The sequence below is a fragment of the Mytilus trossulus genome, chromosome 1 (assembly GCF_036588685.1).
Source record: "Mytilus trossulus isolate FHL-02 chromosome 1, PNRI_Mtr1.1.1.hap1, whole genome shotgun sequence".
In the NCBI taxonomy this organism is placed as follows: domain Eukaryota; kingdom Metazoa; phylum Mollusca; class Bivalvia; order Mytilida; family Mytilidae; genus Mytilus; species Mytilus trossulus.
In genome coordinates, this window is record NC_086373.1 from 102757764 (window position 1) to 102882147 (window position 124384).

At 32.0% G+C, this 124384-nt stretch overlaps 2 protein-coding genes and 1 long non-coding RNA gene across 11 annotated transcripts; 1 reads left to right on the forward strand and 2 right to left on the reverse strand.

Moving 5' to 3' along the window:
• Window positions 1-6091: 6091 nt before the first annotated feature.
• On the reverse strand, window positions 6092-69725 carry LOC134694369 (phospholipid-transporting ATPase ABCA1-like). Of its 6 annotated transcripts, none has more exons than XM_063555384.1 (57): window positions 69575-69725; window positions 66905-67001; window positions 62236-62332; window positions 59442-59586; window positions 57817-57938; window positions 57242-57366; window positions 56136-56402; window positions 55336-55413; window positions 54171-54474; window positions 53639-53782; window positions 53004-53159; window positions 51262-51399; window positions 49296-49451; window positions 48641-48787; window positions 47989-48144; window positions 47265-47404; window positions 46944-47060; window positions 45988-46356; window positions 45561-45654; window positions 44624-44729; window positions 43844-44008; window positions 37228-37450; window positions 36084-36305; window positions 35424-35628; window positions 34834-34962; window positions 34248-34425; window positions 33433-33564; window positions 32859-32998; window positions 30944-31081; window positions 30201-30460; window positions 29275-29398; window positions 28331-28539; window positions 27288-27369; window positions 26605-26733; window positions 25591-25623; window positions 24448-24614; window positions 24029-24171; window positions 23324-23428; window positions 22780-22904; window positions 22223-22343; window positions 21720-21900; window positions 21217-21386; window positions 20478-20655; window positions 19951-20066; window positions 19133-19283; window positions 18254-18389; window positions 17515-17644; window positions 15564-15699; window positions 14924-15105; window positions 14549-14690; window positions 14010-14144; window positions 13652-13755; window positions 13250-13342; window positions 12751-12991; window positions 10175-10256; window positions 9558-9665; window positions 6092-8737 (listed from the first exon to the last, which is right to left on the reverse strand). In XM_063555384.1, the coding sequence occupies exons 2-57, from the start codon at window positions 66968-66970 to the stop codon at window positions 8598-8600; spliced, it is 8382 nt and encodes a 2793-aa protein (XP_063411454.1). In that variant the 5' UTR covers window positions 66971-67001; window positions 69575-69725; the 3' UTR covers window positions 6092-8597. The 6 variants fall into 6 exon arrangements, with proteins under 6 accessions (XP_063411454.1, XP_063411446.1, XP_063411461.1 ...); XM_063555376.1 differs by lacking the exon at window positions 43844-44008 and adding an exon at window positions 44030-44206; XM_063555391.1 differs by lacking the exons at window positions 25591-25623; window positions 43844-44008 and adding an exon at window positions 44030-44206.
• A 19656-nt stretch (window positions 69726-89381) lies between these two features.
• Window positions 89382-102466, reverse strand: LOC134694421 (reticulocalbin-2-like). Of its 4 annotated transcripts, none has more exons than XM_063555452.1 (6): window positions 102267-102466; window positions 99466-99630; window positions 98524-98671; window positions 97590-97755; window positions 91545-91740; window positions 89382-91244 (listed from the first exon to the last, which is right to left on the reverse strand). In XM_063555452.1, the coding sequence occupies exons 2-6, from the start codon at window positions 99626-99628 to the stop codon at window positions 90967-90969; spliced, it is 951 nt and encodes a 316-aa protein (XP_063411522.1). In that variant the 5' UTR covers window positions 99629-99630; window positions 102267-102466; the 3' UTR covers window positions 89382-90966. The 4 variants fall into 4 exon arrangements, with proteins under 4 accessions (XP_063411522.1, XP_063411502.1, XP_063411509.1 ...); XM_063555432.1 differs by having other exon boundaries at window positions 97581-97755; XM_063555439.1 differs by having other exon boundaries at window positions 97581-97755; window positions 102189-102466.
• A 6110-nt stretch (window positions 102467-108576) lies between these two features.
• Window positions 108577-109669, forward strand: LOC134711509 (uncharacterized). Its single transcript, XR_010106193.1, has 3 exons — window positions 108577-108673; window positions 109055-109132; window positions 109578-109669. It is a non-coding gene; the product is annotated as an uncharacterized LOC134711509 (long non-coding RNA).
• Window positions 109670-124384: the final 14715 nt, after the last annotated feature.

A 124384-nucleotide genomic window follows, 5' to 3' on the forward strand; every position in this document is an offset into this window, starting at 1 on the left:
GTTCAGTATTGTTTCATATTGTTATTGGTTTTACTAGTTTATCTAGCTTCCTTTGATAAGATGATGCTGTGGTGGACTTAGAGCAATACACATATTATCCATGACAGATGAAGCAATGTGCTTTATTTGTCATAACTTGCAAAGCATATCATTTTAACAAAGAGAAACAGTTTTATATTATTAATTGAATATATGAGTATATAGCTAGATTAGTTGTTTAAATAGTAATGTGAATAATGTATTATGATAATAAGCTGACATTAACAATCATTTTTGTGTATATACGGATGTTGTCTCACAGTGTTTTATTTATAAGTATGCTTCATAAATTCAGTCTTTCATCTTTATTAAATTTGGTTTTATATTTAAATATGGTTATGTCTTTCGTATTCGTTTAACTTGAAATAGAGATATTAGTTTCTTACCAGTTATTTATTATTTTGTATTGGTGCAAAAAGTAAAGATCACAAAAATATTGAACGCTGAGGAAAATTCAAAACAGAAAGTCACTAATCAAATGGCAAAAACAAAAGCTTCAACACATCAAACGAATGGATTACAGCTGTCTTATTCATGAATTGATACAGACATTGTAGGAAATGACATAAATGGTTTTATAGCTAGTTGAACCTCTCACTTGTGTGACAGTCGTATAACATTCCATTATATTGACAACGATGTGTGAACAAAACATACTGACATACTAGATAAAATGTTAAAAACTTAGCGTGCAGCATTCAGCATTGTGTATTAATCCTAATCACTATAAAAACAAACAAAAATGAAAAAAAGAACCACAAATGGCTTATAAAGATAAAGCACATTAGTATAAATGAAAGACAAGAATACAAAAATTAATAACCATAGCGCAATCACAAAATTACGGGATGTATAGGTACAGTGCCACGTCAAATGGACATCACAAAAATAGACTAAACAGTAAATCTAATATTCATAAAGGCAGATAAAAGACTAGTATAATACTATAACACGTTATTAAGATGATAAACAACGTCAGTACCCATAATCTATACTTCAAGACCATTTTGTATTCTTTCTGATGTTGATACGGAATCGTGCATAGTACCATCCGATGAGACGTTTTTGACATACCCCTGGTTCATCAACTTTCTACATTTTACAAAGTCTGAGTAGCAGCTCCATGCTCTTGAATACCGAATTAGTTTGGATATATATATCCAATATGCAGATAAATTGGTATTATGCAACTAAGGTGGGGGAATTGATAATTTCAAAATTAAAATAGCCTTGTTTGTCATAGATTCTGGTACTGAGATGACCGTGCATGTCAAATTCAAGGTATTAGTCTACAATTGAATCGGAGGAAGCCGTGTCTGTTGTATTCTTTGATTTTTAGTTCGGGAGTTACTAAAACATATATAGATTTTATCTAAATCTTCCAAACAAAGATTTGTCTTGCTAGCATTAATGTAACAGCTGTAAATGTTATACGATGATTAATAAGATATCATAAAAAAACCGAGGAAAAATATATTTTTGCATTAAAAAACTTTACCTGACCAACGTTGTCCTCATCGTTGTAGTACTTTATATTTATTTATATATTAAAGTAGTTGCTTTACCTTTATATTAATAAATATTAATGCCCCCCCCCCCCAAAAAAAAAAAATTAAATTAAATAAATAAAAAAAAAATGAATTGTTAATAGAAAGAACAGCATCAATATATATAAATGCTAAATTAAATGGCCAGGCTTCTTTGATTTTTTGTGTTTGACAAATGTCTGGAGGAACTCCTACTCATATGAAACAATTCTATGACATGACATAGTCATGCATCGGTTAAAAAGTTAGTGTATTGGAAAAAAAATCTAACTTGATTTATAACTTGTCGTGTTGTAAACTATATAACTAATATCAAGTTTATATCTTCAAGCATTACAAAAAAGTGTTTAAAACTGGTTATTTAAGTAAATGTTTTCAAGTCAATTGACCATAACTCAGCACAAAATCATTGTCATGATAAAACTATATATCAATTATCAAATAAATATCTTCAAGAACAACAAAACAGGTGCGGAAAGCTGATTATTTTAGTGAATTTTCTACCTCAAGAATAGATTACCTTAGCTGTATTTGGCATAAGTTTAAGGATTTTTAGGTCTCCAATGCTCATCAGCTTCGTACTTTATATGGCCTTTTAACTTTTTTTTATTCTAGCGTCACTGGTGAGTCTTTTGTAGACAAAATGCGCGTCTGGTGTAAATACGAAATACTGTTGTCTATGATGAGTTTATGTCTAATTCAAAGGACCATAACTCTGCTGTACTGATCAATAAAGGCAGCAGTAGTATACCGCTGTTCGAAACTCAAAATCCATACTTGAACTTTAACTTGTTATGATAAATCTTTCGACCAATTATCAATTCAATATCTTTAAGAATGACAAAAAAAGTGCAGAAAAATGATTATTTTCGTGAATTTTCTAAGTCAAAGAACTATAACTCTTCACAAAAGCTTCAGACCGGCACAAAATTTTGAATGTCATGATAAAACAATACACCAAATATCAAATCAATATCTTCAAGCATGAAGAAAAAGTGTGGAAAACTGATTTGCTGGCCTGACGGATACACAGAAAGACAGACAGACGGAATGCACACCTAAAGTACCCTTCGACTTTGTCGGTAGAGGACTGATAGAAAGAGACCGACAAATTCAACAAAAATGTTGTCAGTTACCTTTTTGTTCACTATTAACCAAATATATCATAATTGTATTACAAAGTAATAAATTTGTACCTTATGCTACCATTCTATGTTGAAAAGCATTGTGGATTATTTCTTTTAGATGATTTTTCAATTTCTAATGGGGAGTGGTGGTATACAGGGTAGGGTTGATAGAACTAATTCAGAAAAAGATCGAGATTTAAAATTTACTAGAAGTTGTTATAGTTTTTTAGCTCACCTAGCCAGAAGTCGTCCGTCGTCCGTCGTCTGTCGTCGTCGTCTGTCGTCGTAAACTATTTCAAGAATCTTCTCCTCTGAAACTACTAGGCCAAATACTTCCAAACTTTAACTGAATGTTCCTTAGGGTATCTAGTTTATAAATTGTATCCGAAGTTTTGATCTATCAACAAACATGGTCGCCATTTCTAAAAATAGAACATAGGGGTCAAATGCAGTTTTTGGCTTATATCTCAAAAACGAAAGCATTTAGAGCAAATCTGACACGAGGTTAAAATGTTCATAAGGTCAAGATCTATCAGCCCTGAAATTTTGAGATGAATCAAACAACCCATTGTTGGGTTGCTGCTACTTAATTGGTAATTTTAAGGAAATTTTGCAGTTTTGGGTCATTATCTTGAATATTATTATAGATAAAGATAAACTGTAAACAGCAAAAATGATCAGCAAAGTAAGATCTACAAATTAGTATATATGACCAAATTGTCAAATGAACCCTTAAGGTGTTATTGTCCTTTAATGACAATTTTTCACAATTTGTTCATCATATTTGCTAACTTTTAAAAAATCTTCTCCTCTAAAACTACTCAACCAAATTCAACCAAACTTCAACTGAATGATCAGAAGGGTGTATAAAATAAAGTTTGTGTTTTATTTTCTATTTCGTCAAAAAACATAGAACACAGGGTAAAATGCAGTTTTTGGCTTATATCTCAAAAACTCCAGCATTTAGAGCAAATAAGACAAGAAGTTAAAGTATTTATTAGGTCAAGATCTACCTGTCCTGAAATTTTCAGCCGAATTGGGTAACTGGTTTTTCAGGTATAATGCCCCTGAATTGATGATTTTAAAGAAATTTTGCAGTTTTTGGTTATTATCTTGAATATTATTATAGATACAGATAAACTGTTAATAGCAAAAATGTTAAGCAAAGTAAGATCTACAAATAAGTCAAATTGACCAAAATTGTCAGTTGACCCCTTAAGGAGTTATTGCCCTTTAAAGACTGTTTTTCACAATTTGTTTATCATGTTGACTTACCTTAAAAAAATCTTTTCCTTTGAAACTGCTGTATCTATTTCAGCCAAACTTAGGCTAAATGAGTTTCAGAGTATCTAGTATAAATTTTATATTTTATTTCCTTGTATGTCAAGAAACATAGCTCCTATGGCTAAAATAGAACATAGGAGAAAATGATTTATTTTTTGCTTTTGAAGAAAATAGGACGATTCAAAGAACATTTAAATAAATTGAAAAGCCAAAATAATCATTGATGAGAGATTTAACCAAAAAAATAAGGTGAGCGATTCAGGCTCTTGAGAGCCTCTTGTTTAGAATCCAATTCAAATATGGTTTATACCACATCGATAGTAAACAGTTTCACAGTATTTCTGAAGACCCTCTTTCACTGCGGACAGAATTTTTGTCACTCTAATGTACAATTCTTTAGTCGAACATGCAGATAAGCGTATAATTTTCTGTTGTTTGTACGGAATTTTGTGAAGCTTATGTATCCAATACAAACAGTATCCGATTTAATGTTCAATGTAATGTTCATTGAAGCCATGAAGGGTTATGATTCGCCAAAATCTCATACTTGATATGTTTTTATATGTTGGATAACCTGAGTGCTCATTTATTCCTAATTATTTTACAAGACACCCGAATTAGTACAATTCACATACAAAGACAATATCATTTAAAGCTTTGGAGACAGAAACAACTTTTCACAATTAAATATATTGTTGTTCCAGCCGACAAAGCTTCAATTAATATTGTGTGTGTATCTAAATTGTACAACATACTCATAGTTGAAAGTTGTTATACCCGAGTATCAAGGCTATGTTGTATATTACGGCTAACATCTACAGATTTGATGAATGAACTCTTCAATTATGCAGAATGTTTGTTATACAATGAATCGTGACTGAAGTTTCAGGGCAAAATAATTTCCCTTGAAAAAACCCATTGTTATTAAAACTGTAACCAATTAAAGTGAATGGAAGAGCTGACGATTTTATGTTATTGTACTTTTGTTTGTCATCCTCCCTACCTCAATGACGTTATCTTGGGCAGAATTTGAAGTTATATAATATTAAATGATTAACTTGATCGACTGTATTTTAATATATCTCCTAATGCCACTTCATATTAAAGCTCTTCTGGAAAAGAAGATTTTTAAACAGATAACAGATTACTAACACCACATTGATAGCTAAAGTAATCATCATAAGATATAAAATAAAACTTTAGCACTGACGCGAAATTTCAAAATTGTGTGTATGTACATTGAATGACAAAGATATGTGACATATAAAATTTTGTGACGTCAGACACGAAAATCAATAAATGTGTTTGTAGATAGATGTTTTTGTGTTCTGTTAAATTTTTCCTTATAAAATTGTTACACAATGATGACTGATGTACCCATATTTTGATTATTTTATTTATTGTGTCTGTTTAGTTAATGCATCATTGTAAATATAACGGAATTTGATGAGACTGTCATCAAAGTGAGAGGGTTAGCACTATAAAACCAGGTTTAATCCACCATTTTCTACATTTGAAAATGCCTGTACAAAGTCAGGAATATGACAGTTCTTGTCCATTCATTTTTGATGCGTTTTGTTATTTGATTTTGCCATGTGATTATGGACTTTCTGAATTGATTTTCCTCTGAGCTCAGTATTTTTGTGATTTTACTTTTTAAATAAATGAAATCTATTCTTAATAGAAATTTTTATTCTATATAAAACAATTATGAAAGACACTTATTAAGTCTTAAACCACATTAAATTCAAGTGAAAGACTTTTGATGAATGAAATATCAAACCATTAGTGATAAAACAATATTACTATAACCAACAACTAATTAGGCATGTCAAATCATCAGCATATCACATTATTCATCAACTCTAAAAAAAATCAAACAATATTTGTTCAAATCCATAAATGATAAAATAGATAAAACTATAAACCCCTTCATCATTCTTCTTCAACCACTGTCTGTTTTATTTGTGCAATGAAATGGCTGTTTAAGGTAGTTTCAGATCAATACAAATTAAAAAGATTTCTAAAACATGATTTGAAACAAAAAACAACATGTACCATTAATGATAACAACTTCTCTCATTTTCATTCAACTTTTTCTATATTACTCTCTAAAATCTCTGTTTTTTTTCCTATGCTCTGCATTAGCATTTTTTAAAAGCTAACTCTACATTTATGTTTGCCTTTAAAAGATCTGACTATCATTGGTAAAACATTTTGAAATTCTTAGTACATGTTTTGTTTTATAAAGTAAATCATTCATTTCTTCATTAGTACATTGCAGATATACCTTTTTGACCCGAAACATTGTAATTTTTCAAATGTTTATTTCTCAAAAACAAACATACGTACCTATCAACAATTTTGATTTATTTTTATACATTTAAACAATATGATTGCAATAGCTTACAACATCCTAAATACAAAGGCATGATCGAAATTTACTGATAGTTTCCAAAATGATACTATAAAATTGAGAAAATAAATCTTTTTCCTAAAATTCCAAATCTGGTTTGTATAAAATAATGTTAATGTTTTGTTTCTATTTCTAAAAAAATCTCAAATATTAGTTCTGTGAAACATGATTAGTCTTAATGATTGTTTATACTTCAACAAGTTTATTATATTAATAAAAATGAGAAAACGTAGTAAGTGTGAAAAAAGGGTAAAGTCTAAGAATTCAAATGCTTATACTAGTAAATCTTATATTTACTTCACCCAAAACAATAGCACTTCAAAAGGGCAAAAAATATTTTCATATCTATGCCAAAATCCTATAAGATATTATGCTTTCAGGATATCACAAACTCAACATTATTATGAAAAATTAAAGATTTGTTATGCAACACATACGGTATAATTCTAACATCAGGTAAACAAACAATAACAAAGTTTAAGTGTTTCAGCGTCTATAATGAAATATTTTCTTTGGTTTGCATTAGTAGATTAAAAAACAAACAAATAACATTTAGACAAAAAGTTTTGCCAAAATGTATGGTCTCTTATTTGCACACAAAAATTATTTAATCAACCATGACACTAATTATCATTATTAAATTGTTGCATTCTGAATATCATAATATATGTTTTATTTCTGTCAATCAACACCTGAACTCAGTGTTCAGCCTCACAATTATATACATAATTTAAATTTCTCCCTTTAGAGACATATTTATTAATCAAAGACACAGCTTAAATACTACAAGCCCTTAACAAAAATTGGAATATCTCTTACTTTAGTCACCCAATGGCATAGTTGTAATCTTATTAGATAGTTATGTTGCCTTATGTTTTAGGGAGTATTACCTTGACCCTAAAGCAAGAAACAGTAAAATCAATATGGATCTTCCTCTTTTTACATGTGTCAACAAATTTAAAGGAATTTCCCTTACATAGTGTTAGCATCAGGAAATCTCTTTACTGCACAAAGTTTTGTCTTTTTAAATTCTGTTATTTTAACCTTGACCTTTGACATAATAACCTTTAAATCAATAAGAACTTCCATATATTCAAGTACGTTTGCAGTCCCATATGCAGTATTTGATTGAGCACCACTTTTCTGCAAACATTGCCTTTCATTTGGTAACAAAATTAAAAAAAATCAACAACATCAAATTGAGGGCATAATCCATTGACAAAAATACTTAAAATTGAGTAAGCCATTTTTGTCTGTTGTAAATATGCACCATTTTCATTTAGAAAACTTACAAATTGTGAGAATAAAGACTAGCAATACTAACTTGTAAATGATGCCACAATATAATCAGTTATTAACGATTTTTTTTCCATGTTGAAAAATTATAAGTTGTATAAATTAACCTGAAAATATTCTTAACTCTAAATAATGTGCACACATTAAAAATTTGAATTTGATAAATAATTTTGACTTATTAGAAATCAAATATACAACCATTTCCTCCTCCTCAAAGGACAGTTTGTTCATGTATCATATTATGAATTCTTTAGTAGCCAAGACAGTTTGATAAGTTAGAAAATTATGTAATTATAATGAGCAACTCTTTGATTCTTAAAACTGAGCAAGATATGTTATTGTTCAAAAGCAAACCTAATGAAAATAAAAATAAAAAGTAAAAAATTTGGTAATAAATAACTAAAACAAGAATATTTACATCTCCATTCTAAAATCATCTGCCAGCAGATATGTAGTTAATAATAACACAACTTCATTTTTTGTAAATATAGAGGGTTAAGAAATATTAATCAATATAAATAACATAGTGAAACGTGAGTGGTATAAAGTATACAGGAAAACCTTGAGGTAGCTGAAGCTTTTATAAGACATTCATATTGATTGTTTGATCAAATTCTGTAAAATAACAAGATTATTCAAATTTGCTTTACAATATAAGTAATCACTTTAAGTGCAGGATCATTAATAAGTAACAAAAATTCATTAACAGATCTTTGGTAAATACTGAGATAACAAAATTACGAATTCTGTGGTGTCCGTAAATAACAAAATAACAAAGTTACAAAATCTGCGTCATTGTATCACAGACTATATCAAGTTTCAGGAATTCATATGAGTATCACAACATTTGGATGAATCTTTTCAGTCTTTAAACAAAGTTGAAACTTCTCAGAATATCTGAACATTTGGAAAGTTTTGATCGCTGGCTGTACTACGTGTACTGCTACGTGAACTGCTAGGTCTAACCAGTCCTACTGTGCTTCCTGTTAAACTTTCATCATCCATGGTCTCCCCTCTGAAGGACCCATCTGAAACACAGAAACAATCAATCAAATATATTCAAGTAAATGGAGAATCGGACACAGACGATGCCCCCACTTGCATAAAACATTGTAAAGTGACATAACTCAAGAATGGTAAAAGGGATGCCACCCAAAATCAAACTTGAACTGCGTTATGTGGTATCTGTTTTATAACATTTGGTTGAGGCAAACTTAAGTTACAGAATGGAAATTTTCATTTGTAAAGGGGCATAACTTTAAAAGAATGAAAGTGATACCACCAAAATTCAAATTTAAATGGGTGTTTTGTGGTAATAAGCATTGTGTTTAGTTTCCCAAAATTTGGTTGTGCAGACTTGTTAAAGAATGGAAAAACAGTTTAGGGCCGCAGGTACTTACAGATGTACAAGGGAAACACTTAAGGCACCCTCTGCTATGGCTCTATAGGTTTCTGAAGTTGTAAATATTATATTGATGAGTAGGCACATATTTTTACTTTTCTACTCTGAATGAAAATTTACTACAGAAAATTTAATTTGATTTTAAACCCAAGTAATTTGGTCTGGCTGGTAGTGTAGTCCTTTTTTTTGGTCAAATCTCCTATTCTTATTCCTATATATCCATAACTTCATAGTAGTTTCTACACTGTAACAGGAATGTCGTCCCCTTTCATAAGATTTATAGTACTCCCTTTTATTCTCCATATCAGAATAATGATGATGGGAGTCTGTAACGACCTTAACTGGCTTTACAGCCCATGGATGTTCAGTTTTAGAATAATCTGTTCAATCATGCCATTTATACCCACCTTTCCCAATATCAAAAGATTTTTTTATCAACTACTTACAGATATTGAGTCTCCTTTCATGCGTCATTAGATCTGCAGTACTTCCTGTTACACTTTCCATGTCAGAATCATCAGGTACAATACTGTTCCTAAAACTTAATTGTTTACCTAAAATATAGAGGAAAGAATACAGTCTAAACTATTAAATGTAACAATCATAACTAAATTACTATAATACATACTGTGAAGGTTCTTTTATTTGTGGGTACACATTTAAGCATATCCTAAGTACCATATAATTTTAAAACCACAAAAGTGCATATTTCTTTTGATTTGTTATGTCTTAGGTGTGAAATAATGATTGTCAAATAAATGAAATGGTCTGTCAGTTGTTCACAATAGAGTGTAGCTTTAGAAAGTAACACACTGTTACCTTTACAAAGGAAATAATGTACCCATGCATAAAAAAGTTAAATCACAAAAATACTGAACTCTGAGGAAAATTCGAATGGCAAAATCAAAAGGTCATACACATCAAACGAATGGATAATAACTGTCATATTCCTGACTTGGTACAGACATTTTCTTATGTAGAAAATTATGGATTGAACCTGGTTTTATATAAAAAAAGTGATGTTAATGGTATCAAATAAATTGAAGTACTTTTTTTTACTAACCTCTATGATGAGATGATTCTTTCTTATTGGACAGTTCATCATCTAACATGTCTGTCTGTTTGGAGGCAAAATGAATGAATACCTGAAATTATAATTAAATCACTAATGATAAATAACTCTTTATAATTCGGAGTGAAAAAGGATGATTTATAGAAGGAAAAATTGAAAAAAAAAAAAATTATTAGTGACAGAAAGTATTACCTTAAACTTTATACATGGGGTCAGTAAATTCTAAAGCTTGAATTGCCATATCGAGTTTGCTGAACCCATAAAAATCGTAGTAGGTCACTAACCAACTGTGTAATGAATTTATCTTACCAACTATCTTCACATGTGGTATTTAGACAAGTCTATGCCAACAATAACAACTTGTTTGCTTTTAATGTATTTTATGAATTTATTTCGGGCATAGGACATTTGAGCGAAAAAGAAAAAAGCACATAGGGTCATTTGAGCGCCGACTTCATAGGACATTTGAGCGCCGGGATATTAACCTTACCTGAGTTTTCAGACAGGACATTTGAGCGAAATTTTCCCTGATAATTTTACACGAATTAAGATTTTTTTTTAAAAGTAAGAAAAAAAAGTAAGATTTAGTTATACCGGAACCGTTATAATTCAACAGAAAAATACTCATAACCATGATACCAGTGATCGTGACAATGAACGTCACTTGCTGCGGGTACGATCAAAAAGAAAAGCGGATGATGATATTGCTCAACGTCCTTCAAAAATTATCCGTACAGAGTTACAGAACATGGATGAAGCAAATCTAAAGTCTGAAGACATTGGCAGCGTTTCAAAGGCTATATATAGAAAGAGGCGTAAATCTCACCCTGCACTTCCTAAATCTAGAGAGGAAACACACCAATCATTAAAGAAGATTAATATTCAGTCAAATAAATTTGAAAATTTTGTGCAGTTTAATGATGAACAAACTGGTATAATTATTCTTACGTGTCCAACCAATCTTGAATGTTTATGCAGTGTGCCGGAAATTTTTATGGATGGTACTTACAAATATTGCCCAAAGTTCTTTAAACAGTTATATACTATTCATGGCTATAACAAAGGAAATTATGTCCCTCTTGTATTCTGCTTACTTCCTGGAAAGTCTGAAGAAATTTACGTGAATTGCTTTTCCTCAATTGTCAAGCTATGTTCCGATCAAGGTCACACACTTCAACCGAAAGCAGTACACGTCGATTTTGAAGAACGGGTAATGAAAGTTATGAAGGATTTTTTCCCGTCTATAGAGATCAAATGCTGTAGGTTTCACTTAGGCCAAGCCTGGTGGCGAAAAATCCAGAAAGTTGGACTTAGTCAACAATACAAAGAGCTTGATTCAGACATTAGTAAATGGCTTAAAGGGATTTTTGGGATAGCCTTTTTAGCTCCAGACGAAGTAGCCGACTGTTTCGTAGAAGATTTTATGGCCGTTGTACCTAACGACAAGCCTTGTATAGAATTTGCAGATTACCTGACTGATACTTATATAACAGATGAATCGTTATTTCCCCCTCATCTCTGGGCCCAAGTTCCGTCCTCGTTAAAACGTACTAACAATGGGCCCGAATCATTTCATGCCCATTATAACGAGCAGTTCTATCACAGTCATCCATCAATTTATACTTTCCTTGACACTATTATCAAATTGCAATCTGTGACTTACATAAAAATTCGGAGTTTGAACATTGATGCACCGCAGAGCCGAACAGAAAAGGAGAAGGAACAGAATCTCCGGGATTTGCATTCGAAATACTGCCAGCAGGAAATTACGAGGGATTTTTATGTCAGAAGCCTGGGATATAAGTTCCAAGCCCGAACAGACTTGTAAATAATGCCGTTGCCGAGTTTTATGTTTTATGACAGTGCTTTGTTTTTAGTGCTTTGTTTACAATTAAAAGATGTTTTAATCTTTTTGTTGGTAAACTCCTGTTTTATGACTGTGCTTTGTTTTTAGTGCTTTGTTTTTTACAATTAAAATATGTTTTAATCTTTTTGTTGGTAAACTCCTCATTTAATGAACTATATTCGTAAGAAAATGTGGTATGATTGCCAATAAGACAATTCTCTATCCAAGACTTGTTTTCGCTCAAATGTCCTACGCTTATTCTTATTTTCGCTCAAATGTCCTAAAATTTAGGCGCTCAAATGTCCTATACTTTGGCGCTCAAACGTCCTTTTTTTTTCGCTCAAATGTCCTGTCAATGCGCTCAAATGTCCATTGCCGTTTATTTCAATCGTTCGTCATCAATTTCTTAGTCTGTTGTAATCTTTAAGTTTAATTATTTATTTCTTTGTCTGTTGAAAGCTTTTAGTTTTTATCTTGACACAGTGTTGTTTTTACAAAGTGATGTAACACTACTACTAACCATGTATTAAAATAAACCACACCTACTAACCCCATATGAAATATACATGGTCTTTAAAAAGTGGGTGCTTTCAATGAATTATATTCCTAGATAATATAATTCTTTGATTAGATATCTTATTTATTATTTTGATCATCAGGTTTTAAACTGAAATAAATCATATATGTACTAATATGTCTCACTAGCTAATTACTAACTTACCTGATCTAAGGTAGTCTGAGAAACAGAGTAGTCCTCTATATTGAGATTGTCCCTCACTGCCTCCATCTGACCAAATATATGAGACAATTTTATTTTGGAATTCAGTTGATACTGTAACATATTATTGTGCTCCTCTTTTAGTTCAGGATCCCCAAACACATTAGCCATAAAGTCTTTAACTGGTTCCAGTACTGGTACCTCACCAGCAACTCGAATTATCACAGTATAGCCATTACCAAATCTAAGATGGAAATTATACAAAACATTAATCATAATTAAGTTTTTTTCCGTAAATTTCTGTTTCCCCCTTACTGTGTGCACACCTAACGTCTTATTTTTTTATATATGAACAGAATTATTTTAATGGATAGAATCTTAAGTTCAATTTTTCAGAAAATGACTTTGAGTATAAAAATATGAAATATTGTGATAATAAAAATATGTCAACTTCCCCAAATAGTTTATTATCCAACTTATTCTATCATAATTGTATATTTACCTATTTTTGAGATGTTGAGTACTTCCAATACACTTCAATCTACCATTGACCATAATTGCTAATCTATTACATAAAGCCTCACATTCTTCCATGCTGTAAATATTACAAATACATTTACATGAATAGTTGGTAAAAAAAACCCCATACTATTCAAATTCATAGAAAATCTACAACATGTACAATATATATCAAAAGTGAAGAAACTGGTTTTAAAGCCAATGCAGTTTTTTTCATAATTTAATTTTCATTTGGTATCTTTTTTCTCTTCAAATAAAATACAATTCAATATCGGAATTCTTGACTGTTAAAATTCACTCTTTGAATCACTTTCCTAACACACAACACTTTGTCTCGCTTCTAAGTAAAATATCAACCTTGAATATTTTCATTGCATAGTCCTACCTGTGTGATGTTAAAACCACTGATCTTCCATCCTTTACAATATTGTTTATACAATTCCAAAGGAATCTCCTGGCATGAGGGTCCATCCCTGTTGTAGGTTCATCCTGTAATTGAAACACACATTTTGTAATGAAATACATGTACATGTAATTATACGTACTTCATAAAGTGTTTAAATAATTTTGATATATATTACAACTAATTCTATAGATAAGATTTGGGAAGATGTGGTATGATTGCCAATGAGAAAACTCTCCACAAGAGACCAAATGATGCAGAAATTATGTATCTTTGAAATTGAGAAAAAAAAACATAGTTATGAACGACATTATACAACTTATACATGTTAAACACTCACCATAAATATAACAGATGGATTACCAATCAATGAAATAGCTGTAGACAGTTTTCTTTTATTTCCCCCCGAATAATCACCAGACCTTTTATCTCCATACTGAATCAGACCAAGTTTACGGATTCCCCATTCTGTTATCTGTAAAACAACATACAGGTATAACTTTTCATAAGTTCCCTTATTGCAATACATGTTTATATATATATCCCATGATACTTTTATTTTCTTGGTAATAAAGCTATACAAAATGCAGATATTTAATAATCTTAACTATATTTCCCAATTACATTCTAGGCATTTAATGCATACCTAAGTTTCGTTCAATATGCTGAGGAAAATTATAGAATGTTTAATCATAGTTACGAAACAGTTAAACATGTCTAATATAAAAAAAAAAATTCTTCAACTCTGGTGTGCAAAATGACTAAATAGTATGTAGAAGATAAGCTGTCCTTATAAATTAATTATGAAAATTGCATTTTTAATATTAGTATAATATTTAGCAGGAAAAATATCTGTAATGAAATAGTCCTAAAACCAACCTGTTTAATGTCCTTTTCTTGAATTCCCCTCAGTCTAGCAAAGAAACATAGAATCTCTCTTCCTGTCAGTAACGGGTCAAAGGCATCAAATTGTGGACAGTAACCCAAGTCCAGCCGGACTTTCTCCAAGTCTTTTAGAATACTGGAAATAAACAAAGATATTAAACTATGAACTAGCACCTAAACTAGGAAAAAATAAAATAACATCTTAAATTTGTCAAGTTTTGTTGAATTGTTTTGACAAATATGCAAAGCAAAAGCAAATCTGTCCATAAACCTGACAAATAAAATGATTTGAAGGAAGCTATCAACCACACTACATTTTCTTGGGCAAATTACTTCAAGTTGTTTGATCACATTGTCAATTATATTTACCTGTGTCCATTTAGTGTAGCATTTCCTTGTGTAACGTCCACATCACCTGTTAACATTTTAAATGTTGTAGTTTTACCAGCCCCGTTTACACCTAGTAAACCAAAGCATTGCCCATTAGGTACACCAAAGCATGACCTGTCTACTGCTATATTTCTCCCCTTCTTTCCATGAAGTCTATACACCTGTAGTGAATAAAATGCTGTTATAGTTTTCTCTAAAAATATTTTGTTTTTGATCTTTATCCATAAATCAATATTGTTTTAGTTTGTTATTATTAATTTGCTTCATTATATCAAAACTGCATTGATTGTATGAATATGTTCTAATAAAAACATAAGAATAATATGTGGCTTGGCAAAACCTACAAATTATAAAGCCTAGAGTTCTGATTCTTCTGTGAATATTCTATATTCCTAGTTTAGTTAATTTCTATATTCCAATTTCAAACTTGGCAGAAGAACAGAAAATATCAATTTGAAGTCTTTGGTTGGACTCATCAAAGGATAGTATCTCTATGAAACAGTCAGGGCAATTTATTGAGGATCTGGGCGTCAATTAATCTACACTGAAAATAAAGCTTTTATACATCCAACTATAGTAGCATTTAGAAGTGTCTTTCCTATATGTTTAACAAAACTACCTTGGTGAGGTTATCAATAATAAGAACATCATCCTTTGTTTGTTTGTTATCTATTCTTTTTCTCTCATTTGTAACATCAATGTCTTCATCAGCCAGAGATTTAAAATTAGGTTTGGAATTCCAGAAACAGCTCCAACTGAAAGTTAGAAAACAAAACGGTTAGGAAATTTGAAATAATCAACAGAATTTAAGGTGGTACCAAACACCGTTTCTAAAATTAATTTTGCTTAATTAATTTTCATAAAATTTGGACAAAAAATTCACTTTGAACTTTGACAAAAATGTGAAAACTAATAAAAAAAACTTGAACCACTCACTTTATCGGAAAAATGAATTGGATAGCTGGCAGTTTGACAAACACTAATTATGATCATCAAGAAGCTTAATATTTCTTTAACAATGGAACTTGTTGAAAAATTAAGATGAATTTTACAAAGTTATCTCCCTGTGGTATTATGTACCACCCTGAGATAAAATTAAATTTTTATGGGAACTATAAGTAGGTCTAGCAATAAACTAACAGAAAATGATTGTATTGATTAAGTGTCTAAGGAACATAAACTACAATACATATCACAGTCCACTATACTGCACTTGCAGTTAATATCTATTTTAGGGGCCAATCCAGACATTCTAAAAAAGGGGGTGTTCCAACTACATGTCCCATACAAATGCATTTATCGTTCTAAAACAAGAGTGCACACGCTGAAATGTCTCGCCTTATTTACTAATCATTGATTTTATGTTGATAGTCCTAAGTATAAAGCTTTATTACAACTGTCACATAAACTTCACATTAACCAAGATAACTAAATAAAGGCCAATGAACCATGAGAATGAGGTCAATGTCAGATAAACCATGCCAGGCAGACATATACAGCTAACAATGCTTCCATACATGTACAACAATCATAGTTGACCTTTTACTTAGAGTTTAAGAAAAATAGACCAAATCACAAAAACTTAACACTGCATGATCAATGAATCGTGAAAATGAGATCGAGGTCAAAGAAAACCTGCGCCACTAACATATAGATCATAAAATATTTCTATACACCAAATATAGTTGACCTATGGCTTATAGTATTAGATAAAGAGACCAAAACTCAAAAACTTAGTTTTGACCACTGAACCATGAAAATGAGGTCAAGGTCAGATGACATCTGCCCACTAGACATGTACAACTTACAATCATTCCATACAACAAATAAAGTAGATTTATTGCATAAAGTATGAGAAAAACAGACCAAAACACAAAAACCTAACTATAACTACTGAACCATGAAAATGAGGTCAAGGTCAGATGACACCTGCCAGTTGGACATGTACACCTTACATTCCTTCCATACTCTGAATATTCTAGTCCTATTGCTTATAGTATCTGAGATATGGACTTGACCACCAAAACTTAACATTGTTCACTGATCCATGAAATGAGGTTGAGGTCAAGTGAAAACTGTCTGACGGGCATGAGGACCTTGCAAGGTACGCACATACCAAATATAATTATTCTATTACTTATAATAAGAGAGAATTCAACATTACAAAAAATCTGAACTTTTTTTTCAAGTGGTCACTAAACCATGAAAATAAGGTCAAGGACATTGGACATGTGACTGACAGAAACTTCGTAACATGAGGCATCTATATACAAAGTATGAAGCATCAAGGTCTTCCACTTTCTAAATTATAAAGCTTTTCAGAAGTTAGATAACGCCGCCACCGCCGGATCACTATCCCTATGTCGAGCTTTCTGCAACACAAGTTGCAGGCTCGACAAAAAAGGAGTGTTCCAACCCCAGACCCCACCCTCTCCCCTTGGATCTGCCACTGTATTACCAATCTTATGTCTACTGACACCTAAGCATTTCTTTTATGTATCAAACAACATGATTCCCAGCTAGATTGGTCATACATTTTTAAATAAAGTAGTTTTTATTAATGAACTTACCTTCTACTGAGGAAGAAGTTGTATTCTATCAGTAGATTTAGTGTAAAGAACAAAATACCAATACAGAACATGGATAACAAATTCCTTCCAACCTGGTCAAACAAAAATGGTGATTTCCATACCTTTTCATCTATAATGTATGATTAAATAAATTCTAGTAACAAAGAAATATTCATGGTCAACTGAAATTGAACTAACAATTTAACTTTGATATTTTTTCCCTTACAGTAGAACCATCCTGATCATAAGACAACTAAACTCGGACTTCTCTTGAATTGAATTTTAATGTGCGTATTGTTATGCGTTTACTTTTCTACATTGGTTAGAGGTATAGGGGGTGGGTTGAGATCTCACAAACATGTTTAACCCCGCCGCATTTTTGCGCCTGTCCCAAGTCAGGAGCCTCTGGCCTTTGTTAGTCTTGTATTATTTTAATTTTGGTTTCTTGTGTACAATTTGGAAATTAGTATGGCCTTCATTATCACTGAACTAGTATATATTTGTTGAGGGGCCAGCTGAAGGACGCCTCCGGGTGTGGGAATTTCTCGCTACATTGAAGACCTGTTGGTGACCTTCTGCTGTTGTTTTTTTATTTGGTCGGGTTGTTGTCTCTTTGACACATTCCCCATTTCCATTCTCAATTTTAACTTATCAGAAATGATATGGCTATAGAACATATCAATATAATTATCTGATGTATCAAACAAAATGTATTTACTTAGCTACTAAATGAACTTACATGAGCCAGGACTGATAATATCAGAGTTATCTGCCCATAGCTGGTTACGAGACATGTCCGTCAAACCTCGTCCTAAACAGTACTGAGGTAACAATAGGAAGGCCTTTTTCAATATAGCATTGACATTTTTCAGTTCCTGAAAGATACAATAAAATATATAATGAATGAATTAGTTGAGCAACTTTAATATTATTTGTTATAAAATCATACAGATACTTTTCAATGGATTTTTACTTTGGCAATAAACTACTTCCTCCTACTAACATAAGCAGAAATTAGCAATGACCTAACCAAACTAGACAAGGTCAGTGTTTAATATGGAAACCCCAACCCCCCAAATCTTTCAGATAAAAAATTACAATTATGAAAGGGGCACAGTGATTTATAGTTGTTAATGTTTGTGTCATTTGGTCACTTGTGAAGAGTTGTCTCATGGCAATTATACCACATCTTCTTTTTTTTTTTATTATAAATAAGAACTTTATTTTTTGTAGAAGACTATTTGCAATTTTAGTTTAATTCAATCAAATTGTTTTCCAGTAGTTGTAGATTAAGAAATTTTAACACACACAATGTCAACTAAAGACAACAAAAGTCATCTTTAAATTCCTCTTCATGTTTTAATGAATAATCATGCCAACCCCTAATTCTAAATTCACCCCCTTCTTTGAAAATCTAATGAAAAAGTGTAGCTTTCAAATATGATCTTCTTTTCTGAAATATTTAAGTTTTAATGAATATTTGTGCCATGTTTGGTAATGCTTTTTCATATAAATTTGGCAAACAAAATTTTGAATAATTAGTGATTGTTTGTATCCCCCCTTGTTCTAAAGAATGATTTTTGCCCAGTTTTCAATGTTAGGTCTATAAATAAATCACCTCATCATCTCTTTCCAGGAATTCTATAATAAATGTTGCCAAGGTAGATGTAGTTCCAAGGAAAATATTGACAGATGTCAGTACTACCATAGCTGTACTGGGGACACTGAAAAATCTTGTGAACGGGTACATCAGAGGGGTCATGGCAAATCTGAAATACATAGCAAACTATTAGAGTAAATCACAAGAGGTCTGAAATGTAACTAGCAAACATCAAATGACAGTGATTCAACATATAATCTTGAATTTAATCAAACTTTCGAAACTGAATCTTTCAGTACCAGTACTCACATTAAGATTCCATATAGAAGTTTTTTTTTACCCTGTAGTTAATAATCTTTGAATGAGGTTCATTTGACCACAGCAAGAAGTTTCCTTTGAAATCTTTTAGAATAATAAAAATAAATACGACCAATGATCATATATGCTATTCAATTAATTCAAATATAAAAAATGAGAAGTTGTAAGCGATTTCCACATCAATGAGGTTGTCAAAATGGAATTTAAAAAAATTGTATAACAGCAAATTTAGGTATACTTTGTATGACGTCATAAGGTTAAAATATAACTTAACATTTATTATAAAGTTATCAAGTCATTTCTTTAAACACACACGGATATTACAGTATACCACCCTCTCTGTAAAGGGGTGGTACAACAATGCCAGTAGTAATGAGCTGCATTTATAGTCTTATGAGGTCTAATGGAAAATATTTTTTCTTACGGTAATTGAAGTTTATAGGAAAACTCTAAAACGAATTGGAGCACTATAATATTCTAGAAATAGTCTAGAAAATGTTTAAATCAGTAATATTTACCCATATAAGATCAACAATACAATGAGAACCTCTAGGTTTCCTGGTCCAACATACGACTTTGTTTGGAAACACATGAAGATGATAATACATAGAATCGACGGTATCATATAATTCACCTGAAATAAAATCATACAAGTTAGAAAGAATGAATCAGCCATATGGATATTTAAGAGAAATGAGTTCAAAGTGCACAACAACAAAGTATAATGGTTCTTCCTATATTTTCATTTTCACAGTATTTGTTTTGAGTTGTCTTTTTATAGTATTTCTTTATATCAATATGATCTGCACTTGTATCCATGACAGTAAATTCAGAAATTATTGCAAGCATTTATTACGTGTTTTATTTTAACATGACCACAATACAAGATTAATTATTACCATTTCAGGAAAATAAGCATACTGTTATGTGTATCCCATACGAGTTCATATTATTGTGATTTTCACCAAGTGGCATTATTTGAATTATAAAAACCTCACTATAAATTCTGAATTCACAGTATTCCATTCCTAATGATTTAACTTACCATATCCCAGAGAAAGTTTGCTAGCCAGTAAATAAATGGATTGACACCACTAACAAATTGTAAATGTTTGGAGTTCGATGATCTTTCTTCTATCAATACCATAACAAAACTGGCAGGTATAAATGACATGGCGAATATCATACAGATTGCTATAGTCACATCTATAAAACTTTCTCGTCTACAAATAAATAAATAGAAAAGTGTAAATATGAAAATAATTGATACATTTTTCCAATGTTCAGTTATAGCTTCCATTAAAATTCTAAATGCATCTTTCATACTTGCCAATGCCCATGGGGGTTTTATGTGCAAGAGGGTTCTTATAGTCCTAAAAAAAGCTTCAAGGGGGTTATCAAATGTATTTTAATGTTGTTTTTTTGGCTTCTTCATACTGTAAAAAGCCCATAGCCATTGTAAAATTAACTGTTTTGTTTAAAATTGTTGACAAATTGCTCTTTCAAAATTTCCATTTGGGAGCTCTCATGGGGGAAAAATCCCTCAAATAGTGACAGTTGGCAGGTATGATCTTTTTGTCCATAGGTACCATAATCTTTAATTATAATTTTATCTTAAATTGTATTACATCACAACTACATCCAAAAATATTTAACAAAAAAAATTAATCATTAAAATAGGTTCAATTAAAATAGTTTGTTTGGAACATGCAAGTTCAATCTTTAAGAATAAGGTATTTTGTTAAATGAACTGTATAACAAGAATGAAAAAAATACATGCTTACAGTGTTTCTTCAGTAAATTGTTTGACTGTTGCATTCATGGGATAATTTACTGTTGTTATACCAAACTCTTCTGGATTCTGGCCAGGACTCAGTCGGCTACGTAAAATCAAATTATTCATCACGTTCATGTAGGAAACAATGGCTGTCCAACCTTTATTGTTGTACCATACCTAAAATTAATTATTAAGCAGTTGTTAATTGCTAATGCCTAAATAACAAAACTTAAACAGAAGAAAAATGAAAAGTCAGTGTCTTGGCTTAGAGATATAAGCAATGAAAATTTGAATAACAAGGATTTTATAAAGTTTTCAAGAATGTCTTTCATTATACAAAGATAAAGGACCTAATAAAGGTACATGTGAATATAAAACATCCTATCCTCTATATGTACATCAAGTTTGTTGCTAAATTTAACCTTAACCTGAGTAGATAACTGCTTATTTTTAAGTTAAAGGTCACTGATATCATACAACACATGTTTTCATGACCTTGAAATGTCTTACCTTGACAGTATCCTGTGTAACAGCATCTTCTAAAATGTCTTCAAGGTCATTAAAAAATTCTGATGAATTTGCTGATGTCTGAGTCAAATTATACAAAATGTCTTCAAATATTTCTCGTATTCTACTTGCGTTCAGGGCCAGGCTGATATTGTTGATATCTCCAAAAGAAAATCCACCATACCTAGTCAGAAGAGATGTGGATTAACAATAGTGATATTATACAAATGAATGGAAGGATCATCAAACAAACAAAACGAAGGATGGAGAGACATACAGAGTGCTATATACACCCATTTATCACAAGCAAAATAAAAAATAGTTTTCACCTCCTTTTTCTTAATCAAGTATTACTAAAAAAAAGTATTATTTGTTATGTAATGTTTTTTAATCATAATGTATTCTAGAATGAATCACAGGTTAAAAAAAGTGACTTTTTCTAATATAGCTTCCTAGTTTAAAAAAAACAGTCACAACTTTCATACTCAAAAGTTGTCATATCTTACCTCCTTTTCTGGTACGGCTTCATTGTTTTGACCAACCAATCACTGATGTTACGACCAGTCATGTTATAAAGATAGTCTGTTGTTGGTAGAAGTTTCTTTGGTGGTTCAGGACCTCCAGCACCTGTTGATGTATAACAATATTACTTGAAATCTGGGTTTTTTTTCGCAATGTTTTAAGAAGTTTCTTACATCATTTATTTCTACCCTTCACAATTACGTCTGCTCAGAAAATGCACTAATTTCAAGGAAATCAAAGCTAAGTTTATGCAGTTTTCTGTCATTATTTCCTTTGTGGAAACATTGTGCTCAAGCAAGAAAAAAAAAAAATTTCAAGAGAATCTTTATTGTAACAATTGACAAATCTAACTCAATAAAAAGTTGATTATTAGGTGTGCACACATACTTTTCCAATTTAATATATACCGAAAAGTTGATGAACAACATATACATATTTTGATATAGTATGTTGCAAGGGTAACTAGTTAAATTTTAGATTACTAGAATACTAACAGTTCAAAAGTAAAAATTCTTTAGAATTAGTCTCATGAATTTTTTACCTGGAGGGCAAATTTGAAATCCACTAGAACAGTCACATTGAGGAAAGTCTATAGCATCATTTCCAGTAAACCTGCCACCAGCTGACCATAAAGATTCATAACTATCTGCTTTACAGGAATAATCACTGCAAGAAATACAAAATAATTAATTGTATGTCTTCATAGTGCTTGACAATTGTAATAATTTTATAATTAGTATCCTTTTCTACACTTAAATTTGTTTTCCAAGGTCATGTCCACTTGTCATCTTTTTAAGAATGTTGACTTTATCTGTGTTTTAAATAACTTGCAATGCTGTAGCAGTGATTAGAAATAATAAGAGAGCTTTGACAAAGATCTTGATGTCAAACCTGTAGTTGAGGTCTGAAATAGTAATTTTTTTGCCAATACTAAAATATCAATGTGAATTGATAACATTGAAGAATCATGTTAACTGTATCATTGTTAAACCTTGAACTAGAATTTCCTATTTATGCTCTGAAAAAAGGCACTGGAAATATGCTTGACAAAATCAGCAACTTTGGTTCTCACTGCATGCTGTTACCTGATCTGTTTAATCTTTGGATCCATGCATCTATTGCCCATCCATGGTTTTGTCAGTAATGTTTTTGTTAAGTCAGCACCAACACCATAGTCATTTCCATCATTGCTGCAAAATAAAAAAATATTAATTTAAAAATCACATGTAATTAAACTGTTAATTAGTAAAAAAAAAACCAAGGAGTTGCATACATTTTTCTAAAAATTATACTACCAATAGGCTTACACCATTAAAGAATGCATGTCCAAAGGGTATCGCCAAACAGGAAGAGATTGTTTAGTAGATCTGAAAATTGTTTACACAGTTTAACTCAATATAATTATGTTCCCGATCAAATATCAAAAAGCTAAGAATTGTGTGATGAAAAATTGTATGCATAAATTGTACTACAAGACTTCGATTTCAGCAAACAAAAAGTAACAGTCTGTCATGTTCTAAAATCACATTACACAGTTTTACTCAACATTATGAACTTTAGAGGTTAGATGCAATGGACATTTTTGACAGATGAACAGAGAGACAATCAAACAAGAAGACAAAAGACGGACAAGGTTATTGCAATAAACCAACAACACCTTGAGTAGAGATATACACCTTGCTACATTGAAGACCTTCTGCTATTGTCTTTTCTATGGTCCGGTTGTTGTCTCTTTGACACATTCCCCATTTCCATTCTTAATTTTTTTAAAGTAATAATATAAGCCTAACCTAAAGAAAGTATATAGATTTGGTGCTCCTTTCTGTGGCGTATACATCCATGGCTGAAGTTCCAGTGGTGGTTCTCCAAATGATGGTGGTCTTATCTTTGCAAGGGCCATAGAAGCCAATATGAACAATGCTGGCATAATGATCTGATAAAAAAAAAATACAGTTCTGAAACAGATATACTATGCAATATAATAATAACAAAACTGAAATTGGTAACTAAATAAATATACTATTTAATGCTTGGGCTACTTATATGCACATTAGCATGCATTTTTCAATAAAAACAAAATAGTCAGAGAAGTGAAAAATTATACGATTCCAAAATACTTTCTGAAGGTAGTTTCAATTAGCCATTTGTTTTGAATACATACTTTTGTAATGATTGAAAAACTAATAACAAATAACAAATTATTTATTACCTCAAAGAAGAATCCTTTTTTGCTACGTCTAAGTCTGTGGAACCTTTTGAAAAAGATAGCTTTGAACTGCTGAAGTTTGAGTCTAAACCCTGTATGTTTAACATGGTCCTTGTGGCTGAATCCGGTCTCAATACCCTTTTCACTAGTTGGAACTGATATTACAGATTCTGTGAAAATAACGATTATTTAATATAGTTCAAGGACTGACTCTTTGCACACAAATCTCCATAAAGTTTCTTTTAAAAAAAAGATTATATGATAAAAAGTAACCTGCTGTGTAATGTTAACAGTTTAAATACAATGTATCATATCTGGGCTATACCGGACCAATAACAATTTAATTTGATTTCTGTACAAATATGTCTTTCTAAATTTTCCTATTTTGATGGAACTGAGAGTTTCATCAAATAACACAAGAAATTCAAAAAATATTTTTACTGTTTGCAAGATTGAACACAAAAATATGATTTTAGATTTTTTTAAGTCATTTTAAAAATCAAACATTTAAATGAAAAATAAAAGCTTATTTAACTCCATAGATGTTAAGATTGCATACTATGATTTTTGTGTACCAAATCATTGTTCTAATTCTTTCACTGGACATAAAAATCATGTTCATTTCATGCTATTGTCAATGTACTTGAATCCAAGCATTTCCAAACAACTTCAAAATCATTTAACAAGCTTTCAGGCAAAAAAAGATTGAAATGGTAATGTGCTTAGTGAAAGAGAAGGGAGAAAGGACGTTGACAAGGAAAATGTAAGAGAAATAATAGTTTACAAATAGGAATTATGTAGCATAACACATTTTATATAATTACAGGTCATAACGTTATAATAAAAAAAATTTTTTTTTAAAGTAATATGATTATCATGTTATGAAAAGAAATAATATACAATAATGCATTAAAAAAATTATAAAAAAAGATGAGGATCTGATCATTCACATTTTAAGAATTTAAATCCATTACCAAATTAGTCATGCTTTGTTTTTTCTGGTTTTGTTTAATACCACATATCATCATTCAAATCATGTAGTAGATCATAACTTTTAACACCAACTTTACTAAATAAATAACATTCTTGGCAATTCAAAAGCAAAACATGCATAAAATATTTTTGAAAAAAAACACTATTTGCTACCTCTTTGAAGAAGACATTTATCTGGAGAGTCCACTAGAACAAAAGTATTATCATTAAATAAACATCACAACCAAGTTTATAAGACAAAGAAAATATTCAAAAGTTCTCGTTCAACTTTTTACAGACATTTTTTCTTTTTAAAAATATTAACTTCAAAATTATGGTAAATGATAACTAATGAGTAACTAATGGATGGGAATAAAAACTTTTTTTGAATATACAAATTGAATTTGTAGAATTTTCTTCGTGCTCTTTAGATATTAAAAAAGTTATTGAATCTATTAAATAGAAACAATAGAGTTGTTCTTCAATAGTAATACTACATTCTGTCTTTTGGTATGAAAAAAATCATCTACAACAAAACAATATTTAAACATATATCATAAAGAAGAAGGTCCAGTAAGAGCCCTTTTTGGCCTCAAAATATAACAGTTTTACAAAATTGATAAAATGCAAACTTTTAGTTATTTATTGAACAGTAGAGTGCTTCTACTTCATAAATATGGGCTAATTTTGACTATACAATGAACATATATCGGGTACTGGCACCTTAAAGTCATGCCAAATTACTGAATATTCTTCAAAATTCTAGAATTTTAGTTAAATTTAAGAAGGTTTTCGTGTAAACCGAAATTGGCCGCATTCGTGTTCATCCTTAATATTGAAATGGAAGTTGTATTTTATGATAATACATAACATATATAAAGGTTGAAGATGAACACGGATGCGGCCACTTTAATTTTTTGACAAAAAACATCCTAAAAGTAACATTTTTCGGCATATTTGGTTGATTTTTCATATTAGAGCTTGAATCTGATCGTTTTTAATGACTAAATCAGTTCAAATCTTTCACATAAGCTTATTGATTCAAATGAAATAGACACTTAAGTGTTTAAAAAGTAGTCAAAATCTTTCATCAGATGAACCTGAAATTTGAGGCCAAAATCAGTCCTTACTGGACCTACTCTTTTCTATGACATAAGACATCGGATCGTAAATCAAAATATGATATACCTGTATCATCCATAAGTTCTTCTGAGTCTACCTTAGGGTTCTTTCCTTTTATTGCTAACATTTTCAGGAATGATTTCTTTTTCTTCCTTCTGAAGCTTAATCTAGTGACAGGTTTAGCAAATCTACCACCTGAAAATAAATTAGTTTGAAAAGTAATGTTGCTTCAAAACAATATGTTTAACCCAATGATGCTAAGATTTAGATTTTCTGTCCCAAAAATTACAACCAATTTCAAAAATTTAAACCATAACCTCTGGAAAAGGTGGAAAGGAAATAATAAATAGGTTGAAAACCTTCAATTTAGTTTTCAATTAATTCTAAAAAGCAGCTTTCCCTTTATCATCTTGAAATACAAAGTATGACTGACAGACAGACAGACTTTTGGGTATGAGTATAAAAAGTTGATATCAACATGATGCCACTTCAAATATTTTTCTATACTTTATTAGAAATTAAAATGAAATGGTTCCTCTCTCTGCTAAAGATTTGCTAATAATATAACCTTAAACTTGTCAGAAAAGTTTCTTTTAAAAATATCAATAATCAGACATATTGAAACACAACATATTTTGAAATAGTTGAGTGGGGAAAAGTATCAATTTAAATGCTGCAGCCCTTGAAATTCTCAAGATATAAATGACAAGACTTTATATACATATACAAACAAACAAAACAGAACATACTATCAGTTCCTTCCTCTAATTTCTTCCTTTTTGTTTCATCATCCTGATCAACTCCAGTCTCATCGGCAACTCTCAAGAATACCTGTAAAATATAAATATCAACATTAAATACTAATAGGGAACACTTCCTAGTCATCAAGTTTACAGGCATTTTGATCCTCCTGTATATTTCAAGATATGCCCCTGTGATCTGTCCTTCTATTACACTGCATGTTAACTTAATTAAGTTTTGCACTAATTTGCAAAATATTTGTTTTGATTATTCTTCTACTGCATGCTTTTACAATTAAAATCCATGTGATTTCATGTGCAAACGGGACCTTGTATATCCTTGATTAATACCAGGAAAAATTAGAGAAGACCCAATTTAAAAAACCAATGTTGTTGTCATTGTGACATTTACCATGAAATGCAGTGGCAGATGGCATACATCATTGCGGCATATGCTGTGTATAGCGTTGAAAGGTTTAAAATGGTCCAGTTTATAGAAAGTTTCTCAAGAGAAATGGAAGATACCAAATGTACATTCAAACTCATAGGTCAAAGTTAATGGACTAGGTGATTAGTATTCACAAACATTTATTTAAATACTTATCACAACTTGAGAATAAACTATCATTTGCCCTATACCCACCTCATTTGAAATTTGGTGGATAATTTTCTCTTTGGCAATCTTCAGTTTCATTGAAGTCTGGAGCTGGCATGTCAGTTAACTGCTAGTAGTCTGTTGTTATTTATGTATTATTGTCATTTTGTTTGTTTTCTTTGGTTACATCATCTGACATCAGACTCAGGCTTCTCTTGAACTGAATTTTAATGTGCATGTTGTTATTCGTTTACTTTTCAACATTGGCTAGAGGTATAGGGGAGGGTTGAGATCTCACAAACAAGTTTAACCCCGTCGCATTTTTGCGCCTGTCCCAAGTCAGGAGCCTCTGGCCTTTGTTAGTCTTGTATTGTTTTAATTTTGGTTTCTTGTGTACAATTTGGAAATTAGTATGGCGTTCATTATCACTGAACTAGTATATATTTGTTATACTAACCTCTTCAAGGCTTGTATCAGATATACCAAAGCTAGATATCCCCATATCTTTATGACATCTTTCTAACTGTTTAAATAATTGTTCAAACTGTCCTGTATGAGCTGCCTCTGTTGGTAGTTGATAAGTCAATTCTGTACTGCTCTCTTCAACAAGCTTGGCTTTCTTGACATATTTACCAATAAATTCTGTAGTTCTCTTTGTAGAAAATCCTTAAAAAGAAAATTTAAATCTTCCAGAAATGTATTTTAATTATTTTTTTTTATCAAATATGAAAATCAATATTAAGCAACAATGTCCTGCAATTTTGATTGAAAAACAGATCAATTTTGAACACACTCTATTTTCAAGGATCAGAAAAAGCTCCCTTATTTCTTCTTCCAACATTCACTATAATGGATATTCTATTTTCTATATTCCCTCCTTCTTTCTATTCTGATAACTGTATGAACCAATGACATTTCTTCTCCAAATTTTTGAAGGTGTGTATCATTACAAGAAAATCCAAAGATCCAGAAAAGTAATCCAAAAATAGAAGGTCAAAAAGCATTGTCAGATACTTGAAAGTGAAACATGGTCACTGGATTTGCATTTTAATAAGACTGGAGGGCCTTTTCTCATCCACTGACTTTTAATGGATAGTTGTGTCATTAGCAATCTTGCCAAATACTCTTTAAAGATCCATAATGAAGCAAAAATGTATTGCTATTTAGACAGAAAGATGACAAATATACAAAAGAGAAGGGGATTATATCAAATGAATTTTCAAACTCATAAACTGAAGATAACTAACAATACCATGGCAAACAAAGACCAACAAAAAAACCAATAACAGTCTACAAAACATAAAATAAAAACTAAAAGGCTGAGCTACACATCATAATTATTAGAAAAAATACAGTGAATTAATTAGATATTTTTGTTGGTGCTCTCTATAATAAACCTACCTGGTACCATGGTTGCACTTTCTGGAGGAGGAGTTGGAGGCTTAGATCCACCACTGTCACTTTTGTCATCAGAATTGTCACCAAAACCTTCATCTTCTATTTCTGACAGCTTATTTACTACTGGCTATAATTTCATTTAAAATATAAATATATTAGTAATTTACTACAAATATATGTCTAAAAGAGTCCTAACCACAACTGGAAAATACCCCAATTAGGTCATCATTGCAATTGTATGGTAGACATACATTACTTGGATGGAGAGTTGTCTCATTGGCACTCATATCACAATTTCTTATATCTATTACAAGAGTGCACACACTGATATGTCTTGCCTTTTTTACTAATCATTAATATTATGCTGATAGTTCTAAATATAAAGCTTTATTACAACTGTTACATGAATTTAACATTCACCCAGAATACTAAAAATTGACCAATGAACCATGAAAATGAGGTCAAGGTCAGATGAAAAATGTCAGGCAGGAATATACAGCTAACAATTCTTCCATATAACAAATATAGTTGACCTGTTGCTTATAGTTTAAGTAAAACAGACCAAAACACAAAAATTTAACACTGAGCAATGAACCTTTATAATAAGGTCAAGGTCAAATTAAATCTGAGCGACTGAGTATGAAGCATCCAGGTTTTCCACTTTCTAAAATATAAACCTTTTAAGAAGTTAACTAACGCCGCCACAACCGCTGCTGTAGCCAACGATGGATCAGTATCCCCATGTCAAGCTTTCTGCGACAAAAGTAGCAGGCTCGACAAAAAAATATTGCAAAGCATTATACAATAATTTTTTTTGACAGCTGACATAAATAATAGCTGTACAGTGGTGTTTTATTTTCATTTCAAATATTTTCTTTATCATTGATACAAATTTACTGTTCTGTACAGATCTGCAAAATTCAATTTACCTTGACATCTACAGTTGTCCTTACACTTCCTCTAGATTGTGCTCTTGACTCATTAAAATCCATGTCGTCATCACTGTCCTCTTTGTCGTTGCCTTTGCCATCATCCTGTACTAAGGTCAGATAATAGCCATTACCATACTGTGATTTCAGATAAAGGCTAGAACCACAACAGCATAGTTTACCTTGTGAGATAATGGCAATTCTGTCACCAAGTACATCTGCTTCATCCATGTGATGTGTAGACAGGATAATCGTTCTCTCTGTTAACAGAAACAGTCATTTATGTAATACATTGTGTTCTATGGATACAAATATTGGGCAGTGGAAACATAATTGATAACTGAAATTCTCTTTTTTTTTGTAATCATTTTTATTCAGATTTTCTGATTCCAACAACACAAAAATGTGTAAATATTCTGATTTAACGACAATAACTTCTATAATGAACTAAATGATGATTTCTGCTTAATTGACTTATAAATAGACCAAGGTTGTCTTGCTAAACTTGTTTGCCAATTTGAAACTACAAAGTAATCTACTAATCGATACACAGGATGAAATTAATGCATAAACATTTGTGGACTGTTTACAGATTTAACATTATGGAACTGAAAGCTGGTTTTTTTTAAATTTATTTAAAATGAAGGCAAGTGACAAATCACATTTCAAATGAAGCTCACAAAAACTTGTTTCAAAAGATTATGACCATAGAGTAAAGAAATAGAACAAATTAAACTTCTTACTTTTCTTGAGTTTAAGTAAAATTTCCCAAATCTCTTTCCTGGCATATGGATCAATACCAGCTGTAGGCTCATCAAGAATAACTGTTTTGGCATTACCAACAAAGGCTATAGCTACAGAAAGCTTCCGCTTCATACCACCTAAAAAATAAAACAAAATTATTTATATATGGCTCAATCTTAAATGAAATTATATTCTTTAGTTCTTAATGTTAACAATGTAATGTGTTGTAAATAAAAGTCAGATTTCTGGTAAATTCAAATTTTACACAGAATATTGTAATTATAACCAATCATATTTTCCCCTATTCTGTTTAAACAATCATATGCTTAAGGTGGTACCTAACACTTTAACTAAAATTAATTTGGCTCGTTTAATTTTTCTTAAAATTTTGACAAAAGTATTTACTTTGACCCTTTGACAAAAATATAAAAATTTCAAAAGATTTGAACCAACCGTTTAATCAGAAAAATTACACTGGTTATATAGCAGTTTAACAAACACTTATTTTGATCATTGAGAAGCTTAAAGTCATAAGAAACGAGTGACCGATGAAAAATAATGTTCTTCCAATTCTTGAACCAATGCATACAAACATCATAAACTTAGTCTTCTGTGCTCGACTTTATCATTTTTTTCGTGTAAATTTCGTATAATCGTCAATTTTTTTTTCAATCGGTCAGTGTTGTTGTGAAAATATGGCAGGTAATTAAAGTTCATGTTTTGAAGCCGAAGCTTAACGATTGTCACCTGTTTGTCAACAATTGACGAAAAATAAACAAAAAAGCATGGAAATTGAGCACGTATTTAACTTGTAAATTCAGATAATAGTTTATTTTAAGGACATCATTGCGTATTGTGGTCACCGGATTTTTATGAGATGGGTCACACTGAGGTCACCTTGCATACGAAAAATATGTCGAGGGAATTGCTTGCTAGAAGGAAGCAATTCAAATAAGTAAACTTCTTCTAAATATGAATAAATTACAGAATAGTCTTCAGAAAAAATTATATGTACATAAGTTTTATAATGAAAACTATCCATTGAGTTATAAAAAACATATGCATTATTTTTTTTTTATTTGAGGTTTCTTATGACTTTAAAAGAACACAACGTCATTAAAACGTTCTGTTGATTTTAAGGTGGTACCTAACACTACAGGGAGATAACTCTGTAAAGGCAGCTTAACGTTTTAATTACGTTGTGTTGTAAAGGGTATATCAAGCTTCTCAATGATCAAAATTGGCGTTTGTCAAACTGCTATATATAACCAGTGTAATTTTTCTGACAAAACAGTTGGTTCAAAATTTTTGAAATTTTTATATTTTGTTAAATGGTCAAAGTAAATACATTGTTTAAATTTTATGAAAATTAAACGAACCAAATTAATTTTAGTGAAAGTGTTAGGTACCACCTTAAGCAGTTATTTTTGACAAATAATTCAGAAACATCATCTTTTCTTGTTAGAACACTGTTATTCAGAATCGTAAGTTAAAATGCAGTTGTATACTGTGTAATTATCTGTTTTCATGGATTGGGTAAAAATTGTATTTTCACAGATATTTCATTTCATGATTTTGACAAAGTCTACATGCAAGCCTATTAAAAGTTTGTACTTCATTGAATAAGAACCCAGCAAATTCACATGAATTGGTATTCAATGATTAATAATGAATCCAGCGTGCATTGTTTTCATTTTAATTGTGTAACTCTTTTTTTTCTATCTAAATGGGAAATTCAATGAATATGGTGTGGTCTTGCACTTGATGTTCTGGCCAATCAGACCACAGAACTATTAAACTGAACTTCAAACTCTTAGCTATTGTGGTATGGTATGCTAATTACAGACAATTCAAATGAGCAAAAGAGGACACATAAATGCTACATGTATGATGATACACAATAATTCTATTTACCAGAGAGTGATGAAGATAATTCCTTCTTTTTGTGTGGCAATCCAACGTCCTGAATCATTCTGACCATTTCACGTTTGACCTTTTCTGGTTCAAGGTTCTTCAAACGAGCATAAAACCATAGATGTTCTTCAACTGTTAGTCTATAATATAAAAACATTTATGTCAAAAATATAAATTTCAATACATCATTCCTTTTATTTATGATGGCCGTTTAACCTCCAGTGACAAATAAAATAGGTAGAGAACATGATGATATGAGCTACTAGATGGACAAATGGAGCAGTAACATTACAGGGCTTGTTTACATGAAGACATGTCACACTACTATAACCCATTATTCTTACTCCTAAATGCAACATGCCTAGTAGAAAATGAGCAAATTTCATCATTGGGTTGAACTGACCAGGCCCTGAATAACTATATCCAGCACTCGAGACGACTGAGGCTCTAGAAATCTAAGATTATAGCCATTTGAATATTGGGTGTTAACGTCAAGGAAATATTGACAAATTCTAAGAAATACTCTGGTCAATACATCATGATCACAGATACAGGCTAATAGTTCTATACTTACTTGTCAAACAAAACATTGTGCTGAGGACACATACCAAGACTGTCCCTGACAGCGTCCATCTCGGTCAGTATATTATGACCATAGATAAAGGCTGTGCCATCTGATGGAGGAAACAGTCCAGTCAGTATAGACCTGTAAAAATAAATAAACAGTACAGTTAGTACAGACCTCTAAAATAAACATTTTTTAGCTTTTTTTATTTTGTGTCGCAAAATATGACAATTTCTACAAAATATTTTCAATTACATTCCCAAAGTCGAGGCAATAAGTTATTATAAGCTAAACAATTGACAAGTCAGTTATGGAAATTTTACCACTTTAATTTGGTAAAATCAAAAACAAAAGTGCCCACAGTGCTTTCTGTAAACCATCTGATTTTAAAAAGTGATACATTTTTCAAAAATTTTCCTATAAGAAAATAATTGGAATATAAATTGTCACGATTATGTCATATTTGGACCTTCTTACATATGAATACAGGTACACCAAAATGTAAGATCGTCAAAAAAAATTATAAGAAAGGGCTTCACATCCTCAAAATATATCTAGGCATTTATTGTTGCATTACAGTATCAGGTATGGCAGAATGTGAAATGACATTTTATTCAAAAACAAAATATGAGAGCATGTCAAAGACATTATAAGTTTCTTTGAATATCTTTAGTTACCAATTGCAATACTTTTTTTTTACTACAAAGTACAAAAGTTATGAAAACAACTGTTTTATGCTTCTGAACTTCTGGAAAAGTCATCAGATATCTTTTACAAATCAAAACTATCTTATGCACCACAAATAATAACTGAAAAATTCTTACATTGTAGTTGTTTTGCCAGCTCCATTATGTCCCAGGAATGATGATATCTGTCCCTCGTAAAAGTTTATTGATAGACCATCCACTGCTACTTTGTTTCCAGTTTTATAAACTTTCTTTAGATTTCTGATGGACACACCAACTTTTTTGTTCTTTGGTTCTTCCTCTACATTAGCGTTACCTTGGATAAAAGAACAGGGCATTATTTTAGTTATTCATAAATCTACATTAGCATTACCTTGGATAAAAGATCAGGGCATTGTTTTAGTTATTCATAAATCTACATTGGTATTACATTGGAGAAAGGAGCAGGGCATTGTTTTAAAAATCACAAGTCTATTTATCACTAGATTTGTATTTACTTTCACTTTAAAGATATCATAATATAAACATTCATCTACGGCATAGTTTTAAAATTTGACTGAATCTTTTTGTGATGTCTTTCAAGTTGTTTGACAGACAGTATAACAATAGACATAAACAGTCATGCTTATATAGAAAAAAGATGTGGTATGATTGCCAATGACTTCATATTCAATTTTTATCAATGAGATAGAGAAATATTTGTAAAGATCAATTTCCGACTTACCTTGACCTTTCAGTTCCATAGTTGACCCTTGATACATGTACTGGTCACTTCTTTCTTTGGATATAGATGAGCCACACCAATATGACTTCAAAAAGGGGAAATAAAATTTCCTTGGAATTCCATACTGACCTTAAATGGATTAAAAATATATATATAAAAATAATTGTATAAAAGACTTTCTTTAACTCTTACCAAAGTCATCCTTTTCCTGACTGGTTGGTTATTTTTATTAAATCAATGTGTGGTTCATTTGATCTTAGTTCTTCATTGGTAAAAAATCGATCATTACACATATTTTATTGCTTTCTTCTGAGTATGCTTTTGTGATGTCATGAAAAAAGGTGACTATGTCAGATGATGTCACATAGAGAAAACACATCTTTTTACAGATCATTCTAAAGAAAAGATCAAGGTAGTGGATATCATGTAAATATTATAAGGGAAACTTTTAATCATAATGGTCTTGTTTTTTCAAAGTTATACATTATCCAAAATATTTAAGAAAACAAGTGTTATCAAATTAACATCTCTTTTGTTTTAATTTATGAATTTAAATTACATTACTACACAAAGATATAATTACTGCTTACCAGGGAAAACTGCTTCTATATACCAGGTAAACAAACCATATATAATGGCGTCAACAATCATCATGATGATACAATTCAAACAACTGTAATTATCATCAACAATAGGTGTATCACCAATGTTACTCCATTGGATACCAATGGCTTGTTCCTCATACCTAGCCACATAACTACAGGCAAACCCAAAGGCCACACTGGACGACAGACCCTGTTATAAAGAATCACATCTGTCAAATCACCCATGACAATTATGTAATTACTAAAAAAAATTAACATGCTGACAAAGCTGAAACACAAATTGTTAAATGAACAGGAATCATTTCACCCTATACCCTATTTGATTCTTTAAAATATGCTAGAATACACTGGTTATAACTATGACCCTGATCCCACATCATAGTTGTCTCGCTAGATCTTTATTGGTTATATGTGTCTTTGGGTACCTGTCGCATTGACTCATCTCTAAAAACAATACCAGAAGCCTGGACCAATCATATTGAGGTATTTCCAAATATGCAAATAGTATAAGAATTAATATATGATATTCCATTTGTAAATTTACTTGCAGGGACACTTATCATCTGTTCTATCAATGAAATAAATGACAAATACGCTAGATAAAGAAGGAGGTTAAACACATAATGGTGTACATATTTTACTTACAGCTATACTTTTATGTGTACTTGTCATAACTTCCTCAAACTGAATACACAGAGGGTATATCAAATACAACATGAAGTACAGAAACCCAGCAACACATGCTGCAATGTTAGCTTTGGAGAAGAAAACACTGAAGAGGAAACATTGTGATATAGTTGCCACTGTGAATGCAGTTAACAGGAACAGGATTACTGAGGGATCTGAATGTTCAAGAACTTTACCAGCCTGAAATTATAAAAATAAATAAAACTTTATTGAATGTATAAATCATGTTACAGACATATAATCAAATGACAATTACTAAATGAAAACAGACACCTTGTTAAGGAAGCTGGCTTGTCATGTTTTAGAATTTTGGTCAGATTTTCACAATCCTCTGGTTTTATCCATTTGAATGCCTTAACAAATTTTGCCTAGTGATCCCCATTTTTCTTTTTATAATTCTTTTACATGCATAATGATAAGCTGTCTGATAAAGTCTTATAAAATTTTAATTACTTTTTAATAGTTTTTGAGGACTTAAACCTGTCAATGATAAAGATACGAAAAGTCAAGAGAGAACATTCTCCTGCCAAAATTTCAATGGCTAATGTCTCGAAAATAAGCACGGTGACCTATATATCTTTGGCTCTTTTGATTCCTTTATCAATCCCCTATGAATATATGCTAGTGTTTTGAAAAGTTAATTAGAAACTGAGAAGCCAGCTCCCTTATTAGGGCATATTACATTACACCTTAATGCTATGAAGTAATCTGGGCTAGTTGACCCAATAATCTGCGCTGGTTAAACCATTGAAGTCATACTACAATTGCAACAGTCACTTTTCCATTGTGGTGTCTGATATTTTCTATAATGACGTCAACGTTTTATAGAAGAGCTTTGGGATATCCAGTAATGGCAGACAAATAGCGATAAGATGTGATATTCAATTTGACTAGCAGACGCTTCATGTTCTGTAGATAAAAATTAATCAACACAATGTGAAAGTTCTTATGTTGAAAAGTCCTGTCATTGATTATATAGATTCATAGCAATAAAGAGTGTATTAATCGATATAATGACCTTAAGACTTTAGGATTCAGTGTTGTTTGGTTGCTGTCTTAACAATGAATACTCAACATTTCCTTTTATTTATGCTATTCTTACCTTCAAAATAATAACCATCAGTATCAGAGATATAAACATCACGATAAAGGCATCGATAAACCACGCCAGCCAGTGGACACCATTACCTAATCCCATAATCTTCATTATTTCCTTCAGACGCATCTCTTTTTCATACACAATATTCTTACATATCATGGCAACAGACAGCACCCAGGCTAACACCAAGAATAATGGCAAAGTTCTGGATATGGCGAAGATAAATCTATAACAATAAAGATAAAAATAAAAATAATTATTTACACATGCTTAAGGTGGTACCTAACACTACAGGGAGATAACTCTGTAAAGTCAGTCAAACATTTTAATTACGTTGTGTTGTATAAAGAAATATTAAGCCTCTCAATGATCAAAATTGGTGTTTGTCAAACTGCTATATAACCAGTGTATTTTTTCTGACAAAACGCTTGGTTCAAACTTTTTGATTTTTTATATTTTTGTTTAAGGGTCAAGGTAAATACTCTGTCAACGAGCCAAATTAATTTTAGTGAAAGTGTTGGGTACCACCTTAACACTATTAAATGATTAAGATCTGCAATCTTCACAGGTTTGATGAACTACCGTAGGTGGGGCATAAAAACAGCAAAATTTCCTTAAAATTACCAATTCAGGGGCAGCAACCCAACAACGGGTTGTCTGATTCATCTGAAAATTTCAGGGCAGATGGTCGAGTACACAGTTATTTGGTAGTGCATTTCTTTTAGACAATAAATGAAATTAAAAAAATCCCACCTGCGCTTTCTCAATAATATTTTTACAGTGTGTTGTACTACTTTTGGGACAAATTATATCAAAATTATAGAAAACTTCATCAGCTCTAACTCAAAATATGGACAATTTTATGTTAAAGGGGTCTTGCAATCTTTTGACAGCTTCCGAAGTGCTAATTTTTTACCTTTTTCAGCTGGACCTTGTCACTACTTTACATTAATATTTATGATCCAATTTTTTTTACAGTGTCATTTGACCCCTCCCCCCCCCTTAACTTGCTATATGAGGCATAAAACAGGGAGAAATAAATTTGGAAGGGGTATAACAAAAATTGACAAGTAACAGTCTGTCCTCACTAAGGACTATATTCGTGGGCAACGAAAATCAAAGGACGATAACTGTGTACTCGGACCTAATAGGATAGAAAAAGTTGACCAATCTTAATAAAACTTGGTATGACTAAAGCTTAATATATTCTAAGACTGCTTACAAAGTTTCATAGCAATAGGATATATATTATAAACAATATAATTAAATCTATATTCAACTTTGTGTGTTAAATTTAGACGTTAAAATTGAGAAATTTCAACTATCAACATTTGGGCCTTTTAAATTTAAATATTGCAAAAAAATACTTTCAAAATGCCTTAATATATAATATTTCATGTATTCAAAGCAATAGAGTACTCATTTGATATATCAGACTTAACATTATTATTCAAAAGTCAAATTTATATGAGCCTATGACTAACAAGAGGCTGTCACAACGACAGCAAACCGGATTTATTAGCATTTATTTGTGTCCTGGCAATATCACAAGAACCATTACTGATGATTGGTGAAAGTGAAAATTGTCAATATCAAATTTGACCTCTATTTTGTCATCAGTATCAACATATTAAAATTTGAAAAGCTTAGATTGAATGGTTTGTGAGTAAATGCAACATCGTGAATGGAAACACCATTTTACGATCTTTCAAGAACCATATCTCCTGAACGGTAAAAGTCAAAATCGTCATTATTGAACTTGACCTCTATTTTATCATCAGTAACAACATATTAAAATTTGAAAAGCTTTGGTTGAATGGTTCATGAGAAAATGCACGGACACGACTGGAAACACCATTTTTCAATCTTTCAAGAACCATAACTCCTGAACGGTAAAAGTCAAAATCGTCATTATTGAACTTGACCTCCATTTAGTCATCAGTAACAACATATTAAAATTTGGGAAGCTTTGGTAGAACAGTTCATGCGTAAATGCACGGACACGACTGGAAACGCCATTTTTCAATCTTTCAAGAACCATAACTCCTGAACGGTAAAAGTCAAAATTGTCATTATTGCACTTGACCTCCATTTTGTCACCAGTAACAACATATTAAAATTTGGGAAGCTTTGGTAGAACTGTTCATGCGTAAATGCACGGACACGGCTGGAAACGTCATTTTTCAATCTTTCAAGAACCATAACTCCTGAACGGTAAAAGTCAAAATGACCATTATTGAACTTGACCTTCATTAAGTTGTCAGTAACAACATATTAAAATTTTAAAAGCTTTGGTTGAATGGTTCTTGAGTTGATGCACGGACAATTTTTGATTGCCGCCCGCCCGACCGACCGCCTGCCCTGCCACCCGCCCGCCGAGCATCCCCAATTTAATAACCGCATTTTGGCACAAAAATCCGGTTAAAAATGGAGGTTTTCCAATGAAGGGGGGCCTTATATGAAGATGTAATATTTTTCAGCAATTTTAAATTTGTGAAGCTTTTTGATTATAAATAATCCTTATATATGTATTTAATGTACTTTAAATGGAAAGAAAACTTACAAATAACATATCATATTAGTTAAAAAGGGTCTTAGGCCAAGTAAGACTAAAAATATTTTAGGGTCAATTTAGGCCATAGCACATATTTACATTTAACATGAGGCTGTCACAACGACAGCAAACCGGATTTATTAGCATTTATTTGTGTCCTGGCAATATCACAAGAACCATTACTGATGATTGGTGAAAGTGAAAATCATAAATATCAAATTTGACCTCTATTTTGTCATCAGTATCAACATATTAAATTTGAAAAGATTAGATTGAATGGTTTCGTGAGTAAATGCAACAACGTGAATGGAAACACCATTTTATGATCTTTCAAGAACCATAACTCTTGAAAGGTAAAAGTCAAATTCGTCATTATTGAACTTGACCTTTATTTTGTCATCAGTAACAACATATTAAAATTTGAAAAGCTTTGGTTGAATGGTTCATGAGAAAATGCACGGACATGACTGGAATCACCATTTTTCAATCTTTCAAGAACCATTATTCCTGAACGGTAAAAGTCAAAATCGTCATTATTTAACTTGACCTTTATTTTGTCATCAGTAACAACATATTAAAATTTTGGAAGCTTTGGTAGAACAGTTCATGCGTAAATGCACGGACACGACTGGAAACGCCATTTTTCAATCTTTCAAGATCCATAACTCCTGAACGGTAAAAGTCAAAATCGCCATTATTGAACTTGACCTTCATTTAGTTGTCAGTAACAACATGTTAAAATTTAAAAAGCTTTGGTTGAACGGTTTATGAGTTAATGCACGGACAACATTTGATTGCCACCCGCCCACACGCCTGCCGAGCATCCCCAAATCAATAACCGACATTTTTGTCACAAAAATCAGGTTAAAAATGCATATTGAAGCTATAGGAAATAAAAATTTGAGTCTTTTCTATCATTTCTACACTCAGGTGACATGATACAATAAATCTGAGCACAAAAAGGCTCTTACATTCAACTTTTTTAGCAGACAGTATGGTCTGATACAAAGATTTTTCACTTTTTAGTGAAAAACTTGCATGCAATTTTAGTCACAACAAGCTTATATTTGAACCACATGCTATCCTACAGAAGTAAAGAAAGATATTGTGTGAAATGAAACAGGTACAAAAGACATTGTTAAGTGCTTTTTATACAAATTTAGTGATATCTTTATTATGGGCTTCAACTTTTATGTGCCATGCTCCTCAAAATTTAACTTGATCCAAACAGGGCGTTAGACGAGGGTCATTTTTACAACATATTTTGCTCATATTGTCTGAGATAATCTTTTTTCTGTAGATTTAGAGTTCACAAATGAGTAATACTACTGGATTAAAGCATAGAAACACAAAAATTGACACATAAAAACATGTCAGATAGAAAGTCAGAATGCCACTTATGCATCAAAATTGAAAAAGCTATGAAATGCTTATTTTGACCATATAATGCCAAAATTGGTCATTTTTGCAGAAATTCTATCAAATAAAAGTTTAAATCCTTTGGTTTTATTCTATTTGACAAATTGACACCATCAAATGATTCAGGGAAGTTGCCAAAGTACAGATTCTATATTTCCGGATTTCACCTCTTAGGTCCAAGTACACAGTTATTTCGTAGTGCATTTCTTTTAAACAATAAATGAAAATTAAAAAAATCCCACCTGCGCTTTCTCAATAATATTTTTACAGTGTGTTGTACTACTTTTGGGACAAATTATATCAAAATTATAGAAAACTTCATCAGCTCTAACTCAAAATATGAACAATTTTATGTTAGAGGGGTCTTGCAATCTTTTGACAGCTTCCGAAGTGCTAATTTTAAAGGGGTATAACAAAAATTGACAAGTAACACACTATCCTCACTAAGGACTATATTCGCGGACAACGAAAATCAAAGGACAATAACTGTGTACTCGGACCAGATAGATTGCGACCTGATGAACAATTTTACCCCATATCAGATTTGCTCTAAATGATTTGGTTTTTGAGTTATAAACATGTGTACCAAGTTTGAAGTCAATTTGACTTCAACTTCATCAAAAACCACCTTGACCAAAAACTTCAACCTGAAGCGGGACAGACGGACGAAAGGACGAACAGACGAACGGACAAACAGACACACAGACCAGAAAACATAATGCCCGCCTACTATCGTAGGTGGGGGTGGGGCATAAAAACTGCATTTTACCCCTATGTTCTATTTTTAGCTTTGGCAGCCATCTTGGTTGGTTGGGCGGGTCACGCCTAACATTTTTAACACTAGATACCCCAATGATAGTTGTGGCCAAGTTTGGTTTAATTTGGCCCAGTTGTTTCAGAGGAGAAGATTTTTGAAAAAGATTACTTATATTTACGAAAAATGGTTAAAAATTGACTATAAAGGGCAATAACTCCTAAAGGGGTCAACCGACCATTTCAGTCATGTTGACTTTTTTGAAAATCTTAAATTGGTAAATTTTAAGGAAATTTTGCTGTTTTTGGTTATTATCTTGAATATTATTACAGATAGGGATAAACTGTAAACAGCAATAATGCTCAGCAAAGTAAGATTTACAAATAAGTTAACACAACCAAAATGGTCAGTTGACCCTTTTAGGAGTTATTGCCCTTTATAGTCAATTTTTAACCATTTTTCGTAAATCTGAGTTAGCTTTTACAAAAACCTTCTCCTCTGAAACTACTGGGCTAAATGAATCCAAACATGGCCACAAACATCTTTAGGGTATCTAGTTTAAAAAAATGTGTCCAGTGACCCGGCCAACTAACCAAGATGGCTGCCACGGCTAAGAATAGAACATAGGGGTAAAATGCAGTTTTAAGCTTATAACTCAAAAAACAAAGCATTTAGAGCAAATCTGACACGGGGTAAAAATGTTTATCAGGTCAAGATCTATCTGCCCTGAAATTTTCAGATGAATCGGACAACCTGATGTTGGGTTGCTGCCCTGAATTTGTAATTTTAAGGAAATTTTGCTGTTTTGGGTTATTATCTTGAATATAACTATAGATAGAGGTAAACTGTAATGTTCAGTAAAGAAAGATTTACAAATAAGTCAGCATGACCTAAATGGTCAGTTGACCCCTTTAGGAGTTATTGCCCTTTATAGTCAATTTTCAATCTGCTTCCTTTGTTTAATATTCACATAGACCAAGGTGAGCAACACAGGCTCTTTAGAGCCTCTAGTTTATTTACTCAACATAATCAAACTACTGACAAAAAAAACAGAATTGTTATCTTCTGTGCGAGCCAATGTAACTTTTATGAAAAATTTCCTTGTATAATTAGTGCTCTAAATTCAAAATATTAGCAAACATGCAGTGGCTGGAAAGTGGATGCAAATATTGCTTTAAAGTCATGTACAATGATGTGTTATAAAATTTCAAACAATCAGTTAACAGGAAGTGGCCCTTTGGTGGAAGTAAAACATACTCACTCTTCTCAAAACAATATTATCAAGCAGCAGTTTACTAGCCTACTACTAAACAATATAGTGTATAATATACAATTGTAGCCTTTTGTTGAGATGAATACATGTTTTATCAAACTGATTAAAGAATATTGACTGAGGAGGTAGTCCAAAGACTTTATACTTTAATATATACATGTTTTAATCGTTTTAAAAAGGCAACAACTGTTGTATTACAACATTTTATTATTCAACAGCTGTGATTTGCCTTCAAGAATGAGTAATGTACATATACATTTTTGTTCAATTCTCATTTGCTGTCATTATAAAAAGGAGCTACAAAAAAAACAGTTCATGGTAGAGTTAGATTTAAGAGTGGGCCTTACAGAAGTACATATGGTCAATGCATTGATTGTCTCACTCATAATGTTGCTTTTGTGGCCCTCTCCCCCTTTTTTGAAAATCCTAGATCCACATATTTTCCTTTTTTACTCATTTCAAGCTATACAAAAACTTCATGTTTATTTTTCAATTTAAGTTTATTAATTTTATTTTATGCAACCCCATATTTATAATTTATTGAAACACATGACATTTATTAACAAATCACAGCTTGTTAATAATACAATATTGTAATAAACGACAATATGCTACTCACTTATCCTGTATATAACATGGGTAAGGGAACTGTTGTAGAACTACACCAATATCTGATGTGTTGTTTGTTTGTTTCTTAACTATAGCATGGTCTATCATGTCTTGTAAGAAAACAAAGCCATAACGGAGATATCTATAGTAAGTTCTTGGTCCCGGTCGCCAGTACCTGTAACAGATAATAACTTACTTATCTTGGATATAACATGGATATGGAAACATCTGTGTGACAACTCCTACATCAGATGTATTGTACGTCTGGATTTTTATAATAGCATGGTCAATCATATCCTGTATATAGGCAAACCCATATGTTACATATTTTGTATCTAATCCAGCTGTAGCTCTAGGTCCTGGTTGCCAGTATCTAGAAATATACATTTTTATCAGAAAGGATGTTATTCCTTTATTTCAACACAGTGAAAAATTGAAAGCAAAACTGACAGTTTAGTGTTATTAAATATTTTGTATTATATCATTTTATAGTATATAAAATTAATTCTCTTTTGCCAAATGGATAATTTCAAGTTCTGAAACAAAATAAATATAATACACCTATCTAATTTTATAGCACCACATATAAATTATGACATCTATTGATGTTCTAATCATTGCTTTTTCCACTACAAAACGTGGCACGAATAGTCCTGTTTGCAATAATAAATTCGTTGTACGATTAACTGCTGACCACCTAGTTCAGTTTTGAGTGTACTCAATACAAAAGACCAAAGATATATTAATTATTGCCAGGTTAGTGATGTTACCTTGATAACTTTATACCCACCTATTTTGAATTTTGTTTGTTGTATCAACACGATCCTGGTTCATTCTGATGGAATATTTCACATGTGATTCAAGTCCATTTTTATGTTCTTTATCAAACACAATAGCTGTTAAATGAAAAATATAATTATGAATAAAAAGAGATCTGTGGTACACATGGTATACATCAATGAGACGACAACCAAACAACTTAAATTATTGTTTTTTTCTGGGACACCTGTACCCATGTAACCCATAAAAAGTGGTATCCAACCAATAAATATTAACCCACATTATTTGAAATATAATTATCTGTCATCTATCACATTCAACACATTTACATTTGTTTTATTTATAGATTTAGCCATGGAGTATATGTAATACACAAATATTACTGAAATTTAAACATATCAGATCAAGAAACTGGATAGTCCAAGTCAAATTTTATAGAATAAATTTGAAAATTTGTTACTTTTTGAAATAAGAACTGCACCTAAACTGACCATAAAAGAGTCTCCCCCATTAAATTTGTGCTTACAAACAATCAGTTGTTCAAAACTATCCCTTTAGAAAAACATGAAAATGATTACTTTAATAAGAGAAAAATGTGTTGTTTATTACTCATAAATCATCATCCGTTTATTGACCTACCGCCAAAGTATTTATTTTGACCAATCAGCTGTTTATGCTCTTACGGCCAAAGTATTTGTTTTGACCAATCAGCTGTTTATACACTTACCCCCAAAGTATTTGTTTTGATCAATCAGCTGTTTATACACTTACCCCCAAAGTATTTATTTTGACCAATCAGCTGTTTATACACTTACCGCCAAAGTATTTATTTTGACCAATCAGCTGTTTATACACTTACCGCCAAAGTATTTATTTTGACCAATCAGCTGTTTATACACTAACCGCCAAAGTATTTATTTTGACCAATCAGCTGTTTATACACTTACCACCAAAGTATTTGTTTTGACTAATCAGCTGTAATGCTCTTGATGTCAACTCATACTCAGATTTAAATCCTTCAAACTTGTCAAATACAAAGCACTGAAAATATACCAGAATATAAACATTTAATTAATTATTCTGTGTTCAACTTTCATCAAACATTGTCAAAACACATGGTGTTGCATTTATGTAATTGAGTTAGATCAAAGATTTGTTTCACTTTTAACTGTTGATTACCTGATAATCTACAACGTACTTGTGATTTCAACAATTTTCAAATAGGTCTTTTCATCTAAATAGAAGTGAATACTTGCAAAAATATTGGAATACACATAAATGGTTCATACTGCAACTAATCTTTTTTAATGATTATTCATTACTTAAAGCAACAAAGTTTTAATTTATTATTTGCTGCCATCCAAAGTGACTTACCTTTCCATATTCTGACACCATTTCAAGCACACTGTTAACATTCTCTAAAGCCTCCTTCCATGTATAGTTGGATATATTAATATCTGAACCACTGTACAGAAACTGAAACAGTGACTCACAGGGGCTGTAGTTTGGGTCTACATCACAAAGGGCTGTTAGTCCACTTTGGTTAAATCCTGGTAAAGTGGACAAGAAGTCATTCATTACACCTGTAGAGAGTCCAGCAGGTATTAAGGACCCAATGTTAAATCCACCAATATTAAGTCCAGATAAGACAGATGATATATTAAATCCTGGTAGTGTTCCATTACAAGCTGTTCGTCTAAGTGTATGCCATAGGTTATCACATGCTTCAGAACAAGTGAAATCCTGTAAATAAAGTCATGACTAAATTACTATAATTGAGTAAATACTTTAATTAAGTAAGGTTTGAAATTTTAAAGTTGCTCAGTCACAAAGGTCAACGAAGATGTGTGTATTATCAGATTGAATAAGATCATTAGCTTCAACTTTAAACCTTTACTTAATTAAATATTTTAAAAAACCTTTGCTATATTCTTCCGTAGATTTAGTTTGCAAGTTAAGCTGTACCTGGAGAAAACCTATTTCAAACAGAATAGTACATCCTAAATTTTAATATGTTGCTAACCAAGCCCAGAAATTAAGATATGATCCTGGTAAACTTCAATCCTTGAATAAACTTATTCTAAAAGTTACTTATTCAACGTTGTATTCAAATCTTTAAATATTGTCTTTATTGGTTTAAATATTGATTTTGTTATCAGTAAATTAAAACCATACTAAATATTCTATATATGTACTTTCATGGTACTACAATCTGTCAATACCTATATTTTGGCATTGCACAAGGTCATTGTTTAATGGGACTGTTAATGACGTCTTAATGTGTTGTAGCATGGTCTTACCAGAATCTTAATGATTATATTGTTACTCACTCTAAGAAGTTGTATCTCAGGGTTAGTTTCAAGAAATTTAAACAAAACATCAGATTCTGCTCTCCATGATCTGGCCAGGTCCACAATACTAAATAGGTCTTCAAATGTCTTGTTTGCCTATAAGATACAAACAATATGAATTTTAAATATATATTTTTTTAATCAGATCACACTAAAAGTGTGGTATTTTGATATTTTGGAGTGTTTTGGTATATTTTTGACAGTTGAAACTCAAGCCTTCAGGGCCACACTTAGTACTACTCTTTACATAGCAAGTTATTGATATTCACCTTAGAAAAAACAATGTATTCTTGTACTTACCATTTTAATGACTTCATTTATTGCTGTTGTATTTGGCGCATATGGGATCTTTCCTTCCACCAGAGGCTTTAACTGTTTCCAAATAGCATTACCAAAACTATTGGACTTGAGATTATCGATCAAATCTGCACACACAGTTCCTGTAAATAAGGTTAATCATATCTTAAATGATGGAACACAAGACAGTAGCCAAAAGTATTTGTTAAATGCAGCAGTTAATAATAAGGTATGAAGTCATGTGACAGCATACATAATATTGTTATCGGCAAAATTAATTTATTTTTATAAAGATTAACTCTACTTTTCAAACTGAAATATTAATATAACTAAGTTCAATAGAGTAAAAACATGATTAAAACAGAGGCCAACTTCATTGGTGTTTCCTAAAATAACAAAAAACAGATAGTCTACTGCCTATCATCAGAGAAATATATCTGATACATACATTAAATCTCATGGTAATTACCATTCAAAGGAACTCAAAACTAAGGTAGTAAAACATCCTCTTTCAGTTTTTAATTCATTTGTGTTATTCATTACAAACCTGCCAAATCTGTGTGAAATATGTACTTACTTTTACACCGAGTTCAAGGGTTGTTTATCACTTTATATTGAGGTTTGCAAGTCTAACATGTGTGAATCATAGACTTACGCTGAGTTCCAGGGTTGCCTATTACTTCATAACAAGCTGTGCAAGCCTGACATGTGTGAATCATAGACTTACTTTTACACTGAGTTCCAGGGTTGCCTATCACCTCATATCGAGCTGTGCATGAATCACATGTCTTTGCCATTCCTCTATCACTTTTATAATCTCCTTTTCGGCAAGGTTTACAGGTTTTGTCTCCAGCATTATAGAAATAGCCACTATCACAATATACTGTAAAACATATTTAAATACATTGATTACATGGGAAGAGACCCCTCACCTATATTTATAATTTACAGTTATATAAAAGTGTGTGCTTTTTCAAGAACATTTTCACAATTCATATCCTAATAATTACATAAGATGTATGTTTCATTAAAATATGTTATTCTGATTGGCTAGCTAACTGTACATGACATGTTATTCCTTAAGCAATTGCATTACTCAATAAAACTTATCATTCATGATAACACGAGGTCCCACAATAAAGTGCACAGGTGAATTAAATTCAAAAATGATAAAATTCGTGTTTTCATGATCCTAGCTAAAAAATGTAATTATAAGTATTGAATGCTTCTTTTTGTAACTTCATAGGGTTTTTAGAATGAAGCGCCAACACATTTACACCCCAATGAAGTTATAAAAAGAAACATTCAATTCTTAAATATTAATAAGTCAATGAGTATAAGTATCTGTAAAATCTCAAATATGTAAAGAGAATACTTACAAACTGTACATTTAGTTCTGTCATTTTTAGTAGAGGTCATGTGACCTGTACATTGTAAACATGCTGTCCTTCCACCTGTTGGTTTATAATAGTCGTCTTTACATGGAGAACATGTGTCTGTCCCTTCCTCTCCTGGACCACAGAATACTGAAAAAGATAGATAATATATATATGTGTCTATAAGATGAACTATTTTCAATGAACTGTAATCACTCAAAACTGTATAGGTAGTTATAGAAAACGTAGTTGTTCTCAACATGATACCCAAGACTTGGTATTTCAGCATTGGCTGGTTAACTGGGAATTATCAAAAAGGTTTTTATAAATATTGTACATTTCTTCACCACATAAAACATGAAAATATTTGTGATTATTTCCAACAAAACTATTTACTGTGGATTCATTTATTTACGTGGGTATCAAATTTTGTTTGTGGATTGATGAAAAGTTACACTTTATGGATATTAAATTTCTGGGTTTTGCTAAAGTCTGCATACATGCCCGATAGAAAATTTGTAATTTTAACATTTTAATCCATGGTTCTGCCGTACCCTTGAAATCTGAAAAAAATGGTATCCAACCAATATGAATCCACAGTATGTATTTTATTTGCTAGCATTTTTTGGTTTAATTATTTAACAAAATCTTTATTTACCTTTACAATCATCTTTTTTGTCAGATCCAGTGACTGTGGTATTTTTGTTGGAGTCACATGACAAACAAGATGTCTGACCACGTTTAGGCTGGTATGTGCTATAACCACAAGGAGAACATTTATTGCCATCTATGTATGAACCGGCTTTGCAATCCACTGAAAAACAATTTTAGGGAAATAATAACTACACTTATGTAAAATTCATAAAATATCCATAAATGTATGTGGACCAATAAAAGTGGAATTTTGAAATGATTTATTATATATATGTCCTATTTATCAACTTTAATAGGCAAGTTCTGGGATATGGATTAGTGACGAATCTGTCATGTGACTTCCATCACCATGTGACAAAAATGTATGCATAGAAATTACCAACACATGTTGAGCAAACGGGTGAAAAAGTTTTATTTCATACTGCATCAAATAATTGGGAAATTAAAATATAAAAGGATTATTTCTTTACTACCCTACAGAATGACGATTATGAATGTGCTGTAAACTTTTTACAGAGCTGGGATACAGGCGAGCTTCTATCTGGTAAATGACGTCATAAAGGCTTGCGAAATTTACGATCTTTTCCGGTAAAAGACATGATTCCAGAAATAACCTAAATACCATGCAGGCCACAACAACGGAAACTATAATACAGACGGGAGAGGCAATTGGGGAAAAACAAAATCTTATTGCAAAAGACCTAAAAAAATATGCAAATATCTAACTATAAAATGTATCGATATTAAACATAAGCATTACATTATTACAAACCATGAATTTATATACATCTTTAGACAGTGTTTGATAGAAATATCATACCCGTAGCCAGGGGGGGTTCGGACGAACGCCCCCCTTGAAAACTAATAAGCACTGTTAAAGTCGATGTTCTGTTCGAATTGTGACTATTAAAGTCGAGTTTGTGAGTCAAACGAACCCCCCTTCAGAAATTCCTGGCTACGGGCCTGAATATGAATAATTATTCCAATAGAAGCCGCTTGAAAAAGTTAGCATTTTAAACCAAAAGTCTGCTGGACAATTATATCCTCAATTAAAATATTCTAGGTTCTTGTTATGTATGTATATGCCAACACTGAAAGGAATGTGATTAAGTATGCAAGGTCAAAGGGAAAGTATCAAGTATAATGTTAACAAGCTTCACTTCTTCATTATAAAGCATTACAGGAAGTAGCAAAAGGGATATACAAGTTTACACCAAGAATCTTATGAGAATGTTTGCTTTAGTTTTGTTTTGTTTGAGCTCACACCTCCTGTCCCCTCTCACCCCTTTTCCCTTTTCTTTCCAATTAGATCCTTTCAGCATTACATGTTATTAAGTAACAAATAGGGTAGAACCCACTTTTAAAAGAGAATAGCAATATATCAGACATGTAAATACTAAACATGTTTCTGCATTTCTACCCAAACCTCAAATAGCATTTTATAAGCAAATTTCTTAAATGAAATATTGCTATCCTCTAATATTTCTGTTATTTCCGAGATAACCTCTATTAAAACTTAATTTACTATGCGTTGATTTTGTAGAGGATTCTGTGGACCATTTTTGTTCTGTAAACCACTGATAGTTCTCTGTTGCCCTATTAGTGGTTGTTTCTGTGTCAACATCTAGATTTACTATGTTGGAATAAAGTAATATGAAACACTAGACTGAACTTCAAGTATACTAGTAGAAATATCAGAAGAATTTTGTCACACTGTGTTGAAAATACTTTACTATTTAAAAAATATATGAGATAACAGTTTTTACAAAGCAGTTATTTATAACAGATGAGAGTTGTCTTGACAACACAAATGTTAAAAAGAATCAAACATTTAAACAAACTCTTAAATATAACTAATGGAAATTTACACTATCTTTTCACCAGAATATCAAACAGAAACAGCAGTTATACAGTTAATAGAGTAAGATAGTTGATATTTTATTTGTTTCCTAACTATGCCGAACACTTACTTATACATTTAGATCTATCATCACTTGCAGTAAACCCCTCAGGACACTTCATGCACCCCTGGATTCCTGATGTAGATTTGTAGTAATCTATCTCACATTTCTTACAGGTGGCTCCCTCTGTACCAGCAGGGCAGATTTCTTTAAAAAAAAATCACATATATCAGAACTAAAGGAAAATAACATGTAAATGCTACAAAAACGATTATTATATTATTATATTATTATATAATGCCTTATCTAAATTTCATTAATTGAATATACTGAGTATGCATTTGACCTCCAAGTGCACAAAGTCAGTACAAAAGTGAACATGTCTTTTTTATAAGATTCAATGTTAACTCTTGAACTACTAGGCTTGCTCTTAGTCCTAAATACAATTTGCTTGTCAAAAAAACCCAGCAAAAACAATATTAAACTTTTCCATTTTACTTTAAGGAAAATACACCTTCAATACCCAATGCTCATGGTAAGGATACATTTTAGTGTTTATATCAAACCACCCTCGATAAATGGTTTTAACCAGTATGCTAGACATCATTTCTTGATTATTGGGGGCCTAAGATGCTAATGCCATGTATGGGGTAAGGGTATGAATTCTTTAAGTTTACTAAAGTTTTTCTAGTTTTTTTATATGTTGATTGTACCATGAAGCATCTGACTTACCCGGACAATCTTTAGATTTATTGTACCCTGTATTCTGTGTGTCATGGTTGGCTGGGCATGTTGTACCTGACTTACCCTGACAATCTTTAGATTCACTGGGCCCTGCATTTTGTCTGTCATGGTTGACTGGACATGCTAATCATGACTTACCCTGACAATCTGCAGATTTACTGGACCTGTTATGAATATGATATACTTGGAACTACAGATACTTGGGTTTATTATTACCAATGTTCATTCGGAAGACAACCACGTCATATAAAGGAATTCCGGGATACTATGGTATATTTGGCAGTCATTGCCTAGTTGTTATCCTGATTGGCATCCCCACATAGATGAGCGGCCTGATAGACAACAAATGACTCAAGCCTAGAATTGTTATATTCAGGTAATATAACACATACACATACCCATATAAAATCATTACAGACCTGTACTTTGAGACTCATGGTTGGCTGAACATGCTGTACATTACTTACCCTGACAATCTGTAGATTTACTGGACCCTGTATTTTGTGTGTCATGATTGGCTGTACATGCTGTACATTACTTACCCTGACAATCTGTAGATTTACTGGACCCTGTATTTTGTGTGTCATGGTTGGCTGAACATGCTGTACATTACTTACCCTGACAATCTGTAGATTTACTGGACCCTGTATTTTGTGTGTCATGATTGGCTGTACATGCTGTACATTACTTACCCTGACAATCTGTAGATTTACTGGACCCTGTATTTTGTGTGTCATGATTGGCTGTACATGCTGTACATTACTTACCCTGACAATCTTTAGATTTACTGGACCCTGTACTTTGTGTGTCATGGTTGGCTGAACATGCTGTACATTACTTACCCTGACAATCTGTAGATTTACTGGACCCTGTATTTTGTGTGTCATGATTGGCTGTACATGCTGTACATTACTTACCCTGACAATCTTTAGATTTACTGGACCCTGTACTTTGTGTGTCATGGTTGGCTGAACATGCTGTACATTACTTACCCTGACAATCTGTAGATTTACTGGACCCTGTATTTTGTGTGTCATGGTTGGCTGGGCATGCTGTACATTACTTACCCTGACAATCTGTAGCTTTACTGGACCCTGTATTTTGTGTGTCATGGTTGGCTGGGCATGCTGTACATGATGTCATGTTATACCCAGTCTGGTAGTACCCTTTCAAACATTGTATACATTGGCCATTGTTGATGTTGTATCCAGGTGCACAGTTTACTAAAGTAAAGAATAAAATCCAACAGATCCGTGTTAAATAAATTTTCATGAAATTCTTGACTCTCAGAACTTTAATTCTAGAAGTTTGAACATTCATATTTCTATGGGCCTAAGTGATCGAATGGTCTAAGTAGTTACTACTGTAATCACTAGCCAGTCAACACTGAGGTTGTGAGTTTGAACCCTGCTTGTGTTGGTGCACTTGAAGCCAATCTTAATTCACTAGGATCATCGGTTTTCCTTTCGAAGGTCTGTGGTTTTATAGACTAAATACAGAGCTTGAAAGTGGCATTAAAGCACCAAAAATAGAAAATTAAATCATTCATATTTCTCAAGCATTATAATCTTAGCAGGTTCTTCTTAGTTATTTTTTTTATTTATTATCTTTATAATTTAATTTCTGAAGGTCAAATTCCGAAATTTTATAGGAAGTATATTACAGAAATATATATGAGTAGTTACTTTTTGTTGGTACTTACAGATATTACATTGTGTTCTGGCCAGGTTAGATGTTCTGTGTTGAGGACATATCATACATGGATAAAGCCCTGCTGATGGTTTATAATAACCTGACTTACAATTGGAACAATCATCATCTCCCTCCTGTCCTGCTCCACAATTCACTACATAAAATAGAATCGATGTTTATTGTATCAGTTATCCCGCTTTTTCTTTCTATGACACTTGTCAGACAATGTGCTTAAAAAGCTACCATTGTATCATAATATGATTTAATTTTAATTCTTCATGTTTTTTAGTATGAAAATTTGTTATTCCTTATTCAAATATTCATTTTGTGTTGTTAAAGAAAATTGTATACAGAGGTTTAAATATTGCCTAATTAAAGTAATATCTTTAAATATGTTTTGAATTTTTAGCTATATATAGCTAACTGAAACTGTATAATCTTCAGAACTGTTTTCAATTCCTATAATTCCAATATTTTTTCAGTAATATGCCTCTCACAAAACCTCTCTGGCTACAATTACATATCCAAATAATGAGACCTACCTTGACAGTCGTTCTCAGTGGTAGAGGCTGTAGAATTAGTCTTTAGGTTATCTTCACATTGTATACAGGATCCTTGATCAGCATTAGGCTGGAATGTTCCTATCTTACAGGGGAGACAACTAGCTCCAGCTATATAATATCCAGGTCTACATTTGGTTGCCCCTCGCCCACACACCAAATTCTGGACCAAGGCAGTGCCATTGACAGTCTGTCCCATTGCAGTTCCCTGGAGCTGATTGAACAGGCTCTCAACAGTATCAATAACATCTCTGTCATTCTGGTAATCCTGGTACAAGGTCGTGAACTGTCAAGTATAAAATGGAAATATTAATGAACTCTTGTTTAAATCTACTTATACTTCTGATATACATCACTCGCACTATTATTTTCCAGGTTCAACGGACAATGAAATTGGGTAAAAAATCTAATTTGGCATTAAAATTAAAAAATAATACCATGGGGAACATGTGTACTAAGTTGCAAGTTCATTGGACTTCAACTTCATCAAAAACTACCTTGACCAAAACTCTAACCTAAAACTCCCACCTTCATTTTCTATGTTCAGTGGGCCGTGAAATTGGGGTCAAAAGTCTGAGTTGGCTGTCCACTTAGAAAGATCACATCATAAACAACAAGTGTACTAAGTTTTAAGTTAATTGGACTTCAGCTTTATCAAAAACTACCCTGACCAAAAACTTTAATCTGAAGCGGGACAGACGGACTGTTGAACGTACGAATGAACAGACAGATGCACAGACCAGAAAACTTTATGCCCCTCTACTATCATAGATGGGGCATAATAAGTTATAGTCTCTTTAAAATGTGTATCCAATGAAGACCAATTACTCTTTCATTGACAGTCATAAAAATCTTCATAAAATAGGTTAGTGTTTATCTCCATCAATAACAGTTTGCCACCTTGATATAGCCATGATCTCTGGAAGTGGCATTGATCATGAACATTCAATCAATCTTCAAACAGTTTTGGTTTCAATAAAGGCAACAGTAGTATACTGCTGTTCAAAACTCATAAATCCATGGACAAAAAAAATGGGGGTACCAAACTAAAACTGAGGGAAACACATTAAATATAAGAGGAGAACAACGACACAACATTAAAATGTTTATAATATTTATAAGAAATAAGAATATCTAAGACACTTACATCATTGACTAACTGTAATAATTCTACTGGATTAGATAGTAACTCTTGTCCTCCATTCCTCTCTATATAATCTATTATCTACAACAGAACAACATTCTACATATGATACTGTATAGAAGCCTGCCAACTGTTGAGAAATTAATGATTTCTGGATGTCTTTTCACTATGCACTATGTGTGTGATTTGAATACCCAATATTTTCTTGTTTTTATCCATTGAATGTTAGTAACCAACAATCAATCAATTCTTGTTTTCATCGATGAGTCTTAAAAGATACATTTAGTATGATTTTGTATGACTATTTAGATCAATTCAAATCTCACTCAAAGAGCATTTCATACTGCAAAATAGATTCTACTTTGAGCTGTTGCATTAAAACATACATGGTATTCACGGAAAGCACTTTAAACATTGAGAAAAAATCAATAAACACAATTTTAGAATTTGTCTTATACATTCACTGTCCAAAACAATTTTATCCACTGAAAGATTTCAAAGTGTCTTCTTTTGGCCCTTTGTTTGATTTTATGGAACAATCCTTACCAGTACAATGTAATAAACCTTTAATTTTAGTTAATATAGCATCTCTTACAGTTTAACTCTATACCAAAAATGTCAGATAAATACAACATCTCTTACAGTTCAAATCTATTATAAATTTCAGATAAATACAACATCTCATAGAAAAGGAAACCAAGACTAAAAGGATGGTCTCTCTAATCTTTAAACAAAGTTATATGATGACAGTCACATGGACTACCTCTACAATAAGAAATAGAACCTCCCTATCATATTCATACCTCTTCATTTGATCTTGTATTGTTGAGCGCTGACAGAAGTAATCCATACAACTGGTCAAACTGGACAAGGGTCAGATTACACAGCTGTGCCTGTACTGTATCTGAGATAGACTGTGTCGGGAGAATAATAGTCTCATTTAAGTTTCTATCACACACACGACTACGTAGATCCTGAGCAGATGTGTTGGTGTTTGGCAAACTACCTGATGTTCCATTGTTTTGTATCAGTCGACATTCTCCGAAGTCAATCAATACACCAGTTGGAGCCTATGATAGGAAAAAAGGACATATATTAACACCAGAAAATGTTACTGCTTGCTTGCTTATAAGAATTTGATTAAAAAAGAAAACATGCAACTTACATTCCTTAATCAAAAATACTTTGTTATTTTGTAAACTCTGATTGTCAAAAAAACTATTCTGCAATGATGAGTGTTACCTCTTTAATTTTAAATATAATTAAACTTGAGGAAAGCTATTCACAATATAACTGTGCTTTTTGCCTTGCTAAAATGTAATGACATAATAAAATTAGACAGTAAATACCAGATAAAAGTCTTGTTGGTTATGTTAATAATGCATTTTTGTACTCTTTTATTTATATATAATGTCATGAAAATATACAGGTTCACAGAATTTTTACATCAACCACTTCAAATTCGAAATTGTTGATTTTTACAAAAAAAAATATGCTCATGGAACAATTTGCCATGTACCATATTGGTCACATCCAAAATTGACCTCAACCTGGATGAAGTCAAAGAGTAATTTAAGGTTCCTTTGACTTTTCCTATCAATGTTAATTGGAACATAATTAATAAACAAATTGAAAATCGAACTGATATTTACTAATAGTAATGCAACTTTATAGAAAATATTATTATTAGTGTCTACATATATCATTTATATTGTGCCTGAAATTGTGGCTTTGGTCTCAACATTCATGACATAATAGTATATTGTGGTCACTGGTTACTACATATAATGTGGCTAATTGGTCACTACATATAATGTGGCTAATTGGTCACTACATATAATGTGGCTAATTGGTCAATACATATTTTGTGACTGTTGTGTGTTGTGTTCAAGCAAAAATATTGACTTACAGCTGGATTGATTGTTGCATTAAGTAACTGATCTATTACATCAGGAGACAGACTGATATTGTTGTTAATGATCTGGTTCCTCAGGTCTGTAGGATTAGTCACTATGTTTCCTAAGTTGAGACCACCTACAATAGACAATAAACCACATTTAAAGGGGAAATAACTCCTGCAAATGTAGAATTGGTTAAAATGTTTTACAGATTTATACCCCACTACAATACACAATATAAATCAATTTTAAAAGGGCAATAACTGCTGCAAAAGTAGTGGATCAGCCAGATGATCAAATCCTCCAAGAACTTGCATATATAATTCAGCTAGAAATATGTGCGCAAGGCCTTACATTTTTACAATACAAATTCAATATAAATTAATATAATTGACACAAACTCTTAATATGAATTTCATAAACACTTCACATGAAATGAAGGCTTTTAGAGAGCTTACAATTTTCTATACAATTTGTATTTCCAAGGGGTTCGACTTATTTAAAAATATTTGATCACATAACAAATGAAGTAATTTTAGATGAAAGAAATCTTTACTTATTCCTTATAAGTTGAAGTTGTACAAACCTGTTGCTGTTCCATTTATGATCATGCCAAGTACTCTAAATATAATCTGTCCATCTCTTAGTAAGTTCTGTATAAGTACAGGATCTGCTAATTGTCCTATATCTGTCAAAATTCTAGTTATCCTAGGAAATGTAAAATTTCATGTCTTGTTATTTACAAAATCAAAAGTGTGTTAAAGGCATCCATGTTACACATTTTTTAGAACTTATTCACAATTAATCATTATGATTTTACAAAAATTTGCATACATATATGAAATAGATATTTGAATCTTAATTTTGAGATTCTCAACCAGTAGAATTACTTGCAATAATAAACTATAGGCTCTAAAGAGCCTGTGTCGCTCACCTTGGTCTATGAATATTAAACAAAGGACACAGATGGATTCATGACAAAATTGTGTTTTGGTGATGTGTTTGTACATCTTAATTTACTGAACATTCTACCTGCTTACAATTATCTCTATCTATAATTAAGTAGTTTCAAAGGAGAAGATTTTTGTAAAAGATTACTAAGATTTACGAAAAAATGGTTAAAACATGACTATAAAGGGCAATAACTCCTAAAGGGGTCAACTGACAATTTCGGTCATGTTGACTTATTTGTAGATCTTACTTTGCTGAACATTATTGCTGTTTACAGTTTATCTCTATCTATAATAATATTCAAGATAATAACCAAAAACAGCAAAATTTCCTTAAAATTACAAATTCAGGGGTAGCAACCCAACAAAGGGTTGTCCAATTCATCTGAAAATTTCAGGGCAGATAGATTTTGACCTGATGAACAATTTTACCCTTGTCAGATTTGCTCTAAATGCTTTGGTTTTTGAGTTATAAGCCAAACACTGCATTTTACCCCTATGTTCAATTTTTAGCTGTGGCGGCCATCTTGGTTGGTTGGCCAGGTCACGCCACACATTTTTTTAAACTAAAAACCCAATGATAGTTGTGGCCAAGTTTGGTTTAATTTGGCCCTGTTGTTTCAGGAGAGAAGATTTTTGTAAAAGATTATTAAGATTTACGAAAAATGGTTAAAAATTGACTATAAAGGGCAATAACTCCTAAAGGGGTCAAGTGACCATTTTGGTCATGTTGACTTATTTGTAAATCTTACTTTGCTGAACATTGTTGCTGTTTACAGTTTATCTTTATCTATAATAATATTCAAGATAATTACCAAAAACAGCAAAATTTCCTTAAAATTACCAATTCAGGGGCAGCTACCCATCAAAGGTTTATCCGATTCATCTGAAAATTTCAGGGCAGATAGATGTTGACCTGATGAACAATTTAACCCTATGTCAGATTTGCTCTTAATGCTTTGGTTTTTGAGTTAAAAGCCAAAAACTGCATTTTACCCCTATGTTCTATTTTTAGCCGTGGCGTTCATCTTGGTTGGTTGACCGGGTCATCGGACACATTTTTAAAACTAGATACCCCAATGATGATTGTGGCCAAGTTTAATTAAATTTGGCCCAACAGTTTCAGAGGAGAAGATTTTTGTAAAAGTTAAAGACAATGGACGACGTTGACGGACGCAAAGTGATGGGAAAAGCTCACTTGGCCCTTCGGGCCAGGTGAGCTAAAAACTTAAAATTTTTACTTTACAGAGTCAATACTTACAAAGCCTGTGGATTTCCTGTGGCTGTTGTACCCGCAGCCTCATCAGCTGTAACTGTCTGGTAACATCTGTTCTCTGCATTACACACCAATGATTGTAGAAAGGGCCAAGTGCCAGCACTCGGCATAGCATTGCCATCAAAATGACCTTCAAAATAGAAATATAAACAGTAAACACAGGGATATATGTATAACTTTTTGTTGTTTTGATAGTAAAATGAAAATGTTGAATTAAAATACAAATACTTTAACATGCAAAGAGTTCAAAATGTTCATAGTCAATGAACCATGACTGCAGGTACAGGGCCAAACAATCTCCATGTTATTGAGATGTACCAATGCTTATACAACTACATTCCAAATGTCATTGACTTACCACTAGTGGTTCTCCATTAACAAACCTAATCACAAACTAATACAGGGTAAATTGACCAATAGAAGTATATTGACATAAGACTAAGTCCTCATTCAATATACCTCTTCCTGGTCAATATATCCTTATATCAACCTCAAACAAAGGCTATAATTGTATATTATAATTTATCTTAAAACTAGAAAAACAATGACATATTACCATGATTACATAAAGAAAGAAAAAAGGAGACAAAGCTTAAATGTGGCACAGTTATCAATTCACTGTCATTTCGTCAGGTTTATGGAAAAGAAAGATTTAATTTAATAAATGGTATACTAATTATGGGGTAAATTAAACAAGACAAATAATATCATGACATCTTTAAGTTTTGGATAAATTTACATGAGACAAAAAATCCCATGGTATACTCTGAACTACCCAAATTAACTTATTACCAGGTTGCACAAAAACAGAAGCAACATGACAAATGCCACATAAGGAGCAGAATCTCCTTACCCTTCCAGAGCACATGAGATCCCCAGTTTTTGGTTGGGTTTGTGTGGCTCAATCTTTAGTTTTCTATGTTGTGTTTTGTATATTATTTTTTTCTGTTGGTCTTTTTTCACTATATGGCTTTGTCAGCTATTTTTCACTTGTGAGTTTTAATGTCCCTTTTGATTCAGTATAAGTTTACATTAGCAACACAAAATTAAAGCATAACTCCATGGAACAAAGATGATGACCTTGTATGCATATAACATTATAAAAGGGCATAAACCAAAAACTGTTAAAGAAACACCACCCAAATTTGAACTTGATCTGTGTTCTATGGTATTTAGCATTGTGTATACATTTTTTGTAAGTTTCATAATATTTGGTTACGGCAAACTAAAGCTGGAGAACAGAAAATTATTTTCGAATGTAGGTATGGATGATATGGACAAGGGAAACACTTAATGCTTAAACTGAATGTCTTATAATGTACAGTAAAACATGTAAATGTTTTCTGCTTTATAGATATAGGAAGATGTGGTGTCAGGTTGTGTCTTTTTGACACATTTCCCATTTCCATTCTCAATTCTATAAGCCAATAAGTTAAATGCAAATATTTTTTTTCAATTCAGTATGTGTAAATGCAAGGAAAGAAATTCTGTATCTCATTATGGGTTTTAAATTATTAAAACTAGCAATTTAAAATCAATAGAAAAATATCAAATTTCTATAAAACCTCTTTTACAAAATGGCAACATAATACATGTATATCTCATATTATACATTTTTTATATGTCATAATTCATGACAATTCAATTTAGATTATATCAGTTTAGTGTTTTATGGTCCAGACACTTTCCCACAGAATGTCCAATAGTTCACCTCAGGTAAAACATTCCCTCAAGTAGTATTTTTATGTCATCAGTTAAATGTCTAAAATATTCATATAAATAAATTACAGGTAAAATTTGACTGATTTTGAATCATCAAGAATAAAAGAATCATACAAATTTAGTATACTTGTTTTTTTTTTAAATCTCCATGGGGTATCTTAAGAACAAGAAAACATAATGCATGTCTTCTACATGCTAATATTGTTCAAAGCCTAATACTCTATGGGTAAGTATGAGTGCATGTGTGATTAAATGCAATTTCAGTCCCTTGAATGCCAGTTTTTATGCATTTAGTTTATGTAGTTAAGGATTTTAAAAGTCTGGAAGAGACTTCTCATGGGGGAAATCCCCATAAATCATGAAACTTGGCAGGTCTGTCAGGTAATGAGTGGTACTTTAAGGTGCATAATAAATTCCAATCTTAAATTTAACACATTCATGTAATAAATACCAGGTCTACATGTTGTTCAATATTCTAATTCTGGATTAATTTAAAAAAAAAAAAAAAAAAAAAAAAAAAAAAAAAAGAAGTTATATTTCTTCATTATATCTTGTGCTGTATGATATAAATTGAGTAAATATGACTCCCCATAACTGTTTGACTCAGTTTTTAAATTGTACCATATAAATGAATAGGTATAACCAAATAGAAAAAAGATAATAAAGACATGATATATGCTTTATCCAACTGTGTATTTAGATTTTTAATTTTGGGTACTGATTTTCACATTGGTTTACATTACGGTCCAAAGGGTCCAAAATTAAACGTTAGTTTGATTTCATGAAAAATTGAATTCTTGGTGTTCTTTGATATATATATGCTAAATCTAACTGTGTAAATAGATTTTTAATTTGGGTCCCCTTTTTAAATTGATCCACATTAAGGTCCAAAGGGTCAAATATTAAACTTACATGTTAGTTTGATTTTACAAAAAATAAATTCATTGTTTTTTTATACGTTTGGAATCAAAACAATTCAAAATACATCAGAAGTTCATCCCCTCCCCTTTTTTCCAGAACAGGTTAATTTAAAATGATAGACAGAAGAATTACTTACATTCTGGTTGATTGACTTTGAGATCTGGTCGTGTTCTTACTATCACAAGAATCAAAAACAAGGCTAAGGGAAATACAATCTCAGCAAACAAGCGAAACTACAAAGAAAATTTATAATATGTTACTTATTTGATACAATAGACCACTTTCGAGTTCATTTGTCACTGGAGAAAACTCGTCAATTATGCGCACCTTTGTGACGTCATTTACCAGATAGAGGATGTCGCCTATAACCCTGCACTATCAACATTCATCAAGCATCTTAGTGATCGTCATTGTGCAGGATAAACTAGAAATAAATGTTGTTTCGTATGTACTTAATCATAATTCCCTAATGACAGCAGTGCTGACTGTCAATTATGAGAATTCAATTTGCCGCATGATTCGTACAATATAGAGTTAAAGTTTACCAACCACTCACTCAACATCGAAACTGAAGTTACAACGCACCTCAACACACGTATGATGTTCACTACAACCAGAATTTTGGACTGAAATGCATCGAACTTGAAAGTTGTCTATTTTATTCACATCTCATGTATCTTATAAGGTCAATAATATATACAAATATAATATTGTTTAACTTACTCAACATGGAAAAAGATCAACTTAATTCTATTAGTGTGGTATTATTCAGTATTATAACAGAAATTGTTCAACAGTAGCAACTAAAGTTAGTTTAAACATATTTATTTAGAGTGGATTGGGAAACAAGTTTTGCAACTTATATTAATCCCTTTCCACTTTGAGGGTGGGAGTGCTGCCTTGTAGCGGCATTAGCCTACTCTTTTTCGAAATCTACAAGGGTGTCTTTAACGTGCAAGAGATATGGCTCTCTCTTAACACGGGTCAGCCATTTATCGTCCCCTTCCGACGGACTATCATCGTTTCCTCAAGACCATACTCGTAAATGGTGTTAAGGGAGAGCCGAAAATTGAGTTCCTGAAATTTTCATCCCAAACGAGAATCGAACCAGGAACCTTTGTGTTAGTAGTCCGATGCACTAACCACTACACCACGGCTCTCCAACTAAAGTAATTCCATATGAGGTGAGCAAAAAGGACTAAATGTGAAAAAAGTTTCAAAAATTGAAGATGCTTAACAGTTAGAATGAACGTGTACTGAGATTCAAGGCAATGCAATCACAACTCGATGGCAAACTTAAACCAGAAAATGTATCTAATTTGACGCTTCATTTATAGCATTTTTATGCAATCAGGGTCAAGCTACAGTAATTGACTTTCTAAATTTTAAAAAAGTTCACATAAGATAAAACATGTGCACCAAGTTATTTGACATGTTGATTTTTCACAAACTTCACAGTGTAATAACTTAACTAGACACTCCCTTACCAGATATAAGATGGAAAAACAGAGGCATTTCTTAAAGAGAACAGAAAACATAATGCCCCTTACTATGGTAGATGGGGGTAAATCTTGGACACAAAAACTATCTTGGAACGCTCTTATTATTTTACTTAAGCCAGTAAATACCTCCTGAAAGAGGCTGAAGAGTATACAAACAATGTCTTTGACTTTAACATGTTTAATGCATTGGTTATTCCGACATAAATGTATTTACATTTATATGACAAAGTTTGCATTTTCAACTAAATTTAACCAAATTCTGTTATTACAATATGCTTTGATTTATATTCTGCTCTTATAAACTCTGTTCTAATGATTATTTTAACTGAAATGAGTGGACAAAATAGGAGAAAATATGTATCACTTAAGAATTAAATACACTTGTACTTAAACATGTTAAACTTGAAATCTATTTTTGTATTCAATGTCATACAAGTTTAATAAGTACATGTACATAATTTCGTCATCAATTTAACAAAATCTACTTATATCATAACAGGACCTGGAATGATATTTTTACACAATAGAATCACATGGCTATTGCTATTGAAGAGGATCAATAAATATAGCTATCGTTCTATATAGTGGCCTTCTCCTTTGTTAAAGTTTTACCTAGAACATGTATTCTGTTACACAATCATGTTATAGAGTACAAATACACTCAGTGTCAGACAAATTTCTTAACAATTTAAATGGACATATTTAATTACAATTATTTGGTATTCATGGTATTGAACATTTATGCCAAATTTTCTAATGATTTTATTTTATCGGTGAAATGCGTTGGGTTGCAGTCTCATCAATACATGTACAATACATCTCTTTTTATTTTATCAAATGTAGTTGTATGAAAAATGTATAATTTCAAAATATACAATATATAACAAATAGATTTAAAATATATTTTTTAATGTTCATCATCATCATACTTTGTTTCCTCCTAAAGGAGATTGACAAAATGCATATAAATTATGTACAATTACAATTAAGAAGATGTGGTGTAATTGCCAATGAGACAACTCCTCAAAAGAGACCAAATGACACAGAAATTAACAACAGTTACTATATGTCACCAAGTAGTCTGGTATGAAGTCTTACTTTTCAGAGGAAAGATAAATAAATAAGTAGAACAATTTTACAACTACCCATTTAAAAAAAATAAAGTATTCTAAAATATTGTGATATTAGGCAATTTAATACACCTTATTTTTTCTGTTTGCATTGTGGCCATCTAGAAATAGAAATTATGGCATCTTTAAGAATAATTTAGCCCTCAGCTCTATGGTTCCAAAACTGCCCAAAAGGATATTTTGGCTCCCGCTCAATGTTCCAGAAAGATACAAAATACACGGTATAGAAACAACTCAAAACATTATAAACAATGCAGAATAAACAAGGAATTTCAATTCAAGCACAAGAAATTATGCAAACTCCATAATTAAAAATAATTCCAAATTGAAATAATTGGCTGTTATTTGTTAAAATTGAATTGTGTACATTATATGTGTTAGAATTGAGATGTTAGCCTTGGTTACAATTAAAAACTTTGATTTTACACCAATAAATAATTTGATTTGATTTGATTAAGTTAAAAGATAAGTTTACATTTTTGGTTCATATACAATTTTAACTGATCCAAGACTCTATATAAGCTGGCACAACCGACTATTTAATTAGTCAAGCTGCCAAAAAATGTATATAATTATACAGCTAGGTGTATATATGCATATGAATGTAATTTGAGTTAAACAGAATATAAGTCTTTTAAACCAATTTAAGTTTCACACATTGTTGAATGCATGCATAATTGTGACTTATAATTGCTTAAACCCTCAACTATTAGTAGGTCACTTATGTGGATTATAAGTTGTCTCATTGGCAATCATTCTGATCTCCTCATTTTATATCAAAACAAGAATGTGTCCATAGTACACAGATGCCTCACTCCCATTATCATTTTCTATGTTCAGTGGACCGTGAAATTGGGGTCAAAAGTCTAATTTGGCAATTAAATTAGAAAGATCATATCATAGGGAACATGTGTACTAAGTTTAAAGTTGATTGGACTTCAACTTCATCAAAAACTACCTTGACCAAAATCTTTCACCTGAACGAATGAACAGACGGACCGAAGGACCGACAGAAGGACGAATGCACAGACCAGAAAACATAATGCCCCTCTACTATCCTAGTTGGGCCTTAAAAAAAAGATATCAGAAAAAAACTGAGAGTACAAAAAACTACATGTATTATGCAAATGTAGGAGATATTATTCGTGTTTAAATAATATGGATCTTCAATAACTGAAGCATAATGTATTATGTGTAAAGTTCTGGTGTCAAAGAAAATCAAAATTATACAAGCATTGTATTTTTGTGTTTTATATCTGTAAACTTCCTCATCAATTTCCTCTAATGAAATTGATTGAACATTCTGATAAAAAAATAATTAGAGGGAAATTGTTGTACTATAGGAAACATGGCATTGATACATGTACATGTATTAATTAATTTCTAGGAAAATTACATAACAAGGGTAAATAAAGTACTTCAAAGTTGTAGAAGACTGATAATAAGACTAAAGTCTATCAAATAGGACTATTGAGAGGGTTCTTCATTTCAAAGTTGTCAAGATGAAGAACAGCAATAAAAAAGTGTTCTTTTGGTATATTAATTTCCTGATAATTTAGAGATTTTTGTCTAATGGACATCAACTTATTATCCTTTCCTTTATTTAAGTTACATTTTCTTCATGTGCATAGTTACACAAATGTTGATTGTGCACATAAATATTCTTCAACGTTACATATTTATATGAATCAGTGATGTCGACTACTGTATGGTTTGTAAAAGAGAAATCCAAAAATTAAAGGAATTCAAAAGTGAATTTCGAGAAAAACTATTTATTTTCAAATTCTTGTATATTTGATTAGAAATTTAAGTCAAAATGTTTGGCTGTTGAAGCTTTTAGGTCCCACATACATCATTACATGAAGTCTATTACATATACATGAAAAATTAAACATTGAATTCTAAATTCTTCACCAACTTTTACCTAAGTTATACCAAATAATGCTTTGATAACCTATAATGGTTTACTTTTTAAATTGTTACTTGGATGGAGAGTTGTCTCATTGGCACTCACACCACATCTTCCTATATCTATTTGATGTTCAAACACCTGTATACTTAACTGTAAACTTGTTATATTTTGTTTTCCCTCTCATGGAAGACCTGTGTTAATTCAAATATATTCTTTAGATATTGTATTTCATGCATAAACTATTTAAGGAAAGAATCTTACCTTTTGTCTTTTCCTGATAGTAAAGTTCTTCCATAGGAGTATTCTAAGTTGTGTTCCAAAACCCATCCTTAGACTATTGTTTTATTTCTATGATCATCTAAAATATTTACATATATTTATCATACATTTAGTAGTAAATACACCAGTTTTGAATATTTGATAAAAATCCTGCTGTTTAATCCATATCACACAACTTTGATGTACACCCTTTATAGAGAATAATACATGGCAAAATCTGTATCATATGTCGTATCATCCTGAGACATCAATATCAGCCCAAGGGCCTTTAAGCCCGAGGGATGATATTGGTTGAGGGTGATACGGATTTTGCCATGTAATATACGCTTTATCATATGTTTCAACAGAAGAGTATTATATGAACTGTTTTCTGATCCATAGCACTGGGTTACCTTCAGTTCTACTTTTGTCTTGTTTCAAAGGCCTTAAAAGAACTGCTCAATTACTAATCCGAAGCACCTTGGTTACCTTACAATTTGCGTGCTGTTGTTTTAAAAATATTTTGTTTATTTTTGTATTTTTTATAGTTGTATTTAGTGTGCCAAAAACTATAAAAACTTGACGTTCTTGACGTTACATACAATATGAAAACGACGTTCGTGACGTCACATACCAAACAATGACGTCATTAAAAAAAAAAAATTGAGGAAATTTTTTTTGGTAAAAAAAAAAATTAAAACTGACTTTATGTAAAAAAAAAAAAAAAAAAAAAGTAGGGGTGTGATAAAGGTAAGGGGTGCGATAAAGGGTAGGGGTGTGATAAAGGGTATGCGATAAAGGGTGCGCATCAAAGTTGCGCGATATGAATTAAACAGCAGGCTATTTATCACATATATCATGTATATGCAAAACTACTGTATTTACTACTAAACATATGATAAAAAAATTTATCACACCCCTACCTTTTATCGCACCTAAGTCACACCCCTACTTGTTTTTTTTTTCAATTTTACATAAACTCTGTTTTAATTTATGCAAGTTTCTTCAGAATTTTTTCCCCTCAAAATGGGTCCAAAATAAACAGTCATTCAGGCTTGATGAAATTTATTGAATGACGTCATTGTTTGGAATGTGACGTCACAAACGTGGAGTTTTAATATTTCTGACACACGAAATGCAGAACAAAAAAGAAATCAATGAAATACATTTTTACCATACAAAACACACAAAAAAGTACAATAAACATATTTTTTTTAAACAACAGTGAGCAAATTGAAAGGTAACTCAGGTACAGTACTACTTGGATGAGTGATTGAGCAGTTTTTCAAAGCTTTTAAAACAAGACAAAAGAAGAAATGAAGGTAACCCAGGTGCAGGGATCAGACAGCAGACTGCAGTTCATATGTACCCTCTTGTTGAAATGTATGATAAAGTGTATGAAACATGTACAAAACCGTATCACATGCGGTATGCCCCTCGACCAATATCATCCCTCAGGCCTGATATTGGTATCTCAGGATGATACGGCATATGATACAGATTTTGCCATATATTATTCACTATATAACATATATATATATTCATGTATGTATACATGTGCATGTCAAGTATTATCATGATTATGTCTGTGTTATATCCCCATAAATGGTCTCTGTTCAAACACAGAAAAAAACTGTACAATTTGAAAAGTTTTAAAAGCTGGCAGCACATAGAGAAATAAATATTACATTCACTAATTGCATCCATTCCATGTTTTAAAAAGTTTTAAAAACCTTTATTGATTTTAAATGAACATTTTCTGTCCTTGATAGTGAAATAAACAAACACATGCGTTTTATCTGACACAGTCCACTCATTTACACTATTTAAATAACCTTTGTTGTGTTGATTTCTATTGTCCATTTCAATCAATATGATACAATACAATCATTACCTGAGGGGGACAATCTCAAAGACTTTACCACTGCTTATTTTTATACCACCTACAGCAAGGAAAGAAAATGTTTAGATACAATCCACTAAAGTTTTTATCTTTATAAAACATAAAACAAATGCATCTAAATGTTGTTGGTGCTGTGTCTGTAAGGCTTAAAAACTTTTCAAATTACACAGATTTGTCTGTATTCAGCATGTTTTGAGAAATGTCAGCTAGTGTAATACACAACCATTTTTGCCAAAGTATGTTGGTAAACCTTAAATTAGTTGGTCAAGTTTGCAATGATACAAGTAAGCAGTGGTACAGGCTGACATTAGTACAAGTTTGAAATGGACAATACACCTTATCCCTTATCCCAGCTGACCAAGCCGCTTAAACTTTTGACGCATACAACAAACACTTTTCCATTATGGAGTCAGATATTTTGTATTGTGACGTCAAAATGTTACATGAACGTGTGTGATATCCAGTAATGGCGGAAAAATAGCGATAAGGTGTGTGGCGCTACAAACCTACATGTATAATTTCCCAGGTTTTACAGAATCATAAATAATCTATATGACTATAGAGTAGTTATTCTTTTATTTTTTTTTAAACATAAATAATTCTTTAGGAAAATTTGATACAAATAAACATATAATTAAAAAGTAAATAATGTAAATACATTGTCATTGAACATGAGATAGTCATTCCTAATTTTCTGTAAAGTGTTATACTCACAAATTATTCCTCATCAATATATTTACATGTAAATGATGTATCCAATATAAGCTTACCTATATATTCACAAATTCATTTTGCCATTCGTCTATAGGTTTTCTTTCAAAATCACATGTTATATTACAAACACAATGCTAGTTCTACCTATTTTTACAAACGAAATCTTCAGTTCTACCTATTTAGTGAACCGGAAACTTCAAACACGCGGATGTTCGGAATTAGAACGTGAGGATTTTAGGGTCAATTTAAACCTCGAACATAGAGAAGCTCGAAAACAATGTTTATGTAACAATTATTCCGTGAATGGAAATATCCTACCTCGGTACCGTTCTCTATAATTTTTCCCGCACATTGTTATTTCCGGTTTAAGATTTAAAAGTAGAAAAGATAACAAAGACAAAAATATGACTACAACTACACCAAAATTTCAGAAAACAAAGCTGAACTCTGCTCTCCACAGACAAATAAAGAAAACAAAAGTAAAACAGAAGAAAGTGTTAACACTGGTAGGGAAAAATACGGTTTAAATGCTCTTCAGAACTTATTTCACAGGAACTTGTTTCTATCCATTGGAACAGGTTGGAACAAACTCCCTGTATGGTGATTATACCTGTATAGAGGGATAATCCTTCTTTAGAGGGAAAAAATTATCACTCTTAGAGGGTATTTTTGTTTGCACTGAATTGAAAGCAAATCTTCTTCTTCTTCTGATATACAGTTACAGCTTCATTATTATTGAAGATTACGAACTGTTGCATGCGCGGAGTATATGATTAAAAAATATGAACAAAAATTTATCTTTAACTTATTAGAATACTTGGTGATATTTACATGAAAGAAAACAACAAGTGATTAAAAAATATGTACATTGTTATTTTTAGAATTAAATTATGTTGTGGAGAACAGTTGGTGTCTACTGATCTCTGTAAATTTCAATGGTTTGACTTGCTACCACAACTTGTGGCAACAAGTTCCATTGAATGATTGTTTGCGGAAAGAATGACCATTTGTAGCTGTCTTTAGAGGTGGATATTTGCCTAAACGTTTGAGTATGTAATTTTCTTGTTCTAGTATCTGATGGTATGAGGACTAGTGATGGGATTGCAATGAGTCCATGGATGACCTTGTAGAACATGATAAGTCTGGTTTTGAGGCGGCGCTCACTGAGTGAGGGCCATTGTAGTTCGTTTAACATGGATGTAACACTACTGGTGTTGTGGTAATTGTTACATACATATCGGGCCGCACGCCTCTGTACCATCTCTAGCTTATTTTTATAATCTGCTGTGTGTGGATCCCATAGACTACAGGCATATTCAAGTTTTGGTCTCACTATTGATTGGTAAGCACGGGATTTGATACTGGAGTTAGAAATTTTTAAGTTTCGCCTAAGAAAGCCAAGAGATTTATTTGCATTTGATACGATGTTGTTGTAGTGAATGTTCCATTTTAAGTTAGACTGTAGGGTTACGCCAAGATATTTTGCAGATGTTATTAGTTCTAAAGTATGATTATGAAGGATGTAATCGTGTTTAAATGGTTGTTTTTTCTGTGTGATGGTTAGGATAGTGCATTTTCCAGGATGGAAGGCCATGAGCCAATCAGCCTCCCATTTCGCTGCGGCGTTAAGATCTTTTTGTAAATTTGTGCAGTCTTGTTGACATGTAATTTCTCGGTATATAATACTGTCATCAGCGAAGAGTCGTAGTTTGCTGTGTTCCAGGTATTCTGGAAAATCATTAATGTATATTAAAAAGAGTATAGGCCCAAGGACAGTTCCTTGGGGGACACCTGATGTTACTGGTGCTGTATTTGATGTTATTCCATCTATTACCACTGTTTGCGTACGGTCTGATAAGAAAGCCTGAATCCATTTTAGAGTGTTACCTTGAATGCCATAGTATTTTAGTTTATAGAGTAGACGTTTGTGGGGAACCTTATCAAAGGCCTTGGCAAAATCCATAATAATGAGGTCTGTTTGTATATTTTTGCTGTTGTTGTTATGAAGTTCTTGTATAAATTGAATAAGTTGTGATTCGCATGATCTGGATTTTCGAAAAACCTTGTTGGAGGTCGTAAAGAATGTTATTTGCCTCTAAATAGTTCATGATGTTACTTGTCACTATATGTTCCATCAACTTACAACAAATACAAGTGAGTGAAATCGGTCTATAATTTTCAGCCTTGTATCGTTCACCCTTTTTAAATGCTGGTGCAACAATTGCATGTTTCCAGTCTTTTGGTGTTTTTCCCGATTTCAGAGATTTGGTAAATATGGTGGTAAGTATGGGTGCTATTTGTGCTTTTAGTTCTTTTAATACACGTCCACTGATGTTATCTGGACCACTTGCTTTGTGTGGATTTAGTTTATGTAGCAATTTTTCGATACCTGGTGTAGTGATGTTTATATCTGGCATTTTTGTGTATGGGCTTGGACCCTTATCAGGAATATTAGATGGTGGTTCCTTAGTAAATACTGACTGAAATTGTTCGTTAAGGATGTCTGCTTTTTCAGTAGTGTCTGTAACAAGTACACCTTCTTTTTTCAGAGGTGCAATTCCTGTATTATCATTTCTAGTGCTTTTGATGAACTGAAATAGCTTTTTTGGTTTTGTGTTTGTGAACTGATGTTGGTCCGGTTCATTGATTGGTAAATCACAAATAATTTGTTCTATGTAGTTCCAGTATGCCTTCCTTTGTTCTTTTTGAACTGTTTGTTTTAGTTTCTTGTATTTGGAAGGATTTTTATTTCTGTTTTTATAACACTTATTTTTCTTGTTAACATGGTTAATGAGTTTCCTAAGGTTGTTGTTTATCCATGGTAGTCTATGCTTGTATGTGAGCATTTTTTTAGGTACATTTGACTCTATTGATTTGAGAAGATCGTTTTTGAAGGTGTTCCATAGTGTATCTGCATCACTCGAGTCATATATATTATTGATGGTATTAAGTGTTGTAGTAAGGTCATTTTTTATGTTGTTCCAGTTTGCCTCTTTATATTTAAGTATTTTTCTTGGTGTTTCTCTTACTCTTTTAAGCCAGGTGTCCATTTCTACATAAACTATATCGTGATCTGCTGAGCCAATAGGTGGTAAAGTGTTGAGTTTGTTTATACTAGTTGGATTGTTTACAAGAATGAGATCTAATATTCTGTCTTTACGTGTTGGTTTGTCTGTGGCTTGGTGCAAGTTATGATTTGATATTATGTCTAGTAACAGCTGATGTTGTTTAGCATCTGGTTTGCCTAAGATGAATGCTGGTATTGACCAGTCTATGTGTCCAAGATTAAAGTCCCCTCCTAACCATATATTTGTGGTTGTTGTATTATCTAGTCTATTTAAGGAGATGTTGAGTTGTTCCAGAGATGTACCTTTATCTGATGGGGGTCTATAGTAACTACCAACACAGATCTTTTTTGTGCCAGAGATGTTTATTTCTGCCCATACTATTTCACAATCTGTTTTTAGTTCTACAATTTCAGAGCTAATAAACTCTTTGGTGATAGCTATAAGAACACCACCATGGCTTTGATTTTTGTTGTTTGTTGGTCTATCATTTCTGTATACATTGTACAAGTTGCTAGGAAAGAAGTCAGTTGATGGTATTGACTTGTCTAGCCATGTCTCTGTACCAATGATAATGTCTGGTTTACATGAATTGATTATTTCAAGTAGATCAGGTTTTTTATTGCAAAGTGATTGGAAATTTACATTGATTACTCGTATTGGTTTTCTTATTTTTGATTTTTGCTTTATCTGTTGTGAACCCTTGTTGTTTTTATGTACCGGTAATTCTATAGGTGATGATGTTGCATTTGGTACACCTGGGCTGCTCAAGTCTGAGCATTTACTAAGATTAGAATACTGATTTTCTGTATCTATTGAGTATGTGGAGTTGAATAATGATGTTGAAAAATTTGGCATACCACATTGTAAGCACTCCCACGAGATGTTGCTTGCATCCATAAATTTGTAAATATTTGAGTGTATACCTTGACAGTTAATATGGAACCAGGTATCACAGCTGTCACAACATACAGCTTTGTGCTTCCAGGTAACTGCTTTGTTACAAGTACCACATGGCCATCTAGGACTTCTAGGCCCTGGGTTTGTTTCAGTATCGAAGGCATTTGCAAGTAGGATTATGAATAAATATTTATTAACTGGTCTGCATTTGTTTACTTTTAATTTCAGACTTGCTAAGTTTGTTATTGAACTGAGTGTTTTCTGATCATGTGTATGTTCATGTTCCTCTTTTTCAAAGATGGTTTTGAAGTTTGCATGGTGGCATATGAGCAATATAAAGGATGTGATCAGAAAAGTATAGTAAAGTCTCATTTTAATTTTGTACAATAAAATATGTTAAATCTTTAATATATACCTTTGTTCACTTTATCTTCGTCTCCTCGGCTACCAAGGAGTACAGGAAATTGAAATAGCCATGTTAGTATAAAGGAAAAGTAGCAGAGTGTTGTTATTTTGTTCTGAAGATTTTCTTGTTTTGATTTCTTTTCTCAACTTCTGGTTTGATCATGTGACTTTTATACTTGTCATGTGACCGCTTTTGGCGGCCTTAGAAACAAAAAAGATTTGTTTTGTTAAAACTAATAAATACAATGTACATTCACTATGAGTGTTTTATAAAGGGTCATCTATCAAAATGGAGCAAAAATATTGAACTAGGGACAATTTGAACCTGTAGGAAACCTAAAATATTGGTGAGTATCGGAGCTGTCAAAAATTTACGTCTTTCCTCCACGCATGCGCCCTTGTATAAGGGCAGAATGGCATTTTCTAGTTATATTGGCTAATATGCGGCAGGAATTACGTGTGAATGGGGACGAAGTCTATGATTTTTTAAAATTTTTTAATCAACAAGGTTAAAAAGAGAAACGGAAATACTGTTACGTTTCCAATTTTGGTTCTGTTGTTAGGGATTTTAGTTGTGACGTTATTTAAGTTATGACGTCATATTCAATGTAAACAAAGAAACGCTGTCATCAGGAAACGTTTTTTTTATAACAAACATTTTTTTTAAAATGAATTAGTATTAGTTCCCTTCTTAGACTGATAAATATACATTTTATTCAAAGTCTCATATAAACAAGACTCGAAACGGAAGTTGATTTCTGCACCGAACCGGAAATTCAAAAACTCGACAAAAATAAATTGTACTATTTTGAGTTCATTAGTACAATGAAAAATTTTTCCAATTTTTTTCCAATTTTTTTTTTATTGAACTTTCTAATTTAATAGGGGACTTCGTCCCCATATAATCTCTAGCATTATATGCATCAGCATATGCACATTACTAAAAATGGGATAACCAGTTTTCTGCTAAAGTGACAAAACTTGCAATCTATTGTGTACCTATCTGAACACCTGATCAACAACAAAAGGAAAAGTTGGTTAAAACAGGTTAAATCTAACAATAGAAATTCTGTTCAGTGAGGCATAAGTGAGTAGAATTCACCTAATCATCACAGCTTTCAATCATGGTGAACAATAGATTTTATGTTAAGTCAGATAAGCAGCAAACTGGGCATGTGCATATTAAATTGAGTACATCAATTGCCGTTAATTGGTGCAGGTTACTGCCATAATAAGTAGAAAATGCCATTCTGCCCTATTTTGATTTAACTCCAGTCTAAACAAAAATACCCCTCTATAGAGTGATTATTTTATTCCTCTATACAGGTATACTCACCATATAGAGGGTTTGTTCCAACCTGTTGGAAGACCCACTATCAACGTATATTTACGTAAATATACATTGATAGCACAGGCACTTGTTTCTATCCATAGGAAGATCGACTATACATGTACATGTAAAATATTACTGCTTACCGTTTAAAATCTCTTTAAGTTGAACTCTTGGTTCTGTCCGATATCTCGCATAAAACGGGCTACTTTTTTATACCTACAATGTACACCTGCATATTTTTTTTAACATCCAGGAAAACAATTCTTTCAGATATTAGGTCTCCAATATGGTACTAAAACTCTGACCGTTTTATAGTAAATGCGACCTGCTGATAAAATAAAAGCAAAACTGTGGTATTTTTATGAAAAAACCTATAAAATTGATGATGATTACTACAAGTCTCATCTATGCTTCAAATTAAATGTATACATATATTGAATTATGTGCAAAAGTTAATGCCTTCATATTTAACCTTTTGTTTTCTATATATTAATTTAACTATACAACATCCCATGGTACACTTTGCAACCAATCACATGGCTCCCAGCGACCTAATGAAGAATGTCCATACATTACAACAGTTTAAACTCAACTGTTTCTCAATTCACCCCGAGTGAATTATTGTCGCACTGCGCGACCAAAAACATCGCTTCCAGCAATCTAAAAAAATAATGTTCATACATAACATTTCAAACTCATCTGTAACTCATATCACTCTGCGTGACATATTCATCTCGCTGCGAGATGATTAATACATTTCATATGAAATAAACATTAACTAAAATCAACTAACAGTACCAACACGTGACTGTTAAAATGCTGTTTTTAAAAAATTGAAAAAATGAGCATTTCATCTCATGTACAATCAGGTCAAATTCTGCCAAAAAAGTAGAAAGGAGTGATTTCCCTTAAATGACCTTTTTTTACCATCTTTTGTGTTTTGGACAAAAATTAAGGCTCTTTAAAGCCTCTAGTTATATGACCACAAAAACATTTTGCGGTTGTATATTGGTATCACGTCGGGGGCGTCGTCATCGTCGTCCAAAGAGGGATTGTTTCTGGATAATAACTTTAGTATAAGTATATAGAAATCAATAAAATTTTAACACAATGTGTATAACCACCAAAGGTAGCTTGGGATCGATTTTTGGGGTTATGTTCCCTAAGGTTTAGGAATAAGGGGATCAAAGGGGCCCAAAACAAGCATGTATCTGTCAGTACAAAAAGTTGTGACCATGTATAAGTATTTCAATTGTTCTGAAATTGTACCACAATGTGTTATACCATAAGCAGAAGGTTGGGATATATTTTGTGGGTTATGGGACAAACAGTCTAGGAATAAAGAGCCAAAAAGGGGACAAAAAACAAGCATTTTTGTAGTTTCAGGACAATAAATAGGAGTTATCTTTCTTTGTCCAGAATGGTTGTTGAATCATCTAAAACTAATGCTTTATGAAATCTTTTTTGAAAATTGGAATTACGTTCTTTGTCCAGAATAGTAGTTGGATCAACTTAAACATTTCAATCAGTATTATATACAATATACAATGCAATATTCACTTTGATTACCATTTTAGGGTTTTGCCTCTTTACAAATGGAAAAATTGAAGATTTTTTAGGTTTCTGTTCTCTTAACTTAAGTTTGTCTCCACTAAATTTGATGAAATGTGTATATAATGCTTATTACCATTAAACTCAGTTTAATTTCAATTTTTGGCAGCTTCACTTTTACAGTTCTTGAGTTTTGTCCCTTTATAACATTATATGCTAGCAGGAGCATCATCTGTGTCCCTTTGGACACATTCCCCATTTATTTTTTTAGAAGTTACTGTTATATAATTGTATAAATAATCCAATTTTGCAAGACGTTTCGGCCATTGGCCTTCTTCAGTTCTTTATTTTTCGTCTGAAATTAGTTAATATTAATCTTAACCATGACTTTATGACATTTTATATTTTAATATTTTATGATGTATTTAAATGAGTAGTTATTGTTGCAAACTCCATTAGAAATTTGAATTGAGATCATTTTTGGAATAAGGGAAAGGGGGAGGGGAGGGTTTCAATTCTTCAAATATTTTTTTTTGAGAGGATTTATATTCAACAGCATGTAGTGAATTGCTCAAAAGTAAAAAAAAATAATTAAGTTCATTAGATCACGTTCATTCTTCGTCAGAAACCTATGCTATGTCAACCATTTAATCAGAATCCAAATTCAGAGCTGTATCCATCTTGAATGTTGAGTCCATACTAGCCCCAACTGTTCAGGGTTCAACCTCTGCATTCGTATAAAGCTGCACCGTTTTGTATGTTGTAGTGAGTTTGATATTCAGTGTTGATGTCAGATATACTTATCATTTGTATTTATATTATTACAGGTATGGTTACAGTATTTGTTGGCAATGCAGAAATTAGCCACTGAAGCTCAGAATAAAGCAAAGGAAGAAAAAAAGAGTATCATACATAGTGATCATATAAGAGCAGTATCGAAGGTAAAAATCACACAAGTGAATGAATATTATACATACAATGTAGTGATCATATAAGAGCAGTATCGAAGGTAAAAATCACCCATGAGAAAGAATATTATACATATAGTGATCATATAAGAGCAGTTTCAAAGGTTAAAATCACACATGAGAAAGAATAGTTATACATATAGTGATCATATGAGAGCAGTATCAAAGGTAAAAATCACATATGAGTATATGAATAGCAAAGAAATACCTTAAATTACATTCAATGCCATCATGCATCGTACAATGATGCTTTGATGTTTTATTCTAACCAAGGTGTATCCAGTCCTATAACATAAGCCTTTTGCCATAGAAAAACTTGGCTACCATCCTTGTCTTATTAGCACTCACACATGTACAATTATTGCCAGATTTTTATAAAACTTATATCATAGGTTTATATCACCAATGTTTCAGACAAGTTCGAAAATCAGTGCAGATGAATTATTTTTAAGTCTTCAAAGAGTTATGTCCCTTAGAAACATTATTGTATCAAAAATTGCCTTTTTAGCACTCTTGTGTAAATTCTTGCCAGATATTTATGAAACTTATTTTTTATGTTTATTTCAGTAATGTCTCAGATTGTTATGAAAATAATTTTCATTCAAATATCTTTTAATGAGTTATACCCCTTAGAAAAAAAGAAATACCAAATGTGCAACAGGGGACAAAGGAACTCTGTACTTTTATTATTTTTAACTTTCTTTAACATTTTAACATTCTTTGGTCAAATGCTAAATCAAAATAAAATTTGACAATATTACAATTAATTACTCTTTTACAGAAAGTTCTACAGTCCTGCAAAGGTTAGGAGGTCAGTTGGATATTCAAGACAGCACTTCATTTGGACACTGCACTGAAATCATGACAAGTGAACATGAGTGTTATGAAGCTTGTGCCTTGAATATGATATCTTCAAGAAGTTTGCCAACCAAGGTTTAACATCAGTACTTCTTTATTAATATCGATAGATGAGAAATGCACATGCTGGTAGAATGTGTAAAAAGCAATTATTATATACCAATCTATGCTACATACAGGCAGATTTTAAAATATTGAACTTTTTGAATGAAGTGGATTAAAAAGTAATAAATTAGTAATAAGTTCCATAACTTCAGAATCATGCATGCATTTATTGTGACTAAGAATGTATATTTGTTATGTTAATTACTATTGAAGAGATATATTATGAATATGTAATAAATTTATTTTAATATTTATGTGATTATTCTAGATCTTGTACTTTATAAAAGAAAAAAAAAAGGTTATTGGGTATCCATCCATGACACAAAATCAGTATATGCACAAGGAAATTTAAAAAAAGCAAAGGAACAGCGCTTTTATTGTTGTTCTTCATCTTAAAGTCACAATGAGGCCTGATTACGGAACATAAAAAGTAAAGTCGCACCTCATAATATTAATATAATGGAGATCAAGTTCAATTTTGACATTTATCACTTTTACTGTTCAAGTCCTTGTTATTATATTTGAATGGAGTACTTTCAGTTGTTCTGTTTTATAATTGCTTATGATCCCTTCTTCCAATGATTTACAAATGATAATATGTTGTTACTGATGACAAAATGGAGGTCAATTTATTATTGATGATTTAATTTTCACTTCAACTGTCACTCAGGGAATGGTACTTGGATCTTTTGAGAAATGACAATTTATGTTGTCTTGAAATTACTACTACACCAAACCTTTTAAAAGATTGATACTGTGGATTGATTTATTTGCCTTGGTTCCAATTTAATTGATTGAGGGAAACTTGTATTTTTGTTGATATTTAATTTTATGGTTTTTATGCCCCACTTATGAGCATGTTTTCTGGTCTGTGTGTCCGTCCGTTCATTCTTTCGTCTGTCTTGTTTTAAAGTTTTTGGTCGAGGTAGTTTTTGATGAAGTTAAAGTCCAATCAACTTGAAATATAGTAAACATGTTCCCTATGATATGATCTTTCCTATTTTAATGGCATATGAGACATTTTATCCACTGAACATAGAAAATGATAGTCCTGATGTCCCTCTCTGGTCATGCTTCAGTTATTCCCTATATAATCAAACAATTTTTTTCCAGAAAAGGGGGGACCAGGCCTCTAAATCTGCCTCTGCACAATATTAGCACTTGAACACATAATAGATTTTTGACACAGAATAGCTGAAGTCAAAGAACTTATAATTGGTTATATTTTTGTTTTTGTGCAATACACTATGCATGCTGTTGCAAATTGATACCCCCCCTTTCTAATGTAAACAGATGAAAAAAATAATATTTGAAGGCATATTTTTTAATTTCTTAAATCTGAAAGAAAGAAAAAGTTGTCCTCTCCCCAAAAATTGTTTTCACCTACCCCCTTTTTTTCCAAAAATCTTCTTTCCCTCAGGATATGGTCATCATCTCAATTCATTTCTAATGAAGTTTGCAACCATTATTACCCATTCAAATACATTGTATTATAAATGGATTACCTTCCTTAAACTGCTTTAAAATTGTCTAAATTGTCCATTTACCAGGAAACCCTAGTTTTCCCCTTACTTGCCCCAATTCCTAATTGGTTTGATCTATATCCCCCCCCCCCCACATAAAGTCATTCCTAACCATCCCTTTGTGTTATGGAAACTTGTATAATTTCAGAGAGATTGGATTACCTTCCTTAAACTGCTTTAAAATTGTCTAAATTGTCCATTTACCAGGAAACCCTAGTTTTCCCCTTACTTGCCCCAATTCCTAATTGGTTTGATCTATATCCCCCCCCCCCCCACATAAAGTCATTCCTAACCATCCCTTTGTGTTATGGAAACTTGTATAATTTCAGAGAGATTCATACACTTAACCACAAGTTGTTGTCTGGAAACTACTAAAATTCTTTTTTTGGCCCCTAATTCCTAAACTGTTGGGATACAATCAATCCCAACATTCTTTTAAAAGGTTATAAACCTTGTGTAAAAATTTCAAGGTTTTCTATTTTCTTATACTTATGTTAAGACTTTCTTCTGAGGATGCAGACCACAACATCGTGATACCTCTATACGACCACAAAAGTTTATTGAGGTTGTACCAAAAAAGGAAAGTAGATACCAAGCAGATAATCATCAGTCAAAGATAAACAAAACAACCCTGTGACTGAAAGACAATCAAACATAACCACAAAACAGTACCATGACTGAAGGAAAAAAACAACACCTTGACTGAAGGGCAATCAAACACAACCACAAAACAACACCATGCTTGCAGATCAATCAAACACAACCACAAAACAACACCATGCTTGCAGATCAATCAAACACAACCACAAAACAACACCATGACTGAGAGACAATCAAACACAACCTCAAAACATCACCATGCTTGCAGATCAATCAAACACAACCACAAAACAACACCATGACTGAAGGACAATCAAACACAACCTCAAAACATCACCATGACTGAAGGACAATCAAACACAACCTCAAAACATCACCATGACTGAAGGACAATCATACACAACCACAACACAACATCATGACTGAAGGACAATCAAACACAACCTCAAAACATCACCATGACCGAAGGACAAACAAACACAACCACAAAACAACACAATGACTAAAGGACAATCAAACACAACCACAAAACAACACCATGACTGAAGGACAATCAAACACAATCACAAAACAACACCATGACTGAAGGACAATCATACACAACCACAAAACAACACCATGACTGAAGGACAATCAAACACAACCACAAAACAACACCATGACTGAAGGACAATCAAACACAATCACAAAACAACACCATGACTGAAGGACAATCATACACAACCACAAAACAACACAATGACTGAAGGACAATCAAACACAACCACAAAACAACACCATGACTGAAGGACAATCAAACACAACCACAAAACAACACCATGACTGAAGGACAATCAAACACAACCACAAAACAACACCATGACTGAAAGACAATCAAACACAACCACAAAACAACACCATGACTGAAGGACAATCATACACAACCACAAAACAACACCATGACTGAAGGACAATCAAACACAACCACAAAACAACACCATGACTGAAGGACAATAAACCACAAACACAAAACAACACCATGACTGAAGGACAATCATACACAACCACAAAACAACACCATGACTGAAGGACAATCAAACACAACCACAAAACAACACCATGACCGAAGGACAAACAAACACAACCACAAAACAACACAATGACTAAAGGACAATCAAACACAACCACAAAACAACACCATGACTGAAGGACAATCAAACACAACCACAAAACAACACCATGACTGAAGGACAATCAAAAACCAACCACAAAACAACACCATGACCAAAGGACAATCAAAAACCAACCACAAAACAACACCATGACCAAAGGGCAATCAAACACAACCACAAAACAACACCATGACTGAAGGACATTCATACACAACCACAAAACAACACCATGACTGAAGGACAATCATACAAAACCACAAAACAACACCATGACTGAAGGACAATCATACACAACCACAAAACAACACAATGACTGAAGGACAATCAAACACAACCACAAAACAACACCATGACTGAAGGACAATCAAACACAATCACAAAACAACACCATGACTGAAGGACAATCATAAACAACCACAAAACAACATCATGACTGAAGGACAATCAAACACAATCACAAAACAACACCATGACTGAAGGACAATCATACACAACCACAAAACAACACAATAACTGAAGGACAATCAAACACAACCACAAAACAACACCATGACTGAAGGACAATCAAACACAACCACAAAACAACACCATGACCGAAGGACAAACAAACACAACCACAAAACAACACAATGACTAAAGGACAATCAAACACAACCACAAAACAACACCATGACTGAAGGACAATCAAACACAACCACAAAACAACACCATGACTGAAGGACAATCAAAAAACAACCACAAAACAACACCATGACCAAAGGACAATCAAAAAACAACCACAAAACAACACCATGACCAAAGGACAATCAAACACAACCACAAAACAACACCATGACTGAAGGACATTCATACACAACCACAAAACAACACCATGACTGAAGGACAATCATACAAAACCACAAAACAACACCATGACTGAAGGACAATCATACACAACCACAAAACAACACAATGACTGAAGGACAATCAAACACAACCACAAAACAACACCATGACTGAAGGACAATCAAACACAATCACAAAACAACACCATGACTGAAGGACAATCATAAACAACCACAAAACAACATCATGACTGAAGGACAATCAAACACAATCACAAAACAACACCATGACTGAAGGACAATCATACACAACCACAAAACAACACAATAACTGAAGGACAATCAAACACAACCACAAAACAACACCATGACTGAAGGACAATCATACACACAACCACAAAACAACACCATGACTGAAGGACAATCATACACAACAACAAAACAACACCATGACTGAAGGACAATCAAACACAACCACAAAACAACACCATGACTGAAGGACAATCAAACACAATTACAAAACAACACCATGACCGAAGGACAAACAAACACAACCACAAAACAACACAATGACTAAAGGACAATCAAACACAACCACAAAACAACACCATGACTGAAGGACAATCAAAAACCAACCACAAAACAACACCATGACCAAAGGGCAATCAAACACAACCACAAAACAACACCATGACTGAAGGACATTCATACACAACCACAAAACAAGACAATGACTGAAGGACATTCATACACAACCACAAAACAACACCATGACTGAAGGACAATCATACAAAACCACAAAACAACACCATGACTGAAGGACAATCAAACACAACCACAAAACAACACCATGACTGAAGGACAATCAAACACAACAACAAAACAACACCATGACTGAAGGACAATCACACAACAACAAAACAACACCATGACTGAAGGACAATCAAAAACAACCACAAAACAACACAATGACTGAAGGACAATCAAACAAAACCACAAAACAACACCAGGACTGAAGGACAATCATACACAACCACAAAACAACACCATGACTGAAGGACAATCATACACAACCACAACACAACACCATGACTGAAGGACAATCAAACACAACCACAAAACAACACCATGAGTGAAGGACAATCATACACAACCACAAAACAACACCATGACTGAAGGGCAATCAAACACAACCACAAAACAACACCATGACTGAAGGACAATCATACACAACAACAAAACAACATCATGACTGAAGGACAATCAAAAACAACCACAAAACAACACAATGACTGAAGGACAATCAAACAAAACCACAAAACAACACCATGACTGAAGGACAATCATACACAACCACAAAACAACACCATGACTGAAGGAAAATCATACACAACCACAACACAACACCATGACTGAAGGACAATCAAACACAACCACAAAACAACACCATGAGGGAAGGACAATCATACACAACCACAAAACAACACCATGACTGAAGGACAATCATACACAACCACAACACAACACCATGACTGAAGGACAATCATACACAACCACAAAACAACATCATGACTGAAGGGCAATCAAACACAACCACAAAACAACACCATGACTGAAGTACAATCATACACAACCACAAAACAACACCATGACCTAAGGACAATCAACCACAAACACAAAACAACATCATGACTGAAGGACAATCAAACACAACCACAAAACAACACCATGACTGAAGGACAATCATACACAACCACAAAACAACACAATAACTGAAGGACAATCAAACACAACCACAAAACAACACCATGACTGAAGGACAATCAAACACACAACCACAAAACAACACCATGACTGAAGGACAATCATACACAACAACAAAACAACACCATGACTGAAGGACAATCAAAAACACAACCACAAAACAACACCATGACTGAAGGACAATCATACACAACAACAAAACAACACCATGACTGAAGGACAATCATACAAAACAACAAAACAACACCATGACTGAAGGACAATCAAACACACAACCACAAAACAACACCATGACTGAAGGACAATCATACACAACAACAAAACAACACCATGACTGAAGGACAATCATACACAACAACAAAACAACACCATGACTGAAGGACAATCAAACACAACCATAAAACAACACCATGACTGAAGGACAATCATACACAACAACAAAACAACACCATGACTGAAGGACAATCAAACACAATCACAAAACAACACCATGACTGAAGGACAATCAACCACAACCACAAAACAACACCATGACTAAAGGACAATCAAACACACAACCACAAAACAACACCATGACTGAAGGACAATCAAACACAACCACAAAACAACATCATGACTGAAGGACAATCAAACACAATCACAAAACAACACCATGACTGAAGGACAATCAACCACAACCACAAAACAACACCATGACTGAAGGACAATCAAACACAAACATAAAACAACACAACGACTGAAGGACAATCAACCACAACCACAAAACAACATCATGACTGAAGGACAATCAAACACAAACATAAAACAACACAACGACTGAAGGACAATCAAACACAACCACAAAACAACATCATGACTGAAGGACAATCAACCACAATCACAAAACAACACAATGACTAAAGGACAATCAAACACAACCACAAAACAACATCATGACTGAAGGACAATCAAACACAACCACAAAACAACACCATGACTGAAGGACAATCAAACACAAACATAAAACAACATCATGACTGAAGGACAATCGAACACAATCACAAAACAACACCATGACTGAAGGACAATCAAACACAAACATAAAACAACACAACGACTGAAGGACAATCAACCACAACCACAAAACAACATCATGACTGAAGGACAATCAACCACAAACATAAACTAACACAACGACTGAAGGACAATCAACCACAACCACAAAACAACATCATGACTGAAGGACAATCAAACACAACCACAAAACAACATCATGACTGAAGGACAATCAACCACAACCACAAAACAACACCATGACTGAAGGACAATCAAACACAATCACAAAACAACACCATGACTGAAGGACAATCAAACACAACCACAAAACAACATCATGACTGAAGGACAATCAAACACAACCACAAAACAACATCATGACTGAAGGACAATCAACCACAACCACAAAACAACACCATGACTGAAGGACAATCAAACACAATCACAAAACAACACCATGACTGAAGGACAATCAAACACAACCACAAAACAACATCATGACTGAAGGAAAATCATACACAACCACAAAACAACACCATGACTGAAGGACAATCAAACACAATCACAAAACAACATCATGACTGAAGGACAATCGAACACAACCACAAAACAACACCATGACTGAAGGACAATCATACACAACCACAAAACAACACCATGACTGAAGGACAATCAAACACAATCACAAAACAACATCATGACTGAAGGACAATCAAACACAATCACAAAACAACACCATGACTGAAGGACAATCAAACACAACCATAAAACAACACCATGACTGAAGGACAATCATACACAACAACAAAACAACACCATGACTGAAGGACAATCAAACACAATCACAAAACAACATCATGACTGAAGGACAATCGAACACAACCACAAAACAACACCATGACTGAAGGACAATCATACACAACCACAAAACAACACCATGACTGAAGGACAATCAAACACAACCACAAAACAACATCATGACTGAAGGACAATCAAACACAACCACAAAACAACATCATGACTGAAGGACAATCATACACAACCACAAAACAACACAATGACTGAAGGACAATAAAAAAATACCACAAAAAATACATAACATAGAAACTAAGATTGAGCAACAATTCTGGAGGGGGAGGGCACTTCCATCCATTTGTGGTAGGAACCAGTTCAGACATGCAATACCTTACCCTTGTCCTATACATGTATTTTGAATAGAAAAACTGCATACCCTATCTGCTATCCTATTTTATTTTACACAAATATATCTATAGATATCACATTTGTGTACTGGTGTTTGTTTGTTGGGAGTTTTTATTTTTTAGCCATAGCATTGTCAGTTTATTTTTTTGAATTATGAGTTTGAATTTATTTTGGTATCTTTAATCTCTCTTTCTTGGTGAAACTTATTCATAGAGATATAAATAGCTTTGACAAATATATACTGTGATGCATATATGGTTTAATCTGAATCTATGAAAAAAATCAAGGTCTAATTTAGTTTCTCATATACTTAAACTTTATCAGGCTTAACAAATTTATAAACACTGCAATAAGGTTAAAAAATAAGTAAGATACATTTAATTATCGAAGAAATTGTGTTCAAGGTTGTTTTGAAGATGTAAAGAAATTAAAAAGTTGACATAACACGCTATTTTTGTGTTTACTCTATATGTCTGATCCAATCAGTTTTGTTAGGATTAACTTTAAACTAGTAAACAATTTTTCGTTGTAGCTAATTAGTAAAGATAAAAAGGCTGTATATGTTTTTTATCCCACATATTATAAAAAAAACAAATTAATATTTAATTAATGATACAATCAGGGTTCAAAATTAAATGCTGCTATGATTTCTTGGGAAATTGAAAGTCATCATTGAGCAAGATACAGTATACTTATGAGCAAATAGAAATTAAAAGTATAAACTGAAAAATACAAAATCTAGTCTATGAGTATGTGGTAAATTTTTCTTTTACATTTGTAACAGACAAATCAAGTTATCAAGCACCCCTTAGAATATCTACACATTTATGATTTATAGAATTTTCACTTTCTAACTGTAGACATTTTTTAAATATTTAACTTCAGATGAAATGGCCTCAGGTTTTCCTCTTATTTTAAGTTACCAAACTTCTATGTAAGATTACAGTTAATTAAAAAGGAAACTTGTGATTTACTGTGCAAAAACTTGGTTTTCTGCAAACTGCAAAAAGGTGGAGTCTTTTTTTTATCATCCATGACAAACTTTGTCCTTGGATATAGTGAACTCAAAATCAATAGGGACCTCCTTTCTTCATAAGTGTAAAATATCCAAGAAAGGTTGAAATCCCATAAATAAGCATTTGATATATAGCTCTGGAAAACCCTTTCCTGCACAAATTTTGTCTATTTTTAGTCACTTTAACTTCAAGTCAGAGACAAAACTCCATTTAAGTTCCAATCAGATATGAAATATTTGGTTTTGTGTATGATAACTCACTTTTTAGCTAAAAAATAACCATGACCTCGATCAAACTTACAGTCACAGTCAACTCCAAATCAATAGGATTCTTTCACCCATTACACCTGACAATATATCAATCTTATGTTGCAATCCCATATGTATACTGGTACTAGTATTGAAGTAAGAAACCATTAAAAGATGTGGTATGATTGCAAATGAGACATTTCTCTACGAGACCAAATGACACAGAAATTTAAAACAACTATAGGACAATGCATGGCCATCAACAATGAGCAGAGATATATGTTCTTTCATATCCTTTAATTAGTTTTTTTAAACACACTTATCACAGAGATATCTCTTGCTGTTTTGTAATTTTGATTATGTAAATGTTGAAATTAAAATGGCAATATTTAACAAGTTAGACTAATATTCAAAGTCAAAGAACCTTAACTGAGGTACAACGATGAACCATTTTAATGTGAATGAGATGTGCCAATGCTAACTACAACTGCATACCAAATATCAATGACTGATTATAGTTGTTCCATTTAAACTAAGCTAAGCACAAATATTAACTTGTAAACTATGTAAACTTTTCAAAGTCAATAAACCATGAAGAGGGGTTGGAGCTATATAATTTCTATGGAAAAGATACTTGCAAATGCCAATAAATTTGAATTCCAAATAATGTTGACTTAACATAAGCAGATCATCTTAAACTGATTTAATCAGAAACTAATACATGTAAACTAAGAAAAAGTTTCAAAGTTGATAGACCATGACTGAGGGTGCAGGGCCAAATAATCTCCATTGAAATGAGATGTGCTAATGCTAGTACAACTGAATACCAATGAACATTGGTCTACCACTAATTGTTCCACTTGAACTTACCTAATTACAAACTAATACATGTGAACTAAGCAAAAATTTCAGAGTCAATAGTCCATGACTAAGGGGGCTCAGCCAAATAATCTCCATGAAAATGAGAATTGTTAATGCTAATACAACTGTATACCATATATCAAGAGCTACCACTAATGGTTCCCCATAGACTAACCTAATCAGAAACTAATACATGTAAAATATGCAAAAGTTTGAAAGTCAATAGACCACGAATGAGGGAGCAAGGCCATAGAAACTTCATGGAAATGAGATGTGTCAATGCTAATACAACTGTAAATATCATTGACCTACAACTTGTGGTTCACCACAAATCTAGAACTCAACTAATACATTGTTGATGCTGCTGCTGCTGTTGCCTAAACAGAAAACAGCATATCTATGTCTTGCATTTTGACTCTCAAGCGAGACAAAAATTAGAACTAAAACTATTGGTCTCTTTAAATAATTTTATTCATTGCAGTGTCACGAGTCTGAAGTACCCATTTTTTTTTTTATCTATTATAAGATTGGTATAATATATTACCAATGACAAATGATTCACTTTGTTCTCCCAAAGTAACAGCAACTAAGGTGATTGCTAACCAATGAAACACAACAATTTTGATAATGAATTCTTAAATTATGCTGAATAAAACATGTCACAGAAAAAAATGTACGAGTGTTCAAAAAAAGATGACAGACACATTAACTGATAAAACAAAAAGTAAGTAAATGATAAAAACAAAAGACATATAAATAAATCTTTTAATAAGCTTAAAGTTTAATAACACCTACATCAAATTCTAAATCTTATATCATTAATAAAATACAACTTTGGTCTTTTTAAAAGAAAAATAACTTGCACAAATCCGTCATAATTCATTACAACATATAAATCTCATCTCAATAGAGATACAATATATATGGCAAGGCTGTTTGAAAATTTATAATTCATGGTTTTAACCTAAAGTTGAAGTAACTGAAGTTGTCATACAAAATATTTGGCAACAGAGATACATTGAAACCCAAACTAATAATGTGGGGTACCAGGGTTTGTTTTCAATTAAGACACATATTGTATATATCTTATTCTCATACAAACAGTACATTTAACACGAAGGTACAGAAAAAACAATGGTGTATACAATCAACAATGTAAATAGAGTTATGTAAGAGGTACATGCATCCTATTCTTAAAATTAAATAGGATATATAGAGAAATCTTACTTTTTAACTGAATTTTTTTTTAAGTTTCAAAATCATGTCAAAAGTGGCCTTGCCTTGTGTGGCTTATATATCATTCATATATCATCAATTTGGCTGATTTTATAGGATCCTCATGTAAATATATGTGATATGAATATGACATGTAAAAGATCATCAGCACCTAATTCTGTTAACAGTTCTATAGAACTGGAGTATTATAACTTATTGCACATGATAAAAGGTTCACACTCATAACACAATTTTGTTCATTATAAATTTTAACAAAGATAACATGGTATTAAATATTCAAAACCACCACCTTAAATCGTGTGAAATTTAAGTCTTTCAGCAGAAAATCCATACTAGATAGTATTCTTATAAAAACTATGGTACATATTAAAGCAGTGTATTAAAGCTCTAAAAACAATACAACTTTTGTTACAATAATCAGATTCAAATTTCATTAACTACAAACCTGAAAAATTGAATAATGGAATATTTTTGAAACACTAACAAAACAAATGTAACAAAGAAATGCAATGAAAAAATATAGAACATGATACAATAAGGTAAAATTGTGTTTATATTACTACACCTTCCCGACATATACAAAATAATCGTAATTATAAATTTCCAAAAAGATAAAAAGACTTTTAAAGGTTTCAAAAAAATGAATAGCACTATAATCTTGTCAAAAATATACATGGGACAGTATCTGAATAATGTAATCCTAACCCCCAAAATATCAAAGAAAAATCCACGTTCATATTTAACAACTTTTACTCATTGCATCATGTTCACAAATTATGAAGTAGTTCTATAGAGATCAAGGTTACAATTCTTCGTGTGGGAGGAATGCCCCATAGTTTGTTGCTTGACTGCCTACAAAGTCTTTGCTATGATCTACGATTTCTGTTTCTGATAGTTTACCATCTTTATCATCATCAGCTCTGCCGATTAAATGATCGGATTCCTCTGTAGCTGTTTCCATATTATCGGGTAAAATCCACGGTTTCATCTCTTCTCTATCTAATTTACCATCATTATTTTTATCGTAATCTGTAAATCTATCTTTTTCTGTAGCTTCCCATTCTGGATCATCAGCACCCTCTGAAAAACAAAGTGTGATTTATGAAATATCACTATGACCTTATTCAAAATTCTTAAAAGGCCTCTTTCCAATTTCAGTTTTATGAATGAACTGCCCAGGTTTGACTTGTGGTCATATTGGGATAACGTGTCATATAGGATATTGTGACATGAATATATTTGCTTTGTGACATAATTATTTTTGTTCATTATTTTTTTATTTATGAAATCTTTATATTAATCAGTTTTCTCACACAAAAACAGTTTCTTTTATTATGAAAAATATGATATAAAATATATTTGTTTGAAAAATAAAAATACCTTGTCCAAGAAATTCTTGTAATGAGATAGTTCCATCAGCATTTTTATCGTAATCTTTCATAGATCTGTCCATTTCCACTTCATGCATATGTTTGAAGTCATAAGGGAATTCAAATGCTACATATTCCTTCTCATTAAGGGCTCCATCTTTGTCCTCATCAGCAGCATTAAACTTTGAGTGGTCTTCTTCTACCATCTGAAATTATAAGTTGAATAAGGGTTTAACAGATTATTTATCTAAAGTGTGTAAAAATATAGGTTTCATCAAGTTTGTTTGTCGAAATCCAGACCTCCTGAAATTCCAAAAAAGAATTCCCAGATCCCAAAAGGGTCAATACCGAAATCCCAAGCTAAAAAAACGCCTATCCTGGCGTCCTGATAAAGGTCCTATCCCCCCTCTGTGCATGTAGTTATCTTAACATTGACCAATGACCCATGAAAATAAGATGCCAAGGTCAGACATATAAACCTTAATCAAACCTTGATCATCACATACACCAAGTATTGTGGCTCTACTGCTTTTAGTATATGAGAAACAGACCAAACAACAAAAACTTAGCATTGACCAATGCACCATATTAATGAAATCAAGGTCAGATGAAACCTGTGAGTCTGACATTTTTACATGACAATCATGACATACACCACATAAAGTTGACCTATTGATTTAATAGTAATTGAGATAAATACTTAATGATGAAAGCAAAACTATGGTCACAGGTCCATGATATAATGACGAGTCAGGACGGCCCTGTCTGAAGGTCATGTAGACCTTGCACAAATTATAAAGTATATAAAATAATTATTGTTTTGACACCTTGAATTAAGAAAAAATAATAATAAAGAATTAGATACAAGCACATTTACAATGTATAATCATAATTTAAAGAATTGATTTTAAAAAAATCTATTAATTGCAAATTAAACTGAGAGCAGATCTATTGAACATACACATTTTTTTCAATTAATTAAAGTAAATAAAATGATTATTGTTTTGACACCTAAAATGGAAACACCCACTTATGCATCTGAGACAAACACCAAACATTGCCATAAGATGATAAGGATTATAATTTGAATGAATTGATTTATAACTTTTTTTTAATAATTGCCAATAGTTTGACATTCAAACAGAGTGAAGATCTATAGAAGTTTCATTTTATTAATAAAAATATTTGAAATGTGTAAAATAAACTTAAATATGATAATCAAGTGAAAGGGATAATTAAACTACTACACAATTAATGTGTTGATCGTACCATTTACCATGTTAACGTAATTAGTAGATTTGTTTTTTTCACTCGTTCTATTAAATCAATGTTCCACTGATCAAGGTTGTTAAACTTGCATTGATCATGTTGATCATTCAGATAAAAAAATGTATAGTTTTGACACTTTCTGATTAGTGAACTAAAATATGAGTCAACCAAATATCCCAATGAAATTTTAAAGTTCTTTTCTTTCAACTACAGTTTCCTCTCAAAAGAACACAAAAATTAGAAAAAACATTCATTGAAAGTCAATCACTCCTAGTCCTACAATGAGAAGACAATAGTTGACTAATTATTACTTTGTATATATAAAATAACCTGTCGTATTGTTAGGGAGGCCAGTGCCTAAAGAAAGATTTAGAACAGTTCCAATCTATCCAAAAAAGAAGATGTGGTATGATTGCCAATGAAACAACTCTCCACAAGAGACCAAAATGACGCAAAAATTAACAACTATAGGTCACTGTACGGCCTTCAACAATGAGCAAAGCCCATACCGGATAGTCAGCTATAAAAGCCCTGGAAATGACAATGTAAAACAATTCAAACGAGAAAACTAACGGCCTTATTAATGTAAAAAAAATGAAGATTCTCGTTGCTGTTAAAATATACCAAATAATTTAATCGTCATTCAACCACAACAACTATACAAAGTCAACAGCCTTTCTTTTGACAGCAAGTACTCCCATATGTGTCCTTCCATGTTTTTAGTTGTATTGGCATTTTTGTAGATCTTGCATTGTTGATCATTTTTTGCTGTAAAAGCTGAATTAAAGGTCCTCAACAGAAATCAACTAGAGTTACTAGACAAAAAGAATTTCTGCAGTCTTCAAATGTTTAAAAAAGTTGTATAAAAGTGTCAGTTTACAAAGATAGTGCACCTTTCTAGAAACATGTAATCACATTGTCAAATATGGTTTCAGTACCTTAAATATATTACAATAATAAATCAGGAGAAATAATCTTAAAACTAAATCTTGTAATTGATGTATACAGGAAACTCTCATAATAAGATGGCAGTTTACAATCCAGACACTATATACACTTAACATTCAGTGTTGTATTAATCACATTTGACTTGTCTTTTCTTTATTTTTCAAATTAACTTTTATTTACTTGACTATCTACATTTATTAAAAGTTGTCACATGATTAAAACAACAATTCAACAACCTGCTTCTTCATACATTGTAACATCAATTAAAATCTAGCTTCACAAAATAAAGTATAAATAGGAATATACATATTTATAGGTCAGAAGATACCTTTACATATCATTTACGAGAAACCTTAAGCCTTAATGATTCAGTGTTATCTTGTTCTGCTAAAAAACAATTAAAAATCTTAGAAATACTTCTTTCAAACTTCTCATCTTTACTTTCTTAACATACTTTGGCAAAACTAGAGGCTCTAAAGAGCCTGTGTTGCTCACCTTGGTCTTTGTGAATATTTAACAAATGAAGCAGATGGATTCATGACAAACATGACAAAATTGTGTTTTGGTGATGGTGATATGTTTGTACATCTTACTTTAAAAAACATTCTTGCTGCTTACAATTATCACTATCTATAATGAACTTGGTCCAGTAGTTTCTGTGGAAAATGTTAGTAAAAATTTACAAATTTTATTAAAATTGTTTAAAATTGATTTACAGTAAAACCTGTATAAACCGGCCGGCTACGGGACTATGAAAAGGGCCGGTTTGGACAGTGAGCCGGTTTATTCAGGTTTCCGTTTTGACCAGAAGTTGATGACTTGTGATGTCCGACATTTTGCATGTAAAAGTTCTCTCTGATTGTAAATTATATCTGATAAATTAAAATACTTTCACTTCGTTTTTCATTGTTTGCATTTGCATCATTATGCTCGGTTTTTTGGATTGTAGGACGAGAGTTTCGATTTACTCCCATGATCAATAATTTGAAATGTTGGAATGGCCGATTGAAAAGCCAGAATATTATCAAACGTAATTTCATCACTTTCGAAACGTTGTCGTACAGTGTACAATATCCATTGATGGTTGTCATCCGGGTGTTTTACATCATCAAGGTAATTTATTTAGGGGTTCACAACAGGAAACCCAGGATTTCGAAATCACGATGTGAATTTCTTACTCCGCGATTTTAATTTGTTTATCCAAGTTAAAACGTAGTTCAATCCGAGATATATTCGGTGTGTCTTTTCGTTGAATTGACACATTTATAATGTTTTAATAAATAGTACAGCTCACTAATGTACGATTGTAGGTTCACAGTTTGACACCTGACTAATTGATTATCAAATATGTTTTGATTGCATATCGATCATTGAAATTAATTAGACAAACCGGTTTGGACAGGTAATAATTAATGTAATTAAGAGTATTGGGACTTCATAATTAGACCGGAATTCGGAATACACAGGGTCCGGCTTTCAAAGGGTATTTTAACAAAGACTTTGAATGGAAAAATATGGGACTTTCATTTTCGGCCGGAATGGACAGGAAACCGGTTTATTCAGGGTCCGGTTTAATCAGGTTTGACTGTATATAGGACAATAACTTCTTAGGGGATCAATTGACCATTTTGGTAAATTTGACTTATTTTTGAGTCTTAAATTGCTGTACATTATTGCTGTTTACAGTTTATCTCTATCTATAATAATATTCAAGATAATAACCCAAAACAGCACAATTTCCTTAAAATTACCAATTTAGGGGCAGCAACCTAACAATGAGTTGTCTGATTCATCTAAAATTTTTAGGGCAAATAGATCTTCACCAGATGAAAATTTTTACCCCTTGCCAGATTTGCTCTAAATGCTTTGGTTTTTGAGTTATAACCCAAAAACTGCATTTTACCCCTATGTTCTAATTTTAGCCGTAGCGGCCATCTTGGTTGGTTTGCCAGGTCACAAAACACAATTTTTAAACTAGATACATCAATGATGATTGTGGCCAACTATATAGCCTAATAATGATTCTGGCTATGTTTGGTAAAATTTGGCCCAGTAGTTTCAGAGGAGAAGATTTTTGTAAAAGTTAACTAAGATTTACGAAAAATGGTTAAAAATTGACTATAAAGGGCAATAACTCCTAAAGGGGTCTTTCTATTTGTAAATCTTACTTTGCTGAACATTATTGCTGTTTACAGTTTATCTCCATCTAATTTTTAGGGCAAATAGATCTTCACCAGATGAAAATTTTTACCCCTTGCCAGATTTGCTCTAAATGCTTTGGTTTTTGAGTTATAACCCAAAAACTGCATTTTACCCCTATGTTCTAATTTTAGCCGTAGCGGCCATCTTGGTTGGTTTGCCAGGTCACAAAACACAATTTTTAAACTAGATACATCAATGATGATTGTGGCCAACTATATAGCCTAATAATGATTCTGGCTATGTTTGGTAAAATTTGGCCCAGTAGTTTCAGAAGAGAAGATTTTTGTAAAAGTTAACTAAGATTTACGAAAAATGGTTAAAAATTGACTATAAAGGGCAATAACTCCTAAAGGGGTCTTTCTATTTGTAAATCTTACTTTGCTGAACATTATTGCTGTTTACAGTTTATCTCCATCTATAATAATATTCAAGATAATAACCAAAAACAGTAAAATTTCCTTAAAATTACCAATTTAGGGGCAGCAACCCAACAACGAGTTGTCTGATTCATCAATTTTACCCCCTGTCAGATTTGCTCTAATTGCTTTGGTTTTTGAGTTATAAGCCAAAAACTGCATTTTACCCCTATGTTCTATTTTTAGCCATGGCGGCCATCTTGGAACTCGGGTCAAAAAACACAAATTTTAAACTAGATACATCAATGATGATTGTGGCCAAGTTTGGCCCAGTAGTTTCAGAGGAGAAGATTTTTGTAAAAGTTAACGCCGGACGCCGGATGACGGACGCCAAGTGATGAGAAAAGCTCACTTGGCCCTTCGGGCCCGGTGAGTTAAAAAAAGGTTAAGGGTTTCCTTTCTCAGAAAAATTGAATAGGTAGGGTAGGATTTCATTCATAGTACTATTTTAACTTCAATTTATGGGGTTACTTGCCATTTGTCCCAAATCACAGTCAAAATTGTCAACAATATCAGGGAAGGCATTTTAAGACATAAGCATTTTTATTTTATTTATTTATTTTTGGCCTTATTCTATGTGTGAGCTAGTATATACCCTCCCCCCCCCCCCCTAAAAAAAAAACATTTCCCCCCAAGAAAAAAAGTTATGTACTGTCAAACCTGTATTAAGCTATCACTCTTTGAAAGTATCAAAAGTTACCGCTCAAAAGAGGTGACTTTTGAAATGAGGTTCTGATTTTCATTTTGACTTCAATATTGAACAAATGGATTTTTTCTTCATGATATTTTCAGTAGATAAAAACATTAAAATGACCAAAGTTGAAATGAAGATTTAGTGCTACAAATAGCGAACTGCTGACCCCTTTAGACAGGTGACCGCCAATTTAAGTTAAATTGTATAGAGAAAACGTTTGTGAAGATCTGAAATTACCATTAATCAGAAGCAGGTGACTATTAAGGCAGGCTTAACTGTATTTTATATCTTATGAATAAGCAATTTAAAATGGTAAGCTAACTGAAATTTGTCTAGCCTAACATGCAACAAAAATAAAAATATTCTGTAAGGAAAAAAAATTTTATATTTCTTTCAGTTATATAAAGATGATAAAAGAATTTAAATAACCAACTAGCAAAAAAGCAAAGTAAAAACTGTAAACTGCCACCAAAGGATGTAAAATCCATAAAAACAAAGAGTTGTCCTGTATACTGACCTTTTTTACCTTGTTGAAGTCTTCTAGATCTTCTTGGTCTCTGTGTTTAAAATCTTCCATATCTTCTGGATTATAGCCGTACTGTTTACTGATGTATTCTTTCCATGTCACTTTCCCGTCTTTGTCAGTATCGTGTTCTTTTAACTGTTCTGAAGAATCTTCTTCATCTAATTTTCTAAAAGGTTTGAGATGAAAATATAAAATTAATTTTGCATAGATTTTGCAATGATTTCAATATGAATTACAAAATTAAGCAACACATATTTTATTGAAAAACTTTTAATCCAAAATTGCAGATATGGATTGTATAATGCTGTTTTTGTTGAGTAAATATGACACCTAATGATAAAATTTCTATGTTACAATAATTTATTGTTAAGTTAATTTATTTTTAAATATGTATATAATTTTTTTTAAATAATTCAGTATATAATTTTTATACTTTGCTCAATTAAATCAAATTCATAAAGTTTGGATTAAATTCAAACTAAAAACGAATGAATTTCAAAATTTCGCAAAATAAAGCAAAATCTTACATCTGCATACTTCAATATCTTTTCTAGTTTTGTATGTCACAGTTCAACAGTTTCATAAAGATATAAGTTACTTTATTTATTTTCTTATTTAAAAAAAAATCAGAAACATCATCAGTTTTTAAATTTTTGGTAGAGAAATAATACAGATAACCCTCTCTTCCTTTGAAGTAATGGACAAAAACTTACTTGGTGTTAACTGTTGGCCTTAATTGTGGTGAAAAAAAATTGCATTACAAATTAGCAACAGTAGCTGAGAATACATGGTTTGTTTACTAAGGTGTTGCTATACTTAAAGACTCATCTTCAATGGACATTCTTTAACAGTATTTTAAGTGATACAAATATGTAAAATACTGATTTTAACAACACAAAAGAAACAGATGAAGCAATTTTGAAATAAAACTAACTGAAATGAAGTAAGAATCCACTGTGTTAGTTCCTCTGCTGTTACAAATCCATCCCCATTGACATCCATCTTCTTTACCAATAACGCCAATCGTCTTTTTGATTCCTCTGGACTTAACTCATCAAACTCTTCTTCTAACTTTTTGGACCCTAACAAGACAAACAAAACATTATAATTTTAACTATAAAATGACATTATTTATAGGTGGAGGAAGTCAAGAGTGCTCAGAGAGAACAACCAATCATTGACAGGAAAACTGACATTTCTATTCCTTGTCCTTGTGGTAGGAAGGGTCATCATACACTAAACGTTGCTAAAACAAAAATCATCATATAAACATGTACTTCAAATGTATTAAGAGGTTTATATATACATTATATAAGTAAAATTTGTAAACAGCTGTTGAATAAAAAAATAAATGTACTTTTATCCAAATTGTTATGTTTGATGAAATCTTGGTGAATAAAAATTGTAAGTTTATATATATAACATTAACATCATGTTATATACAAAGCACCATAATTTTCTAATCAATAAATTAATGATTCATTTAGAAAAAGTAAAACTCAAATCACTGGTTATGCATTTTGGTTGTACAAATTACCTCAAAAATAAAAGGAAGCAAGTCTATTTCTGCCACAAACAAAGAATTTATGTTGAAGCACACATAACTGGTTAATTTCATATTTGACACAAAACAGGTCCATGTTACTAGCATCTGTCATTTTCAGAAAAATCCCATGTGCAAAATTGAGGAAAATTAATCCAAAAATATATGGATACCCATGTTATCAAAAATGTTTCTTCTGTAAGTTTTCTGCTTTTTTTCAACATCTGTTCGCTTAGCTTAGACATGATGAGCACCAACATAAGAACAGATGGTTGGTTTAGGAAGGATTGTGTTCACACTGGTGATCATCAGTATGAAGGAGTATATATATACCTAACACTGCCTCATGGTCATAATGTGGATTATGTTCTCCATCTTTTTCATGATCATGGTGCATGTGGCTGGGTGGTTTGTGTCCTGCTCCATGCTTGTCTGTTTCTTTCTCACCACAACAAAGACCAACAGCTAACACCAGCAATAAACAAGTGAAATTCATTTCTGAAAACAAACAAAAAAGATGTTTTAAAATCATTTGACAATATAATAGCAACTTAAAATGCACAAGAATGTCTATCACTAGTGATGAAAGTCATCTTTAGGGGCACATTCTGATTCAGTGCCTCTCTCCCAATTTTCAAATAATGGAACATGGTAAAGATTATACCATCTTTCTGGCTTTTGGTAAAAAAAGGGTTGCCACAAATATGTAAGGCTAGATATAGATATAAAGTAAGCAAAGATCACAAAATGATGTCCCTTCTATATACACTGAGCAATTTTCTATCAAGACATTCTAACATATAGGATCGGAAACACAATTTTGTTATATCAAATCATTATAGATCCAAGTATAAATACTCCAGATATGGATACATGTACAAGTGCTGTTTATTTAAGTCTTAGATCTAGTGATTATTACTATTTATGGCTAGTGGTGCAATTCAGGTAAGCAGACCCATGTGCATAATTTGTGCTATTCGTTATTTTGTTGCATGTGAGATATAACCATCAACATGATCAACATTAAACAATGAAAGGGTAAAATAACTCTTATCTCTCTTAACCTTGTGGAATACTTACTTGTGCTTTTGAATATTGAAATCTTGGATATAAATTATGCAAATATTTTGGTACACAAACTTTCTGAATTCTATTCAAAGGAATGATTAACATATATGAACATTAAAAAGTTCTTAACTATCCAGTTGTTATTCATACATAAAATTGATTTTCTATGGCCAGATGATAACATATAAATTAATATATAATTTATTTATATTTTTGATTGATCACTCTTATAATTTTCTCCAAAAAAATATATATCAATTTCAACATGTTCAACAAAATAGCCAAAGGCTTGCATGATTGCTCAATTTCAAAAGTACAAAATTTAATTTAAAGATTTTACATCATGTACATTTTATAACATTGTGATGATGTGCACGTGTAGTGTAAATTGTTGCTTGCACTAATAACAAATGAATAATTACTTCTTTTTTTTTAATAGGGCCAAAAAAATCTCTAACCAAACCTAATTTTTGAGAATTTGATTTTTTAAATATAAGTTTTGATTTTTCTTCAATGGCCTGTATGCAGAATTTTGTAAAATCTTGAAATCAAATATTGATGAAAAATAATTAAACCTGAATCCATAAAAATTAGAACACACAAAAATAATGTATCCACAATGACATTTATTATTAAGGTATAATGATACATAAATTTACATTTTACTGAACATGTTTGAATTGTTAAATAAATGATATATCAATATTTTGTGGTTGTTAAAGCTGTTGCAAGTGGATTAAAAGTCAATATCATGTCCTAACAATATAGGAAATGAGGTACATATTCAACAATGATTCTTCAGTAAATCCAATAATATACCTTTAATGAACATCTAAATGTACTCTAATTTATAATAAAATGGAGAACGTGTAAGTAGCTACAGAACTGTAGCTTTGTGGACCTTGGCACTAGTACACAATAAAGATTACATTTTTATCCTTTTAAATTAAACTTGAGTAATGAATTATTTACAATGCTTTAGCTTGTAATAGATGCAGTATAGCCTTTTATATTATTTGAAACTTTCATAGGCTGAGCCTATGCATGTCATAGCTATGAAAAAAAAAGTATTTTTTTTTTTTTTTTTTTTTGGCTACAAATGTAGAATTGTGCATACAGTATACATATCAGTATACATATCATATATATATAATTCATCTAAATATTCATAATATTAGTCCAACAATCTTCAATCGTTAAATTTCAGGAGCAAACTTTTTGTTCATCCCTGGCCAGGATTCAAACTCATGCTACTGATATATCATGTCACCAAATCGCCTTGTTCTCTGCCAGACTCGCAGGACCACCTAAGCTCAACAAAAATAAAGCTTTTGGTGGCCGGATGTTACCTTTCCTCATCAGTTTCAATCTAGAGTCTTAACACAGTACATGATGTATAAGGGATTAACATGGAATTTTTATAGATCAGCTGAATTATCTATCATAACAGATCTTTCAAATTAATGTACAATGTACGATGCTGTTGAAGAAATAATTATATTATAAGTACGTCTAAACCAGTGACAACTCTATGATATTTTATATCAAATATACTTGATAATTGAACCAGCAACAGGTACTAATATACTTAAAAGCTCTAACAAACCTCTGTATCTGATGCAGAGAAGCATACATATTAAAAGGTAGCAAAAGTTCAAGTTTATTCATAGCAAATAACATATATACAAATGTACTGCAGTCATAAGTTCTGGGAATGTAAGTTTCTCTACTGCAACAGACACAAAGGGGCGGTTCTATAGCCCCAACCAACCCTGATGCAGATGATACCACATGTATCTCTGATTTCAGCAACAAAAAAACAGGATAATTTACTAATATGAAGTTCAAATGAAACTATAAATTAAAACAGTAGGGTATTATCAATAATAAACCATGTAAATAGTAATAAACGACATTCTAAGTTAACTCTTCAATAGTAATACTCATTTAACTCTAAATTTAATTTCCCAAAATTTAATGATAAATACCATGTAATGCTGTATAGATTTACACTTTTCATTAGCCTATACACAACCCACAAGCGCAAGTACCAGAAAAAAATATACCTTCTGCAATTCTGTCGTCTGCAAACTTTGCACTGTATGACTATACAATTAAACACACGTCTTCTCCCAACTTTTAAATTACACAGCTAATTATTATGCTAAAGGTGTATACATACACGTGGCTTTGTGTGATTAGATAGTACAAAGATCGTCTAACTCAAACAACATATAATCCCCGCCAGCTGGCTAACCGGGGAATGTTAAAGGTAGATAACCATATTTCAAGTTTATTTTCGCGGCAAAATGTCGTTGTAATATTGATCAAAATACTGACGTACTGTTTACTCGGATGAATCAAGAACTAATGCGATTATGGCTCAAGTCGTAGAACACATATAATCATAATCTTAATATTTTTTATTTCATATCGGTTGAGAATAAGATTCTCTTATTGGATAAAAAGGGGCCACATGACATTTATTAATCTTCAGTAATAAATTCCATCGGTCATTAACAGAATAATACGGACCAGAAAACCGGTCGTTAATGAACTTTTACATGATATGGACCGGTGGGGCGTGGTTTACGTCTGATATTGACCGTTAAGGCGTGGTTTCCGTTTGATAATGACTGTTGGGGCGTGGTTTCTCTGTTAATGACCGGTGGGGCGTGCAAAGCATGGTTTCCCTGTTTAGAAAGATGTACCTTTTATAAAACATGTTCCTGTTTTAATATTTATATAATTACATTTAAGTTGTTGAATTGTTTATTACATTTTTTCGTTAATGGTAAAATTAAAGAGAACTTAATTCAGAATTTATATACTGAAAAGTTGCACTAAAATAAATGGCAGTATTACTACGACTGGTCGTCACTCTTTGCTATAGAAATCGTACAACTACTCGAGTTCGCTTTAGGCGTTTTGAATTTACGAGAATTTTCCAAAACATGGTTTCTCAATGAAATAAACATAATAGTTCTTGAAAAACTGGTCATTATCGTGATACATGGACTGCCCGTAGGACAGTGGTATTGACTGCGACAGCGATAATGACCTTCGGCTCAGTCATTATCACGATCTTAGTCAATACCACGGTCCTGTGGGCAGTCCATATATCAAGATAATGACCAGTTTTTCAAGAACTATTATATAAGTAGTGCATTTCTTATAGACAATAAATTCAAATAGAAAATAATCGCACCTGCTCTGATCTCAAAAAGATTTTTACAGTGTAGTCAGTGCAAATAAAATGTAGTATCTACCAGCTCTAACTCAAAATATTGACAATTCTATGTTAAGGGGTTCAAAAATCCAGTTTGGCAGCCTCAGACGTACTAATTTTTTACCTTTTTTTACTAGATATTTAATAACATAAAGATTCAGCACCCACTTTTTTTTTAACCGTTCAGTGATGTAATTTCATTCCGACTTTCTTTAGATCATGGCCTTTAGGGCAGGGTAACGGGTGTATACTACATGTATAATATTTTTTTCTTATCCCTAAACCTTACCCTAACCTATGCATAAACCTTACACTAGCTCTTACCTTTAAACCTAACCCTGACCTGACCCCCAGTCTTGAACAACCCATAACCTAACTTGGCTATATATGTAACTAGTCTATGAATCATTGAACTCGCTAGACTAACTCTAGGGGGGATAGGACCTTTATCGGGACTCCGGGATCGGGTGTTTTTAAGCTCGGATTTCGGGATCGACCCTTTCGGTATCCGGGAATTCTTTTTTTTAATTTCGGGACCTCGGGATTTCGCCACGGTATTTTTAAGCCCGGGATTTCGGGATTTTGTGTTTTTAAGTCCGGGATTTCGGGATCAGGACCCCTCCTACCCCCCCATCTCTAATGTATATCGGGACCCTTAAGGTGAAAAAACCCAAATTTCTTTGTCCTCCACCGATTATCTCCCCCACTCATTAAACATTTAAAGACAATCAGTGACATACTACATAGTATTCAACATTCGATTAATCGACTAGGTTATGTGGGCTGCAAAGGGGCTAGAGGGAATAAGAAGGAAATGTCTTACCCGGGGTGTTTTGAACAGTGTTTGAAGACTAGATGGTGCATTCAATTGAAGTTCTCATTTTGACAATACGTGGTTGTGTATATCAGTCACCCCCTTCGCCAATATTGGCAATAATAGACGGAGAAGTTTAAATGAATGACTATAACTCTATCCACATATGTGACTCTTGCTTGTGTAAACATATTCAGCATCGGTTGTCCTTTTTCCTTAAAACTCCACAGCTGTATAAATTTTCTTATTTTCGACATTGCGAGTCTTTTTCTCTCGACAAAATATGCTGGTATTATTTAAAGTATGCCTTCTTTTACTGACAAAAATTGGGCATGTGATAAGAAGAGATAGAAATTCAATCACTTGTACGTAGAACGGCATTACATTGGACTCCAGAAGGAAGACGTAAGAGAGGAAGACCAAAGAACACATGGAGATGTAAGTGTAGAAGGAAAACTCAAGAACATGAATAACACATGGGGAACGGTAGAAAAGATGGTCAAAGACAGACAGAAATGAAGAACCTTTATTGCTGCCTTACATGCCGATGGCATACCGGGCAGAAGGTAAGTAAGTATAATGTTTTCTATGAAATTCACACAAAAAGTGTCTATAGTTATATCAGACGAAACACAATTTGAAACTTATTACTGGTCAACATAGCGACAAGCATAAAATGAAAGTATGATTATTATCCGTTATATTTTAGTAATATGCACGGGATTATAAAACATAGAACATGTTCCTTGTTCTGTTTAATGAATCATATTTTAAGTCAAGTTATGAACATATAATCAATGTACCAGCTGCATGTAAAACACTTATCTTAAAATCTTACAAAAACAGAGCAGGAATAAGAATCTATAAATATACATTTTGTTATGCATATTAATTAAACGACAAAAAGTTATTATCAGAATGGTTTATCCTCGTCCTCCAATATTCTCAAATCCGATAATTCGATCTTCTAGTGAGTCCGATCCTTTTACCGAATTAACTGGCGAGGCCATCTCTAAAAGAATCGTGAAAAAGTTAACCAATACAAATGTCTGTAAAAAATATATAATGTCTGTGTCATTTTGGTCTCTTGTGGATAGTTGTCTCAATGGCAATCATACCACATTTTCTTTTTTATACTTCCCTTTCTAAATTTTTGAAAATTTATTACATGAATTCTGCATTGACAATTAAACATGTTGAATACACCCAATGAAACTAACGCCTTCACTTGTGTATCTAATACTAAGTGATTTTTAAAAGAATTCATCCTGCCCATGAGACGATATAATATTCCCAGCCCCGCCTTACGACTTGTCTCAAAATCACAAAAAATCGCGACAGTTTGATGTGAAACTTTATCGATTAACCTACGACAAAAACGTACGCAACATGTCAAAAGCCATGGGACATGTGTGCGAGTTTACAAAGGATAGTCTTAATTGCTACACGTAAGAGGAATTCGAATTTTCTTCCAAACCAACAATGACATCAGATGAATTTTGAAGAGAATAAACATGCGACATATGTATCCTATAATTACCTTACAACAATTCACAGTAATGTTTATGTAGTAAACATATGTTCATTGAAAATTTATGTACAATTTCTAAAACATAATTATTTTACATATTGATGTGTCAGACATGAAATAGATTGAACATACTCCATAGTCGGAAGATAGTTTCAGTTTTGTATATGATGTGTACTTTACACAACTGTGGAACTATTCTGAAGTTTCGTGTTTTCGGGTTAAAATGTTGTCAGTATAGTTTTCATCATACATTTTTTTTCGTAAAATACCCTCATCAGTCTAGGAAAATTTTAGCTGTGATTAGACTGATATATGATATTTGCTATACAACTGTGAATATCATCATACGTATATTTCACTATTATACATGACATGAAACGGAGACGAAATAATGTTATTACTATGTCAACAAGGGCTAGCCTTAACATACGACACAATAAATGATGTTTTTTTTATACCATGCCAACAACTTCCCAACATTACTCTTTTTTTTTTCAAGTTTAAAAAAAAACGTATCTTCCTAAAATAAAAATATGTTTTGCACATTTCCTATCATTCTGACTTGGAGAGTTATTTCTGTTGACAGAAATAACGAAAGTTCCGGTAAATTTCTCATTTTCTTCATTGGAAAATCAACACAAACAAGCCGTTTGTAGTATTTATATGAAGTTGTTATGTATATTTCAAATCTTCTAACTATTTGGAGCGTCCGGTTTATTAACTATTTAAGTTATTTCCGGAAACTAATTTCTTTTGAGTAAATTGTTGTTCTTTTATCAGTTGTAATAATCTACAATAATTTGAATAGAATAGTATAATTTTAATGAAACATTAGAAGCTAAAAGAAACAAAGTTGACTAAATGAGGGCATTCAACTATAAAAACGTGCTATAAATGCATTGAAATAGAAGGTTATTATAAAGCAATCTTTGGCCAAGCTGTTTTATTTTATCTTTTTTGTGGGGTGAATCTAAAGTATGTTTTCCTTTTTTATCAGATTCAACGATAATTATTTCTTGTCACAATTTTTGTAATTGAGTTGATAATGATAACAAATTAGACTTTCGCATGGAAAAGGTATTACTTGGATCAGTAAAATATTGACAAGAGAAACACATCCCTTTTCTGATTCAATGATGTATAGATGACTATAAAAGTACTTTATTCATGTGTCATGCTTTGACGCTTGTTTTATGATGATGGGGTGTGAAGCGTCCGTTTTACCAATCATTTTGTGAAAATATCCAAAAATGATAACGTAACAAGAAAATGAATTTCTACATGTATTTTTTTTTTTGCTCCCAATTGTATCAAATTGATAGGTCACCGTGCATTTTCTCAAGCTACAGGTCGTGACAAAATGACACATTTTGTATAGATTATACAGGAAAAAACACCATTATGTGATTAGAGGCTAAACTAAATGATAGAATTGTAAAATAAAATACGAGAAGATAGCTTTTCTAAAATGCTTTGAGAATATCAAAAGAAAAGATAGTGCGTTTTTTCGGATAAAATACGAAATAGTATATTTCCATGTAGATTCCTCCAGAAAATGCACTATTTCAGAGTTACCTCCCCTTAAAATGCCAATTTAAGAATATTAAAATTCATCCAGAACTTATCAACACTTGTACAAATATTTTTATTTATAAGTTATAATCTTATAAATTTGAACATTAGTTATCTGTATTCCTGCATCAAATTTTGCTAATGTGATTGAAAATATGCACCTTTGATTTTTCTGTTTTTCAGTTATAATCCAAGATGGCGAAAGACACCCATATCACATTAAACAGATTGAAAAATATTTTCATATATCGCGTCATGAAGAGTAAAATAAAACAACTATTGTAAAATAAATGATATTTATGAATGTAAAACATTTTCTGAGTACAATGAGGAATAATTATGTAACCTACAGAATTTATTGATAATACCTCAGTTGTTTATGTTAAATCTTTCATTTGCGCCAATATTTCATGTAAGTACAGGAAAATACAGGTAAATACAGGTAATAATAGTATAAAACATAAACATTTTCAAAAAGTGTTTTAATAATGAAGAAACATATTCTTCAGAAATACAGGTAATAATATTATAAACATTCGATAACCTATATATGTGGTCATCAAAATATCACAGAATTCTTTCCTCTGTTTGTCTCAGATTTGACTATGTCCATCTTGACACCTCACACTGGACTGGTCATGTGAACACTATATATATAATTGTTACCTTAGTGACTCTCAGTTTTGTATTAGAAATGAGTATGAACTCACACATATATCCAGGGGGGGGGGTATGTACAACAAAAAAATCGTAAATAATATTTAACTTTCCGTTATGTTTATATTACCTGTCATACCTGTAAAAATGGCGCAAAAGAAGGTTTTTTTTTTGGCGCAAATGATATATAACCTTGTGCAGTGTATATAAAGTGCGAATCCAGCTAGTTCATTTTTACTGTTATATGCGGGTATGTCTATTGTAGAATAAAGGATCATGGGAAAACTCATCTTCGCTAGCCAAGGGTTACGATCCACTCCCGCTCTTCACTGTGAAGAGAGCGGGAGTGGATCGTAACCCTTGGCTAGCGAAGATGGGGAAAACTGTATTTGTTTACGTTTTGAAAATATCAAGTTAATGGATTTTAATGTGACAGAGTATATTTTTACGTATATGATTTATTAGTATTTTACATTTTATCATATGCCAGATATTAGACTTTATTACTTTACTCTGATTATTTGATCTTTTGGTTTATAGTCTACTATCTCTTTACACTTTAGAGATAAAACTTATATAGAGACATTACATTTAGTGCTCGTGATTACTCACTGAAGTTTCCATACTTTGGAACAACTGTAGTTATTGGAAATTACATTCTTTATATCTGGTAAGTAGATTTTATATTCTTTGTGGTGTATGAAAGGCGTATGCAGTGCATGCTATACAATTCTGCCCGTTTATAGGTAGGTTTGCCCATAGACCTTAGATATGATAGGAGTAAGATAGTTGATGTATTAATCTGAGAATACATGATTTGAATCTGTAGTTTGAATGTAGAAAGGGAGATTTACGAATGATTTTGAAAGTGATCTTGACCTTTCAGTTATGGATCTATGACGTCACATTGACAATTGCATTCATATTGTCATATATGGTTATTCTGTGTAATAGCTTGATTTTATTATATCAGTCTTTAATATGTTGTATTTTATATAAGGGATCACTATTTTCCTAGATCCTAGTATTTACTATTGTGTATTATTTTCAGGACACATAGTTTATGATGTCCCTGTAACATACTGGTTTTACTGTAGATGTTAGATTTATAACCTGGTTCCACAGATTGGTAAGGGTCATATTATATTATATTGTACCTAAATAGATATTATACATTACAGTAGTGCATACGAACTTAATAGAATAGAATACTATAGTGAACATATAATAACCTTTGTATGAATGACACTCGTTTATGAAGTACGATACATTCACGGGGTACATTCGACTTGTTTATAATACGCTTGGTTGATTATAATGATATACTATTTGAAATGACTTATCAAAAGTATGCATTTATATTAAGAAAGATATAATTGCGAGTGTATTGTATATTGTGAATGTCACCGCATTCTTGATACTCAGTATAGTTTATTGTAAATGGAATATATTATTATTTACGATCTTGTAACATTGTTATTACGCCAGTATAATATTTATATGTTTATAGTATAAGACTTTGATAAGACTGTGATATTGATAAATGTGATAACTATATGCTATTGTTATTGCAGGGTTATTTATTTCCTATGTTTACTTAATAAAGTGATGTCAAAGAACCCTAGACTTGTCGTTTATGGATACCCCGTAAAACACGACTATCACATTAAGTTAAGTTTTAACATATTTTACATGTCTTTATAATATACAAACAAAGAAGTAAAGTTCAAATAAGTGTTATAAAAGCATCATAATATAGCATATCGATCATTGAAAGCGATCCATTTTAACTATAGATGCGATGAATTATCACTGTTAGTGCAGTCATTATTAATGTAGAATTTTCAAAGATGCGAGGAATTTTTATTGTAGAATTATGTGATAAATGCACTTGCAACAAATGAAAAAAAAACTTAGTTGATGACTTTAGGATTTATGATACATGTATTTTCAAATTGAAATACAAACTCCTCATTCATTCCTCATCAAATATATAGCTTTTCAAACTTGTAACAAAAGCGATTCTCAAAATGTCATATTGTATTCTTCAGATTACGTTTCTCCTTGATTTTAACTTATATAGGGAATCACTGGAGCGTGACAGCAGCGGGCCCTCTTAGGCAGTCAGTGGGCCCCTACTTATGAACAATTCTAGATCCGCGAATGGATACTACCGCAGAGGTAAAACCATGCACATTTGGGTTATTGTACACGAAATGCATGCTACAATTCATTTTTGTTGATTTTAGACCCTTTGGAACTTTTGTGGGCTATTTCAGCAACTAGGCAAAAAATCACAAAACTAGATACACGGTTAGATTCAGCAAGTTAACGAATTCCAAATATCTATATTAAAGGACTAGCTATAAATTTGGACCCCACAAAATTGAAAAAGGGACCAAAAATATAAAAAAAAATGCATGCATCGGATACATTTGTTATTGAAGGCATGACTGTAACAATAGGATGAATATACAAAAATATCTTATTCTGGGGTCTCATTGGGGGGTTCTGATCCCGGATCCCGCTTACTGTTTTGGCAGATTCCCGTATTCCGCTTATTATGCTTATATATTGTTTTGTCAGATTCCCGTATCCCGCTTATACTATGCAGTTCTAATTTTTTGTAATTATCCATGTCCCGCTAGACTTCATTTCCAGTTTTTCACTACACAATCATTTGACTTTCACCTGTCACGCTTGCAAAAAATCGGCAATCCGGTGTGACGCTTATACCCAAATGCGACCCACTATTTTACTCTATTTTGACTCATATTAAAATTAAGCCCATTATAAATATATTAAAAAAGTAGCGTAGATTTTTTTATCCCTTTTTATCCCGTCTCGTTTCGTTTTTGAGCCATATATAGATGTCGTATGTGACAATGAGACAACTCTCCATCCGACGGTCACAATTTATAAAAGTAGACAATTATACGTCAAAATACGGTCTTCAACATGGAGTCTTGGCTCACACCGAACAGCAAGTTATAAAGGGCTCCAGTGTAAAACCTTTTAAACGGGAAAACAAAGGTGCAATCTATATCAAGATGTACGTAATTAGCGGTGAAGTGTAATGGAAATGGATATAAAAAAATAAGGATAAAGATCCCTATACGCTTTATAAGAAACTAAATGGAATACATTTGAAATAAATGTTATTTCAATTGAATTTATTAGAGTGTTTTAAAACCAAACTTTCCTCCGTAAGTTAAATTTTATCAAATCTTTCTCTTACTTTATCTATTGTTTGAGCAAGTCGGCTAAATTAAGGCTTTACAGCTAATTTCCTAATGCATGTAAAGCAAAACTTTGGTTGGCTTGCTTGCTTTGTTTGTATAATTGTTTATACAAACTTTGTAAATAAGATTGACATTTTTAAACAATATGAATAGGCATAGTTTAACCTGTATTTTTAATTTTTGAATTAAATTGGGTGTTATCATAATGATTATCCAATAAAAAGAGCAAGCATATTTACTCACCATATCTTTGAAATAAAACCTTTTGGAAATCAAAAATCATTAAATAATCCATTTTTTTATGAATGAACTACTGTAACACATCCCTTTAACAAATCGCACGTGGTAAATAATCACATGAACAGAATTTAAATGTAATTGAAATTAACATTACAAAAGACTTGATGTACGGTAACTTTGAAACTGCTTAATAAATACAGGTAGCTTTTGTGAGAAATAAAGATACAAAACAAACTTTATTTAAAAAAATTATATATGGTGAGAGGTAAAGATATATAGATCGATAATGATTGCAAGTACATGTACATTTGTACACATCTTCGCTAGCCAAGGGTTACGATCCACTCCCGCTCTCTTCACAGAACGGGAGTGGATCGTAACCCTTGGCTAGCGAAGATGATTTGTACAAGAACAGATAACATTTTTACTGAGGGTTGATGTTAATAATTTATAGTGGGAGTTTTTTTTCTCATTTGATTTTTCCCCGACAAATGAGACTGTAACAATTGGGGCCCCCTTAGTTGCTCCCCTGGGCAACTGAGGGTTGATGTAACAGGCGATTGTTAATAAAATATGTTTTATATTTAAAAAAAAAAAAAAAAAAAAAGAGCAAGCAAATCAATTAAAGTCTTGCTCTACATGCTTAAAGAAATGAGCTGTAATAGATAAAAAATAAATAAATTATACAGTGAAAATGCACCGCATATACAATACTAATGATTCGCTCCACAGTGAAAATGAAAGAATAGTATCATTATTCGACAGTAAACATGACTAGCATTACGAAATCATCATAGTGGAATTTAGTTAAATATGAAGAAACTGAATGACAAAACATATTCTACGTTATACAACTATTATAATTGTATTAAAATGAATATTTTTACTGCAACAACATCTCACCTGTTAGTTACAAAGCACCTGCACGATCTGTTCGTGAAATGTCCTAAATATTCACCTATTTTGGTATATATTTCACAGCTGGATGGCTATAGGCGCGATAAAACCCCGCTCGCATCTCTAACTTTGTTTTATTAGTATTATGTATTTCTGAACATATACATTTTAACTAATTTTCTTCATTTCTTCAAAAATAAAAAAAAGTTCGTCTGTTTATTTATCATTCTACATTAGACATTTATGGCATATACAGTAAAAATGATATTTTAGGATCCGCACTTTACATACACTGCTTGTGGCGCAAATGAAAGGTTTGATTTTTTTAAAATTGGCGCAAATGAAATGCGCCCAATCCTAATCACAATAAAGACTCTTAATCACTATAAAAACAAGCATATATGTTACAAAGAAGCACATAATGCCAAATTAGCAAAACATAGAGACAATAATACATAAATTTACCATAATACAATAACACAATATTGGGAGATAATTTAAACTCATAGAAAGATTTTTCCGAGGATTTTTCAGGTATCGATGGAAACGCACTTCAGAAATATAGTTTATTTAAGGTAGCACACTACACGGATTTTTTTTCTTCCAATCTCCAACATTTAAAATGCTGTGACTTTCTTATGACTACATATATATTAATAAAAGAGGTTTTAATAGATAATTAATGATTAATCTTTTAAATGAATGCAGTTTTTTTGTTATGCAATCATTATGTAATGAATTATTATGCAATTAATGTCAAAATCTTGCTCAGTTCACTTGAATGAATTCAGTTTTGAAATCAGTATAACTACACAAGAAATTTTAACGTTATCTGAATCAACAAAACAGGAGCTACAAAAGGGTGTCTCAAATTATCGCTATTTCTCTCATAAATCTGTAATTAAGAATTGAATGCTTCTTTTTGTAAATTTATTGGGTGGTAAAAGCGTTGACCGAAGTACATTTTGTATGAAGCGCGGAAGCGCTTCATTCTAAAAATGTACGCACGGTCAACGCTTTTACAACCCTATAAAGTTTCAAAAAGAAGTATTCAATACTTATAATTACATTTTATTAGCTAAAATCATGAAAACACGATTTTTATCCAGTTTTATTTAATTCACCTGTGCACTTTTTTGTGGGACCCCGTGTCATCATGCACGATAAATGTTATTGTCTGATGCAATTGTTTACGGAATAACATGTTAGCCAATCAGAATAACGTATTATAATGAAACTTACATCTAATGTAATTATTTGGTGTTAACATCCTTACCACATAAAAGTAGAGATTTTTCTGTTCGATTATGTGTAAAATTTGTTCTATACATTCTAACCAAAATATGACACTATTTTGTAGATAATGGCTCTAGGTACAACATATTATTGAATCAACCCTCTCGGGGTATCCTTGAAGAAGCTAATTTCATTTGAAATTGGAAATTTCTTGTAAAATTTTGTAGACACAGTTTAAATTATAATTGATTTCAAAATTGTTGTATAATACCGACATTGCAATAATTTGAAAGAGTTATATGTTAGTTATGCATATTTAAATACAACTTTTATAAATTCAAGCATTATAAAGAAAATTATAGAATTTTAAAACTGGGAAATTGGAGGTATAAAATATTTGTATTGTGCTACCTTAAGAACTGTTTTGAAACTAAAACATATTGCACCCTACACTGCCGAAGGCATAAAATATTGAATTGAATCGGCTTGGATTAATTGAATTATGTCTCTTTACGTGTAACTCTACATAAGAATCCGTAACAAGATATATTGTATGAAACGACTTATTTGAAAGAAATCTCTATGTGACTGGTATACATGTTTTTCATATCCAACTAAGTAAGACATCACGTGACTTTTGTGACGTATACTAGCCGCCATTTTGTATTATATTTCCCCATATAAAATGCATATATGCTTCAATAAAGTTTAATTTTCTCATAAACCTGATTCGTGTTCTTACTTTTGCAAATCGATCCTTGATATTCATACATATTTCTATCAAACAATGTTGGTCTTAACAGTTTAATTTTTGATTAAATTCGGTCAAATCGGAATCGTAAAACATGCACATTTTCTCGTCATTTCTCCGTTGACTCAATGTTAAATTACCGATACCCATGTCTACGTTTACAACAAATAAAGAAATTCTGTAAATAAAACACAAACTTTGCAAATCGATGAAGTATATTCAGACATATAGCTGGCGAAAAATACTACTTAAAACAGTTTAATTTAAGGGCAAATTCGGTCAAACCTCGATTTAAAAAAGGGAATTTTCCGAGATTTTTCAAAATGGCGGCTGATGAATCATATGGAAATGTTGCATCAAATCAATGATTTCTATAGTAAGACTTTCCTAGATTATATTTGATATTCTATAAATAATCTCTGATGTTTCTGTTAAATTCCTTTAGTGATATTTCGATATCATTGATTTCAAAATTTCTTAATAAAAAAAAATATTTTAAGTGTGACACATTTATTTTGACAGATATTCATCCAGGGGATACTGTTACCAGAAAAAGTTTACAATATCTTAAATAAAAAAAAATCTCTCCTTTTTTTTAAAGGTGTTTTCAAGTTTTCTGTATATTTTATCTTTCTTTAGAAATATATTTATACATTCCTTTTAAAACAAACAAAAAATGTTTTCATCCTAAGAGAAAATAAAACAATGTCCAATTATAATATATAATATATATGGAAGTTTTTAACGACCTTGACTGGCTATACAGCCCTTGCACGGTCGGCAATTATAATAGAAAAATATTCTATACCTTAAAAATATCATTCCTTGACCGGCCAGGTGAAATATAATCTTATAATGTTACATCATAAAATATTGCCAGGTAGACGTGCAAACCAAAAGCAACCAGGTGACATTCAACATCCTGTCAGTGTGTATACATGTATTACCAGAGTTTAAATTTTGTGATATACAAAAGTTTTCATAAATGTACAAATAAATATCTTCTCCTTCCCATGTCAAATCAGAAGAAGTATGTTTCATAATAAACTTTAGGAATATATGAATATTATGAAAATTTCTTTAAAAAAATAATTTTTGCTTAAAAGGCATTCTAATATTTTTATGTTTCTATAATTAGTTCAAAGAAATAATCTGATTCAAATTTTAATTTAAATGAATTTCGATCATTGAATATCAATTTATAGTTATTTATTTTTTAATTCAATATCTAAAGCTAAATCCAGGCAATGAATCGATATAAAGTTTAAATTGTATAAAAAATATAGTTATTGTATACATTCCAACAGAGACGTATAATACGATTGGTTTGGTTTTAACAATATTGTATGTATCCGATATTATCTATGATATCGACAGAGTTATCGGTCCTGAATATGACTGATATAGTTGGGTATGCAAACTTGTCAAAACTTTTACTAAATTTTATCATCAGTGCATCAGGCATCATTTGTAAATCAACGTGTATATATATTATACGTTTAATTAAAGTCATACGAAACGAGTGAGTGGTGAAAAATAATGTTTGTCCTATTCTTGAACCAATGCATGTATACATCATAAACATACATCATAAACTTAGTCCTCTGTGCACGATTTTATCATTATTTTCGCTAATATATCATATAATTGTCAATTTTTCCTCTCTCTGTTTGTTATGAATTAACAAATATGCAGCTCATTAACTGCTGTGTTTTGAAGCCGAGTTTTACCGATTGTCACCTTATAGTAAACAAATCACAAAAAGCATGGGTATTGAACACGTGTTAAACATGTATAATCAGATATTTGTTTATTTCAATGACAGATCCATGCGTAATGTGGTCACCGGATTTTTACGAGGAGGGTTACGCTTGGGTCACTGTGCATACGGAAAATATGTCGGCGAATTGCTTCCTGGAAGCAAGCAATTAAAAATAAGTAAACTTCTTCTAAATGTGGACAAATTAAAGAATTTTTCTCAGAAAAAAGTATATGTACATAAGATGTATAATGAAAACTATCAATTTAGTTATAAAAAAAACATATGCATATTTTTTTTTAATTTGAGGTTTCTTATGACTTTAATATGAATTCACCCATCGTGTCTTTGTATCTGCATTATACTTATTCATTCTATAACCAGTTGCTTTCATGACACTGCATGGTTATGTCCTTACCGTAAAATTCATGATGACATGAAACTAAAATCCCTTAACGGGAGGGTTGTTGATTTTCAAATGCAAAAGATTGTTCGAGATGAAGTTTAGAGCTGGCATGTTCTAACTGCTTTGATGATTATAGTCATTTTGCATTTATTCTTCTGTTACATATTTTAACATCGGAATCGACTTCTTTTAATCTGTGTTTTACTGTGCGTTTTGCTGTGTGTTTGTTAATTCCAATAAGCTTGGGTTAAAGGGGATGTTGAGATATAACAGACCATATTTAAATGAAGGCAACAGTAGTATACCGGTGTTCATATGTCATAAATCGATTGAGAGATAAACAAATCCGGTTACAAACTAATGACGAGGTAAAACATCAAATATAAGAGGAAAACAAACGAACAACAAGAACACTGAAGTAAGAAAAAAACCTGCTAACATACATAGAAATAACAATGTAGACGAACCCAGAGGTTCAATATGCTGACAAATAAGACATATGTGAAATGTACCGAAAAAAACCCAAAATTTTAAACCACTTACGACACAACACAACACAATATCCAACCGGAGTGACTTACAAAAGAAACATCATGATTAAATACATGACTATTGGATGTATTAATACCGTGACACGTCATATAGCATAGCGAATTAACACTCGGAAAACAGTCACATTTGGGACGTTCGGTACTAGGCAAACAAGACGACGAAAATGCAAAATCAATTACAACCCAGACTTTCATTATGGCTTATATTTCGTAATTTGTATTCTGATGGATAGTTGTTTAATTGGCAATCCTACTACATTAAATGATTGTTTTTCTATTTTTTTTCAAATATGTTTTTTTTTATCAATTCTAGATGATTAGATGAAAGAATTGTCTTCTTTTTTTTAAATTCCTTAATAACTCCATCGTGTATTGTTTCTTAGGAAATAATGATTTGCTCGCTTAATTTGACGGACCCAAAACGCTCTTCAGGGAACATAATGGATTGTACTAATTTCGTCTATTCCTTAGATTCACACAAAGGGAGAATGATTTTAAGTGCACGATAATATTACGTTTGATAAATTTAAATGTGTTTTATATTTCTTAAAAGGGTTCATTCTTTTAATCCGTCAATCTGTATTTTTGTCCATCTGATGAGTTAAGCCTTTTTCAACTGATTTTTATAGTTCGTTCTTATGTTGTACTGTTATAACACTGTCCTGGGTGAGGGGAGGGTTGGGATCCTGCTAACATGTTTAACGTCACATTATTAATGTATGTGCCTGTCCCAAGTCAGGACCCTGTAATTCAGTGGTTGTCGTTTGTGTGTGTGTAACATATTTGTTTTTCGTTCGTTTCTCGTTTGAATAGTTTAACATTGTCTTTTATAGCTGACTATGCGGTATGGGATTTGCTCATTGTTGAAGGCCGTACGGTGACCTATAGTTGTTAATGCCTGTGTCATTTTGGTATCTTGTGGACAGTTGTCTCATTGGAAATCATACCACATCTTCAAACTTGTCAAACTTCATTTCCTTGAATGTGTCCATTGGAAACTTAGAAATGAAATGTTTCATGAGGAAAGAGTTAACTATATAGAATGTAATTTTCTCAAACGTTTTTCTGGATAAATTGTTTCCAGGGGAAATTTGCAGATTACATTAGAACTTGATATTATATTAACTGTTACGAATGTTATTTCGTTAGACGTTGTGGTGTATGTAAATTAAGAATTTCCCAAAGAAACTGTCAATAAACAATAATGCATGTTCAATGTTTTAAATGTTGTAAATGTCATTTCCACAAATTCATATAATAATAATATATGAAGGGAACACGGCGAAACTAGCAGAATACAATGGTTTTATGTGAATGTTTCTAATTTGTCTGACAAAGCAATCATAAATGATCAAAGAGTTTGATACTATAGTGGCGGTATCATGACATAAGTGAATGTTTTGTTTTCAAGTAGTCAGCACTTTTGTGTTGAAAATTAATATCTTGTTCATTTTCTGCAAATTTTCAGTTAAAAAATAATGAATGTTTGTCAATTCAAAAAAATAAAGTTTTCCCCCTTCGGATTCTTTTATTTGTATTTGGAACAACATGTCAGATGTTTTGGTTTTAATATTTTATAATTTTGTATTTGATTTTGGCCTTCTATTTCTTTTGAATGGAGCCATATGATGAGTCTTAGTTTAAACATATTTATTTATAGTGGATTGGGAAACAAGTTTTGCAACTTATATTAATCCCTTTCCACTTTGCGGTTGCGAGTGCTGCCTTGTAGCGGCATTATCCTACTCTTTTTCGAAATCTACAAGGGTGTCTTTAACGTGCAAGAGATATGGCTCTCTCTTAACACGGGTCAGCCATTTATTGTCCACGTCCGACGGACTATAATCGTTTCCTCAAGACCATACTCGCAAAATGGTGTCAAGGGAGAGCCGAAAATTGAGTTCTTGAAATTTTCATTCAAAACGGGAATCGAACAAGGAACCTTTGTGTTAGTAGTCCGATGCACTAACCACTACACCACGGCTCTCTTGAGTCTAATTGATTCTATCGTACTATCTATCTTATAAGCCTATTATCTGTAATGAGATTTTTTTTTATACATTTGAATGTCATACTAATGAATGATCAACATATGTTTGAAAATGACCGCGCTTTAAATTGTATCGTGTACTGCTTGCTAGTGAAATAATGCTGTGCTTCTGTGTTTTTCAGAACCAACATATTTTTAAACGATCATATTTACTTATAACTGTGTTAAACTTTTAAAATTGTCAACATATTTCAAGCATTTTTGTCTTCATTACAAAATTGATAAATGATATGGTTGTCAATGAAACTTTTTTATGAAGACAAAAGGACAAGATGGAACGAGGGCAAGTCGCAGTAGTTCCTTCAACAATAAACGAAACCAATATTGTGTTGTAGGCAACAGTAGAATACCGCTGTCCAGAAATCATTATTCGATTAAGCAAAAAAAAAAAAAAAAAAATAAGTAATAAACTAAATCCGAGAAAATCAACATATCAACTATAAGAGGAAGACAACAGAACCACAGAAAGTGAAATGTACCGAAAACACACAATTCAAAGCACAAACGAAATAGGCAGACAACAAACTCAGCACAAAATAATCCTTCGGACTCATAGGTGTAAGAAAGGAACAATAGAATACACAAAAGCTGGATAAATAAATACCGAACCACGTGGTCTTCAACTGCGGACAAAAGACAAAACAAAATATCAAATCTGACTTACAAAAGAAACACCATTGCATAAATGTTGGATAATACGTATAGAAATATAGAAACACGTCGAATAGAAATACGAAATTACACTCGGCAAAGCATTCACATTATGGAATAAATATGTTATACGACGTCTACATATGATTTACCACAATCTAAGACGTGGTTAAAATGTTGTAAGTTAGTTTAGACATATACGAATCGTGAAGGTGATGGTGACCATACAATTTACCGAGAGTGTTACTTCTAATTTGTTGTATCTCTGTCTGGGCAGTTTTTTCGTAAGCACGTGCGCCCCTGTATATGGAGTCCGTATAGTGTGAACATGCACGAGCATAACGTATCAATTGAGATATGCAAATACCATACGAAGGGATTGTACCGGCCGACAAACCCGCCAAAAATGTTATCTTATGGTTGCATGTCGTAATTGCTACACAGAGGTTTTGAAATATGAACTATAAATCAATATGCATGAATAGCAGCCGTGCACTTTACAAAGAGTCAGTGCAGTAGACAAGCTAGGCTTCCAATTAATTAATGTTCTACGACTAATGTTTCAGTTGTTTTAACCAGTTTCCTTACCTAAATATAAGAAATTATGATACAATGATGTTATAAACATAAAAGTAAGAAAATAATGAAATTAATTAATTTTGAAGTGGAAAATTATTTTCATGCTCTACCTAGGTTCATTATGTTTGCTGTCTGTGCAAATGTCCATCCTTCTCTCCGCCCGACCGTTCGTCCGACAAGCCCGCCCAAGATATAATTTGGTGGTGGTATGTCGTAAATGCTACACAGATGTTTTGAAGAAGGAACTATAAAACAATCTACATTAAAGACCGTGCGCTTCACAGAGAGTCAGTCTTATAGTAAACAATCAAATAATTACCACATCTAAGCTTTAAGTCGGATATCTTTCACGAGCTTATAGGACTGCTCTTAACATTTAAAAATTTCTACTATGTATTGGCTATCTAAACCTCACAATTATTTGTGTCATTTGGCTTCCAATTATTTAACAAAGCAATTATATTTAGAAAAATAATGATTTAGTATAGTATACGCAACTATCCTACTCTATTTGATTTCCAATCTAACTGCGCCATTAATTATTTAACAATTAACTTATTGGATTTATTTGAATTTGAATTATTTAATAGATACATATCAGACGCCTGCTCCTAGTACACAATTCTGCTTCCAGACAAAACGGGAGAACTTGATTCATGTGGTTTTGTGATGAGGATTCTTCATTTATGATTTATATTTAGTGCATACCATTTGTTGAAATTATAGTCTGAATTCTATACAGCATATTTGGATTTGTTAAATATGTAGTAGTCGTTTGTGGATGTGATTCATAAGTGTTTCTCGTTTTTCGTTTTTTATATAGATTAAACCGTTGGTTTTCCCATTAAAAAGATTTTACATAAGCCTTTTGGGGGGACCTTTATAGCTTGCTGTTCGATTAGAGCCAAAGCTCCGTCCGTGTTGAAGACCGTACTTTGACCTTAAATGGTTTACTTTTACAACTTGTGATTTGGTTTGAGAGTTGTCTCATTGGCGATCATACAACATATATCTATACCTATGTAGAAAATATTCCATGATATCTAAAGCACTGATGCAGACACATCGTAATAAGCAATACAAATAAGTTCAGTTGATTGGAAACCACAATAAAAACGAAACATACAAATGAACAAATTCTAAAGACACAGGCGCTAAAAGGCGACATGGTTAAGATGTATTGTTAGATCTAAACGAACCTCCTAATATCTACCCTATGTGGACAACCACTAACGGGAAGGATTGTGCCTGATATTCATATGATGAAATCATAATCTTTCAATTAGTTTAAATGAAGTCTAGAGCTGGCATGTCAGTTAACTGCTAGTAGTCTGTTGTTATTTATGTATTATTGTCATTTTGTTTATTTTCTTTGGTTACATCTTCTGACATCAGACTCGGACTTCTCCTGAACTGAATTTTAAATGTGCGTATTGTTATGCATCTACTTTTCTACATTGGGTAGAGGTATGGGGGAGGGTTGAGATCTCATAAACATGTTTAACCCCGTCACTTTTTTTGCGCCTGTCCCAAACCAGGAGCCTCTGGCCTTTGTGAGTCTTGCATTATTTTAATTTCAGTTTCTTGTGTACAATTTGGAAATTATTATGGCGTTCATCATCACTGAACTAGTAGATATTTTTTTAGGGGCCAGCTGAAGGACGCCTCCGGGTGCGAGAATTTCTCGCAACATTGAAGACCTGTTGGTGACCTTCTGCTGTTGTTTTTTCTATGGTCGAATGTTGTCTTTTTGACACATTCCTCATTTCCATTCTCAATTTTGAACAGACATATTTGAATGTGCACAACAAAACACAGTTTAAACGAAGTCTGCGCATAATGACAATTATAAAATTAATTAAATTAACAAGAACTACAAGCAGTTACTGACAATGCTAGCGCCAGAGACATTATCAAATTGGTCGAAAGATTATGTGTTCATCATATGAAAATCAAGCAAAACACCTCCCGTTAAGGGCCAAGGACGTGTCATCATAATTTATACAAGAAGAACATTCAACTACTGATTTTAAAATAAATATGTTCATTTACGCTGCAAATACCATATGAATTAATCAATACTTTTTTTTTTAAATACAACTTTAATGACTAGACAACAGTACCGTTACTATATTCCTTGTGAACTAGTCTTTTTAAAGGTTTGTCATTTTATAGTGATTAAAGTTATAACACAGTATTGACTGCTGTGCCCCATTTTTAAAAAACACATTTACCTATTATCTCTGCTTGTTTTACGAATGCATTATTGTCGGTATAATGAGATGTGATAATCCTACTACAAGTGAGAAGTTTAACTAGCTTGAAAACTGGTTTAACCAACAGTTTTCTACATTAGAAAATGTCTGTTCAAAGTCAGGTACATGACAATCATTTAAAAAATTGGAAAAAGTTCTTTACAAATAGAGCAAACAAATATGTTGAATATATATTAAACAGGCAGACGCGACAGACATGAAACTAAGGCATACGGCATCTTTCAGTACACTAAATTTAACTAATTTAAAAAGATGCAGTAGCACAGCTTCTTGTCATTTGACCAGAAGTAATTTCTTAAAACATTCTAAAACTGTCAAATAAAAAAAACACATAAGAGAGCGGTTATATTTTCATTTTATATGTTATAAATAATATTATAGTAAAAAAAGATGGAGGTTAAGTACCACTTTTTAGCCATGACGTTGTCAGTTTATTTCGGATTTATGAGTTTGACTGTCCGTTTGGTATCTTTCGTCCCTCTTTTAAGAAGTTTCTGTATGCTGAATGTATTTTCACAACAAATGTCTACATTTGTGGTAAATTAGCAAAGCGTTTTGAACAGAGCTTTACAAATTTTACGAAGTTTCATAAATGTTGTTGACATATTTGGTAGGTCATGGAACCTATATCGCATTGTTAATCACCCACACTTCGACATACCACACTGTCGAACTGTTTCGCAATCACTGTTGAAATATCTTTTAAGTGTTATTTCGTTATCACTTTACAAAGTTTTTTTTAAACAATAAAGGCATTAATGAATAAAAATGGGAACACGGGTGATCCTATTGGAAGACTAACCGATTGAAGACTCATTGGCACTCACACCACATCTTCCTATATCTATGTATATTCGATACATAATAAGTGTACCTTACACTTACTTTATAGAGGATTACTTGGATTTCAGACTATGTCTTGTCGTGTTTGATTTTTGATTTATTCTCTGTAACATATTCAATACCAGTAAAAAGACTGCAGTTTGGCTTTAATTCATTTGTTTGACGGTGTTCTTTACAGAGGTAAAAAAGCGCTTCCGAACAATGCAATAGAGTGATGTTTTAATTTTTTGTAAATTTGTTTGTATTATATTATTAGTGTTTTGTTTTGATTCAATTTATTAAGGACATTTTCTTATCTCGAAAAACCATTGAAACTGGTTCTGGTGTCACATATACAACTAACGAGACTTCCTTCCTTTGACTCATTGGTTAAAATATTTTTGCTTTTATTACTTACTTTATAAATTGACTAGTCAACTTATTTCTAAGTGGTGAGGTGCCCTATGAATTACTAACCCAATCCCGCACTTTCCGTTGATAACTGTAGCTGTAGCCGTAGCTGTAAACTTATATAACGTAGTTGTTTATTTCTCGTTAGAATTATATCTTGCTTTGATCTTCTATAATCGACTTTTGATTGATAATTCAATACTGAAAATCAAGAGATCCTAAAGTTATATTTGTCACTTACTAGAAAGTTTAACAGACACTGGTATGATTAAGATGACCGTTATAGAATAGCTGTCAGATAGAAGACCACGAATATGTTACAATGGTCGTAATTACAATATCGGAAGTCTTCCTTTTCATGATTTAAACATCACTGAATGTAACTTGTCACAACATTTTAACGTGATATAAGCATCTTGATGAACGTTTTTTTTTGGGTTCCAAATTGGTTTCTAACTACGTACCTTTTTTGGGTAAAGTGTATTTAAAAAAAGGGACGTAGTTATAACC

What these genes read in the sequence shown, in the direction of transcription:
- LOC134694369 (XM_063555376.1), bottom strand. Translation starts at nt 66,970, where the DNA reads ATGGGTTTTGGAACACAACTTAGAATACTCCTATGGAAGAACTTTACT. An exon ending in TAAATGAAGTCATTAAAATG is followed by an intron (nt 47,061 to 47,264) that starts GTAAGTACAAGA and finishes TGTATCTTATAG; the next exon opens with GCAAACAAGACATTTGAAGA. An exon ending in GTGGTTTTAACATCACACAG is followed by an intron (nt 13,343 to 13,651) that starts GTAGGACTATGC and finishes TAATATTTACAG; the next exon opens with CATGGAAGAATGTGAGGCTT.
- LOC134694421 (XM_063555432.1), bottom strand. Translation starts at nt 99,628, where the DNA reads ATGAATTTCACTTGTTTATTGCTGGTGTTAGCTGTTGGTCTTTGTTGT. An exon ending in TGACCATGAGGCAGTGTTAG is followed by an intron (nt 98,672 to 99,465) that starts GTATATATATAC and finishes TTGTCTTGTTAG; the next exon opens with GGTCCAAAAAGTTAGAAGAA. An exon ending in ACTTCAACAAGGTAAAAAAG is followed by an intron (nt 91,741 to 97,580) that starts GTCAGTATACAG and finishes TTATAATTTCAG; the next exon opens with ATGGTAGAAGAAGACCACTC.